The sequence below is a fragment of the Lygodium microphyllum genome, chromosome 5 (genome assembly GCF_053477565.2).
Source record: "Lygodium microphyllum isolate KBCC chromosome 5, Lygodium_microphyllum_v1.1.10, whole genome shotgun sequence".
NCBI lineage: Eukaryota > Viridiplantae > Streptophyta > Polypodiopsida > Schizaeales > Lygodiaceae > Lygodium > Lygodium microphyllum.
This window is the reverse complement of record NC_141139.1, coordinates 17410254-17554432: the sequence shown is the minus strand read 5'-3', so window position 1 is coordinate 17554432 and position 144179 is coordinate 17410254. Positions and strand designations below refer to the sequence as shown.

Genomic DNA, 144179 nt, shown 5'->3' with positions numbered 1-144179 from the left:
GTGATGACGGCAGAGACCCATCCCTTGGGTGCATAGGGAAACGGGAACATACCTTATGCCAAGTGTCGTAACGTCCCTCAATCTCATCTCTCGGTAATTGATTGAAGAAATTCCAGTCACACTCAACCCACCCTCTGTCTCACACTCTGTTGATAGATACAGGAGGGCAACCATGTCCTGAAACCCATTGATGTAATCCTCACGATCACTTGTGCAAAGGTTGTATGCCTTGTGCGCATTTGATGGTGCAACTATGCATCCCGCCTTGTGTCGGCATACGGTGCGAGAAGGAAGGCCAGGGCGCTTTCTAGTGCAGTGCACAGAAACAAATTGTGTTGTGTGCATTGAGAGGCCCATCCCGTGCGTGCAACACTTCATTCACACTACTCACCTCTCATTTGATTTGAAGGGAAAAGACTGGTCTCTCACCCCACCCTCTGTCTCACTCGTTGTTGATAGTTACAGAGGGCAACCATACTCACTTCCCCATCCGATTAGAATGAAAGCTCGCATCACTCGATTATTTGTCGATGAAGATCGCATCGTCAATTGTTGAAGAGGCATACCCAGGGAGGTAGCCATCAAATCGAACGTTGAGTTGGATAGGACATGTCGTCTGCTAGAGGACAGTTAGACGCTCTGCAGAGAGACCCAGGACACAGCATACCAAGGGAGGCAGCTTCGAAATTGGATCCTGGAGATATCAATTGATGATTCCACTTTCTGGACTGCTGGGTGTTGCCACCTTTTCCAAGCCAGCTTCTCGCCCAAGGGTGTGTGCCATCTTTTCTTGGAACGAGGCCTGCTATGACAGGGAATTGCTTCCTTTTCTCCCATAACAGTTTTGTTTTTTCTTATCTTGTTTTTTTATTTTCTTTTTTTTTTCTTTGTTTTCCCCTATTCCCGAGGGTGTTTCCACCTTTTCTCGAAGAATAGGTCGGCATGATAGGGACCTAAGTCCTTTTCTCCCATGACTGATATATATATTTTTTCTCTCTCTTTTTTTTCTTCGAATTAAGCAAGGGAATGGTAGAAGTACCACTTGTCAGAACCCACCTCGCCACTGTCGCTGGTGGAAAATAAAGGATAAGAGATCAAGGCTGAAAGGTAGGGTTGAGGGGACAGAGGGTTGTGTCCACCTCATCAGGAGTGGCTGAAGAAAGGCTATCAGAAGTAGCATCGTAAGAAGTACAGTGCTGCGCCAACGAGGGAAAGGATCAGGTGACCATGATTGTCAGGATCCCCAAGGAGGGAAGTACTTCTTCAGGCGATATCCATTGATCAAAAAGGGATCATCAAAGGCATCAACGGTCTGCACTTGGAGAGAGCCATTAGGGTTGACGGCAAGTACCTTATATAGGCCCATCCACCGTTGTTGGAGCTTGCCAGGAAACTTGCCAAATCGTGAATCATAGGCGAGGACCAAATCACCTTCTTTGAACTCCTTGTGCTTGATGAAGCTGTCATGGTAAGCCTTGCATCGAGCTTGCGTGGCTTCCATGCACTGTAGAGCCATCCTGTGAGTTTCGTCGAAACATTCCAAGTGCAGGAGACGGCATTGCAGTGAATCATCGTCCCCCAAACACTCTTTGATAGCCACTCTCAAAGAGGGCAATTCCAGCTCAACAGGGAAAACAGCTTATGTACCATACACGAGCTGGAAGGGTGTCTGTCTCGTTGCTGCTTTATGGGAGGTTCTGTACGCCCAGAGGGCCTCTGTAAGTCGATCATCCCAATCACGACAATGTGCGGCAATTGTTCTTGTCAGGATCGAGCAGAGGATGTGATTGGTGACTTTGACTTGGCCGTTAGCTCTGGGGTAATAAGGAGTGGACTTGCGATGGCGGATCTTATACAACTCTGTCAACTCTTCCATGACTTTATTAATGAAATGAGTGCCTCTGTCACTTACCAGCTCTAAGGGACTGTCAAAACGGGTGATGATATTCTTGTATATGAACAGGGCCACGCTGTTACCATCATCCCGCTTTAGGGCTTTAGCTTTACACCACTTTGTGACATAATCTGTACATACGAGGATGTATCGGTTCTGTTTCCTTCTGGTGGGAGGATCAATCGAACCTACGAAGTCGATGCCCCACTTCTCGAAAGGCTTTAGGGGAAGGATAGGTTGCAGTGGCATGGCACTTGTTTTGGTGGGTTTCCCCATTCTCTGACAAGCATCACATCTTTTACAGTAATCATAGGCATCCTTATGAATGGTAGGCCACCAATATCCTGCTAGCAGAGCCTTCCTGGCTGTGGCTTCTCCTGCAAAGTGGCCTCCACATGGCTCGTCATGGCAAGCTTTCAAAACAATCCCAATCTCATCTCCTGCAACACATCTTCAGAGCACTTCATCTTTGCCTTTCTTGTACAATGCGCCGCCTAGCAGGGTGTAGGGGGCTGATTCTAGCATAAGCTTCTTCCTTTCCCAACTAGAAATGCTAGGAGGGTACTATTGAGTTGCCAGCAGATTGGCAATGTCTGCATACCAGGGGGTTACGGTTTCTACCAGGAATAGGGAAGCATCAGGGAGGTCTGGATCACCCTGCTCCTCGTCTGCAGTTTGTGGGATACGCGATAGATGATCAGCCAGAACATGGGAACGACTAGGCTTAGTAATCACCTCAAAGTCGAACTCCTGGAATAGAAGGAGCCATCTCATCATTCGTCCTTTCACATATGCTTTGTTCATCAGGAAGGACAGGACCTCATGATCCACATAAAATTTAAAGTGGGTAGATAGGAGGTAGTGGCGGAACTTCTCTAGGGTAAACACCATTGCCAAGCACTCCAGCTCTGTCACTGTATAGTTCCGTTCCCTATCAGTGACTTTTCGGCTTGCATAATAGATCGGTTGATCCAGCTTAGAGGAGCCCTTTTGGCAAAGGACAGCACCTAAGCCTTCAATAGATGCATCAGTGTGTACATGAAACTCCTTCGTCCAATCAGGAGGTTGTAGAATGGGTGCCTCAATTAGACACTGCTTCAGAGTATTGAAGACTTTGTCACATTCTTCCGTCCAAGTAAACTCTGCATCTTTCCTCAAAAGCTTGTGCAAGGAGGTTGCCTTTGTTGCAAAATGAGCTATGAACCTTCTGTAGTAACCCACATGGCCTAGGAATCCCCTCAACTGTTTGAGGTTGGTGGGTGCTGTCAAAGCTGCAATCTTTTCGATCTTTGCAGGATCTGTTAATATCCCTTGTGCAGAGACAATGTGGCCCAACAGAACTCCAGAAGAGACCCCAAATATGCATTTGTCAGGGTTGAGGGAAATCCCATACTCCCAGCATCTGTCAAAGCATTGTTCCAGGTGTCCCGAGTGTTCACGGATCAAACTATAGACACAGAAGTCATCCAAATATACCTCAATAAAGTCGTGCAAATGATTTTGGAATGTAACCATCATGACTCGCTGGAAAGTAGCAGGGGCATTGCAGAGTCCAAATGGCATCACTCGGTAAGCGTAGGTCCCCCATTCTGTGGTGAAGGTTGTTTTGGATTGGTCTTCTTCTGCGATTTGGACTTGGTTGTATCCACTGAACCCATCCAGAAGGGAATAAAGCTCATGTCCTGCCACTGTGTCCAACAGTTGGTCTGTGAAAGGAATCGAAAAGTGATCCTTCTTTGTCTTGGAATTCAACTTTCGGAAGTCCACACATATATGAAGCTTGCCATTCTTCTTGGGTACAACCACGATGGGTGAAACCCATTCACTATTTGCCACTGGATAGATGAACTCGGCTTCCAGAAGCTTCAACAGCTCTGCTTTTACCAATGTGGAATAATTCGGGTTCATTCGCCTCTGTCGTTGTCGTACTGGCTTGGCATCAGGCTCCAAGTCAATATGATGGTGACATATTGTGGAATCAATCCCCTTTAGGTCTTTGTAGGGCCACGCAAACACGTCCTAATTTTCTTTCAACAAGTTGTACAAAGTTGACAACTCCTCTTCTGGGAGGCTGCTACCCACCTTCAAGTGGCGTTTAGTGCCATCTGCATCCACAAAGGTTAACTGCCTTTCACCTTCTACTTCACGGATGAAGGTCCCACGGACTGCTTCTGGATACAGATCCGACTCCTTCAAGGGAGTGATGTCCTCTTTTGATGTCCCACTAGACCCAACTTCTTCTTTTGGTGGAGACTTAGGTTGCTCCTTGAGAAATGGGATTAGAGCCGTTTCGGGTTTGGTTTTACGATCAGTTACCTCTTGGATTGAAGACTCCTCTTCTGATGACACGTCCAGGAACGTCACATAACAGGGACCCTCTGATTTCTGTTGGGTTTGTGGGACTGGTGCTTGTTGGCACGGTGCTTCATCATCATCTTTCTTTGGCAAGGATGGGTTAGGACGGCATGACCACTGCTGAAAGACAGCTTGTTCTTCTTAATCCATTTCTTATAAAGATTTTGCAAATAAGAAGATCCATTTACCAGACCAAATGGTACCATCACCATTCTGTCCCACACCATGAGCTCGTCTGCTTCTGATGCTTCTGGAACTTCTTCTTCAAATGTATCCTCTGCAGGTGGGATAGACTCTTCCATCTCGCTTTCATAACCTTCTTCGTCCATATCATATCCATCCTCTTCTGTCTCTGGCTCTGTCTCTGTCTCTGTCTCTGGCTCTGTCTCTGTCTCTAGCTCTGGCTCTGTCTCTGGCTCTAGCTCTGTAGGAGCTCTGTAAGAGAAGAACAGATTCTCTGTTTCCTCTTCTGCCTCTGTCTCTGGCTCTACTATGGCCATGTAACAGGGAGAGCAGTACATCCATGCTTCTATCTCACTGTCAGAAGTGATTTCGGAAATCGTTCTTGGTTCAGGCAGGAAGTATTCACCCATTGATAATGGCTTTGCATCTTTTGGAAGTCGGCTTACAGTATCCACTGTTAAGGAACATGCCACTATTTTCTTGGGAAGGATCTGTTTGACGGTATCTTCGTCTGCTAATGTTCCATCTGTAGCCTCATTAGGGGAGTCAGAAGATAATTCAAAGGAGGTGGATTCATGTCCTTTTTGAGCACCATATAGCTTCAGCACCACTTTGTTAGATCCTCTACCCAAGGTCAAGGTTCCTTTGAACCAATCCGTCCTTGCTCGGGCTTCAAAAAGCCATGGTCTGCCCAGTAACACAGGGTAGGATGTACCATAAGAGTTTGGCTTCACCACCAGATAGGTTAGCCAATAATCTTTTCCAGCCACTGTAGTCTTCACATATGGGAGAATGCCCAAAGGCTTGATTCTGCTCTGATCTGCCAGTCGGATGAGACATTGGGTGGGTTGCACACCTTGTAGGCCTAGATCCTTCATTGTCACATCCGTCATAATGTTCACTGATGAGCCACCATCAATCAGTGCATTTGCAATGAAGCAGCCTTCAATCCACACGCCAGTCTCTGGGGTACCCGGATCTAGGAAGGCATTAGCCACGTCCACTTCTTTTACAGACTTTGGAGCTTTGTTGGACTTTGTTGCTGTTGAGGGGGCAATCCTTAATCCACGTCTTCTTGTCAGTATACTTTTGAACCTTTTTCGGCAACTGGGAGACAACATCAATAATTGTCGGAATGTGAGGTTTGGTTTAAAGATATCTAGATCTCTGATTAGATCGTATTCCTTAATAGGATCTACTGGCTTCTCTAACCGGTTAGGGAATGGGGCAACACCCATTTTCATTTTCCCTCTTTCTTCCAACAGAGGCATCATGGGAACTTCTTTTGTCACTTCTGGCACTTCGTCCTCTTCTATCTCCTGGACCTCTGGTCCTGTCTCTGTAACTCTCTGTGGCACTGTAGTGCTCTGTACGGCACTGTCAGGCTCTATTCTGTTCTGTTCTTCTGGTGGAAGATTAAACGTCACTGTTCTGGCAGGAGGATTATTTTCTTTCTGGATAGGTGGTTCCTTCTTCTTTGCACGCGTGATGGCAGCAACTTCCAATTCCACTAAATTGGAGGTAGGCTCTTGGGCCTTGGCCGGACTATTAGTAGCACTGTTTTTCACTGGGGCTGGGCTTGGACAGTCTTTTGCAGTGTGGCCTTCTTCTTTGCATCGACTGCATAAGGGCTTGTAATCCATTGACTTTCTGGGATTTGGATAATTTGGTGAGATGTGTCATTTTTCTCCACATCTGTAACACTCCACTTCTGATCTCTGACCACCGCCAGATTGTCTTCCTCTGTAACTTTGGGATGGAAATCTTCTGGGTCCGAAATTAGGACCAAACTCTCTAGGCTTGGGTCTAATATCCTGCGTTGTCATTTTGGATTCCAGCAAGTTGAATCGTGCGTCTTCTTCCTTCCTTCTCCTATCATGCATCTCCTTCAGAGAACAAATGTCCTCTGTATGGTTCTTCCGCAAACAGTAGGAACAGAAGGCTCCAGGAATGGTTGGTTTTTGTGTACATTCAGTGGCTAAATGACCTGCTTGATGACACTTACCACACCAAGTATTTGACCGCATCACATCACACCAAGTATTTGACCGCATCACATCTCTTCCTACTCCTGCAACATTGGATATGCTAGCGGTATTCACTTTCAGCATCTGTAGCTGCTCTGTAATCACATCCATCAACTCCTTTTTTATATTTGCAACTGAGTTGGATAAGTGATCCTTTAAGCTTTCTCCTCCTGAGGTACTGGCAGTAGGGTTTTGAGGAGTCTCTGTAATCACTGCATAAACAGGTTGGGCTGGTGTAGAAGGGTCTATGTTCTGATTCTAATTCAGAGCTCCTATTTAAACTGTTGGCTGTTGGCTCCAGTTGGTAGGGTTCCACTGTTGCTGCTGATTTGGCATTGGGAAAATTAGTTGGGACCATTGTTGTTGTGGTTGAACCATAATTTGAGGCATTGATTGTGGCCACTGTGGATTTGGTGCACTGTACTGTGATACTGAGGGCATCTGTTGGTAGGGGTAGGGGACAGTCCCTGGGACTGCATTTGGTGGGTACATCATTCCTGGCATCAGAGGAGGTAGGACTCATCTTCCTGGATTCATCGCCAATCTAGCTTCCACTTTATCGTACAGTCTTGCACCTTCTGTTGCAGCTTGCAATGTGGCTGGTCTTTGCAGCTCCACACACTTACAGACTTCTGGTTGTAATCCTCTGAGAAACACCCCCTTCTGAATGCCATCATCTAGATTATGGTTAGTCCATCTCTTCAAGATGGATTCCATTCGTGAAGCATAAGCTTCTACTCTTTTTTCAGAGGACTGACTTAAATTCATAAATTCCTCTCGCATCCACTCTTCAAAACCTTCACGCCTGAATTTAGTGAGGAATGCCAACTTCAGGTCGTCCCATGTGCCAAAAGTTCCTGTTGCTTGTCTCTCATATCACTGAAACGCTGCGCCCTTGAAAGTGGCGGGGAATATTGCTAACCAATGCTCAGGGGTTCTAGCATTGTTAGCCACACATGCTACCATAAACTCTGCTACATGAAGATCGGGGTCTTCATTGTACTCTCCCTTAAAAACTGGCAATGGAACTACATTCACTAGCCTGTCATCAATATTTCCAAGACGGATCTGGCTTGGAAGTGGACCTCCAGTAGGAGGAGGAAGGGCTTGATGTGCCATTGGGACTTCTGTAAAGAGTTCCGCAAGGGCATCAAAGGCGGCTTCTGCTGTGAGCTCATTCTCAGCTTTGATTTTTGCTTTCTCTCTTCTCACGTACCTCTGGACTCGTTTTAACGCTTGCCTCTTTATTGCATCATTCATCACGGGGTTGGCTCCACTATATTGTTAGTGCTCCACAGAGGGTTAACAGAAGGCTTTAGTCTCTGGAGGACTGTCTTGCCAACATTTCTTCTACTTCTTCCTTTTCAATGTCTCTGAATTCTGCTTTCATGCCACTGCACAGAGGAAGGTATTCGGTTTTGAAGGTGTCAAAATGCATACGTCTGAGCATTGTGGTGGTGCCATCATCATAGTAATGCCAGCTTCTGATGGTTTCAACAGTGTATGTTGTAAAGAACACTCTGTCTACCAACTTCCAGTGGGTTGCTAATTGAACAAACAGAAGATTATCAGTGCACCAAGCATCCCATGTATCTTGCTGTTGAGCATCCACGAACAAATTCCAACTCTTTTCCTTCTTGTCCTTATGAACCTCTACAGACCAAGACTCCTGAAGCTTCTTCATAATCTCCCGCTTGATGATGTCTGGAAACTTCTCAATGAATGCCAAATCTTCCATGGATGGTCATTCTCTCTGTTTCTTCTCTTCAGTTTGTCCCCAAACAGTTTGCCACCAAGATGCAAGTTTCTGCTGCTTCAACAGGAAGAGGAAATTGTCCACCACATAGAGCATGCATCATGATGGTGATGTGTTTCCGCCATTGTGGGATGAACTTCTTGTGGAAAGTGGCTCTGATTATGAGAAATTCCAACTCTTCAGTGGAAGAAGGAACTTTACAAACATCCATTGAATTCTTCTCTTCTTGGCAATGCCATTTCCTTCATTTTCAGCCTCTTCTGGTGCTTGTTGATGGCAAGTTTCCCTGGCTGTGCACCAAAAACATGGAGCCCCAAGAGGAACACCAAGGAAAAGGGAATTCTCTTGCAAGAAAATCTATCTTGTAACATCAACAAGCTTGTTTATTAGGTTTTATATGATCACAATGAAGAAAAGAACACCAGGCACAACAAATCTTCATGCAGCATCATGTAGATCTCCCACGGATTTGATAGAATCAACCATATTCTTCAATATCTTCATAAAATCCATCAATATAACAAAGAAAGCAAAGGAATACACCATCTTTGAATGGAAATACATCACATAGTATTCATCTTCAATATCTTCATAGTCTTCTCTCTCAATCTCTCATGTACAATCACTCTGTTTCAGTAGAATTGGCTATCTCTGACTCTCTCTCTCTCTCTCTCCATCAATAATACATCATATCCTCACTACAATCTCTCAAAATCACTCTTAATAATCTCCATCAATAATACATCATATCCTCACTACAATCTCTCAAAATCACTCTTAATAATCCTTCTTAGGTCGTGGATACCCCTCCAAAGAGGTATGTTTGATATGAAGAGTCACCAGAGCCACTACAGTGTCTTTTCATAGCTCACTACTGTCACTTAACTCTAGTCTTCACTTGAGTCTTCAGCAGCTACTTCTTTCAGCTCTTTTGCACTTGTATTCACCTCTTTCCAAGGCTAGAAAACTTTCCCAAGCTACACTCTCATCCATTAGAACACATACAGAAGCATACAGAACAGTCACAGAACAGCTACAGTACAGAACAAAACAGAGACAGAAGCTCTACAGAAGACCTACAGAAGGTTACAGAAGGTCATCAAAACCACATAACTCATACTCAAACCATTCCAAACTCTCACAAACCATTCAATAAGCTTTCACAAGATCTCAATCTTCATCAATCAATAATCCATCCCTCCTTACAGAAGACAATCAGAACAAAACAGAAGGTATACAGAATCAATCAGAACCTATCAGAATATCACAGAACCTCATATCTTCACAAATAAACATCATGAACTTCCAAAACATAATCAATATAATCCAAAACACTCTCAAACCACTTTCAAACCAACCAATCATCTCATAAAATCAACCATTCAGCTCTCAAAAACAACAAAAATCAGCCAAAAAACAAGTCATTTCAACACTCAACAACTCCTTCTCCCCCTTTATAGAAAATTCAACAGACTGAAGATTGGCTCAGATAAGAAATGCTCAAATATCAAATAGAAATTCCAGAAGTGACTAACAAACTACACCAATTCATGCTAGAAGATCCCTTGATGTTCGAAGAAAAATGTCAAGGATTTGCCATTGGCCTACCCTTGAAAGAAAATGCTGTGCCTACTAAAGTAGTACACAAAGGCATGAAAGAGAATGATTTAGTTCTTTGCAAAGTTGAGATTGCGGATCTACTTCAAAAGTAGTTAATAAAACCTACCATATCAGAATGGCATGTCGAGCATTTTATGTAAACAAACATTTTGAACAAACAAGAGGCAAGAAGCAGTTGGTGATCAACTACAAGCCACTAAACAAATATTTGATTAGACATGGTCATCCCATTCCACTCAAAGATATCTTAATCAAACAAATAAAAAAAGCAAAGGTTTTTAGCAAGTTTGATCTAAAATCTAGTTTTTGGCAGCTGCCTCTTAAACTTGAGGATCGCTACAAAACATCATTCTATGTTCCTCATGTCCATTAGCAATGGATGGTTCTTCCATTTGGAATCAAAACCACTGCAACCTATTTCCAGGGTTGGCCAAACTCTATGTTTTCTAAATTCCCTTTTTGCCTTGTATACATTGATGATATTTTAGTATTTTTTGAAACCATTAAGGAACACTTAGATCATATTGCACAATTTTGCTTGTTGTGGAAACTACTGGTATGGTTTTATCCCCAACCAACTCTATTATGTTTGTAACTCAAGTAGATTTCTTATGTCTTAACATTCATCATGGTATGGTGGAACTCCAGGAACATGTATTAAAAATTATATTAAAATTTCCTAATGAGCTCCCAAATGTTAAAACATTACAACAGCTCTTAGGATGCTTTAAATTGGTTCAACTCTTCCACTCCCAACTTAGCTTTATATACACAAGACTTTTATCCCCTAGTTAGGAAAAATAATTTACAGTGGAAAGCTATTCACACAACAGCTATCTAGCAAATTAAAGCCACCATCCAAAAGCTACCTCCTCTACATCTACCTACAAGATATCCACTAGTGATCTATACAAATGCACCCGATACCGGTCGAGTGCTATTCTTTGTGAAAATACTTCTCTAGACATATCACCACCTCAAACCAAGTACCTTTACATTTGCTGATATGCATCAGGAGTCTTTTCAGTTACCCAACACAATTATCCCTCATATTAGTGGAAAATATTGGCTATCATTAACGCTATTAAAGCCTTTCACTTGTTCGTGGAATTTGAAGCTTTCACTATTTGCACAAATTTGCAATATGTCCGGGATATCTAACCAAAAAAGCACCCACAAAAATCGGGAAAAAAAGACTCGTCTGGTGGTCTCTCTTTTTTGATGAACTTGACATCCACTTTGTACATATATAGGAAAAGACGATGTCCTTGCAGACTTATTATATCGATCTCATTATTCACCACCTTGACACTTGATTTGGTGTGCATGCACCTGTACTGTAACCAATTTCTTAGGTGGGCATGGACCTATCATGTACAAAAAAGTTTTATTCCCACTATGTAGTGGAATCCAACTTAGATAACACTAACTGAATCCTTTGTAACCTTATAAATATGCCTCTTCTGAGAAGCAATGAAAGCAAGCGAACCCTTGAGCAATTTATAATACACTAGTTTCTCTTCTTTGCTCTTGCACTCTTATTCTATGCTTCTTCCAATCTACTCCTATTGCGTGACTTTGTGCTTAATTGGAGTCACTATTTGCGATGCAAATAATGAACTGCTATTTTGCATCGCAAATCGCCGTCACTATTGCCCCATTACCTTGTAGTGAGTTTCGCTCTATTTTTAGTGAGCTTATCTCGCAGGGCATTCAATTTGAGGATAACATCATTTTCTTATTCTTGCTTATCACACTACTAGAGTCACAGGATACATATTGTATTTATCATGAGTACTAATCCTCCTGAAGACAATTTTAATGCAATTATATAGAGAGTGCTTTACTTACAGAAGAAATAAATAGAAAAAATATATATGTAGCCTGCACTTCTCATGCACTTACAATTAGAGGTAGAATTGGTGGAAATGGAAATAATAACTATGGTAAAGACTCGTGGCCCAACAAAGGTAAGTCTTAGTCTCATGGAAAATCACGTAGTAAGTTTCAAGGTTGTAAATCCTCTTTGACATATCATTATTGTGGACAATAGGGTTACATTAGGCCATAGTACCATAAAATGCTCAATGATAGGTACAATGAGAAATGCAAAAAGAAATCACAAGATAATACTAAATCTTCTTATGATCGCAGCATTGTGTCTTATTCTAGTGTGATGAAGATTATTTGTAAGACTGCTAGGTATTCACTTTTGTTAGTTTTATTTTATTATTTTCTACCAACTGTGAATGCTTCAGATGATGTGTAGAGCAAGCAGCGGTGGCATTGGGAAGCACTGGGCGATAGCGTGTATTCAAGTTATTTAAAAGAAATTATCATTTTTTATAGATGCAAATCTTAGGCGTGACACAAATATTTATTTTAACGTGCTTATTTATTGAAGCTTCTAACATTTATTTATTATTTTGTATGCGCACACGATTTAAATATTTGTTATTGGACATTGTATTTGGGCACCGCTCGACTCTTTGGGCGTCCAATAGCTTTAATTCTTTAGTGGAACAAAAGCAAACACAAAGGCTAAAGTATGCTAATTGTAAATTGGGCTATTGTTTGAGCTTGGAGATGAATAATATATAAAATACATGCTTTGTGGAGCTCTCACACAAGGCATGGGGGGAGATTGTACCTAAAATTACTTCATGCCATGCAAGTCTTCTCTCTTGTTTTTTGTGCAAAAGTAGAGTTTTTTTGTTCTTAGGAACCTTCCGACGCTCACTACGCACGCATACAACATCTGATATGTTCACCAATGGTATCAAAGCGAAGCTGAGATCGAGAGCTTCCAATCGCTTACCATCTCGCACGAAGGCGGAGCTCCTAGAATGATCGAGCTCTACAGTCAGTCTCACAACAATCCGTCAATACCAGCTCATTCCTGGCGGTGAAGAACCCCGTGCTATGTTGTCAAATCGCAAAGGACCACTTCCAGACGGCAGAGGACCACTTCCCAAGCTCCTTTGCAAGTTGTTTCATACTCAGAGAGGCAGATAAGAGATTATCATTAAGTTTAGTTTATAAGCTTACACTACAAGGGAATGGGGCAATAGCGACGCCGATTAGCGACGGCGGATATCGGCGTCGCTATAGGCGTCGCAATATTGCGACGCCGCGACGCATATTGCGACGCGACGCATATTGCGACGCCGCAGGGAAAAAAAGCGCGGCCGAAACCAGAGCGCCGTTTTCATTTTGTTTTCTTCGCCTTTTGAGAGCGAGAGCGAGGGAGAGAGCGAGGGAGAGAGCCAAGGCTTTGTGAGAGAAAAGGAGGAAGAGACTTGCCGCCGCCACCACCGCCACCGTCGTTGTTCGTGAAGGAGAGGAGGAGCCCTCGTTGCAAAGAGAAGCCGCCCACGCTCGCCATATCTCATTGGTGAGTCTCTCTCTCTCTTTCTTTTACTTGTTGAAGGTTTAAATCGTTCTCTTTTGTTTGTTTAGGAGAGGAAATGAAAGAGAAGGAGAGGGAGAGAAAGAGAAAGAGAGGGAGAGGGAGAGAAAGAGAAAGAGAGGGAGAGTGCATTCTCTCTCTCTCTCCCTTTTGCTTGTTTAATGTTTAAATTACTTTCTTCTTTGCTTGTTTAGGAGAGGAAACGAGAGAGTAAGAGAGAGGGAGAGGGAGAGGGAGAGGGAAAGAAAGAGAAAGAGAAATAGAGGGAGAGGGAGAGGGAGGGGGAGGAAATAGGAGAGGGAGAGAAAGAGAAAGAGAGGGAGAAGGAGGGAGAGTGCATTCTCTCTCTCCCTCCCTCTCCCTTTTGCTTGTTTAATGTTTGAATCACTTTATTTTTTGCTTGTTTAGGAGAGGAAATGAGAGAGAAAGAGAGTGAGAGGGAGAGGAAGGGGAAGGAAATGAGAGAGGGATAGAAAGAGAAAGAGAGGGAGAGTGCATTGTATCTCTCCCTCTCCCTTTTGCTTGGAGGATGTTTAAATCACTTTATTTTTTGCTTGTTTAGGAAATGAGAGAGAAAGAGAGATAGAGAGGGAGAGGGAGAAAAAGAGAAAGAGAGGGAGAGGGAGAGGAAGAGGGAGAGGGAGGGGGAGGGGAAGGAAATGAGAGAGGGAGAGAAAGAGGGAGGGGGAGGGAGAGGGAGCGAGGGAGAGGGAGAGGGAGAAAGAGGGAGGGAGAGGGAGAGGGAGGGAGAGGGAGGGGGAGGGGGAGGGAGGAAATGAGAGAGGGAGAGAAAGAGAACGAGAGGGAGAGGGAGAGGGTGAGAGAAAGAGAGGAAGAGAGAGAGAGGGAAGGGAAGGAAATTTAAGATAATATACGTATTGATAATGGTATACAATGTGCTTTGCATACGGCCACGTACTTCATCAAAATGAACCCAAAATTATTGTTATAGAAGAAGAAACCCTTAAATTGAGTATAGGATAATTTCTCTCAGGTCTTATGACTATGAGTAGAATTGATTGAAATAAATTTTATTACTATAGTTATAAAATTTCATAGATGGCGTGCATTAATTTTAAAATGGATTACTTATACTCAAAGCCGAGATATAACAAAAAATTATCTACCGGGACAAACAAATCGTTGAGCATGATACAAGGCCGAGATATAACATCGGAAAATCTCTCGACTACTATATACAATGCAAGGTTTATGGTCAACTTGCAACTTGACGTACATCTCCATAAAGCTATCCATTTAAGCCTTGTTTGCTGTAATGTAGATAAGATGGCAAACGAAGAAGGTCCTATTGTTCAAGACCGCGAGTCGTATCTTAATCAGCGTGTCCCATGTCCTTGCTCTCAATGCAAGTTGGCAATTAGACGAAAACGCCGATTGTCTATAGAACACGTACGATGATTTGGCGAGTTTCAATCTGAGATCATTGATCAGGCGATTGCAGACTTTCAGAAAACGGTAATTTGAAGTTAGCATTTTTCATGCATTGTACTCTCAAGCTAATTGAAAACCATACACAATAAGATTGGGTCTTGTTGGTAAATTTTGTATCCAGGGGGGTGATGTCTCGACCCAAGGGGGAGTGCACCCTTTGCGGCCAATTAGAAGAGTTCGTGGACGTGCGATGGATGGATTGCAGGAGCCAATCGACCACTCGCAAGGCCCATCTATACCGTTAATGCCAGAGGAGACAGACAACCTTCCCGACTTGCCTACAATCTTGGAGCCTGAGATGGAGGCAATGATCGATGCATTGATTCCCATGGATGTTGAGACATCTAACCCGCTTAGAGAGGAAGCATCCATACCATTATATGATGGGTGCCGAGTATCTCGGTTGAAGACATTGCTTGCACTCTTAAGTGTGCAAGCAAAATACGGTTGGAGCGATACGAGTGTGACTGAGTTATTCAGGTACCTTGCACACAGACTTCATTGTTTTTTTTAAAAAAACAGTATTATTGCAAACATGGATAGATTTTTCAAGGTGTTTTATGATTTTTTCAGGTTATTGAAATATCATATATTGCCACCTGCAAACACTATGCCTGAGTCTCGTGATGATGCGCGACATGTTTTACGGAAGCTTGGCATGGACTACAATAACATCCATGCATGTATCAACGACTGCATATTGTTTCGAGATGAATACGAGACTATGGAGACATGCCCAAAGTGTGGTGCTCACAGGTATCGACAGGACTTGCAAGGGCAGACCATCCCTCAAAAAGTCCTCAGACACTTTCCGCTCATCCCCCGCATAAACCACATGTTTCGCACGTCTGCCATGGCAAGCTTGACAACGTGGCATGTGCAGAATAGGTCCACGGATGGAGTGCAACGAATATCAGCAGATTCGCGCGCATGGAGCCACATTGACTCTACCTTCCCAGGCTTTGCGCGAGAGCCAAGGAATCTTCGGCTCGGTCTCGCCATGGATGGTGTGAACCCATTCGGTCTGCGCTCGACTTCTTACAGTGTGTGGCCTATAGTGCTTGTCAACTACAACATTCCTCCATGGCTTTCTACGAAGAAAGGACATCTCATCCTTAGCTTGCTCGTCCCGGGCCGCTACAAAGTAAAAAATATGGACGTGTATCTCCGTCCATTAGTCGATGAGCTTAAGATTTTGTGGGAGGAGGGGGTCACGGTGCAAGATATGAGCAGGCGCGATGGTCGGCGGTCAGCCAACATTCGAGCCATTCTCATGTGGACGATGCATGACTTTCCGGGATTGGGAGAGTGCTCAGGTGAGCAGACCTTTGTTCTTGCCGGTAATATCTATATTTTATTTCATTCAATCAAGTATTCACTAGGTCGTGGATCGCCTTGCAGGTCTCGTTACCTCAGGTTATCATGCATGTCCATTGTGTGGGCCACAGTTAGACTCCCGAAGGTCACAAACCATGAAGAAGATGGTATATCAAGGACACGCCGCTTTCTTGCCGAAGGATCATGAACTCAGGGAAGGTTTTCTTGGACGACCTCCAGCACGTATGAACGCTGCAAGCTGGTACGAGCTGAAAATGGTAAACCCGAATTCACATCCAAATGGAATGCGGCGGTTCTCAGTTTTCTATGAGTTGCCATATTGGACCCACTTACAGGTCAACCACTTGTTGGATCCCATGCATATTTTCAAAAATGTGGGCAGCTTGCTATGGGACCACATCACAGGAAAGAGAGACACTATAGGGTCACGAATGGATTTAAAGGAGTTAGGTAAGTTGGAGGCGCTTTGGCCGTAGTCGAGTGCTGAAGGGGGGGTGCACCTTCCTCGCGCTCCCTGGGTTTTGTCTACCAAAGAAGAGTGCATTGTGAAGCAAGTAATCAAGTCTATCCGCACTCCGACGGGTATGATGCGTTCTCTCAGGTCTGCATTTTCTAAAGATGACCAGATTTCTGGGCTAAAATCCCATGATTGGCATAAGATATGTCAGGTTTATGAATAGAATGGATTTTAATTAGCGTGGACATTTTGAAATTTGAAAAGTGACCATTATTCTTAATGCTTTCTCATTTGTGGCAGTTTGTCCTACCGATCGCGATCGCGGGATGCCTAACTCCAGAAATTCGCGGGGCCATTTACAAGCTGTCGACTTTGGTGCAATGGATCTCACAGAAAGAGATTAAGACGTCCTCTATTGAATCCGCAAGGCGGGGAGCAGTTGAGACGGTCTGTCTCTTTGAGAAATACCTGCCCACTAGCATGCTCACGATACAAGTTCACCTTCTTGTGCATCTTGTGGATGAAGTGGAGATTGCTGGACCTGTCCATACGCGATGGATGTTCTTCCTGGAGCGCTTCATGAAAACCCTGAAAGGCTTTGTGCGACAACGAGCTCGTCCGGAAGGTAGCATGGCGGAAGGTTGGTTGGTGTCAGAGGCGTTAGTGCATATCTCACAATGGCTACCAACGGTGGAATCAGACAATGAAATGCTATGGACGCTGAAGGACGATGACAAGCTGACTGGAGATGTAGTGGTTGGAAATGGGGTAGAAAAAAGAATGGATGCCTCAATGGAAGAGAAGGTGAATCGCTTTTGTATGTTGCACCATGCCTCCATGGAGACGTGGCTCGCCAAGTACCAGATTGTAAGGCAAGATCGAGAGAAAGCACGAGCTGAATTCCGACGCAGTACGCGTCACCGACCGATTCGATATCCCGAAGGCATGGAGGAGATGCCGCGGTTTATGTCAACACGATGGTTGCATGGAGCCTTGACCGCAGCATCCAGCGAAGGGACAGAGGTCTCAATGGAGGAGTGGGAGTTCTCGAGGGGATGTAGTCCAAAGGTAATGAGGGGTTTAGAATGTGTCGTATCTAAATTTGCTTGCTACATCTAATTTGAGTGTTTCAATGTGCAGTACAAAATATATAGTGCAGCGTGGTCGCGCGAACGGCATTTTCGGATGGAGCGTATTGACAAAATGCGCTCCACAATGGACTGTGGTGTCATGGCAAGGTTTGAGCAAGAGAGCCGGCGACGAGCAACGGATCCGAACATGGTTGTGGATGAGATGGAGTATTTTGGGAATTTGCAAAGTATTATTACGGTGGATTACCGTAGCTTCTCCATGATAATATTCGACGTGCAGTGGTTCAAAGTGGTACTTGGAGGAGCTGGCGCAACAGTTCGACAAGGTCCATCTGGATTTCTCGAAATAGATTCCGAAAAAAAATGGATGGATTTGCGCGACACCTTTGTGTTGCCGGCCCATTGTGAACAGGTGCAACTAGGCATTTGCTTGCTAATTGTAATACGACATGGTTTATGTCACAATGGTTTGAAGACGGTTTGTAAGTGTTTGTGAACATGTAATCTTCTATCCAAATCCCCGACAACCTCGATGGTGGTATGCTATACCTTCAACTCCTCGAGGTGCGAGAGTATACGATCAAAGCGATGTTCCAGGCATAGATGAAGAAAATATGCAAATAGAGGGATTGAAATTACAAGGGGTGGAGGCCACCGCAAGCTTGGAGCCTGCATCGGCTAACAATGATGGAAATACAGAAGTCGTAGAATTTTTTGAGAACGAGACAGACTCGTTGTTTTGTGGTGACATGTCTATCGACCTTCCAGTGTATGCAGAGTTGTGTCAGGAGATTAACATGGGACCATAGAATACTTCATTCTTGGAGAATTGTATTACTCAATTCGTTGTTTAGATCTTCCATAAAGGTAGATAAGATATGCATTTTAAGAGGGATTTTTCAAAAATGATTTTATTAATGTGCTTTGTATAGTTTAAATTTATTATTCTAACATTATTTTTTATATGTGCAGGTATCGACATTTTCAGGATGAGTCGAGGGATGAGCGATGAGGAGTTTCAGGAGATGATGGCACGTATGTCTCCAGATCAGCTCGCGAGATTCAGAGAGATAGCAGATCAGGAGCTGTCTCGTTCTTCGTCAGGGCGCTCTGCTAGATCAGCTTCGGCGCGATCAGATGCTTCAGCTTCGAGTAGACGATCTCGACGCTCGCGACTTGGGCCAGAGGGAGGGACTGCGACTGCAGGAGGATCAGGGGGGTGCTGCTGTGGAGACACGGACGCGGTGTCTCCGTCTCATCGTTCAGTTGGAGCTCGGTCACCTCCAGGATTTGTCACACCTGTGGGGACGTCCACTCCAGTTACTCCGGCTTTTGCGCAGCCGTCGGTAGATGTCACGCCTTTTGGTGGCACCCCCTCTGGTGGCACCCCTTTGTGTGGCACTCCGGGAGAGGGTACCCCCGTCGGTACACCGGATGTTCAGGGGTCTCCTGGATATGCCCAGGAGCGTGGACGGAGATGGGAGAGGGCCCATACAAGGCACACTCCTAGGAATTATGGATACCTAGTGGATGGCAGATCAGGAGCCATCATCATGAATGATGAGGGGAGGAGGGTGATGGCTCGCATGAGGGAGTTGTGCCAACAAGTTTTTCGGCACAACGTCCTGGATCATTGGAGGAACATACCGGAGGGGAGCAAGGAGTACATAGTAGCATCCTTGCACGAGGAGTTCCCGGTGCCAGCCGCAGTGGATAGATTCTCTACGGGCTGGATGATGGATTGCATGCGTGCATACATGTCACATAGACGATCTGACGCACGCAAGGCAATCAAGAGTGGGGCTCCAAAGCCCGAGTGGTTAGATGCAGATGACTGGCACCGACTGAGGGAGGAGGCTACAAATTCGCCAGGATGTTGGAGTCAGCAGCGGGAGGCGGCGAGGGCACGAATCGAGGCCGGATCGGTACATCATCTTGGGAGTGGCGGCCACAGGACATATTTGGAGGACTTTGTAAGATTCTCTTTTGTTTTGCTTATTTGTTTTTTTGAGATATTCTTTGTACTGACAATCATGTTTCTAACAGTTAGCATTTTGTTTTCTTTGCAGCACTCCATTACAAATCGCTATCCGCAAGGCCTTGAGACTCGATATGCGGAGAGGCACGGTCTCAGATCATTGATCGACCGATTGTATAGACGCGGCGGCCCAGTAAGTCGCTCATCTTTCTTGTCCGTAGTTACCATGAGATATTTGAATGCATTATTGTATGGTGGATTGATATGTTGTTTCTTTTTCTGCAGAATCCGTTTGATGCTCCTTTACAGCGGGAAGAGCTTTCGGGGGACGACGATTTGTAGCTCGCCCTTGGATCCTTAGAGCTCACATACCTTTAGTTTTTAGTCGCCCGATCTATGTAGACATTTTCTATGTATTAGTGATATTGTTTTATGATTGTACCAATCGCATTTTATGCGATATCATGTATTTATTTCATCCATCAGTTTTATGATTTCAGAATACATTCTTTTTGTTTGCAAACGCTTTGTATGAAGCAGTGCAGAAACTATTTTGTATGGCTCTCATACAGCACACAGTGCTATATGTGGCAGGGCAACTTGCTGCCCTGCCACAAATTTTTTTTTCTCTGTTACCGTCGCTATTTGCGTCGCAAATTTACTGCACGTGTCGCTATTGCCGTCGCTATCAGCGTCGCAAATTCTCTGTAACCGTCGCTATATGCGTCGGTTACAGCGACGATTCTATGGCGTCGTCAATAACGACGCTTTTTGCGACGACGAGGGCAAATTTTGTTGTTTGTATTTTCATCACTTTAAACGTCGCTATAAGGTCTATATCTTGTAGTGTTAACAAATGCTTTTTTTTTTATAAAAGAAGCTTAGCTATCCATAATTTGACAAACCGTGGCGGCAGGATGCACTAAAGGCAACGTCGTTCAGAACATATCGATGTCCTAATTTAAAAAAAAAACGACTAGTCAAAAGCTTAAAGCTTTAAGCTTACTAAGCTCCAAGTCTACTAAGTCACAAAGGTCAAGATTCAACTTCTCCCATAGCGACTGTTCATATACAGTTAGTCCTGGATGCATTTTTACTTTCATTGAAGCCCATGTTCACACCTGTGGATTGATAGAGCCAAATTCTAGCAAACAGTTTGCAACACGCAGTCTACACGTACAAATTATCTGCTTGGAAAATGACCGTGATATCAAATTTTGCATCCGCAAAGAAGAAATACTAAAAAAAGCCATTTTTAAAAAAAGAGAGAAATAAGCCTTGTAAACCCGACTTTGAGCTACACTCATCCCGCTGACAAGATTTCAAGTGTGTGAGGTCTTTGAAATTTTACAGGATGTCCGATCAAACCATGGAAGATTTTATAGCTGAAGGTGACCTACCTGAACCAATGATGGAGCAAAAACTGGATTTGATTATTATGCAGCTTCAAGAGGAACAAAGAGCACGTCAAACTTTGCAAGCTCAATTGGCCAATCTGCAATGATCTACCATCGACCAAGATTGACCGCAATCTAAAGATCTTATACGATGTACGATTGATGCAACACTTGAAGCGCAATCTATTCGAAAAGAAATAAAGATAAATAAAAGTAATTTCAAATTTCATACTTTCAATGGGTCACGCAATGGAAAGATTGTATTTGATTTTATCAGTCAATTTGATTATTATGTCCATGAAGAACAGTATGCTGAGAAATACAAAATTAAGTGTGTCACTAATCATCTAGTGGACCGAGCATCCCTATGGTGGACTGTTGTCTGCAAGAGCATTGATTGTCCTACTACTTGGGAGACTTTCCAAAATAATTTTTTGCAGAATTTCCTTCCACCCCAATTCCACGAAAAAGCAATCAAACAATGGGATCTTCTGATAGAGGAATCATGAGCCTATTTCACAATATACCGAATGTTTTTGGAATGCTTTATTGCAACTACAAATGCTTGAAGATGTACTTGAAGCAACCCATAAACGTAAGTTTATGTCTAGCTTACTTGGACATTTTTATGCAGAGGTCAACATGTTCAAGCCAACGAATCTCAAAGATGCCATTTCCTTGGCCCATGACACTAAAGACAAAATTCAAGGACGAGAGAAGCGACCACAACAATTTCAAACTAATGGTAACTTTGGTTCAAAACAATTCAATTCAAATTTTCGAAGATTCAATCAAAACCATTTCCTTCCGTCTTCATTCTGTAAATCTTGGACACGACCACCTGCTTTACCATCAAACACAAATCCAAACCCTAAGCCATCTTTCCAGCAAAATCCTAACATTCCTAAACTTTCCACTATTACCAATAATGTATCCAAAGACAAACCCATAGTCTGTTACAAATGTCATTAATCTGGACATCTAGCGGCGAATTGTCAATCCAAAAAGCCAACTATATACATCAATTATTTGGGAGCAATAGAAGATGAAGAACATGAAGAAATGCTAGATTTCACGGAAGACGATGACGATATTGGTACTACTTCAGATACTTTACCAAGTATGCCAAATCTCCATTTTTTATTAACAATGAAATGTCTTGTGCATGGTAAAGAAAAGATTGTTTTACATGATGATGGGAGCACACACGGCTTTATTTCTGCAAAATTGGTCAAAGAATTGAATTTACATACTGTTTCTACTCATTATCGCATCAAGGCTGCATTCTTAGGCACTAGATACAAGGGAACACAATAAGTGCATGACTTAGAAATTAAAATTGGTGATTATGTTGAACGTAGAAATTTCTTAGTTGTGCCTTTGCAATCTAGTGACATTATCTTATGAATGCCTTGGCATCATTAGTACAATCTCGATATAGATTATTCCACGCATTCAATGAAGATTCATTCTAATGGGAAACAAATCACATTGCATGGTATGCGCACTTTCGATAATTTTCCATTGCTTAGTCATACACAGGATAAACGTGCATTACGAAAAGGTAGCAAATCCTATTTAATATGGGTGAATGAAATTGAAGCTAAAGAAAATCAAATGCATCCTAAGCACGCACAATTTCTTTCACAATTTCAAGATTGTTTTGCTGCTGACTTACCACCTGGCTTACCACCTATATGTCCCGAAGATCACAAAATAGACCTAATTCCTGGATCACAACCACCATGTAAAGCACCATATAGACATAACCAAATTGAACATAAAGAAATTCAAGCCCAAGTTGACGCGAGGACTCATTAGACCTAGTAGTTCTCCATTTGGTATACATGACTTATTAGTGAAGAAAAAAAACAATACATATCGCATGTGCATTAATTATCTTGCCCTAAATAAGATCACTGTTAAGAATAGATATCCGATTCCTAAGGTAGATGATCTTATGGACAAGCTACAAGGATCTGCAATATTTAGCAAAATAGATCTTAAATCTGGATACTATCAAGTAAGATTGGACACATCTGATATATTCAAAACTACATTTAGAACACAATTTGGATACTATGAATTCCTTGTTATGCCTTTTGGTTTAACTAATGCACCAGCCACATTCAGTCGTATGATGAATCACATATTTTTGAAGCATCAACATTGTGCCATTGTTTTCTTTGATGACATATTGGTTTTCAGTAAGAATGAGAACGAGCATTATGAACATTTATATTTGATTTTCAAATTATTGAAAGAGAATCAATTATATACTAATCCAAAAAAGAGTGAATTTTTCCAAACACAATTTGAATACCTAGGACATATTGTTTCATCTGAATGTAATAAAGTTGACCCTAAAAATATAGAAGCAATTTTGAAGTGGCCGATACCTAAAAATATGCACGAATTACGTTCTTTCTTAGATCTTGCTAGCTTTTACAAAAAAATTGTGAGAAATTTTTCATTACTTGCATTACCTTTGACAAAATTATTAAAGAAAGGCATTGTGTATCATTGGTCCGACAATCAACAAAAGTCCTTTGATTTACTGAAACATGCTTTAACTCATGCCCATGTATTGCAATTACCTGACTTCAATGGACCATTTTTCCTAGTAGTCACTGATGCTAGTGGATCTGGAATAGGAGCAGTCCTTATGCAAGATTCTCATCCCATAGGCTACTCTAGCTGCAAACTTAAACTCTTTGAACTTAAGTATTCTATCTATGATAAGGAATTGCTAGTTGTAGTACAAGCTTTACGTCAATGGAAACACTATTTAATGGGATCTGAATTCATGATTAAAACATACCAACAAAGTATTAAACATCTCCTTAGTCAACCACAAATATCTGACCGACACATTAAATGGGCTGCTTTTATTCAAAGTTTTCATCCACTCATATAATATCAACCCGGAAAAGAGAATGTTGTTGCCGATGCTTTAAGTAGAAGACCGACTATTCATAATATTTCTGTGATATCTTTTGACTCTCTTCTCCCTATGAAAGATACTTATGACCAAGACCCTAGTTTTCAAGCTAATTGAAATAAATTAGTTGCAAATAATTGGATTTCCATTGATTCGTTGTCTTACACTGATGGATTTATGTTTTATGAAAAAAGATTATGTGTAACTGTTCCATTTTGATAATTTGTTTTACATGAAATTCATTGTCCCCCATACCAAGGCCATAGAGGAATTATTTTTACTTTACATACACTGATTGAAGATTTTTATTGGCCACACATGGAATCTGATGTATCTAACTTTGTATCTGAATGCTTAATTTGCTAAAGAGTTAAACGACACCATGGTAAACAATATGGTTTATTAATGCCTTTACCAATTCCAGAACGACAATGGGAACAGTTCTCAATGGATTTTATCACTGGTTTGCCTAACACTAAAGCTAATCATGACATGATTTGGACTATTGTTGATAGGTTTAGCAAACAAGCATATTTCATTCCATGCAAGAAAACGTTAACAGCATCTCAAGCTACTCAATTGTTCTTGAAAATTGTTTTCACTAATCATGGTTTGCCAAAAGTTATTATTTCTGACCGTGATTCTAGATTCTGCAATAATTTTTGGATTACTTTGTTTGCTAATTTAGAAACAAAGATTGATTTTTCATATGCATTTCATCTTGAAACAAATGGGCAAATGGAAGCTACTAACAGTACCATTTTAGATATTTTGTGTGCATACACAATTTCAAAATCACAAACATGGGATACACATTTACATTTACTTCAGTTTGCATATAATAACACACCACATTTAGCTACATAGAAAGCACCATTTGAAACTATTTATGGATATAGATTACCTACACCTGTTACGTCATTGTCAAACAAAGTTCAAGCTGTTGATGATATTGCTAACATGCATGCTATCATTTTTTATGAAGTTAATTGCCAAAGCATAGCAATCATACACAAAATAAGCCAACAAGAAAAGAAAATCTATGAGTTTCAAAGTTGATGATTATGTTTGGTTACGAATTGAAAAGTGAAGATTACAAAGTGTTGACAAACACCCTGTTGTAAAGTTAGCTCCTAGATTTTATGGACCTTTCAAGATCATTCACAAAATCAATGACAATGCATTTAAACTAGAATTACCACAACACTGGAAAATCCACAACACTTTTCATATCAGTTTATTACGACCATTTAGAGGCCAATTACCTATACATCCTGTTTATGAAAACCTCCTTTGCTAGAAGAAGAAATCGAAATCCTTGAGTCTGAAACTATTCTAGATACAGACTTTATGACCACTAGAAGTGGCTGTAGATATTCTAGATATCTGGTTAAGTTTAAAAATCATCATGTTGAAGAGGCCCAATGGATGCACGCTCGAGACCTAAGTGCTTACCCCTCACTGCTGGCTCCACAATTGAGGACAATTGCTATCCCACCCCGGGGGTATGATGCCAGGAGGCATATTCCATGGTGGATTCCGTGAGGTTTTGCGATGGATTCCGTAAAATTATATTTGTTGCTAGGGCTCATACATAAGGTGGATTCCTTATGCGAAAAGTCGATGGGAACGCTTGTCCTTTTCGAGCGTCTTGTTAATTTAATATGCAAGTGGGTGATTCCATAGCGAGTGATTCCGCAAAATACATATTTAAATTAATAGACGTTTATGAGTTTAGAGTGTGCACTCGTAATAAATTAAGGTTAGGATTGAGTTTTAACCAATTTATTTATTTTGTAGCTGAAGACTGCTAGGTATTCACTTTTGTCGGTTTAATTTTATTATTTTCTAACAATTGTGAATGCTTCAGTTTTTGATGTGTAGAGCAGGCAACGGTGGCGTTGGGAAGCACTGGGCAATAGCGTGTATTCAAGTTATTTAGAAGAAATTATCATTTTTTATGGACGCGCATCTTAGGCATGGCACCAATATTTATTTTGACGTGCTTATTTATTAAAGCGCCTAACATTTATTTATTATTTTGTATGCACATGGACGCACAATTTAAACATTTGTTATTGGAAATTGTATTTGGGCACCGGCCGACTTTTTGGGCGCCCAATAGCTTTAATTCTTTAGTGGGACAAAAGCAAACACAAAAGTTAAAGCGTGCTAATTATAAATTGGGCTATTTTTTGAGCTTGGAGATGAATAATATATAAAATACATGCTTTTGTGGAGCGCTCACACAAGGCATAGGGGGAGATTATACCCAATTAGTCTTTTGCTTCATGTCACACAAGTCTTCTCTCTTGTTTTTTGTGCAAAAGTAGAGTTCTTTTGTTCTTGGGGACCTTCCGGTGCTCACTACGTACGCATACAGTATTCGATCTGTGCACCACTTGAACCTCCATAGCTTCTGCTTCTCTCTTGCTTCCGCATGTGCCTTCACTCTTGCTCCACCTTTCAATTTTCTTTGGGATCTTTTGAGGCAATTTCTATTTTAATGGGATCTTTGCTTGTGTAATGGTTTAGTTGTCTCAAACAAAGAGTCTTACACACTTAGAATATATGTGTCCTATAGGTTATATTCAAGAATTTCAATACCATGCATTGAGTTCTTCATAAGACACATACACTAAAGATTATTAGTGAGTAGAGAAATGGGAGAATCTTGGAGGTGAAAGGCTTTGGACGATATAAAGTGGAGTGGCATTTGGTAAGCAATCTCAAAACTTTGAAATGTACTATGATGTTTTAAAGGATGCTAATTCCAAGAGCCCCTATGTGTTTTTTGCGTATGTGTGTGTGTGTAAAGATGCTTGGTAAGAATTGGAAGAAGGCACTAGATACACACTTAAGGGACCCAAATTTTAGAATATTCCATTGTTGAGAGTCCATATTTGCACAATGCATGGTTTGTGTAGCATCATTGAGAAACTATTGTTCTTCTAGATATATTTTGCTTGGACTCTACAATGTAAGTTAGCATAGATTAAGGTAGTTTCAACACTTGGGAAAGGCTTGTGGGATTTTGTTTCTTATGATAGAAATGTAGAGATTGAAAAAGACAAGAGAATGCCTTAGGAGGCTTGCAAGAAGCCTTGCATTGGAGGTGTGAAAGCACAGAGACTTTTATATGCATTAGTCTCAGATAATAACCCTCATCATTAAAGAATATAGTTCGTTCAACGGATTCAATACAACATGTGGAAGCGCATTCCTAATCGGGATGTAGGCCATACATATAATGGTGAAGCGTGATCATATAAGACCAATGCGGGGGAGGATATAATTTTTATGTATTGTAACTTATAATTGTGGAATAGGCATGACCATTAGTCATTCAAAACAACACTAGATGAGTTGAGAAAGTCGATGTTTACTACATGGATATATCAACACATCATCCACTACATGGTACTTTATCTTCCTAAAGTACCATGTAGTGGCACCACAAACTTATATGAACATAAGTCAAGTATAAACATCAAAACACATACATGCACGCACACACACACAAAATCTAATATCCACTCATAGAAACACGCTCTATCTACTTGCATCCATACATACGTTCACACACTAACATAAAAAATCGAATATCCACACATAATGACACACACTATTTGTATGCATACATACGTACTTACATACATGTTCACACTCATTTATAAAATATGAATTATTATATATGGACATAAATATGTTTGAATGGGCACTCATACAAAATCACACCGCATTTATAAAATATGAATTATTATATATGCGCATACATAAGTTTATGTTTGTATGCGCACTTACACAAACTCACACGGACAAACACAGACACACGAGTGAAGCACACACTCCAGGAAAGGTTGACAGGAAGCATCCTTTCACTTTTGCCATACTACTCTAGTAGGCTTCGTATAACCCGAAGCAAAATGTATGGTGTTTTCATCGACAAGTGATAAGTCTGCAATGGCTTCTTTCTTTACCAAGGGCTCCTCCATGGTCGACAAAAGGTCCGCTTATCTGCTGGTTAGCGTCCTTCTCCTGGCCGCCATTTTTTGCTTCAATCTTCCTGCTCTCAGGACCCGATCCTTTCAGCAATCCTCAGTGGCGCTCACCTCGGCCGCATCTACTACTTTCATCAAGGTATGCTCTTGAAACTCACTGTCGTCTTGCATGATTTGGTTGCCAGAATGTGGCTCTATGGATTTACTGAGCTTCTTTCGAGCTAGTACATTACCATCACTTGAAATACTAAAGCTCTTTTTCACCATTTCATGAGATCATTTCAACCTCTTGGTGTGGATCTCAATAGGACATTGTTCAGAAAAAAAGAAAAAACCTTAGATTTGACTTATCATCCCTTGAAACACCGAAGCTTTTCCTCACCATTTGATGATACCATTTCAACCTTCTGGTGTAGATCACAGTTGGTTCAGGAAAAAAGGCCTGAGTTTTTAACATGTCTAGGATCAACTCCCGAGTGTATCAAAAGTATATATAGAAGGTCATGGTAAAAAGACTCCAGGATACAGGGGAGAACTTGCAAATCATTCAGGTTGATGGCTTTCATATTGGCTCCCCAAAAATGCTTATTTCTGAATCTTTAACATTCGGTCATACCTTGTGTGAAGACCAATGGTCGCCAAATATGCATTTGGTATTGCGTTATGATTATGCAGTCTGCAATGTTCCAGATTTGCAAAATTCCAGACAGTATTGTCTTTTAAGGCATGATGAGTATGAAGTTCTTAAACAAGGAGCTTTTCGGTAAGCATCACTTGATGAAGCTCTTTGGTCTTCATGGAAAAGAGGAAAGTGAGGCAAGATAGCAGGGAACTCATCTATGTAGGTGCTAGAAGCTTGATAGTGGTGCTGCAAAGGATGAGGAACTAGGATTAGCGCATCTTGATAGAAGTGTGGTATTTTGATAGTGGGATATCAAAGCATATCACTTCCAGGAAGTTTGTCTTTACCAATTACATTCAGCCTTTGTCGGGAAGCGTGTTACATGTGCGAACAGTAGCAATTATGATATATGTGGCATTGGTTTAGTCATGATTACTGTTGCAGATAATTCCAATTTCATGCTTCTGGATGTTTTATTTGTGCTTGGTGTTACAAAGAATCTATTGTCTATTTTTGCTTTTAATAAGCATGGCTTTTAGGATATCTTTGAAGATGACAAATGCATTGTCAGAGACAGAGAAATAGATTTTGCACTTAGGCTATTTGGCACCTTGTATAAGGGTCTCTTTTTATTAGATACATATGATAGACGGTCTCATGATACTTTGGCAGTTAGTACTCTTTCGATTGCAATGCAGAATGTGGAGCTATGGCATGCCAGCTATGGACATACGAGTTTTGGTAGTCTGATGACCCTTCAGCTGTGTCCGATGGTAGATGCATTTCTTTCAATCGAGACCTCGACGATATTCCTATATCCTAGGAATCTTAGAGAGTCGTTGAGCACTTCTCCAAATGAAAGATAAATGAGGAGCTCAATCTCGTTTGCCTCTATGTATTATATATATGAATAGTATAGCCCCCTAAGTATGGGTATCTTCCTGGCACCTAGTGGTATTTCACTAGGGGAGTGAACTCCACCTTCCCATGCATGTGAAGGATGTATTTTAGGCAAAATGCACAATTTTGCTTTCAAGAAGAATGGTATAGTATATGCTGTTTGGAAAATGCAGCTTATTCACTCCGATGTTTGTGGTTCTATGAGGACACATGCACTTGGGGGTTATCTTTATGTTGTTATCTTTATTGATGACTACTCTTGATATACATGGGTTTATGGGCTGAAAGCAAAATTTGATGTGTTTATGCATTTTAAACATCTTGATGCAAAGTTTGAGGCTAAAATTAACTTAAAAGTGTAGACACTTTACATGGATAGAGGAGGGAAGTACACGTCTTGTGCTTTTGAGACATATTTGCTTGAAAATGCCATTATGCATGAAGCTACGACAAGAATGTCACCTCAGAAAAATGGTGTTGCTGAAAGGAAAAATTGGACACTTATGGAGCATAGTACGGGGGAGTTTCGGAAACGGGGGAAATAGAAACAGGAAAAACTGGAGTTTCGGAGTTTTGGCCAAATTTTGGAAACGGGGAAACGACGTTTCGGATTGTACACTAAAAAATAATAGTAATATGTGGGTATGTAAATATATCAATACCTACAACAACATGTATCCAAATTTTATACAAAACTTTGAGTCTTTATGTTATATGATCGAAATCATGATTCATTACATATTTTACGAGTCACGAGTCACGATTCACGAGTGAAGATTAAGAAGTCAAGATTGATAACTCAATGGTTGAAACTTGAAACTTAAGACAACTTTATACAATTAAGACTCAATTTTCAAAACTCAAGGCAACAAAATGAATTAGAATTTGACTCATGAATAATCTATGATGTAAAGAGCAATGAAGATTGACATCAAGAACAATGGAACAAGAATCAAGATGCATAATAAGTGGGATCAATATACAATGATAGTAACTATGTCATGTGAATAATCTGTCAAAGCTTCAAAGTCCAGTGAGGCTATAAGTATCAATATCAATGAACAACTGGCAACTCTAGTCTGGACTCTGCACTGCTAAACTGACTCTTGTATATCACGAGTTATGACTCACGACTCATCCGGACTCTGAGGATCTCTGCACCATCTCCTCATTTGACCCCGAGGACCCTGATCGAGGAGTTGATGAAGCAGCCTTAGCCTCATCCTCATCCTCAAACTCTGGCTCTAACTCTATCTGTGATGCATGACCACGTGTGACCCTCACTCTAACCCTCCTCTGTGTATGAGTCTCATGCACCGGTGTCGATAGCTCATAGAGCATGAAGTAGATATCCTGCTCCTCTTGTGGTATCTGCGGAATGTCACGCACCTTTTCTATATCAATCTTGTCAACATTCACCTGTAAAGGTGAACGAGACAAATATATATCATATGAGAGGAGATTCAATATGTTCAATATTCATACATATCACAATTTACAATCCAACTTACAAGCAAATTAGCAATGTCAAGTGTCACTCAAGGTTAAAAAGTTAATTATACATAATACTAAGCATTATCGATTTACCTGTGAAGGCTTAGGGGACAGAGCGGTCCTCTCAAGAAGTTGGAGATTGCAATGGCAAAACACTAAACGCTCCAGCTGGGCAGTTGTAAGCTTGTTTCTCTTTTTGGTGTGGAAGAGGGCCCATGTGCTTCAGTTCCTCTCAGCAGGCCTTGAACTACAATCTTGCGAGAGGACTCGAATAGCGATGCGTTTCTATTCAATTTTAAGAGATTGAGGTTAAATAATTGGCAATTGGTAATATGCATGCCGCAAAATCAATATTTGAGTGGAGGAGCATAATTGCCGTATTTCTCCTACCAAGAGACAGGTTAAAGCTGTGTCTCTCAAAGCCTAGCTGTGGATCGACCAAAATGAAGAGAATGATTGCGGAATGCCAGCAAATTATCCTCTACTTTTCTTATCATATCTATATCATCCCCTGTGAGAGGTGCCTCATGTACTCCATGAAGCCCTCCTCTAACTCCTCGCTAATGTACTGCTCCTCGCTATGCCAAAGGGGATGCAAGATATGTGTGACAACATGGATTGGTTTATGGAACCAATCCCATTGTGCATTTCACACTGCACGAATCTCATCAACCCTATAGATAAAATAAGTTAAAAACTTAGAAGTTAAAATAATGATCAATCATCAAGGAGTCGTTAATACAAAATAATTACATGTGTAAAAGTTAAACAAAAACTTACTTGTCTTGGGGCAAAAAGCTGTTGCGAAGCAAGGCCTCGCCAATTTTATCCATATACTCATATAGAAGTTCCAAAGTACTCCTCTCCATATCAGTGATGCGTAATACAGTGTAAATAGAAGCGAGACTTTTTACCAATGCGTTTGCCTCAACCCACCAACTCTCATTTAAAATATTGCGCCTAAAAGCAAGAGCCTTTGGAGACTCTCTCTCACTCCATGTGAGCCATTGGCATCCAATGGTCCGTAGCAAATTTGGATAGACCCGTATCAACCTCTCTAATACGATAAACATATAAGCAAATCTAGTGGTGGAGTGCTTCAATAGCTTAAGTGTGCTATTGGCTTAAAACATGCTTGTGACGGATGGCCTCCTCTTCACAAATCTTACTATGCTTGTTGCCGTCTTGAAAATGTCATCCACCCAAGATATTTGCCCAACATCTTCAACAAGCAAGTCAAGGCAATGGATGCACATGGAGTCCATACTATGCTAGGAAACTCCTTCTCAAGCATACGTCCCATAGACACACAATTGCTTCTATTATTTGTCACCACTTGTACCACATTTTGGACTCTTATGTCCATGATGACTTGCATGTGCTCCCAAATGAAAGCTCGTGTGATGGTAAGACCTGAGGTAGAGGCATCGATGGTCTTAATGAACATGGTGCCTTTACATGAAGACTCCAAAACATTGTAAACATTCCTTCGATGCATATCTGACCATCTATCGCATAATATTGTGCATCCATATTTCACCCATGTCTTCTTCAAGGGCTCCAATTGAGCCTCTATGGATGCTTTCTCCTTTCAAAGCTCCCGTGTGCGTAATGCATTTGTGGATGGATCTTTCCACTCATACCCTATGCGGCTTACTGCCCTGATTGTCTTCTTTCATTGATGTGTAGTGGCCACATTGAAAGGGATAGCACACCGAATAAATAAGCGTGTGAGTTCCCTAGTTGCCTCCACAATTTTTTGCCTCTGAAGTCCTGCATGGACACTTGCTCCATGCAAGGAGCCCTTTTGCCCATCACCAGTAGAAGATGGCAATGGGGTCCTTTTTGCACTTGGACCTGATACGGATATGGATGTACTTTTTGATGGGCCACTGGTGCCTCCAATTTGGCTAGTGCCACCAGGCCCACTAGTCTCTCTTTGCCCCACTTGTGCTTCATGAGCCCAATGTGGTGTTGATTCATCCTCTTCTAGCTCAATACCCATACGCTTTCGGCGCCAAATATAGAGACTTACTATTACTTCTGCCGGCACATTTGCGCAAGGCCCGATGTCTTTGTTGGGAATGCAAGCCAAGTGGTCTTTTACGCGTGTTACACTCCCCGATTTCTCCAATCCACAATAGTTGCACCGCCACTTCTTTGATCCGTCAGAGCCCTCGTATCCCTTCCCTTGATTCGAGTGACATGCCTCCAATATGGGTCTGGCGCCATGCTATGATTAGCCTTTAGGAGTCAGGACCTAGGTAATGGATTAAAGGAGGAGGAGATTCGAGAAGGAGGAGGAGGAGGAGGAGGAGGAGGAGGAGGAGGAGGAGGAGGAGGAGGAGGAGGAGGAGGAGGAGGAGGAGGAGGAGGAGGAGGAGGAGGAGGAGGAGGAGGAGGAGGAGGAGAGCTTAGAGGAAGAGGAAGAGGAAGAGGAGGTGGGAGCTGGTGGGCCGAGGCGGGAGCTGCAGGTCTGAGGAGGAGGAGGTGAGAGCTGCTGGTGTGCCGCGCGTGCGAGTCCGAAGTTGGGAAGGAGAACGAGTTTTGGCGCTGGATAACCACCCGAAACGGGCCGTAGGACCCCCGAAACGGCGGTCTCCCGTTTCCGTCCCGGTTCGAAACAGCCGGTCCGTTTCGGACCTGCTGAAATGCCGTTTTGGGGTACACCGTAATATGGAGATGACTCATTGTATGTTGAAAAGCAAGGGGTTACTAGATAAATTTTGGCTAGAAGGCCTTTAGCTACGAATCATATATTAAAATTTGCACCTCCCAAAGCACCGAAGATGATCATGCTGTTTGCAGCTTTGCATGGCAAGAACCCAAAGTTGACTACTTTTGACGAGTGTTTGGATGCATAGCCTATGCACATGTTTCAAAAGAGCTTCATGGAAAGCTCGATGATATGGTTGTAAAATGCATATTGGCTATCGTTTGGAAAGCAAGGGCCTTATTGCTTCTATCATCCACGCACAAAGAATGTTTTTGTTAGTCAAGATGTCATATGTGCTGAAAATGCTGCATTTTCTCATGACCAGTTTGAGATGCCAGCTACCCATGACATTGGTGATGTCTTTGAGGGTCTTTTGCCACTTTCTTTGGAGTGTGTGTCTGCTGTAACTAGTTGGACAGACATAATACAGCAAGCTGTTGCAGCACCACGCTTTTGAAGAGCAAGGTTATGATGATGGTTTGCCTCATATAGTGGAAGATGCAGTACAACATGAAAGAGCTGCTGTAAATGCAGCCAAAAGAATTCCTAGATGGTTGTTACGCACTCTCCAGGAGAGTTGAATGGATGCGTCCTTACCTCAATGCACTTGAAGGGTTGCTAGGCATGTAGCATATGATGCAAGGGAGGCCTATTCGGCTGAATTTATGGAAGTAGATGACTGTGATGAGCATGTGTTTATGAGCTCACTACTAGATGATGAGTCTACTTTCTTGGACGAAGCTTAGCAAGATGTACATTGGAAGGAGGCCATGCAAGAAGAATTGGACTCTATTGCTACTAACTCTACATGGGATCTTTTGGATTTACCACTTGGTAAGAAGGCCATAGGCACAAAATGAGTTTTTAAACTCAAAAGCAAGGTTGATGGCACTATTGATAAGTACAAAGCATTGTTGGTAGCAAAAGGCTATGCACAAAAGAATGGCATAGATTATAAGAAAACATTTGCTCCTACATCTCGTATGAGTACGATGAGATGTGTGATTACTATGGCTACAAATTATGGTTAGAAAGCACATTAGTTGGACATTAATGTTAAGAAATACCCTAACACATAAACCGTACGACAAAGCACAGACTGATAAAAGAACATAGTTAGGGTTAGGGTAACTCAAAGACAATGAACACTGTGAATAAATGAAGTGATATAACTACTGAATAATATGATGCTCATGCAACAAACACACTATGCAGCGAATGAATACTGAACCTCGAACTCCTGTATCTCAAGAATCAAGGCAAGGGTAATGAGCTGGAGAGTGTGTCGTACTCCGAACGGATCCCGAATCGTAGCAAGGCAGCCTCCGGATGTCGAACACCAACAAACGCATCAATGAGAAGTTGGATCTGATGCAGACAATAGTGAGGAGAGAGAAAGACTAAAAACGCAGGCAACAGGTGAGAGACTAAAAACGCAGGCAAGACAGACTGCAAGAGAGAGAAAGACTAAAAACGCAGGCAGGACAACCTATAGAAGAGAGAAAGACAAAACGCAAGCAGGTCTATACAGGAATAGTAGTCACCTGATTGAAATCAACTCAAAACTGCATGAAGAGGGTTGGAAATCAGGCGCCATCTGATGGAGATAGCAATGGACAACTTTGGCTGAGATGTCCTTCGCGAACGGGAGTATGGGCTTGAAACACTTGAAATCTGCAAAAATGAGATTAAGAGAAGAGTGGAGGGCTAGCTGCCAATTTATAGAAAATTAGGGTTCTAGATCCTCTCCCACTTAACTCTCTTGATCCGCTCCCCATTTTAGGGTTTTGGCTAAAATAACCCTAAAATAAGGATGTTTTGGGGCTGCTTAAGTGACTAAGTGCATTTCTTAGCACACCTCCTCCTCTCAAGCCCAAAATAGGGCTAGAAAAGTAGGCCAGCCTAAAATTTGATTTATCCCAAGGCGTCCCACCCCAAAGTAGCCAAGGCATCGGACAAAGGGTGCGCGTCAACTACCCAGTGGCCTATTAAGACTATAGGGGCGATGGTTATCCTACCAAGGGAGCCCAAGTGATTACCCTAGAGAGGCCAGGGCATCGGACCAAGGGTGCACGTCGGCTGCCCAAGGGTCTACCAAGTCCTACAAAGGCGGATGGATACAACAATGGACTATGTTGGTTGTGTTTTGGTTTTTTTTTGTTTTTTGTTTTGTAGTTGGAAAAGTGTTTTGAAAATACATAAGGAATATAGGGGAGGCGACCGATTAAGTGACAGATAGGAAAGAATAAAGAGAGTTTTAAACCCAAGTCATTCACAAAACTAGCAAGCCAATCCCTCACATTGACTAGGATAAGTGCCTAAGGATGATAAAAGTGTGTGTGTGTGCTAATTATGTGGTGAATATATGTAGAGGCAAAAAAGATGATGGTGGGCTTAGCAAGACAAGCAAAGTAAGCAAGCAAGCAAGGGTAGGGAAACTGCCTTTTAGGAGAATTGCCATGTGTTATGCCACGAATATGGTGGATCCTAGAGTCAACCACTCCTAAAGACCAAAGAGGGATAAATGCGCACAGATTCATGTTTACATGAATAGAATGCCAATGCATGGGGTAATGCAAAGGGAGATGCAAGATGACATGCTCATGCAATATGCTATGCAATGGTGCCACTTGGACAGTGCCCTCGCAGGGGAATTGTTCACTTGTCCAAGTGTCCTTTTACAATCATGTGATCCTGATAGTGCGGATGAAGTTACAAATGTCCATAATACAATACAAAAGAATAAATGAAGGTAATGTCTAAAAAATGTAAGCATCATCATTGTCACTATCAAGAGTAGAAGCCGCCCCCTCTCAAACTGGAAGGGAAAGCAAGAGGGAAGCACCCTCTCCCCGTGAAGTTGAAGAAGTAGGGGAGGGTATACCCAAGCCGAACCTGGGTAGTAGGTATTGAAGAACCGGCCGGTTGACCGCTTTGGTCAAAATGTCTGCAAAATTATCTGATGAAGGTATAAACTCTAGGCAAATAGTACCTAGCTCAACTTGCTCTCTGGAAAAGTGAAAGTGGAACTCCCACATGTCGCGTTCGTGGTGTGATGATTGGATTGCCTGCAAGAGCAATGGCACTATGGTTGTCGCAGTAGACAACTGTGGGAGAGACACATGGTAAATGAAGTGCCGCCAATAGACTCCTCAGATAGATGGCCTTGGTGGTGCTATCAAAGAGACTCCAGTACTCAACCTCGGCCGTGGAAGCCGCCACCGGCTCCTGCTTATGACTGGACCAAGAAATGGGAGTCGTGCCCAAGGTAAAGAGGTAGCCGCCATGGGAATGCCGGGTGTCAGGATCTCCTAGCCGATCAGAATCAATGTATCCCTGCAAACATAAACGAGAACCATATGTCAGGCCATAAGAAAAAGTACACTGCAAATAACGCAACACATGAAGACATGCAGTCCAATGTGATATCCTAGGTGCTGTGAAATACTAACTGAGTATACTAATTGAGTAAGCTAAATTTGGCCTAGTGTGAATTAACCAAAGAAGTTTTCCTACAATAGAGTGATAGGTAAGGTCATCGAAGGGCTGTCCTAGGGTATCCTTCAATAAGTGGATAGTAGGATCAAGAGGCGTGGCCACTGGCCGTGTTTGATCCATTCACCTGTGACACAAAAATATAGCCCCCAGAACGAACTACCTCCATCCCCAAAAAATAGGAGAATAAACCAAGGTTTGTCATTTCAAATGTAGCTTGAAGCTTAGCCTTAATTTCTGCTATGGTAGCAGAATTTGAACCTGTGATGAGTAATTCATCAACGTATAGCAGGATATAGCTAACCCCCTCTGCAATAGATCGAACATATAAGTTCGGGTCATAAGGGATACAATGGTATCCATGAGTTTGTAAGAACTCATCCATCCTATGGAACTAAGACTGCGGCGCTTGCTTCAGCCCATAAAGAGCTTTATGCAAGCGGAATATCTTATTCCTCGGGTTGACAAAAGGAAAGCCTGGTGGTTGCTCCACATAGACCTCCTCCTCGAGAAAACCATTTAGGAAGGTACTCTTGACATCCATCTGATGTATCGGCCAACCGTGGTGAGCGGCTAGCACGAATAGCAAAGAAAGTCAACCTTGCAGTAGAGGCAAAGGTCTCTTCATAATCAATGCCGCGCTTTTGTCGAAACCCTTGTACTTGTCTAAAGTCCCATAAGCTTTTAGCTTAGTCCTAAAAATCCACTTTGTCCTGATGACTTTCTTGTGGCTCGGACGATCTTCCAATGTCCAAGTCGCATTTCGGTCAATACTCTCGAGCTCCTTCTCCATGGCCGCTCGCCATTGAGGGTGTTGAAGAGCCTTCTGCCATGTATTCGACTGAGAATGCGCTATGTAATCAGTTGTAAACAGCGACGCAAATGATGCCTGTGGAGCAAGCCAGACAGATATTCTAGGTCCCTTTGTAGAGGAATCTGGTGGTAGGATTCTCGAATCTCGCAAGGTCTATTGGTACCAGCGAGGTAACGGGTCTCACGAAGGGGGCATAGGAATTGAAGAATATGCGAGAAGGTCAGGAGCGGGAAGTAGACCAGGCACAGTAGGCACGATCTCCGATGATGTGGAAGAAGGAATCAGATCGGAATTGGGTGCAGAAGATTACACAATGTCCCTCTCGTCAAAGACGATATCTTGCCTAACGATCATCTTGTTTGTTCGAGGATCGAACAAATGATAGGCTTTCGCCTTAGAGGAATATCCCACAAAAATAAGATCAGCTCGGGGAGTGAGCTTTCCTATCTTGTCGTCAGGCGTGTGTGTGTACGCACAACACCTGAAGACTCTGAAGTGGGAAATAACAGGCCGAGAGTCAAAGAATGCCTCATACGGGGTCTTTTGAGGAAGAGCCGCAGTCGAACACCGGTTAAGAATGTATACTGAAGTGGTAACAACCTTGACCCAAAGGCACTCAGGAAACTCTACTGAGAACAGCATAGAGCGTGCCATTTCCATGATTGTTCGGTTCCTACACTCTACAACTCCATTCTGAGAGGGAAAGTCGGTAGAGGTGAGCTGGCGAGAAATGCCATGGTGCTGTAGAAACTCTGAGAACTTGTTGGAGGTAAACTCACCACCGCTAGCACTCCTCATGCAATCGACATGATGACCAGTCTGGTTATGAACCAGCAGAACCCAAGCAGAAAAGTATGTGAAAGCATCGGATTTATGCTTGAGGAAGTACACCCACAAGTATCTAGAATGATCATCCACTATAAAAAAGAAGTACAGTGCGCCATTCAAGGCAGCAGTGGATATCGACCCACAAAGATCAACATGAATCAATCTAAGAGGCACCTCAGCTCTATGGGAAGACTGCTGAGGAAATGGGGTACGGTGCTGCTTCCCGAGCTGACAAGCTTTACAGACACTCAAGCAAACTTTAGGCGTGGAAGGCCCTCAACTAGCTCACGGCGTGACAACTCATAAAGTGAGTCATAACCAAGATGCCCTAAGTGAATGCCAAAGACGCTCATTGTTCGTAGGCTCCCAAGAGATGGCTAAGGCCTGGAAGCTATGGAACACGGAGCCCTCGGCTGTCGGCTCGGTCAGAAAGTGTCATGTGGTATAGGCCATTAGGCTGTGCCTCACCGCGAGCATCACTAAACCAATCAGAGAGTCAAGCATCTCGACTGTGGTTGCTGTAAAGAAAACCGCTCGCCCCAACCAGTAAAGCTGCTGAACAGACAACAAGTTCACCCCAAGCTGAGGGACATGATATACATTGCCCATTGTAACCAGATCCGGATCCTTATCAGTGGCAAAACTGACGCAACCTTGTGAATGAATCTTGACCGAGGAGTTGTTTTCTACGTGGACCTGCTCGGCTGACTGCAGGGGCTCGGGTACGGAAGATATCCTCTATAGGAGTCATGTGATGTGTAGCTCCACTGTCCACAATCAAAACAGGAGCTTAAGTGCTTGGCTATGTCGAGTGGGCCTCTACGGTAACTATATCGGGAGACAAATCATAGATATGGACGAAACTCGCATGTGATGTCTCTATGGAGGCGATGTGGGCTTCTGCAGACCTGTCAGACAAGCCCTCTGGAGTTAAGAACTGGCTGTGCGGTGGTAGTGTGAGTCTGACCTTTAAACTGCCCCTTGCCATCACCCTTCCTCCCCTACAGGGGGTTGCCCGATTGAGGGGAAGGGGTCTGAGACTTAGGTTTTGGTGCTGTGCCTCTTGCCTTTGATTGACACTCATCATCAAAATGGCCAGCCTTTTGACAATGTTGACAATAGCTATTCTTTTTAGGAACATTTTGCTACCCAGGTTTGAGAGATTGGGATGTTCCTTGTGATTCCCCGGATTGATGTTGCTTTTGATTTTGATTTTGATTTTGAGTTTGAGTGGAGGTTTGGTTTTGTTTTCCCTTCCCTTGTTGCCCTTTCTGAAAATGAGCAACAAGAGCCCCCTCTGAAGAGGAATTCATATGAAACTGATTGAACAACCGTGCGTAATGTGACAACTGACACTCAAATTCATAGATAGACATGGTAGGTTTTGAAATTATGCCTTCCACAAAATTGAAGTATTTCCTAGGGAGTTTGTTTAGGAACAACGTGACCTGATCATTAGAGAACTTAGGAGTCCCCATAGTGGAGAATTCAGCAAGGAGACGTCGAAACTCAGTCAACTTGACTTTCAAGTCATCTCGGTCAGTGATTTTGAAAAGCTGAAGCTCATGGTCAAGATTAATACGATGGGAGCTGCATAGCGAGCAGTCAAGTGTGCCCATCGCTTTGACGCTAAGTCAAAATGCTGAAGTTGAGAATGAAACTCAGGCATTAAGCCTTGCATCAGTTCGACAATAGCGGAGACATTCCTAGCCTTCCATGAGCGGACAATCTCGTATGGAACAAGTGCGGGATCGGGTTGGGGTTCCAACCCCTGCACAAGATCCCATAGGTTCTGGGAGTTAAGGACATGTCTCATCAAGTTCGGCCAAGTAGTAAAGTTTGACCCGTTAAAACGAGTCTTGTTATTAAATGCATGCTTTGGTAGAAGACCAGCTAGGACCATGAGGTGTCGAGTAGGTAGGGTAAGATGGATGTGGAGGATAAGATTGTGAAGGCCCAAGGGTAAGATGGTGGAGGTGGATGTGTTTGATAAGAGGAAGGAGGGGGAAAAGATGGGTAGGTAGAAGTAGGTTGTGAGTGTCCAACGAGTGCCTATTGAGGCGGAGGCATTGGAACATGGATGTTTCCATAAGGTGTTGGTGTATGTGAAGGCACTGGGACATGGAAGCCCTGTCCAAAGTGAGGCTGGGGCACAACAGTATGACCAGAAGGTCCACTAGGGAAAGCCATGGAGGCAAACTGTGGAGTCAACTGATCCACACTTGGGAGAGACTGGGGGGATACCCAGGCTGCAATGATGCCGAAAGTGTGTGTGAAGTAGGTGGAACACCACCCAGCAGAGGTAAGGATGAGGTTCTAAAGGATGTGCCTATGTTTCCATAACCCCCCGGTGTGACATAAGGTGTCTAAAATGGAAAAGTGAATGGTGTGAATGGAAGTGGAGAAGCAGGGATGAATGTGGTGGAATGGGTGGGTTTTGAAAATGAGGTGTATGAGGTGCAAGTGCATTTTGTTCATTTAATGATTGGAAATGAAAATGTGAAGATGATGATGCACCATGCAATGAAGAAAAAGGAACACCAAATTCATTCTGATTTTGTGAAGTAGATTGGAAAGAAGGAAGGTTAGAAAAAGAGGTACCTGGCTTTTCCTTATAATCCCTACGATGTGTGTTAACATACAAGAATTGGTCCTCAAGAGGACCTTTTCCGTAGTCAACAGACTGTACTCTTTCTTCCACGTGATCTTTACCAGAATATTGCAAAGCAGAAGAAGTAAAAGAAGAAGACACAAAAGATGAATCTAACGTACCTTGCATCGGAGTGGATGGAAGTGGATGAAATAAATGAGCATACTTTGGGTCTTGTTTTCCAACAGGGGGGCCCATCCCTGATGGAGATCTCGACGGCCCTGCAACATCATCAGGCCTATGCGCAAAATCTGAAGAGGGAAATTCATGCATATCTTCATTTAGGATATTTTCTTGAAGGGCAATCCTTCGATCGGGCTCCTCAATCTTCTTTCGTCTATAAGCTATGATCAGTTTATATTCTTCAGAGGTCAGCTTGCCTAGCTCTTCTTCCATGTAATCAGAAGTGTCATCCACCATGTCGGAACTTTGTGGAGCAAGCTGATCGGCCCACTCTCGCTTGGTTCTCGACATAGTTGATTTTGGAGACTGAATCGGTGTTGTGTTCGAAGTCATTTGAACCTACTGTTGTTCTTGCTTCTTGTGTAGAGCTTTCAGATCAAAGGCCTAGGTTTCTTAGAGAATACCAGGCTCTGATACCATGTTAAGAAATACCCTAACATAGAAATATAAACAGAAACCGTACGACAAAGCACAACATAGATTGATAAAAGAACACAGTTAGGGTTAGGGTAACTCAGAGACAATGAACATAGTGAATAAATGAAGTGATATAACTACTGAATAATACGATGCTCATGCAGCAAATACACTATGCATGAATGAATACTGAACCTCGAACTCCTGTATCTCAAGGATTAGGGCAGGGGTAATGAGCTGGAGAGTGTGTCGTACTCCGAATGGATCCTGAATCACATCAAGGCAGCCTCTGGATGTCGAACAACAACAAACGTAGCAGTGGGAGTTGGATTTGATGCAGACAGCAATGAGGAGAGAGAAAGACTAAAAACGCAGACATAACAGCCTACAGGAGAGAGAAAGACTGAAAACGTAGGTAGCAGGACTGTGATGACGTGGTAGGCTGTAGGGCAGCAGGTCTGCACAGGAACAGCCGTCGCCTGACTGAAATCAGCTCCAAACTGCGTGAAGAGGGCTGGAAATTAGGCACCAAAACTGACGGAGACAGCAATGGATAGCTTCGGCTGAGATGTCCTCCGCGATCAGGGTGTGGAAAGCAAGCTGAAACACTTGAAATCTGCAAAAACGAGATTGAGAGAAGAGTGGAGGGTTGGTTGCTAATTTATAGAAAATTAGGGTTCTAGATCCTCTCCCACTTAACTCTCTCGATCGGCTTCCCATTTTAGGGTTTTGGCTAAAATAAGCCTAAAATAAGCATGTTTTGGGGTTGTTTAAAGACTGAAAACGTAGGCAGCAGGACTGTGATGATGTGGCAGGCTGTATAGCAGCAGGTTTGCACAGGAAGAGCAGTCATTGGACTGGAATCAGCTCCAAACTGCGTGAAGAGGGCTGGAAATCAGGCGCTTATTGACGGAGACAGCAATGGACAGCTTCGGCTGAGATGTCTTCTGCGAACAGGGTGTGGGCAGCAAGCTGAAACACCTGAAATCTGCAAAAACGAGATTGAGAGAAGAGTGGAGGGGTGGCTTCGAATTTATAGAATATTAGGGTTCTAGATCCTCTCCCACTTAACTCTCTCGATCCGCTCCTCATTTCAGGGTTTTGGCTAAAATACGCCTAAAATAAGCATGTTTTGGGGCTGTTTAAGTGACTAAGTGCATTTCTTAGCACAACAATTAAGACTACATTTTTGAATGGGGATCTACATGAAAATGTTTATGTGTCACAACCTCTAGGGTTTGTGATTAAGGAAAAGAGCACATGGTTTGCAAGTTGCATAAGGCTCTTTATGGTCTCAAATAGGCTCCTCGTACATGGTACTCTAAAATTGATGCTTGTTGGACAGCAAAGGATTCAACAATAGTCCAAGTACTCCCACTCTATGCATTCAGAATGAAAGGGGGATGGGGGGCGGGCTTGGTGATTATCATTCTTTATGTGGATGACATGCTACTTATTGGACCTAAAGAGGATAAAATTGTGAATTTCAAGGCTGAATTGAAACATGCATTTGCTATGTAAGATATGGGATACCTATACTACTATTTGGGGATTCAGTTCACTCAAAATCAGCATGAAATCATGATGTCATAGTCATAGCATGTAGACAAGCTTTTACATAGGTTTAACATGCAAGATTGCAAACTTGTGTGCACTTCCATGCTGCTAGGCTTAACGTTGTTTACGCATGATGGTGAAGAGATGTTTGATGTTGCAATCTATAGACAAGTTGTTGGTTGTCTTATTTCTCTTTGCAACAAATGCCTTGATATTCAATATGTAGTATCTCATGTGAATAAGTATATGCACAGCCCATGGACCATCCATTGGCAAGTTGTTAAGCAAATCTTTAGATATTTGCAATGTACTTAGTTACATGCCTTGACCTCTCTTTTTCTTACCTCTTAGACACAGTTTGAGCTTGGCATGCTTAGTTTGGCCACCTAAATTTTGAGTACCTTTGCAAGGCTTTTGGGGATAGCTTGTTTCGAGGTATGCCCAACATTGTGGTGAGTGAGCAGCCGTGTGTATCTTGCATTCGTGGGAAATAGCATTGTGATGCCATTTCCAGCAAGGCTTTGAGGCGGTCTTTAACACTCTTGGAGCTTGTTTCTACAGATTTGTATGAACCTATGAGAATGGAGTCCCTTAATGGAAGCTTGTATTTCATGCTCATTGTGGATGATTTTAGCGGGATGACATGGGTTTCTTTTTTGCAGTTGAAGTCAAAGGCTTTCTTCCACTTCAAGGATCGGTTACTCTTCAAGGAGAATCGAACATGTTGGAAATTGAAGACATTACGATTGGATAAGGGAGGAGAATTTGTTTCTAATGAGCTTATCAGATTTTGTGTAGATTGTGGTATCCACTAGGAGTTTGCAAACACAAACGTACCCACGAAAATGGCATATTGGAGCATAATAATTGAAGTGTAATTGAGATGGCTTGCACCATGATGGAGCATAGACAAACACCTCAGTGTCTTTGGGTCAAGGCTGTGGTTGTAGTCCACATCCTTTGTCAACCCTCCACTTCGGCCATTGTTGGTATGACACCTTGTGAGGCGTATTTTGAGTCCAAGCTCGACATTTCTTATTTTAGGGTTTTTGGGTGTGATGCCTATATCCACAACTTGAAGACACATCATGATAAATTTGAAGTAGCTTCTTGAAGTTAGGTGTTTGTGGATTACAACTTGCAGTCCTAGGGTTACCAATTGTACGGTCTTGTTAAATGGATGTCTACACAAGTCAAGATGTTTGATTCGTGGAGGTTCTAGCCTGGAGATCGAGGAGATAGTTGGGTATTAACGAGTATATCTTTGGAGCTCATGCCTCGTGGATGAGGAGCACCTTGTGCTTGGAGATCCAAGAGATAGTTGGGTATCAACGAGTATATCTTTGGAGCTTGTGCCTCGTGGAGATGCTTTCTTTTAGGATGAGGATATTTCTTGCCGATCGGCGTCCTTGACTGAGCCCTTGCCGGTGGATGTTCCAGAGATTTTAGTAGATGGTGCACTTTAAGGAGAGATCCAATCTCCTCCTCATTGGGCTCGAGACACACTTTGTGCCCCAGGGATTGAGGGAGTTCCTCAGGAGTGGCAGCCTTAGGATGGTCCGTAGCATTCTCAGAGTAACCAGACCCATGCTATCGAGCTTGTTTGTACTAACTATTGTTTGATGATCTATGCCATATAGGATAGGAAGCCCACCTTCGTGAAGGAGGCTTTGCAATCACAACATTGGAAGAATGCTATGGAGTAGGAGTTGGATGCTATTGAGTGGAATGGCACTTGGGATCTTATGCCTCGGCCCATTCATAGGAAGGTGATTGGTGTGAAATGGATCTTCAAGAACAAATATCACAGTGATGGTACTCTGGATAAGCACAAGGCGTAGCTCATTGCAAAGGGCTTCCCCACAGCGGCTAGGGGTGGATTTCCGTGACATCTTTGTACCTATAGCTTGGACAACTACCATTAGAGTTGTTTTTGCCTTAGCTAGCCATAGAAGATGGCTGGTTTATCAGCTTGATGTGAAGTCTGCCTTCCTCAACAGTGATTTGAAGGAGGAGTTTGTATGTTGAGCAACCTCCTAGCTTTTCCTCATTAGATGGACAGGTGTACAAGTTGAAGAAGGCCCTTTACAGCCTCAAACAGGCTCCATGTGCTTGGAATGAAAAGATATATCCATTCCTCCAAGGGAAGTTGGGGTATCGCTATTCCTCTTCCAATCCCTAGTTGGATGTCCACACCTTAGTTGGAGGGTACGCATTGTTTATGCTTTATGTGGACGATCTTATTTTGACAGGTGACTATGCCCAAAAGGTCAAGGAGACTAAGGTGACACTACACCAGGTGTTCGAGACGACGGATATGGGCCTTCTTTATTTCTTTTCAGGCCATGAGATTTACCGGACTTTGAAGGGGATTTTCATCTCCAAGCAGTGGTATGTCCAGGAGCTTTTGGCCATGTTTGAGATGGAGGTATGTAAGGCCATTTCTACTCCTATGGATTCGAACTGGAAGGCTACGGCCCATGTAAATTCTTTGGTGGCGGATGCTTTCGGCTACAGGCAGTGGGTTCTTGATTTGACTTCTTAACACTAGGGTTGATTTGTGTTTTCGTGTAGGTCTATTGGTCAGGTTTATGAGTGAACCCAAGATGGTACATTGGCAGGTTGCTATGAGGATTTTGCGGTTCTTGAGGGGGACCCCCGATCTTGGTATTCATTATCTAGCAGGTACTCGAGATTCACCTTTGGTTCTTATAGGCTGCATGGATTTAGATTGAGCCAGAGATGTTGACCATCAGGAGTCAATGATAGGATATTGTTTTACTTTGGGTGCAATTGTTATCTCGTGGAGTAGCAAGAAGTAGCCCATTGTTGCCCTTTCTTCCACAGAGATGGAGTATCGAGCGGCATCTTCTACCATGTGAGATGGTATGGCTTCGGAGGTTACTAGAGAGGGCTTGATTGTCCTCAGACAAGTCCTACTACAGATGGAAAGAGAAGTCCAAAGGAAGGGTGAATAGAGAGAAGGAGAATGAAGAATGATAAAGGCAAGAACAATGGCTGTCTCAGGTTGTGAGCTCCCAAGCAATGAAGTATTGAATGATGGAATGAAGTATGTACAGAGTGTGCTGCCTATAAGTAGGCAATGATCATGAAACTAGCCAACCTAATGTTAGAGAACATGAATATGGCCAATCTATCAGACTGAAGCAATGCAGAAGCGAATGACCAAGACAAAGGGTGAACAGAGAGAAAAGAGAGAGAGAGAGAAAGAGACAATGAAACACAGAAAATCTGCAGTGAAGAATGATGTATAGGAATGCAGAGATATACATGGGTGCAGAGTGAATATCTGCGTATGTCTCCACCTTGAAGATCTCAGTCTCTGTCAGCCCTGAGAGCAATCTCCACAGTCTGCAGCCTGAAATCTGTGAAAACCAACTGATCAGGATTGCTGAAACCAAGGCCTATAAATAGGCTGGGAAAAACACGAAAAATAATGTAGGTCGGCTGCAAATTGCTGTCTGACTGCCTGTGCCACATCAGCTGCCACGTGGCACACCTCGTGCACCTGTCGCCCGCTAACCAGCTGCTGTGCCTGCTGCTCCTATCCAGGGAATGATCAACTAACCAGCTCTAGCACAATCTAGGTAGTGGAAATGTAGCCAACCTAAAATAGTCACACCTACATTGTGGCAAAATGTGTCTAGACCTGAGATTAGACAAACACCATGGATGTCTAGCTAGACATTGACTTCAACACAAACTTCGTCAAGGTCATATCAACACTAGTACAAGCTCAACCATCAACACCAGCTCCACCCAAAAAAGGACTACCCAAGGTTCCTATTGATAGAGCTACGTAGCAAGAATAAGGGGCTCCGTCCCTAAACCAAGTGGATGTCCATGAAATTCCTTGAGAATGTTGGAAATGGAGGGGGAGAGAGAGAGTGAACACGAGAAAATGAGCAAGAGTTGACAACAGTTCCACACTCAAAAGATGCAAGTACTCAAATGATAGAATGAAAGTACAATAGTTATTGAGTAAGTTAGACCTATCCCTAACTCAACTAGAGTTAAATTAACTATAGAACTAACTTCAAAAGTGGTGATACAACTTATTAATATAGTTGTGATCACACTACAAACCAGCTAACTAAAACATTGGGCATTGCCCATAGAATTGGCAAATTCTAACACTCCCCTACAATGCCAATGTGGTAGAAGTACAGGAAAATCAATCGCCAAAGGGTAGCAAGTTCAAGGACTTTCAAAAAGTCTCAAACTTCTCACGAGGAAGTGCTTTGGGGAAAATGTGCGTCAAACTGCAACAAATGCGGAAGCGTATGAACAAGACTGAAAGAAAAGTGAACACAAGAGAAAGGGGGAGAGAAAAGAGACAAAAGAATGCAGAAATCTGTAGTCAAAGAATGCTGAAAGGAAGAGGACAAATATACAAGGGCTGTAGACGTACCTCCTCGAGCTGTATCTCTCCCACCAGCACCTAAAAGCAACCAAGGAGGGCACGCTACCAACTGGACCTAAATAGGAGGAAATAATACAATAAAATAAAGCAGTCGACCAGCAAAAAATTGTCCGACCTAATCAAAAACCTACCAATTGTTGCACAAATAAAGAAAATAATCAGCGATAACTCCTCCAACTGCCATGTGGCATCATCACCTGCTTGATAAACTACCCGTACACCATGTCTACTGAAAATGCCCACTGACTAACAGGAATAAGGAATAATACCCTCCAAGAGAACTGACTGCACCAATGGTAACCTGAGAAATGCTAGTCCAAGGGATGACTAATCTCTAACAGCCCCTCTCAAATCTTGGATGCGGCATAAGGATAGGGATCTAGAGTGTTGTCGGGAGAAGAAGCTAAGGAAGTGCCTTCACGAACACATCTTCAAGATTATCCTCTGTCTTGCAGTAAACCACATCAATGGTCTCATCCAAGATTTTCTCTGGAGTGAAATGGTATTGAATCTCAATGTGCTTTGATTGAACATGAAGCATAGAAACTATCCCCACCATTGAAGCTTCTGTGGAAGGTATTCACAAGTTGTTTGTGGAGCATTCAAGTCTAGACCTTTGTTTCGTGTGATAGTGTTAGTAGTGTAAATATCCTAGGTGCCAGAGTGTTTATTGTGGTTGCCAGGACCCATGGCCAATGTGCATTTCATTGTTGTGATTATGTCATTTTGGCTGGCTGACTACATGTATTGCACCTATTTATGCTGGCTGGCTGGTCATTTATGATGTATTATGTTAGCCTATTCGCAGGCTGCTCCTCCTCCACTGTCTTGCAGTCATCAAATATCATACAACATGCTTGCTTCTTGGCGGAGAGAGAGAGTCTACTGCACTCTGCTGGCTGCACACTCAGCCCATGCCATTGTACGATTCTTGAGCCTTGGTATAAGGATTCCATTCTTGGAGTCTATTCTCTCCGAGTTCTTGTGTTCTTGCTGTTCTTTTCTATGCTTTGTATTCATTGCGGTTTCTATCAGCAATGTTTCTTTACTTCCATTGCTCCACACTTTTTTGACATGGTATAAAAGCACGCGTCTCTTGGCTCTAGTGTTGGCTATTGCGTTTGACAGCTGTTTTCAAGTTTATTTGTGTGTAGACTGCTCTAGAAACTTGCGTTTGCTGCTGATCTTATCCGGGCAGGTCCAAAAGCAACAATGTAGACAGTTTGAGGGCAGTTTTTCAGCCCTAGGCGGCCTGCGTTTTTGCTGCCAGCTTTGCTTTTTTGCTGTCCAGCTTGCATTTTTACCAGATCTGCTGCCATTTTTGCTGCTGCAGCTAACATGTTGCTGTTGTGCAATCGTTTTCAACTTTTTTTTTCCAGATTTGGTCTTCCTTTGTCATATTCAGCCTGCATTTTTAGCAAAGTTTGTGTTTTCAGTTGGATCTAGACACACTTGTTGAGAAATGGTAGGGTTTGCAAGGAGAAACATAGTGTATGGCAACCATTGTGATAGAGGAAACTAGAGAACACAGAAGAATGAAGAATTATGAATAGTGAATCATGTTGATACAATGGAATGGAGCTTGGCGATGATTGCACTACTTTGGTTGATTAAGTGGCAACACTTGGAAGGGATCTACACTATGAAGGGACTAAAACACAATCTTTCGCACAGAGGTTCGATGATGAGAAAAGAGCTCCTCTATGGAGGGAGTGAAACATAGTCCTCTAGGTAGTGGAATGTTAAGTAAATGCTGGAAGATGAAGGACAACAATAGAGGGAGCGAAATGCAATCCTTATGAGTTGTTTGAGGCAAATAACATTTTTGAAAACTCTCCGTGGTGATGCATCCTATCAAGACAATTGCTACGCAGTCAATTTGAGAAGAAAACACAAGAATGTTTGATCAAGATCTCTTTGTGCAAGTGGTTGTAGATAGGTGACTGCTGAGCAGCCCTTCAGGAGAGGAGAGAATGCAAAAACGTAAGTATTTGATGTAGGGCTGATAAAGAGGGTGTAGCCTGTTGTAGACGATTGAACTTGTTGCAAATGCAGCCGGTTCTCAGCTGGGAACTGTTGTCTAGGTGTTGGGCTAGCAGTAGGAGGTAGAAATGCACAATGAAAATGAAGATGATTTGCTTTACTAGTCAGGGGAGGAGTGAAACCAGCAAAAAAATAGTGAAGAACAGGTCGCCAAGCTGTGTGGACTCAAATCACAGCGATTTGGTGTAATTGAGCTCATGGTGATGTGAAGAAGACCTCTAGGATGAGGTTTCTTGCTGTTATAGTGTCATGATCAATTGGACAGCACCACAAATTGAGATATCCACTTGGATAGGGGTGTGGACAGCAATGGTAGAGGGCTGAGGTTGAAAGTGTAATGGAGTGAATGAAGTGATATTTTTAATTTACAGTTACTCTGTATGTGTGTGTGTACTCTTTTCCATGTACCGTGAGGAATCAGGCTTTTAGCTTTTCTTAAGTGCACTTCAAGTGCTGGAAAACAGTATGAGTGTGAAGATAAGATGACCATTCAGCTTACATACTCCCGCTTATGTTTGTGGCCTGAATGGGCTTTAAGTTGTGCACCGTGCGCAATCAACCTTTCAGCTTTTCTTAAGTGCACTTCAAGTGTTGGAAAATAGTACGAGTACGAAGACAAGATGACCATTCAGCTTACATATTCCCGTGGAGTGGGGATGGATGGGAAAATGATGAAGAATGAATGCGAGAGTATGAGGGGTGTGTGGACAATAATACCCATGCCCTATTTATAGGCATATTGAATTAAAAGAAATTAAATTACTTTGAGAATCAGATGATTGAACATTTTCAACAAAATAAACTTAAGTAGGAACACTTGGATAAAAAAACATTGAGTAAATTCCATTGCTATATGCATATTATTTTTTTGTGATCGGAAGGGTAACCAACCCTCAATGACAAAAACATTCCAAAGATTGTGTTCAACATGAGATATGACCATTATACGAGTTTATTATGATGTCTTTTGGATTGACCAATGTTTCTGTGACCTTTAACAAGTTAATGCGGGATATCTTCGGGTCCTATCTTGACGACTTTGTCCTTGTTACTGCAACTCCCATCGTCCTTGAAACAATAAGGATACATAAACTCTATGTCAAGAAGAAGAAATGTGAAATTCGGTAAGTGGATATTGTGTGGAGTTGTAATCTTTACACCAAGCAAGAGAATTTCAAATTATGAGTAGAACCATTATCAAACAAAACCGTAACCTCTTGGCCATTTATATGCTTAGTGACTTTTAGAAGGTCATGCAGGCCAAAAAAAGTTTTATTAATGGTACTACTAATGCTATTGCTAGCATTAACAAAACAATATTCAAATAAAATGTTAGAAGATATGCGTGAAGCTTCAAGAGTATTTATAGAAGTCTTAAAGGTAGACTTTGCCTTTTTGTGTTGGGGGCACTCATAATCACAACGAAAGGACCCGTTTGATGGCAAGCGAAGCAACGGCCCTTTGAGTGATCCTCGCTACGAGTAACCTTGTGTTTACCATCCTTCTTCTTATGTAACTTTGAAAACCGTTGATCAATTGCTGTTCAAGAAGCTACTGACTTCTTCGACTTAAAGTTTGAGGCAGCTTGATGGTGTTATGCCCTGGAGCGCAAGGATCGAGATATGCAATCCTTTCTCACAATAGAGGGAGAGAGAGAGAGTGTGTAGAGTAGAGAGGAGAGCGAGTACGACTTGTTGGGTACAATGACTAGTGTACCTCTTTAGGTTTTTAGATAGATATATATATATATGAAAGTACAAATGTGCTAAGGGTGTGTTTACACTTGTGCACATATAAAAGGCATGATGGCCCTTTATTCCCAACAACCTCCCACCTAAAGGCAATGTGCCTTAAGAGGAGAAAATAATCAGCTAAGTCTAGGTATGTACAAAGCTGAAATACATATATCTATCCAACTCCCATCATTTGTCGGCAATGAGCAAACCACTCTGTTGGAAGACCCTTTGTGAGAAGACCTGCAGGATTATTATCTGTATGCACTTTGACAAGCTCAATGCTCTTGCTGTCAAGTACATCTCTAATGAAGCGATACTTCACCTGTATGTGCTTCGTCTTTGCATGAAAGACGGGATTCCATGCTAGCATGATAGCACTCTGACTGTCACAATGGAGAATAGGTAACTTTATAATGCCAAGCTCTCCTACCAGGCGTGAAAGCCATAAAGCTTCCTTGCATGCCTCAATGGCAGCCACATACTCTGCCTCTGTAGTAGACAATGCAACACACTTTTGTAGTCTGGAGATCCAAGAGACTGCTCCTCTTGTGAAGGTAAACACATACCCAGAAGTGGACTTTCTGCAATCCGTATGACCAGCATAGTCTGTATCTGTAAAGCCAACGACAGATGCCTTCTGCTTTCCAAAGCAAATGCACAACTCCTTTGTGCCTTTGAGGTATCTCATAATACCTTTCACTGCTTTCCAATGCTTTTTGCCAGGGTTTGCTATGTATCTGCTAACCACTCCCACTGCAAAGGCAATGTCAGGACGTGTAGCAACCATAGCAAATCAAACTGCCAACAACTGAAGCATATGTTATCTTGGCCTTTTCAGTCTTCTCATCATCAGATGTAGGGTTGTCCTCTGCATTAAGTTTCACATACGGAGGCAATGGAACCCCAATTGTTTTCTCCCCCTCCATATTGAAACGTTGCAAAACCTTGGAGATATACTCCTGCTGAGATAGATGGAGTAATCCTTTCGACCTATCTTGCAGTATTCGCATGCCAAGAATGTGATTTGCATCACCAAGATCCTTCATGTCAAAGCTGCCATGAAGACTTTGCTTTAGTGAGTCCAAGGCATGAGTATCCCTGCCAGCAATCAGTATGTCATCAACGTACAGAACCAAGATAATTAGGCTGCCATTTGTTGCCTTCTTGGTGTACAAGCAGTGATCCACTTGACTTCTATGAAAACCTTGAGACTGCATAAATGTATCAAACTTATGATACCATTCTCTTGGTGCTTGTTTCAACCCATACAAACTCCTTTTGAGTGTACATACCATCTTCTCTTTTCCTTTTTCCATAAACCCTTCAGGCTGTTGCATATATATGTCTTCATGTAGATCACTATGTAAGAATGTAGTCTTTACATCCATCTGTATGAGCTCCATATCTTCAGCTACAACCAAGCCCAAAATGGTTCTCAATGTAATCTTGGCTACAGAAGAGAAGATCTCATCAAAGTCAACTCCATGTTCCTGCTTGTACCCCTTCGCAACCAATCTTGCTTTGTACTTTGGCGAGGAACCAGGAGTGACCTTCATTTTGTAAACCCATTTGCATGGAAGGGTTTTCTGCCCTTTAGGCAACTGCACCAAGTTCCAAGTGCCATTTTTCTCAAGAGATTCCATCTCTGATAACATGGCTTTATACCATTTTTTGGTGTCCTGTATGTCCATTGCTTCCTTGAAGCAAGACGGTTCACCGCAGTCTAGTAACCCTAGACGATCTCCTAACCCAATGATCATTGTTTGTTGGCTGTTCTTGCAAATTTTCATTTTCAGCTTGCTGTCCTGGTATTTCAGCCTGCAAATCAACATTAACAACTTGCTGTCCTGGCTGTTCTTGCACATTCAATGGCTCATCATTATGGGCAATAGCTGGCTGATCATTTCCAACATTATTTTTTGCATTTGTAGGTTCATTTACAGCAAGTATTTGCTGCTGTATAGCGGGCATATTTTGTTGTCCAAAAGGTATTTCTTCCCGGAATACAACCCTACGGACTTCCTCAGTCTTTTCAGGCTGTTTATGCATGCGATCTTCTTGGAAGATAACATCATTGCTGCATGCTACTTTCCTTTTCTTGGGATCCCATAATCTATACCCCATTTCACCTTCGTCACCATATCTTAGGAAAATACATTTATAGGGCTTTGACTCAAGTTTGCTGCGTTTTTCCTTACGTATGTGCACAAATGCTTCGCAGTCAAACACTTTCAAGTGTGCATACGAAGGTGGCTTGCCCGACCACGCTTCTTGGGAAACTCCCCCTCCCAAAGACCTGTTTGGTGACCGAGTATTCAAGTGTACGGCTGTCATAACAGCCTTTGCCCAAAAACCATGGGGTAATGCAACATGAGACATCATCGTATGGACCTTATCCTGTATGGTTCGATTCATATGCTTTGCAACTCCATTTTGGGGTGGATTATGAGGGGCAGTGAGCTCCCTCTTTATCCCTTTGTTATCACAAAATGCTTGAAAGGCCTTGGACACATATTCCCCACCATTGTTAGAGCGAAGACACTTAAGTGTCCTATCAGTCTGATTCTCAACCAATGCCAAGAATTTTTGAAACTTGTCAAGCACTTCGTCCTTGCTATGAATAGGGTAAACCCATACCTTCTGTGTAGCATCATTGACAAAGGTGACAAAATATTTATTTCCCCCTGAAGATAACTTTGGCATCTGACATTAATCGGAATGTACTAACTCTAGAGAAGAAGATTTCAGCGAAAGAGACTTCTTGTGAGACGTCTGTGCATGTTTACCATAAACACAATGATCACAATGCTCAAAATCAGCATAACAAAGACAAGGCAAGTAACCCAAATGAGAAAGCACTTTCATTCCAGTTTGATTTATGTGTCCCAACCGGCCATGCCACAAAGAAACACTTGGATGCTCGGTCACGGCAACAACATGGTCACCTATACTAGATACATGGAGAGGATACAAGGTATCACTTTTACAACCTCTAGCAATCACTCTAGACTCTTACAGATCTTTCATTTCCCATCACCTAAGGTGGTATAAAATCCATCGTCATCTAGCTACTCTTCTTGAGCTGAGGTACATGTCGTACATGCTGAAGTGTGAAGACAGAACCATGCTAAAACTGCAACTACACGTTGCCAATACCTGCAATGTCACATGCATAGTTATTCCCAAGATGGACAATACTATGTCGACCTCCTATATAGTCAGAAAACCACTCATGATGAGGGGTGACGTGAAAGGAAGCACTTGAATCTAGAATCCAAGTATGCATGTCATCATTTGTATCTGCAAGTAAAGCATGTGTACTAAAGTGTGAAGAGACAAAGAGTACGTCATTCCCATTGTCACTGTTATGAGTGACTACATTCACCTCTTCAATTTCGACACTACTCTTCTTAGGCGGACTCTCTTTCTTCTCTTCCTTGCTATCATCTATCTTCTTGCCCTTTCCTTTCTCTTTCTTCCATTTGTAGCAGCCACGTTTAAAGTGACCCTTCTTGCCACAATGATGGCATTCAACATCCTTACCACATGATTTATTGCGTCCCTTGCTATCAGATTTGCCTTTTTGCTGTGATCTTCCCCTAGTATGCAAAGCGCTGGAAGACTTACTGGATGCATTGTTCTACCGATTCATTTCTTCCATGAGTAGAGCGCTCTCTACATCAGCATACAAAAGGATCTCATTAGAATTGCTCATAGCAGTCCTGAATGTATCCCAACTCTCTGGCAGAGTTCAAAGCAAGAACGTAGCCTTAAATTTTTCATTAGTCATGAACTTCAAGGCAACTAGCTGGCTGAAAATGGAGTTAAACTCACTCAAGTGAGTAGACATTGCTGTACCCTCTTTCATATGCAAATCCATAAGCTTTTCAACCAATAAACTTTGCTTGCGGCACTCTTTTGTGCATATAGTTCTTCTAGTCGAGTCCAAATAGCATAGGCAAAATCCAAACCTTCAAGAAATCGATAGCTCGATGGTTGATCGTGCAAGCTCATTTAACTCATCGTTGCAGGCTTTGCCCCTTTGGTCTTAATCGGCTTTGCTTGCTTCTTCAGCAACAGGATATTATAGCATTGTTTTTGCCAGAGTGCAAAGTTATGTGCTCTTTCAAGCTTCTTAATGTGCATGAGATTTCTGTTGTCACTGCTGCCAGCCATGATTTTCAGCCCATATGTGACAAAAAAATTCAGCAAATGCAGGCCGAAACTATCACACAAGTGACCAAGGTACAAACAAGTAACAACCAGCAATAAATGACCACATAGAAGCAGAAATTTCAGATCTGCAGATAAATTTTTAGAAGCACTAAACCTTGTGCTACAGCACTCCACAACTGATTACAGCTGTTTCAAGGGCAAATACATCACATTACATGAGAAGCCCCAAATTTTAGCTGCAATTTTTGTTGTACATGCACCCATGGGCACAAAATTTGACATGTAGCACGGTCAAAAGCCCCAAAATTTTTTGTGCTCGAAGCATCAACCATACATCTGCACTGTCTTTGACATGCATAGAATGGGCCAATTTTGCCAAAATAGAGCAATTTCAGCAAAACCTCCAAATTTTCCAAGTGCTAGATGTCCAAATTGCATGGAATTAAACCCGCATGTACATAAAATGACCAAATGGTGCACAAATTTCGCCCAAACAGCAAAAACCCCAAATTGCACGAGGTCCAATGTGCATCAATGTCGAGAAATTGGGTAAATTTCAGCTCAATTCTTGCCTGTACATGAAAAGCCCCAAATGTCGGAGGCAAAATGTCACAAATTCAATTTTTGAGACAAATATCACTGTTGTGTCTTCCTCCCATCAAATCTGGACAAATCCCCAAATTTCTCGGGTCCGGTGTGCACAAATTTCAGTGAAATTGAAAAAATCTCACTAAAATGCGTAAAGCCCCAAAATTCATGGGCAAATGTGCACCGATTTTGCAATTTCTGAGTTAGATTGTCCAATTCTGCATTAAGATTCCCAAATCCGGAAAAAGCCCCAATTTTTTTGGGCAAAATATGCACAAATTTGACCTTTGTGCTTATGTGCGCAAACCCCCGTCAGGCCAAGGGGAAATTCAAGAAGAATTTTGAAGAAAAGCGAATTTGTGACCTTAAGGAAAAATGTTGTGACAAGGTCGGTTGACTTGCCAGTCACGTCGCGTGACTTGGAGCCCCCCCGCGACTGCCCATCAGACTTGTATGACCTGGAACCCCACTGTCGACTGTCGCGACAACTGATTTCACTGGCGCCTACTTGGTCACGGATGACTTGTCCAGTGTATGTCGTCATCTCGCGTGCCCGTCGACTTGGCCTTCGTCAGTCCAATCGTCTCCTCCTCAACTCGCCCTAACTGTCGCCTATAGTCTGCTACTCGTCGAGATTGTGTGCCACTCGTGCGACACCTAAAACACCGCCTGTTGGTCCGATTGCCTCTTTTGCACCTGTTGGACATTGACGGCTGGTGCTTGAAGCTCCTGCTCGCCTGTCACTAGCTTTGGGAAACGTTGTGCGAGGATTGAGACATGCAATGCTTTCTCATAGCAGAGAGAGAGAGAGAGAGAGAGAGAGAGAGAGAGAGAGAGAGAGAGAGAGAGAGAGAGTGCAGAGTAGAGAGGAGAGTGAGCACGACTTATTGGGTACAATGACGAGTGTACCTCTTTAGGTTTATATATATATATATATATATATATGTATATATATATAATGTGCTAAGGGTGTGTTCACACCCGTGCACATATAAAAGGCACAATGGCTCTTTATTCCCAACATATGGGAACCTTCTATTGATTGGCTACCCCTACTTGCAACCAAAGTGTTACAAAAAATTTTTGATACTCCGAGATATCCTCGAGTGAGTGAAGGGGATTGCAGAGCACCTTGTTTTGGTAGTCTAGTGGCAATCCAAAAAGGTATTGCATGTAGAGCAGCACTTGAGGATCATCCATGGCCTTCATTTTATGCAAGAGATATGTAAACTCCTATGAGTATGCATCCAATATCTTTTTCCCCATATCAAGCTCCAATAATTTTTGAAAACTTTCACTTAATCATTAGTCACAAAACGTTTTCAAAAAACAAATTGGAAATCTGTCCATGTCACCGGCTAAAAGCATAGCCCGGCTCACCAAGCCTATCCCTTCCCTTGTAACATGATTTGTATCTGCTTGATATATTAGGTGTCATCGAACTGATACAAATCAAATTACATCGTCCATTTGGGAGCCATGATTCAAGGTTCGTCTCATCACATTCCTTCTTTTTTCCTTTAAAGGGATCAGGTTGGAATTGAAGATGCTGTTGGGAATAAAGAGGCACTGTGCCTTTTATATGTGCTTGGGTGTTAACACACCCTTAGTGCTTGTACTTTACATATATTTATCTAAAAAACCTAAGAGAGGTATAACTCATTGTACCCACACATCGTGCATCTCACACTCTCTACTCTCTATTGTTGCTTACCTCTCTCTCTCTCTCTCTCTCTCTCTCTCTTTGCAGCCGTTACCATTACCATTGTTGACCATCTCATCTCCACTGCGGATCCATCACGTCAAATTGGTATTAGAGCTGAAGGTTATCGCGAGGGCTTTTCCCAGGCAGTTTGAGCTGTGCCAACAGAAGGTTGTGCTCAGTTCTGGTTAGAGGCAGTCACACATGCAGCATGCAAGTCACAGGTTGCAATCTTCAAGAGGGCACAAGTGTCAGATTGTACGTTAGCACAGGTTAGCATAAGTGCTCGTCAGCCCAAGCAACATCTTTTGTAGTAGCTCCTAGGACGGCGCAAGTTGTGCAGTAAGCGTTGACAATCAACGTTTTTAAAAAAAAGGCAAAATTCATGTTTTTTGAGAAGATTTATCCTTGGTAAAATTTGGTGGGTTGTCACGTGTGTGTAAGCACGGTTTGACAAATCTCAGAGATTGGGCATGCATTTACTCACGAAAATTGGGGCTTTTGGCGTATGTTTGAAGATTTACTTGGCTGAGTAAAATTTGTGGAATTGGCACACATTCGAGTCTCAAAAATTTGGGCTTTTCATGTATTTGTGGAATTGCAGTGGGACAGGTACAATTTCCTAAAATTTTGACACATTGGACACTACACAATTTGGGGCTTTTGCAAAATTTGCACAATGCTTGGTATGTACTTGCAGTGCAATTTCTATGCGAATTGGGCCCATTGTACCCCGAACAAATTTGGGGCTTTTGCAAAATTTGTGAAATTTTGGCAAAATTGGATTGTGGAATCTACTCGGGAATTTTGTTTGATGCAATTTGTGCAGTTTGAGCAAAGAAATTTTGGGCCTTTTGACCGTGTGAGTCAAATTTGTGCCCGTGGATGCATTCAAAGCAGAAATTGCAGCTAAAATTTGGGGCTTTCTCATGCAATTGCTGTATTAGCCCATGGCACAGCTGCAATTACTTGTAGTGTGCTGTAGGCTGTAGCACACATTTTACGACTCAGAAAATTGATTTGCGGATCTGAAATTTCTGCAATTACTTGTTTTTTTTCATTGCTGGTTGGTACTTGCTTTGTACCTTGGTCATTTATGTGATAGTTGGGCTCACATTTGTTGACTTTTGAGCTGTAAATCATGGCTGGTAGCTGTGATAGCAGCAATCTTTTGCACATTAAGAAGCTTGAGGGTGCACACAACTTTGCTATATGGTAGAAGCAGTGCTATAATGTCTTGGTGTAGAAAACCAGGTGAAGCCCATAAAGACAAAAGGAGTAAAACTAGCAACCATGGATGAAGATGAGTGGGATGAGTTAGATGAGCTTGCATGCTCTACCATAGAGCTTTCGGTGTTAGACATTTTGCTCTTTGACATAGAGAAATTGAAATCTGTTTATGATATGTGGCAAAGACTTGAGGAGTTATATGCTCAGGAAAGTGCAGCAAGCAAGGTTTATTGGTTGAAAAAGTTAATGGACCTTTGTATGAAGAAAGGTACAGCCATGTCTGTACATTTAAATGAGTTTAACTCTATTTTCAGCCAGTTGATTGCTTTGGAATTCCACATTGATGAGTAGTTCAAGGCAACGTTTTTGCTATGCACGTTACCTGAAAGTTGGGACACTTTTAGGATAGCAATGAGTAACTCCAATGCCATGCTGTTATATTCAAATGTGGAGAGCTCTTTACTCATGGAAGAGCTAAACATGCAAAATAATTCAGCAAACAAGTCTTCCAATGCATTGCATACTAGAGGCATATCCCAACAGAAGGGTAATTTTGAAAAAAAGCACACAACAAGCCTCATGGAAAAACTGTAGAGTGCTATCATTGTGGCAAGAAAGGGCATTTCAAGTGGGATTGCTTTAAGTGGAAGAAAGAGAAGGGCAAGGGCAAAAGCACTGATGATAGCAAAGATGCGAAAAAGGACAGTCAACATGCAAAGAAGAGCAGTGTGAAGATAGAGGAAGTCAATGTAGTCAATTATCATGAGAGTGAAAGGCTCTAAGAGTGATACTCTGTATCCATTATATGTATCTAGTGTGTGTGATCATGTTGTTGCCATAACCGAGCAACCAAGTGTATCTTTGTGGCATAGCTGGTTAGGGCACATGGGTCAAATTGGAATGAAAGTGCTTTCTCGTTTGGGTTATTCACCTTGTCTGAGGTATGCTGATTTTTATCATTGTATTTTTGGTAAGCATGCTTAGACATCACATAAAAAGTCTCTTTTGTTGAAGTCTTTACCCATAGAGTTGGTATATTCAGATGTATGTGAAATGCCAGGGTTGTCTCTAGGAGGAAAGAAATATTTTATCACATTTGTTGATGATGCCATATGGAAAGTATGGGTTTATCCAATTTGTCATAAAGATGAGGCATTAGATAAGTTTAAAAAATTCATGGCACTTGTTGAATATATGACCAGTAAGAAATTAAAGTGTCTTTGCTTTGACAATGGTGGGGAATATGTGCCAAAATCCTTTCAAGCCTGCTTAATAGCGAACTTTTAGGATTTTGACAATGGTGAAGGCTACTTCAGACAGCCTGCCTAATAGCGAACTGTTAGTTCGCAGTTCCAAGACTTGCGTAGAGCGCCTACAGCATGTCTTGAGGGTTTTGCGCACACACACACACACACACACACACACACACACACACAGAGAGAGAGAGAGAGAGAGAGAGAGAGAGAGAGAGAGAGAGAGAGAGAGAGAGAGAGAGAGAGAGAGAGAGAGAGAGAGAGAGAATTTTGGGATTAGAATCTGCTTCTGCTATGGCAAATCTGCAGGAATCTAATGGTATCGATATGGCCTTTCTCTATTAGCAGATCAGGCAAGGGAATGACAAAGACTTGGCTGACTCGGATGGTGATTTGTTGGCTGATGAACCCGGGCCGTTGCTGGATAGTGAAGAGATGGGGAAACGTTGTGGGATGTCGGTTGAAGAACAGGCCTTCGGCACGAATTTGCCTCAGCTTGAGGTTCATGTTTCGTGTCCGTAACCTAATGGGTCTTTACAGTTCATGTTGGCCACTACCAATCATCTTATGTTGGATTATGTCCACAGTAATGAGGATAAAGCTAACACATTACCGGCAAGTAGTAGCAGTCATGGGAACCGACCTGGTCCTACAACAGATAGCTGCTTTCCATGAGAGGGCAGCCATATTTTATTTTACTGGAAGGACTCCTTGGATCACCAGAATTCGTGCTTGGCTGCAGTCTATACTTGTTGGTTTTGAACAGTGCCCAGATGATGCTTTAGGGCGTATGCAAGTTCCCCTGGTTGAAGAGATTTATGATGGCCCGAAGGGGTTCTTTGAGATTCTCTTTCGTTCTACGGAAGTACGGGCTCTTGTTATGCAACGCATTCCTTTGTTTATGGATGGGTAGCTAGTTCATGTGAACCTCGATTGGCTTTCCGCAATAGGAACATGGCATGTATGCTATGGGATACAGGCAAACCTTGCGGGGCAAAAATTTGTTTTGAAGTTCCAGGTTTACAAACGTTGGTGTATGAGTTGAAATGGGGTACTTTTGCAGGACACTGTTTTAGATGCGGCCAATTGGGCCATTTCATTTTGGAATGCGACAAAAATACTGAGGTAGTGCAGGGCCCTATGGATCAAGATATGGAAATGCAGGACCACCACCCTCAGCACATGATTCAACAAACAGTACTTGATCCAGAGCAGCTTCCCCAATAAGGTCGTGAGGAAGGCAAGAATAATGATCCGCACGAGGGTGGGGAGCGTCCTTCGATTTTGGTTGGGCGGAATTTGTCTCCTCGGGAGGATTCTTGGGTCATTGTGGTTCATCGTAATGCTAGGCAAGATTCTCGATTGAATCCTGCTCGTCCTCCGCCTCCCCCAATAACTTAGACCTTCCAACGCAGTGGAAGATAGAAGGACTTCTAATTCAGCCTCAATCTTTGCGTACTCCGGCAGTGGAAGATGGAAGGACTTCTAATTCAGGATTTTTGATGCTCGTGGAAGGCTTGTGCCTCCTCAGGATGTTTTCCGCTCTGAGCAACTGCAGCTTCCTTCCTGAGCTTCGATTGCAGGTCTGTAGAGGGTAGATCTTGTAGATGTTATACGTACTGAAATGGAGAGATTCCAGGCTGCCAAGTCTATTGATGTAATAGGGAAAGGGAAAGCGATGGTTCAGTAGTTTTTCTTATTTTTTGATTGATCATGAAACTTGCTTTGTGGAATGTGAAAGGTATTTCTTCGGGCAGCAAGCAGTATTGGCTGTGGAAAGTTGTGCTTGCCGGAAATTGGGATGTTTTTTGTGATGTGGAGCACAAACAACATTCTTTGGCTGGATCTTCTTATGTGTATAAGGATTATGCGGTCTTTTTTAGTGGTTGCGCTCCACATAAATCGGGAGTTATGTTGACTGTCAAATCCTCCCTGCAACCAGTTTCTCAAGATACTCGTGGCCGATTTTTTATCTTGGAAATGTGTTATGAGGGGGAGGTTTTGTGGATTGTAGGCGTGTATGCTCGTTCTAATGCAAGGGATCGTCGTCAGCTTTGGGATGACTTGCACTGCCTTGGCTTGGCTCGTGAAGGCTTTGTTATGGGTGATTTTAATGTCTGTGTTTCTGCAGATCGGATGACCTCTCCACACTCGGTTATGGATGGTCTTGAGCGACAGGCTTGGGATGCTCTTGCAGTGGCATCTTTGAAACATGACATGTGGTCTTGGATGTATCCATCACAAGCCGGATATACTTATCGCTCTTTTCAGCATCCAATACTTGGGCCAGACTGGATAGGATCTACATTTGCCAAAGTGACTCCTTTCTTCCTGCAGTCATTGATATGCGGGTGTAAAGACAACATGTTTTGTCAGATCATTACCCTTTGGTCCTAGAAACGGGCCATAGACTTGTTCATGCATTCAAGGCTCTACTTGCCCATTTGCCTCTTCGGTTTAATCAATCGTTTTTGCAACAAAATCAGTTTTTGGAAGGTGTTCAACACCTGATAGCTTCTTTTAGCTTGAAGGTTCTATCTAGAGGGATGGAAGAATGGGCGGTTTTTAGGGATAATGCGCGAGCGTTATCCCGACAATATGGTATTCAGCATGCTTCCTCGTTTCGAGCTGAATTGCAACATGCTTAAGCTTTATTAGCTCATTCCTTGTCTTTGTGTTAGACTGGGGATTTGGATGATGACTTGCTCACTTGCATTGCATGGCTGAAAGGCAGGGTCCAATCTCTCCAGGAAGAGAAATATGCAAAATACAAACTGCTAGCCAGAGCTGAAGCTTTACATGATAACAACTGTCAAACTCATCAATTTTTTGCTTGTCTGCATCGGAAATATTCTCGGGAAAATATTGTGCGCTTAAAGGATGGGCAAGGTGATATGGTGACTGATCCTGCCTCCATTATTCGGATGACTGCTGACTTTTATAGGGCTTTGTTGGGTCCACAAGAGATTCTTTCAGATGTTGTTCTCTTTGCTCGAACATACATTTGTGACCTGGTTAGTAATCAGGTCAAACCAGAATGGGTGAATTTAATGGAGGCCGATATTTCTGAAGAGGAAGTGGAAGAAGTGCTGTCTCACTTGCCTTGAAGGAAAAGTCCAGGCTAGGATGGGCTTCCTAATGAGCTTTTTTCAGCCAATGTGCAATTGCTTAAGGACCCATTAACTCGATTGTGTCAACAGGTGTGGAACTCGGGTATGATGCCTTCAGATTGGAAGATTGCAGTCATCAGGTTGTTGCCCAAAGTTCCCTCTTCGACCTCTTTGAAACAATGGAGACCCATTTCAGTTATGGGATCGTTATATAAAATTTTCTCCAAGATTATTGCCGACAGATTGCAAAAAGTATTTCCGCACCTCATTCATCCACGTCAATACGGTTTTATTAAAGGTTGAAATATAATGCACATCATTTTGAATGTCCATCTGGGAATCGATTATGCCAAAGCTTCTAGCGAGTAGGTTGTTATGCTTCAGCTGGATATTGAGAAGGCATTTGATCATGTTAGTTGGTCATTAAAGGTCGAAATATAATGCACATCATTTTGAATGTCCAGCTGGGAATCCATTATGCCAAAGCTTCTAGCCAGCAGGTTGTTATGCTTCAACTGGATATTGAGAAGGCATTTGATCATGTTAGTTGGTCATTTTTGCGGCAATTAATGTCTACAATGGGTTTTGGGCCCCATATGATTTCTATAGTTGATACCATCAGACAGGGTGCTGTGGCCCATATTGCTCTTAATGGAGGGATTACAGAGGAAATTGCCTTATCTCCGTCTCTTTAGCAAGGCTCAACCCCTTGCTATTTGCTTTGGTAACTCACTCGATGCCCTCATTATTGGATAAGTTGGCAGCGCAAGGTGAGATAGTTGGCTTATCTCTTCCTGGGGGCAATCAGCTAGTGGGCCAATCTTTGGCAGATGACTCTTTTATGTTCCTCAAGGCCGATCGTATTAATGTCAATCGGGCAATGGTGGTCTGGAACCTTTTTGCTTTGGCATCGGGTCTTCACATTAATACTTAGAAATCCACCCCTCTCTCCTGTACGGAGAATGATCTGTAGGCCTTGGGATGGAATGGAATTGTGATCCTGAGGGGCAATATAACCAGACACTTGGGATATCCTATTGGTGTGGAGGTTGCTCCCTGTGCCTTTTTGGATTGGATGGCATCCCGAATTCATGATAGGTTCATGTACTGGAAATCTTAGAGTTGGCCTCTACATGTTAGGCTAAAAGTGGCTCAATGCATTATGACCAGTATGATTTCGTTCTTTCTGCCATTACTGCCTTGGACTAAGAAGTCCCTTTTGGATTTGGTCCAGCCTATCAGATTTATGCTGTGGAAAAAGAAAGGCAATTGTTTGGGGCAAGTATGGATCTCCTAGCAGCATGTGACCACTCCGAAAAGGATGGGGGATGCAGCTTTGTTGGATGTTAATTTGCATATGGCCGCTTTGAGGCTGTCCCTTTTGCATAGCCTATGTATTCAGTGTCATCCTTGGTTAGATATTGCCAAATTCTTCATAGAAAAGACTGACATCTCTCATGGAAGCACGATTATTTATGCTTCCTGGTGGCATGTGCTTAATTCTACGAGGCCTATAAAGGTCTCCCAATCTTTTCTCCTTTCACACTCTCTACTCTCTACTGTTGCTCACCTCTCTCTCTCTCTCTCTCTCTCTCTCTCTCTCTCTTTATGCAGCCATTACTATTGCCATTGCTAACCATCACATCTCCACTACGCATCCACCACTTTAGAGGCGACGTCTTCATGGTTATGGGTATAAATGGAAAATGGGGAGTACGTAGCTCAGCTAACTGTGATTGCTTTTCTTTAACTTGAGCTTCCAATAATTCAACATTTAAAGCAAAAAAACGTTTACCAAAATTTCTTTTACTCTTAGCTCAAAGGTATCCCTCTACTTAATTTCACAAATCCCCCCCTCAAAAAGCATTCAGTTCTACATTAAATGCAGACTACTTTTGGTTCTTTTGCTCTCCACTCTATCGAGAAACTACTTCTTTATTGACACACTTCATTTAGGGTTTCATAGTGATAGCCCCAAAAAGGATGGGTGTCTACATTTTGGCCACTTTTTAGTCGGTGCCCACACAATGGTATGCCACCCTAGACAGCTTATGCCTATAAATAGATAGTCACTTCATTCATTTACCACTCCTACCACTCTCTCCACTCATTTTTCACTTGTCATTAGACACCCTTCGCTTCTCTCACCAGCCTCTTCCATTGCCCTCATACCCCTTCGGGAGGACATCGTGGTTCGTGGCTACCTTCACCCTTCCTCTTCTACTTGAGGTGTACTGTTCCAGCTTCAAGCTTTGCATTCGGAGCATCTTCCACTTGGCGTCGCCATCCTTTGCTTGGCATTAGCACCCTTACTAGGCTTCATCTTCTCCTTTATTTTCAGTGTCGAGGTCTTCTCCTTGCGTAGCATCATCATCTCCAGGTTAGCATCAACATCCTAGCCTCTGGCAATAGTCTCCATCATCGAGCGTTAGCGATTTCATTACTCGTCCATCAAGGGGCTGCTGGGATTTGTGTTTTTGTAGCTTGGCTCCTCCTTCATCACCTAGCGTCACTCATTTATCATAGGGGCTGTTGGGACTTGTGTTTCTGTAGCGTGGCTCCTCCTCCGTCACTTGGTGTCACTCATCTGTCATACAGGTTATTGGGACCTGCTTTTTTGCAGCCCGACTCATCTTCCATCATGTGGTGTCATCATTATCCACTTGGCATTAGCATCTGGGCTGCTCTCCTTGCGTCTGGTTGACAGCTCCGACACTCTAGGATTTGCGGTTTTGTTGCCCAGGTCACTCTGCGGCATTAGAGGACTGTGGTTCGCTTCAAGGCGGCAGTGGATGTCAGTCCGCAAAGATCAACGTGAATCAATCTAAGAGACTTCTCAGCTCTATGTGTATATTGCTGAGGAAATGGGATACGGTGTTGCTTCCCGAGCTGACAGGCTTTACAGACATCTCGAGCTAGCTTCAGGCGTGGAAGGCCCTCAACCAGCTCACAGCGTGACAACTCATAAAGTGAGTCATAACCAAGATGCCCTAAGCGAAAATGCCAAAGACGCTCATTGTGCGTAGACTCCCGAGATGTGGCTAAGGCCTGGAAGCTATGGAACACAGAGCCCTCCGTAGTCGGCTCAGTGAGAAATTGAGTCATGTGGTATAGGCCATTAGGCTGTGTCTCACCGCGAGCAATCACTAAACCAATCTCAGAGTCAAGGACCTCAACTTTGGTTGTTGTAAAGAAAATTGCTTGCCCCAACCGGCAAAGCTGCTGAACAGATAACAAGTTCACCCCAAGTTGAGGGACATGATATATATTATCCAGCGAAGCCAAATCCGGACCCTTGTCAGTGGGAAAACTGACGTAAACTTGAGCCTGAATCTTGACTGAGGAGCTGTTTCCTATACGGACCCGCCCGGCTGTAGGGGATTGGGTACGGAAAATGTCCTCCATAGGAGTCGTGTGATGTGTAGCTCCATTGTCCATAATCCAAACTGGAGTTGAAGTGCTTGGCTGTGACAAGTGGGCCTCTGTAGTAACCTCATGAGGAGGCAACTTACAGATGTGAACGAGACTAGAATCGTATGTCTCTACGGAGATGATGTGGGCCTCTGCAGACCACTTAGACAAGCCCTCTGGAGTTGAGAATGTTGTCTACTGAGATGGTTGTGCGGTGGTAGTGTGAGTCTGACCTTTAGACTGCTGCCCCTTGCCATCACCTTGCCTCCCCTGCTGGGGGTTGCCTGACTGAGGGGCGGGGGTCTGAGACTTAGGTTTTGGTGTTGTGTCTTGTGCATTTGATCGACACTCGTCGTCAAAATGGCCAGCCTTTTGACAATGTTGACAATACCTATTCTTTTTAGGTACAGTCTGCCACCCTAATTTAAAGTTGTGACTGGGAGTTTCCTTGAGAATCCCCAGATTGATTTAGCTTTTGAGTTTGATTTTGATTTTAAGTGGAGGTTTGGTTTGGTTTGCCCTTCCCTTGTTGCTCTTTTTGAGAATGAGCAAGAAGAGTCCCCTCTAAAGATGAATTCATATAAAACTGATCGAACAACCGTGCGTAACGCAACAGCTGATACTCAAATTCATAGAATGTAGGCATGGTAGGCTTTGAAACTATTCATTCCACAAAATTGAAGTATTTCTTGGGGAGTTTATTGAGGAACAATGTGACCTGTCGTCAGAGGACTTGGGAGTCCCCGTAGTGGAGAATTCAGTGAGAAGACGCCAATACTCAGCCAACTTGACTTTCAAGTCATCTCGGTCAGTGATTTTGAAAAGCTGAAGCTCATGGTCAAGATTAATACGACGGGTCCTATCCCGAGCCGCATAACAGTCAGTCAAGTGTGCTCATCGCTCTGACTCTAAGTCAAAATGCTGAAGTTGAGAATGAAACTCAGGCAATAAGCCCTGCATCAACTCGACAATAGCGGAGGCATTCCTAGCCTTCCATGAGCGGACGACCTCGTATGGAACAAATGCGGGATCAGGTTGGGGTTTCAACCCTTGCACAAGATCCCATAGGTTTTGTGAGTCAAAGACATGTCTCATCAAATTCGACCAAGTAGTAAAGTTTGACCCGTTAAAACGAGTCTTGTCATTAAATGCATTCCCATAGGTTTTGTGAGTCAAGGACATGTCTCATCAAATTCGACCAAGTAGTAAAGTTTGACCCGTTAAAACGAGTCTTGTCATTAAATGCATTCTTGGCAGAAGTTGAGCTAGAACCATGAGGTGTCGGGTAGGTGGTGTAAGATGATGGTGTGAAAGATGATGGAGGTGGGTGTGTTTGATAAGAGAAAGAGGGAGGGGGAAGAGGTGGGTAGGCAGAAGGAGGTTGTGAGTGTCCAATGAGTGCCGATTGATACGGAGGCACTGGAACATGAATGTTTCCATAAGGTGCCGGTGTAGGTGGAGACACTCTGGGACACGATAGCCTTGTCCAAAGTGAGGCTGGGACATAGCAGGATGACCAGAAGGTCCATGCCATGGAGGCAAACTGTGGAGGCAACTAATCCACACTTCGGAGAGACTGAGTGGGATACCCAGGCTGCAATGATCTCGAAAGTGTGTATGAGGTAGGTGGAACACCACTCGGTTGAGGGAAGGATGAGGTCCTAAAGGATGTGCCTATGTTTCCATAATCCCCCGGTGTGATGTGTGGTGCAATATGAGGTATCTGAAATGGAAATGTAAATGGTGAAAATGGAAGTGGTGAAGCAGCGGAAGAATGTGGTGGAATGGGTGGGTTTCGAAAGTGAGGTGTATGAGGTGCAGATTCTTTTTGTTCATTTTTATCATTTAAAGACTGAAAATGAAACTGTGAAGATGATGATGCACCATGTAATGAAGTGAAAAGAACACCAAATTCATTTTGATTATGTGAAGTAGACGGAAAAGAAGGAAGGGTAGAAGAAGAGTTACCTGGCTTTTTCTTATAATCCCTGCGACGTGTGTTAACATATAAGAATTAGTCCTCAAGAGGACCTTTTCTGTAGTCAACAGACTGGACTCTTTCTTCCACATGATCTCTACCAGTATATTGCAAAATAGAAGAGGTAAAAGAAGAAGGCACAAAAGACGAATCAAAAGTACCTTGCACCGGAGTGGACGGAAGAGTCTGAAAAAATGGAAAATACTCCAGATCTTGCTCTCCAAGAAGGGGGCCCATCCCTGATGGAGGTCTCGACGACCCTGCAACATCATCAGACTTATGCGCAACATTTGAAGAGTGAAAATCATGCATACCTTCATTCAAAAGCTTTTCTTGAAGGGCCATCCTTCGGTCGAGCTCCTCAATCTTCTTTCGTCGATAGACTATGATCAATTTATATTCTTTAGAGGTTAGCTTGCCTATCTTTTCTTCCATGTACTCAGATGTGTCTTCCACCATGTTGGAACTTTGTGGAGCAAGCTGATCGGCCCACTCTCGCTCGGTTTTCGGCATAGGTTGTTCTAGAGACAGAATTGGTGTTGATGTGTTCGAAGTCATTTGAACCTACTGTTGTTCTTGCTTCTTGCGAAGAGCTCTCAGATCAAAGGCCTAGGTTTCTCAGAGAGTACCAGGCTCTGATACCATGCAAAGAAAATACCCTAACACAGAAGCATAAATAGAAACCATACGACAAAACACAGATTGATAAAAGAACACAGTTAGGGTAACTCAGAGACAATGAACACACTGAATAAATGAAATGATATGACTACTAATGATACGGTGCTCATGCAACAAACACACTATGCAGTGAATGAATACTGAACCTCGAACTCTCGTATCTCAAGGATCAGGGCGGGGATAATGAGCAGGAGAGTGTGTTGTACTCCGAACGGATCCCGAATCATAGCAAGACAGCCTCTGGATGTTGAACACCTGTAAATACAGCAATGAGAAGCTGGATGTGATGCAGATAGCAGTGAGGAGAGAGAAAGACTAAAACGCAGACAGGACAGCCTGCAGGAGAGAGACTAAAAACGCAGGCATCAGGTGAGGGAAAGACTAAAAACGCAGGTAGGACAGCTTGGAGGAGAGAGAAAGGCTGCAGCGACTGCAGCAAGAGAGAGAAAACTGTCAGGGCAGCAGTTGGAGCCTGCAAACGCAGCAGTTTGCTGACGTGGCAGGCTGTACGATAGCAGTCCAGATGATCAACAGTCAGTCACCAGGCAGAAACAGCAGCAATCAGCGTGTGGAGGGCTGGAAACAGGCGCCAGACTGTAGGGAACATTGATGGACAGCAAGGACTATGATGTCCTCCTCGAATGGGGTATGGGCAGGAAGCTGATGACACCTGAAACCTGCAAAAACGAGATTCAGGGAAGAGTGGATGGCTGGTTGCCAATTTATAGAAAATTAGGGTTCTAGATCCTCTTCCACTTAACTCTCTCGATCCGCTTCCCGTTTTAGGGTTTTGGCTAAAATAAGCCTAAAATAAGCATGTTTTGGGGATGTTTAAGTGGCTAAGAGCAATTCTTAGCACAACAAGAGTGACGTCCACCGGTGACGGATTGCGAGTCTGTGACCACAAGTTGGAGTGTGAAGAGAGAGGAAACTGCAAAATGATGGTACCAGAGGCTTCTAGAGAACCAAATGCAAGCTGTAGAAGATGCAGAGGGCAAAGGGCAGCCCTAGAAAGCTACAAGCGCAGTAGACAGAGTGTCACCTGATGGAGGAGAGCATCAACCAGTAGTCGCCTGGCATGGAGGACCAAAACGCAGGGTATTGGAGGTCACCTGAGGAAGGAGGAGAGCTGCCTACTGTCGCCAACAACTAGAAGCTGCAAACACAGAGAGCAGATGAGGGTGGAGGTTCTGGCGATGAGGAACAAGGCCAAATGCAGTAGGAGGGATGGCGCCAGACAATGGGCGATAATTGGAAGAAGGCGCCAGGGCACTGCAAGGTTGGATGGATAGGTGGCAGCAGTCGCGAAGGCTGGATAGCTATGTGGAGGTAGATTGATGGCTGAAATCTGCACTCGAGAGTGTGAAACTTGCATAGACGGAATAAGGCTGAATGGGGCAGCTTGTCTATTTATAGATGTAGAAGGGTGCCCCAAAAATTAGGGCTTTTGGGAGACCACTGAAACTCTCTTTGACCGCTTCCCTTTTTAGGGGTTTTCATTAATTAACTGTGTTTTGGGGCTGTTTAAGAATGCTAATCATTTGAAAAATATGTTTTAGCTCAACACTCCCTCTCAGGCCTAAAACTGAGAAGAAAGGGTAGGCCAGCCCATTGTGATGTTTACTTTTCCCAAGGCGTTCCATCCCAAAGTAGCCAGGGCATTGGACAAAGAGTGCATGTCGGCTGCCCAATGGCCTATCAAGACTACAGACGATGGTTATCTTACCAAGGGAATCCAAGTAGTCACCCCAGATAGGACAGGGCATCGGACAAAGGGTGCATGTCGCCTGTCGAGTGGCCTACCAAGTCCTGCAAAGGCGGATGGACCCACATTGAACTTTTTTTTTAAATTTTGATAAATAGATTAGTTAAATGTAATGGGATGCGGCTGATTGAGTAATAGTGATCCATAAGATAGGAGTAGGGAGGGTGTACCCAACACATCATAAAATAGAACAAGCTAACCCATCCACTCAGGGTATCGATGATGAGGGAAAATAGGTGATGAGGTATCCATGTGATGAAGGGGGATGGTGGTGTGGTAACAACAGCCGTCGGTGGAAATAGCTTAGGATCCGCTCAAGTGGTGCTCTGCACAATGAGATGCAAAGTATGCTACATGCTGAAGAATGCTCATGCAGCAGGTACCACTTGGATAGTATCCCTCATGGGAAAATTGTTCACTTACCCAAGCACCTAGTACAAGGATGATGAAATCATGCAATGCAAAGGGTAAGGTACAACAGGGGGAAGAAGTCGATGTCGAAGACAAAGTGCTCAAGCTTTAGAATACCAAGAAGGGTAGGAACCCCCTCTCAACTGGGATGTAGATGTTGAAGAAGGAAGAGAAGCTTGATGTTGGTCTTCATATGGTGCCGAGAACCAGAAGGAATGAAAGAGTTGAAGTGGATGAAGCACCCCGCTAGAAGAGCAAGGTAGAAGTCACCGCCATATTAGCATTGAGAGAGATGCTGCATGATCCGTCTCGAGAGGGGAAACCGCCATGTTGGAAGAAGAGCAAGCACTCCTAGGGAACTCCTGACGAGGTGGAGAGAAAGGCGAGATGGATCCATGAAGTGCAATGGGATCAGAACTTGCAGACCAATCAGCCAGTCCCTCAGGGGTAGTGAAAGAGATGGTTTGTTGAGGATGTACTTGAGCCACATGTCTGGCAGCAACAACGCGTGGTGAAGGAGCAGATGAAGGAGCAGCAGAAGGCGTAGTCCCATTGGACTGTGTAGTCGCAGCGGTCTGCTCAGGCTTTTTAGGTGGAAGATCTTGGGCCTTGGAGCGACACTTCTCGTCCACATGGTCTGCTCTCTGGCAATGTGTGCAAAATCGGTTTTTCTTAGGGAGTTGTTGCCAAATAAGTCTAGATTCTTTGGTTCCATCGAAGGAAGAGGAGTCACCCTTTGATTGGCTTGCCTTTGCATCTTGTGAGTTCTTGCCACTGGTGGTTTTCCATCCCGAAGAAGAGGCAACCAACCCTCTTTGCTCTGAATAAGGCTGTCATGAGAATTTCTTGTGGACTTGATCATGTAGCCTCGCGTATTCAAGAACTAGCACTCAAACTCGTAGAAGGTTGGCAATCGAGGTTGGGAGATGATGTGTTGAATGAAATTGAAGTACTTTTCGCAATTTATTCAAGAAAAATGTAACCTGATCGCCATCTGACTTTGGAGAGTCAGTAGTGGCGAACTTGGCAAGTAATTGCCTATATTCAGCCAACTTGACTTTTAGATCATCTCCTTCCTTAATAGAGAACTCTTGAAGCTTAAAGTCAAGATTGATGTGCCAAGTACGATCACGAGCCGCATAGCGGTCGAGAAGGTGACTCCAACGCTCTGACACGAGCGGGAAGTGTTGCAACTGAGAGTGAAACTTAGGAAGCAATCCTTGCATCAGCTCAACATTGGCTGTGGCATTGCGGGCTCTCCATTGACAAATGTAGTAAGGGTGAGCTAGTCGAGGGTCTGGCATAGGCTCTAGACCAATGATGAGGTCCCAAAGACACTGAGACTCAAGCACTTGTTGCATGAAATTAGACCAAGCGGTAAAAATTGACCCTTTAAAACGTGTCTTATCTGTGAAGGCATTCTTGGCCGTTGCAACAGGAGTGGTAGTGCTCGGAGATAGATAGTGTGAAAAAGTGTAGTGAGGGCAGGATAGGGGAGTGGAGTATACTTGGAAATAGGCCCTAGAGTGCCCACCAAGCATGCGAGTAGTGTGCAAGGTGGATCCATAGGTAGGGATGGGTTGACTAGGCATGGGCATGGTAGCCACATGAGAAACCCAAGAAGGTGGGATGGAAACACGGGGAGCAAAAGATGGGAATCCTTGCGTAGGTGTAACCAAAGGAGAGTGTGAAGAGGCACCATAAGCTGAGGATGGAAACCCCTGTGTTTGAGTGGTCATGTGAGATGTGAAGCTAGGGATAGTGAGGGGGATGCCTATCACAGTTGACCCAGGAGCTGTGGGTGTGCTCATTTGCTGAAAGGTGAGAGGCACTGTGTTAAAGGGTGACATTCCCCCTAATGAAGTACCAAAGAGGTAGAGAATGGGGTAGAGAAGAAGGTGCTAGGAGCGATGGAAGATCCAACCCCTAGGGTGTGTGATGCAGATGTGGAGTGTAATCCAAGGTTTTGGAAAGATGATGAGAGGTGATCAAGGTGTGATATGTAAGAGGGTGGGATGGGAGGGAAGTGAGAAGTGTGTGTGACATGCTCAAATGAAACAGAAGCTATAGATGTACCTGAATTCCGTGTGCTTCTTGGCCGTTGCAACAGAAGTGATAATGCTTAGAGATGGGTAGTGTGGAAAAGTGTAATGGGCGCAAGATGGGGGAGGGGAGTGCACTTGGGAATGGGCCCCAGAGTGCCCACCAAGCATTGGGGTAGTGTGCAAGGTGGATCCATAGGTAGGGATGGGTTGACTAGGCATGGGTATGGTAGCCACATGAGTAACCCAAGGAGGTGGGATGGGAACGTGTGGAGTAGAAGATGGGAATCCCTGCGTAGGTGTAACCCTAGGAGAGTGTGAAGACGCACCATAAGTTGAGGATGGAAACCCTTGCATCTGAATGGTCATGTGAGATGTGAAGCTGGGGATAGTGAGGGGGATGCCCATCATAGTCGTCCGAGGTGCTATGGGTGAACTCATTTGCGGAAATGTGAGAGGCACTGTGTTAAAGGGTGTTATTTCCTCTAATGAAGTACCATGGTGCAAAGAGGTAGAGAACGGGGTAGAGAAGGAGAAGGTGCTAGGAGCGGAGAAGGAAGATCCAACCCCTAGTGTGTGTGAAGCGGATATGGAGTGTAATCCGAGATTTTGGAAAGATGATGAGAGGCGATCAAGGTGTGATATAGAAGAGGGTGGGATGGGAGGGAAGTGAGAAGTGTGTGTTACATGCTCAAATGAAACAGAAGCTGTAGATGTACCTGAATTCCGTTTGCTTCATGAGCCCTCTTTATTGAAGTTCACATACGCAAAGCCATCCGGATTCTGTACCTCAAAAGAAGAAACAAGTGAGGGTTTTGGTTCATCCAACTCAAAAGGATTGTACAAAATTGACATTGGACCTGGCTGAGATGATGAAGATTGATCGCCAGACGTTCTGAATGCCGTATATCCTCCATGATCGGAGAGGTGGCTAGCCTCACTAACCGGTCCGAATGTGATAGTAAAACTGGTAGGAGGGGTGTAAACATCACCCTACTTGTTGTGGTAGTACTCCTCAAAGTCCTCCTCTGTCATGTTAGTGAAATCTGAAATAGGAGTCCAAAAACAAGGTGAAGGTGAAAGTGGATTGTCGTCCTTCTCACCGAGTCCATAATGCCGTCTCAGGGCCTCTAGTGATGGAGAAGCTTGATAGGACATCATAGGAATTGGAGAAGAAGGTGTCTGGGACATTGTGATTCGGTTACAAGTCATATTGTCTGCCTTGCACAAAGACTAGCTGTCCACAATATCCGTAGGATACTCTTTACAAGAGCATCGGCTCTGCTACCATGTGAAGAAAACTGCTAGGGTTTGCATTGAGGAAACATAGAGTGTACGACCACGACATAAACACAAAGAGACAGACATAGACATAGAAAGCAAAACTCAAACCCTAAACGCAAAACTCAAAACTCAAACACAGAAACTCAAACACAAATAGAAGAAGGGTGAGAGAGAACACAACTCTGAAGTGAATGAATGCTGTAAATGAATGTAGAGTGTACAGTGTGCTCAAGGGCTGAGTAATGTCGGAGTGTAACGTCCACCGGAGATGGATCCCAAGTCTATGACCACAGTCAGAGTGTCTGAGGAGGTAGATGCTGTAAATGCAAGTGACGGCAGATACTGATCAGCAAACTCAAACAGTAGGAGTGTGTGTGATGGCTGGCGGCTGTCCCAAACAGCAAACACAGATCTGAATATGTCGTAGGATGATGAACAGCTGACGCCTAGGCTGCACAGGTGCAAACGCAGGCTGAAACAGTGTCTGATGTGGCTGGCGATGATTGGATGATTAGATCACAGCAGATGATGATGTCGCTGGCAGCTAACGTTAACATGGATGAAGGCGCCAGCAGCATGAGCAAACACGAAGGGAGTGGCGGTAGTCACGAGGGCTGGACAGCCACGTGGGAGGAGGCTGATGGCTGAAATCTGCACGTGGAGTGAGAAACCTGCACACAAGGAATGGGCTGAATGGGGGCAGCCTATCTATTTATAGATGTTGAAGGGTTCCCAAAGAATTAGGGTTTTTGGGGGATCCCTGAAACTCTCTTGGACCGCTCTCCTTTTTAGGGTTTTTCATTAATTAATTGTGTTGTGGGGCTGTTTAAGAATGCTAATCAGCTGAAAAGTGTGTTTTAGCTCAATAGACTGTAGTTGCTGATGAGATTAAGGTTGAATGGAGGGCAGCATACCTATTTATAGAAAGTTTGGGCCCTCCTAAGTGGGTTTGTGCTTATGGGATACATACACTCTCTAGGAATGCCTTTCTTTTTAAATAAACAAGGTTTCTTTCTTAATTAAGCATGTTTTGGGACTGGTTAAGTAAAGCTAATGCATTTTTAGCTCTACAACCCCAACACACAACTTGAAGCATCAGTGTGTCACCAAATGGAAGTAGGGGGATGAAACAAGAATGAGGAAGGCTGGCTGAATGATGGCTATGTAGTGAGGGTGCATGCTACCTAGAAATAGGCAAACCGAGGCTACAACTAGTATACAAATTGGCGAGGCCCAAAATATTGGTGCCCAGGTTAGCCCCTCCAAATGACTAATATGACCATTGTGCTAGAAATGAAATGCATTGGTATCACCTCCTTCTAAAGTGTCTAGAATACATAAAATGACAGATAGACTCGATGCCTAAGTTTTAAATATCCTTGTTTCAGATTGAGGCTCATAGGTAGCAGACGACCAGACATGATATGAATGACTATTAACAGTTAGTTCTGCTGTTTTTGCTGGTGTGATGCTTGTCATTGTAGCCTTGTGTTTTTTGTAGCCTTTTGGCTTCTTGTGTTGTTTTTTACCTGCCTTGGAGTTTTGCTTGGTTGGCCAGAAGGCTCTTTGTAAAAATTTCTATTCATTAAGTTAAACTTTAGAGAGGGAGAGAGAGAGTTAGTTCAAATCTTATTCTTAAATTTTTAGGACTCAAGACCTGCAAACATACATGATGGGGATTCTGAATTGTCAACGCATGCAGTTTTTTATTCATTCAAAGCATTCAAGCTCAACTATGAAGATATGGAGAAAAAGTTCAAAGTTTACATTTATCCAGACGGGGACCCAAACACGTTCTACCAAACTCCACGGAAATTAACTGGGAAATATGCTAGTGAGGGCTACTTTTTCCAGAATATTAGAGAAAGTCAGTTTCGGACTACTGATCCTGAGGAGGCTGATATGTTTTTCATTCCAATATCCTGTCATAAAATGCGAGGCAAGGTTAGTAGTCATGTGCACCTCTGTGATATTCCGATAAAAGTATGTCTATAGGTAACTATAATGAGTGCCACATATCTTACTAACACTACAAGTAGAGTCTTGGTCATATATGCTTTCACAATTCACTCAGTATTACCTAGAAATGATGACGATGCCAGTTTTGTAAATGTGCTTCTGTAATGTGTTCAACCACTGAAGCATCCAGCGATTACCAAAAAGACATGCAGTGAAGTACAATATATGAGAGCAAGATCCTTATTATCCATCTCTACAGCAATCATTCAGCGATTTGCTTTTTAGGCAGCATGGTAGTTGCCAGCATACCAAAAACAGCCAGGATCACCCCAAGAGAACCTGCCCCTTGCACCAGCATATACTGCAATTACAGCATTCAGGAAAATTACAGCTTCAGCAGGGCAAGTATAATGCCCAGTTCTGCATTTTTGGAAAAAATGTTGATAAAGGAGTCCCAGGTATTGTTTGGGAGCAAAATGCTGATAAAGGAACTCCAAGTAATGCTAAAGCTTGCCCTAGGTCTGTGTAACAAAATTGCAGCTGCTATAAGGAAGGTCTCTTATACCTTCCTGCATGAGCACACATTGAGAAACCTTTGTAGATGAGCACAAAACAACCACCTGCACACACAACCACACACTAGACAATAGGCAGTCAGGAGGCAGAACCAAGGCTCTACCCTTTCGTAATCCTGGATGGCAATAAAGTGCAAGTATTTAAGTGAAATGGAAGGTACACTCATTATTTTTGCACAAGAAAGGAAATTGAGTGACCAACAAATATTTGCATCAGCTAAGGTAAAGTGTGTGAGAGGGTTTAAACACTGATTGAGATTGGCAAATTCAGTAGAATTGCTAGAGTATAGTGACTGGGTGTCCAAATCTCTGGAAGGCTATTCAGAAAAGTTTTCTATGCACAACAAAATACCAGGTTAGTCTGATGTTCACCTAAACCCCAGAAACTCTGAGATTTTTGAGGCTGGCACTCCAGAAGTGGTGTAGGATTGATCATTGCCACTATCTCCTTTGGCTTCATTAATGCACTAGCCACATATGACAGAACCATTTGAAGGTGGACCCAATCATTACATCAGCTATGACCATAAAATTTTCTTTGAAGCAAAGTATGTTTTTCACGGGGGATTCACTGGTAGTAATAAGGAGATGTCACCTGCGTGCAAGAAATATATATGAAAATACCCCTTATTTACCCCCTATTTAAGGGACCTTACCTTATAAAATGTACATTCCTTCCCTTAAATAACCCCCCTCCCTTACACTCACGTGGTACCATACGGTAAACCGTAGTGGACCCCCTTGGATGTTTTTATAGAGACATATTAGGAGTGGCCTTTAGCTCCATCTTCTTCTTCACGGGGATGTGAAATTTTGAGGTGCTTTCATATTCTCAATAATATTTGATTAAGTTATTAATCAAATGTGCAAGGTTGTTTAGCACATGTGATGTAAATGGCAATATTTCATAGTAACAAGCCAAGGACCTCGAGAATGCAGTGGGTGTCAAAGGCAACAGTTGTGATAAGTTATGCCAACTTGGTTTTGGTGGTCAATTGATGTTAGTTTTGACCCTAGAATAGTTGTTTGGCCAATAAGTATCAGTGGTGACACTAGGGACTAGCATTAATTAATTAATTAATGTCACTCTAAGGGTCAACAGAGGTTGAGGACCACTCCAGGTTGCAAATGGCCTAGCCAATTCAATTATGGATGGGCACATTTAATTTTGGGTAGAGTCAGAATTTTGAAAATCAATTTAATGGCTGGATAATATTGGAAAATGGATTTAGAAGGTTGCTACTTGGCAAACATGCCCATGTAAATTGGGAAAACGTTTTTGGGGGCTGGGTCTCAGTCATTTAGGTAATTTTCAGATGGTGGGGGAGAGAGAGAGAGAGAAGGTTGATGATCATTTTTCAAGTACAGAAACAACAATTGGTTGTTAGCAATAGACGGTTCCAAGAGGTGATAGCAAGGAAACATCCTATAGGGGCTGGTGACAACATTTTGGGGATACATAGGAGTAGGTGATTGCATTAAATACATGCTATAGCTGGCAATAGACAAATTTTAGGATTGTCTCGTACCAATAATAATATTTCCCTCTCATCTTGGCTTTCTGTAGGAGCATTCTTAGGAGACCTTCTCCGGTCCATTCTTAGGAGACCTTTGATTATCTCAGCCATTCGAAGGAGATCTTAGTCAGATTTAGTGGACATCAGAGGGAATTTTGCTGTAAATTCTAATTTTACAGAAATTAGTGTTTAATGGCCATCTTGGGATCCGTGCCATTAGTAGAAGGCATCATACGCTGAAATCAGCACTTGCAATTTGTGGTATTGTCAGGGATTTCAGATGCCCAGCTATTCATTGTAATTTGGGGCAGCATTTTGCCAGTTGGGGTCCAATTAGAGCAAGTCTTGGGTGAAAATCAAGAGGCAAATTGCCCAATTTGTTTGCTGATTGTTGGAACAGCAAAAGGGCTTTTGGATTAGCCAAGGAGATTGTGGAATCTTGGCTTGTAATCAATCCATTGGCAGTTGAAGTTAAAGAAATACCAAAAAGAGCGCTAGTTTTGGGGCCAACAGGGTGTTCAATGTTCAAGATTATTAAGATAAAGTGTGCATTTCACTTTATGTGTATTTACTCGTTGCTGTAATTAAGTGCTTGATCAGGGAATTACCACCCTCTTTGAGAAGGAAGGCTGGTGTCATTGTTTCATTGTTGGGATACCACTCAATCCCTTTATTTGGTGGGCCCAAGGCACTTGATTGCAAGCCAAAGCTTTGTGCTAGTGCTGAATTTTGCTATCAGTTTAGAAATTACAGCAAGATGTCTTCATACAATGAGATGGAATTAAGCAATGGTGAAACCTCTTAGTATCAACCTTCACATGGGGAAGAAGGAAATGCAATTCTTGACCTTGAACAAGACTCGGACCATCTACAACAAGCTCAAAATGTTGTTGAGCAAGAGGCAAGGCCTTCAAGGCATAATGAGGCTGATGACTAGCAAAGTGAAGAGAAATTTGATGACTAACTCAAAAATCGGATGAGGATAGTAGCAAATCTCTTTGCTGAATTGACATAGAATCCTCAATTCACCGGATTTTTGAATTCTCCAAAGAAGGACAGAAGGGCAAGAAGAAGAAGTCATCTTCCACACCTTAGGGACAGCAAGGTGCATTGAAGGTAATGCCAAAGTCTTCACTTGAAGCTCCTAAAGATGCTAATGAAGCAGAATAATTGGTACCTATGGGGCGAGGGATGCAAATGCAAGGTTATCATGAAAATGCCAATCCAATGGATTTTGGACAGCTAGGCATGCATGCTATGATGGTGCAGCTAGGATACTTTCGTGGTGGCATGATTTTTCATGCTATGTATGGATAGGGACTGCATATGAGAACGTATAGCACAAGTCCCTATGGTATGCAGCACCCAATGCATGGTGTGCAAGGCCCAATGTATTAGGGTATGGTTGGAAATGTGCAAAACCCTATGTATGGTAGCATTGGCTTGATGCTTGGGGCACAAAGTAACATGCTTGGTAATGCATCTGCACCCTTGAATGCTTATGGGTCTGACTGGGTTAAAGATAGATTGATGATGTCTTTGGAGGGGTTTTTTTTTAATAGCCCAAGAAGGTAGTTTGGTCAGCTTGTCCAACCATATTATGAACCTTCCCTAGTCGACCAAAGAATATGCCAATGGAAATTCCCTTTATCGTCAGCTAGGGGTCATGAACCCACAAACAGAGGTCCTTGATAACTCCCATACCCTGCAACTTGATGCATTGTGCCTCGAGTTGCTACTAGCATAACTAACCTAAAGGCTAGATCCACAAAGGTCACCTTTTTGCCATCTAGTCACATAGACCTCGTCTGACATACAAGTGAGGACTTAAATCTCACACATGGCTTTTCCTCATAATGGGGGCCTTACAACTAGAGCGCCATGGATCATTGGTGGCAACTTACAAGGGTGGGGCATTGGGCATATCTAAACCCCCAACAATCCCCAAAACAACACCTCCCCCCTCCCCCAAGCGTAGATGAACCATGTTTGTCAAACTAGTAACTAATAATGTACCATAATATGTATTACCAGTTGATTTCTGCCAATATAAACTTAATATTTATTGGAAAATCTTTGTTTTATTCTTACTAGTCTTCATTTTAAAACTTCTCACTATATCATTAAGGTACTAATTGATGCTTAAAACACATTACACTGTTCAAGTATGAAGTTTGAGATTCATGTTTATTATATTATTCCAATGTTTCTTGCTTCTTAAATGACCCTAAGAGAATTATTAAGGTAACTCCTTTCCTTGCGACACTTCATTTAGGCAGGCCCTTGCAATGACATCAGCTTGTTCTATATAGTATTACCCAGATTATCAATACATGGGTTTGAGACAGGAACATATTAAGGACAATGCAAATTGCATATCTGTTATTTATATTGTGTAAATTTTAGTGGCTCTTGATCAATGATAAATGTCTTATTTAGGGTGGTACTGACTGCAGTACCCATTGTAGATAAATCTACATATTACAATAACAAGAGCTGAAATTTGATTTTGTCTTCATGCTTTGGACTAATGATTTTCGTCTCATGAATGAAATCAAGGGGACAAGCTATGAAAAGATGGCCCTTATACTACGGGAGTATGTATACACTTTAATACAGAAATATCCATATTGGAATAGAACTTTGGGAGCAGATCATTTTTTTGTGACATGTCATGATGTCGGGGTACGTGCAACAGAGAATGTGACATTCCTTGTGAAAAATTCAGTTCGAGTTGTGTGCTCCCCTAGCTATAATGTGGGTTTTATTCCACACAAGGATGTGGCATTGCCACAGATTTTGCAGCCTTTTGCCTTACCACAGGGAGGGGATGACATTAAGAATAGGTAAATCTGCTCTTACATGCTCATGTTTCTTTATTTTGTCTAGTGTGCAAAGAAATTAAACCTGTGTATGCTCATGATCCGCTTCCTTATTTGCAAAGTAAACTGTATACCAAACTGCTAGATTGCAAGGAGTTTCATGTTTTGAACTGCAGAAGCCACATAGAATCTAATTTGAAAGAAAACCTGTTTTTCTACATTATTAGATCACTCTTCAGGCTAAACCCTTTCGGCTTATATCTTGACAGCTTGAGATACCCGAGTGCATCTCTCTTTTTGTCAAAATAAAATGGTCACTTTGGTGTTAGATCTGGTTCAACCCATTTCGAGGAACATATTCACCTGTAAACTGATGGTGGGCTAAACATTGTGGGTTCACGAATCTCAAGGGTTAAGTTAATGGATGCTCAAATTCCATGACAATGGAAGGTCAAGGTTCAAAACAGGCCCTATAAAGGGTCTCTCAAATAGCCAAGATTTTGTATTTTCAATTTGTGTGGATATATATTCTTGTGCTGCATATTTTGTCTACCCAATAACCTATCATACTTAAGACCTAACTTACAATACTTGTGCACATAAAATGTACCTGATATGTCATATCCAGTGTACCTAGTTATCTTGGAAAGATCTCCTCTAGCTTGTATGTATACAATTAACCTTTGATGATTCCACTTTGTGCCAAAGTGCATAATTTAACTCCCTTCCAATAAAGTCAAAATACCCCCCTCATTGAATTTGTAAGGCCATGCTGAGAACCCATTGGAATGTAAAGGCCATAGTTGCACTAGTACCACGTACAAAAGGGTTCATATGATACTGTGCTTTAGGTACCATACCTTACATATTAGTACCATAAGGTACCAACTTAATGGATACTTCTTTTCCCATCCGAACCACACTTGGGATGAACTAAATGCCCCTTATACTAATATGATTCTCGCATGGGGTTATGTTATTTGAGATTCAAACTTCTTCTCTACCGTATTTTTGTCAAAAAGAATTATGCTGATTTTAGGATAGAGTAACATTTTTTTAATACTGTACCTTAAAAAATATTAAGGTATCATTTAGTACTGTAGTTTATCATACCGTACTGTATCATACCTTCCATACTTGACAACCATGAAAGGCCATATGATCCAAGGTCTGTTTCGAGACCTGTTTAAGAAAAGATTCATCTGAAGTTCAGAAGATAAAAGTCTCCAAATGGAAGTGAAAGAACAAGGCTGACAAAATTGAAAAAATGCACGTCTTTTAGTTTGAGTTCAATGACCTCTCATACCAGATTTATATATTTGGTATACATGTTGAATGACATAAATCTTGCAAACACATTTCTTGATTTTTGGCATCCATTTCTTTGTGCTTTACTCAATACATAAAGTCATTGCAGAACAATACTGGGGTTCTGGGCCGGCCATCGTAATTCCAAAATAAGGGTAATATTAGCGCGCATGTGGGAGAATGATACAGTCCTTTCCATCAGCAACAATCGCATTAGTAGAGCTATCGGGGAGCTTGTGTATCAAAAACAGTTCTACAGAAGCAAGTTTTGTATATGTCCCGGTGGCTCACAAGTCAATAGTGCTCGTATTGCTGATTCGATACATTATGCTTGTGTTCCTGGTAAGCTTACTGCAACACCCCCTAACAAAGTTCTTACGCCCTGTTTACTTGAGGCGTATCAAAACTCATCTTCTAATCCAGGTATGTGCTGCTTGTGTGTGTCTAGTGGAGCCCATTCTTTGATGGCAATATATGCTTGCATTTACCTACATGCATGCCTGCCTCGTGATGTTTGCCTTCCTGTGTATGGATGTGTACCATGCACTGTTCTATATATACCTATGCAAACGTTTCAGGTGCATATACGGGTACACTTGAGTCCAGAAAGGGGTGCTAGGCTCACCCACTCCAGCATGTTTGAGAAATGCAAAAGTTGGACATCTGTTTATGAACATGTCATGTCGAGATAAACTAGATGTGCCCAAACTTCCATGGATCAGCCACAATCTTACGCCACTCAGGAGTATGGGGGCACATGCATATGTGCATTCACATGCATTCTACACAAAACATAATTATTTGCATGGTCAAGCAATTATTTCTTAATATAGTCACTGTATTCTTGTCTTTAGTATTGTATGAGCCTCTGCTTTAGTTTGATGTTAACAGTTTGGACCCTTACGTATGTTCATTGCATGTTTTTGGAAATGTTCATGATAGCATGATGTCATGGTGTGTGACGTTCATAAAAAACTAATCAAAGTCCATCTTGCAGTTATTCTTTCTGATTACTATGATCTACCTTTCAATGATGTCCTGAACTGGCGGCAATTCTCCGTTATAATCAAAGAGGCTGATGTGGGGAATTTGAAGCATATTTTGCAATCCATAACTGATCAACAGTATGCTGCCTTACATCATTCATTGCGTGCAGTGAGTGCAAGCTTTCCATTTACTGTTTAGTTTAGATGTAATTGTGTAAAGTCTGGGTATCATATCAAACTAATCATTGGGCTGTATTTTTTGTCAGGTCCAAAAGCATTTCGAGTGGCACTCACCACCAATCAAATATGATGCATTCCATATGGTCATGTATGAGCTCTGGTTAAGGCATTTCGCCATCAAATATAGCTGATGCTGGAGGGTTCTAGTGCAATATTGTTGTGACAATATGATTAACTCAAACTGGCACTTCTAAGGGGTACAAGCAGGTCATCAGCTAGTGTATCATTGTGACCCACTGTTCTGGTGCTTCAAAGCCCACTATCTGGTACCTACTTTGCAGGAAAATATCATGTACAACACCCTCAATGCAGACCTGATTCAGTACAAAATTCTGTAAGACATGATTATCAAGGGTCAAACTACCCAGTATCAAAATGCTAGAATCACAGAAGTACGAAGGCCATGCAAAAATGGTTGAGGAAACAGGTCTATCTCTATCGTATCCCCAAAATGCGAGCACCATTTCACAGTGAAGGGTATTGCATGAACTAATGCTTGTGCCTCAGCATAGCTTGTACTGGGTTTTCTTTCTAAGTCTAAACGATATGGAAAACATTTTGGAGGTATGAATCATGTATGTATGTGCAGGTATCTACACAATATTGACATACACGGTACCCCATTATCATTTGTGTAACTCTTCTTGCTACTTAAGGGTAATGTTCAATACTCCATTTACTTCGATTGAACAAACAATCTTTGGAATGCGTGCACACATGGATGAAGTTGTCTGGAGCATAGTTTCATGCAGGCCCTGAGCTTGCGTTCACATTGCTCTATATTCTCAAAATGCTAATGAAATGCCAATAAGTAAGCATTGCATGAAGCTTTCCAAGTATCTTCTATGCTTTCCAAATCTCAAAAGTAAGCAAAGCTTTGCAAGGTTTAAGAGTATGCCATGTGTCATTCTCTATTTGCAAAATGTTGCAACTAGCTTCTACATGCTTGTTGGTCCTTGATTCCATTGAATTGAACTGCTTGTGAGACCTTTCAATCCATAGCCAAGACCCATGAAAACAGAGTTCCCATCTTCGATGTGAAATGCACTCTGATGAAAAGAATTTGCTTCTAGGACAACCATAAGGCAACACCTTGCAAACAAACTTATTCTTCGTAATTTGCACATCTTCGATTGGTGTAATAGTGGCTTCTAGGACAAACTCTATGGTAGTCACTCCAGTCCGCTACTTCTGCACTCCCTTTGGGAGTTCATCTTGGTTGTTAGAGTTGTCTAGAAAGTTTAACTTGAGGCCAGTTTGCGACATGTAGGCACCATCACTCATTTATTAACTGAACTTAGAGGTGTTCACTATGGGCAGTAGTGAAATGTATGAGAAGTTAGTGGCCTAGCTGGTGGGATGAGGGAGAGAAGTTAGTGGGACTAGCCTCACGAAAAACGAAAACAATACTTTTGACAATTATTCAATGCCTTTAGTTAGGCATGCAAATGAAAAGAATAACATTGATTGAACATGGAGTGAGTCTTGAAACACCTTTATTTAGGCACAACCCCAAGAAGACTCGACACTCCACAACAGTCTAGAGTTGAAAAGCCAAGATAGAAACTCAAACTTCTCTGCGAGACATTGAATTGGGTGTAGTCAAGAAGTATCGTAGTAGAGGACAGATTTGAAAAGCAAAGCCTCTAGGTCTCATTTCTTTCCTTGAGAATAATGGCTTATTAATTGGAAGGAATTCCACAATAATAAGAACTTTATGTTGGCAAAACTCCATGGAAGCTTTCATTTTTCAAGCGTTCTAGTGGGGATTGTAGTTAATCAATGGCTTGGGATAGCTAATCAACGGTGTTGATCATCACTTGGTTCATCTAAAGGCCTAGATTGAATCAAGGAGAAGCCACTATTGTGTATAAATATGCTCAAACCTTATCATGTTAGAGCTCATTCCCTTGGTGCTTCATACATCCTACACCCCCATGTTGCTCCTACAATCTACCCTTATCTCTATTTACCACCATGTCCATACCTCCAACTTTAAGATACTATGAGTGTGCAGCTTGCCTCTTATATTGTCGTCCACAACTCACCAATATCTCATGCACTAATTTGCTATTGGACAAGCGTGGGTATAGAGTTTGCAACTATGGAGAAGTGCATGTGAAGCCAACCAACCTTTGTACCCACAAAATAGCTACACCAATCACAAACTCCCTTGAGGAATTGGTATTACTAGCCATCGAAAGCAAAGGAGACAATACATTAGTGCCATACTCCCTCACCGGACTTTCCAACACACTGAATCCACTTCCGTGTCATGAACCTAGGTTCTTAGTTAAGGATTATGAGAATCTTCTTGTGATGTGCTTGCTTTGAGACATCCTTAGTGGCACAAGTTAGTGGTCCATCGAAATGATTTTCTTGTAACTTAGTGGCACAAGTTAGTGGTCCTTAGTGGCACATCCTTAGTGGCACAAGTTAGTGGTCCATCCTTAGTGGCACAAGTTAGTGGTCCTTAAGTTCGTTCATGTAACTTAAGTCACAACACACAAACAATGAAAACAATCATTTGGAAAAACACTTCTTTATTGATAAGAGGATCTTATGCAAGTATTCACCTTTCACTCTTATAAAAGAACGACTTGAAGGTTTTTATTTTACCAAGATTTTCACTCCTAAGTAGTATTAGGACCTTCAGGAAGTTTATCCTGAGTTATGCAAGGGTTTGGATGATTCTTAGGAGTCTAAGAGTTTACTAGCGCGCGCCCCCCCCCCCCCCCCCCCAGCACACTCAACTCCTCTTGCCCAAGGATCCCCCATGGAGTGACCTCTTGCTATCAGGGCCAATTCGAACTCTTCGAAGGTGATAAAAACCAATCCTCCTTGGTGAAGGAATTCTGTAGCTAGCCTTGGGGAAAGTCTAGCACGCTTTTCTCTTATCATGTTGTAATTTTAATACATTAGAGTTTTGATCAATTCAATCAAGCTTCCTAAGCACATCAAGTAAATTTGTACGCACCATTATAAGCACAAACAATTTTTTCCCAAGCCCTACTTCTACACAAATAGGGAGGCAATTAGAGTAAGATTTTAACCTAGCGGCAATTCTTTCCAATTTAATCTTATCCCCTTGAAACTTCCCTAGTTTTTCTTTGGATTTTATTAAGTTTCCTTTGAAATCAGGATTCCAATTTGTCTTTTCAATGGACCCTTCCTTGGTTATTATGAAAATTTTCAATGTGTTTTGCTCTTTGCTCGCAATCTTCCTCAATCTAACCTTTGTTGAAGGTTAGTTGATTGACCTTACTATGAGTCTTGACTATTTTTCTAGACTTCTATGTGCTGTGTTGTCAATGATGATGGTCTCCTCTTGTTCTCATTCTTCCTTTCCTCTATTATCTCTCTTCCTCCTATCTCTTCTCTATTACCTCTTCCTATCACCTCTTGCTTCTCTTCTTTTTCTATTCCTCTTCTTCTTTCCTTTTGCATTCTCCTTCTTCTCTTCCTCTCACTCCTATATTCTTCTCTCTCTCTCTCTCTCTCTCTCTCTCTCTCATAGCAGCAACGGATGCGCGGAAGATTGAAAAGACTAACTAGCTTTTGGCTAAGGCAACTAATGGTCTTATCATTGCATACTTGGCTCAGCTAGAGTCTTTAAGTGGACGAGTGGTAGTATGGAGGCTTCGATGACGCTAATGAAGGTGGCAGGTTGTTATCGCATAGTGATGATTATGAAGGCAATTGCTAGTCAGTCAACCGGGGGGGGCGGGGGGGGGGGGGGGCATTCGGTTCGATGACCAGTCGAAAGTTCAGTCGAAATTTCGCTTATTGTTTGTTTTTCTTTTTTTTGAAAGGTTAAGGCTAACACCCTTATTAAGCTGGCCCCCCCTCCTTTTAAGACCCCGGCTCTCGGATCATAACACTTCTGAAGGAATTTTGAGAGTTGGATCACATGTGAGAGCTCTACTGTGAGCTATGTACTCGTATTTTATTTTATTTACAATGTTGTCTATTTGCTGCATATATTTTGACCTTGGCTTCCTTGTAGTTCAAGGTTGCCCATGGAGCGCTAATTTATTCTTCCCAACTATGAACCTTGGAACAACAGAAGAAAAAGAGAGGTGCTCGTAGGCTCAAACTTGTTTGCTCGGTAATGCATTGTACCAAGTCCACCATGCTTGCAAGCTTGGAGGACAAGACTCCATTGCTGTGGGGCAATAAGCATAGTGGCCACAATTTAGATTGCAAAGGATGCGTAGGCACTTTGTCAAGTCGATATGCAACCTCAAGTGCTCATTATTGTTCAAAGACCCAAAATGAAAATGAGGCCTTGGACATAGGAAGACATGGCTATTGCAATCAAAGTAGTGGAGGTTGGGGTGTCTCAAAGAGGTTGCTCATCACAATGGAATGAGCCAATCTTCATTGGGTGCATGCTTGGAAGGGAGAACTAAGAAGTGCAAATGATCATCTCCTAATTTGTTGGAACAGAAGGAGGACTTGATGGTCCAATGGTGCCTCAAGAAGTAGGACGCGGGTCATGGGGCCACCACTCAAGACCTTATTATGAAGGTGGATGAAATCTACCAAACCAAGGTAAAATCCTTGAGCGATAGCATTCTTGGCCGTAGTTGGCTCGATGGATTTAGGAGATAGCTAAGCTAAGGCTTAGAGTTGTTGAACCATTGGAAAGCCAAAGAGCTATTAATTTGAGACTTGAAGTGGTTAAGTCATTGTATGACAATCTAGAACTCTTGTATATCCAACGCAATAACTCACATAGCAACATTTGGAGTATAAATGAAACTAGCTACAAAGAATCTAGGGATGGGGGAATGAAAGTTCTAGCCAAAAAAAGCATCACAGTTGTGTATGGTATGACACCGGACTCTCGGAAGTGGTTGAAAATTCTCAATTGTGTGAACGTTGAAGGTCAATCATAGCTAGGGTACTATGCATTCAAGGGAAAGAGGGCTACACAAAATTACCTCAACAAATGAGGGGACCATAATATCTATACAGAACAAGGCATAGATGACAATGCAGTTCTTTGCATGGATGGAGCATTTTGGCACGCGGTGTTGAACAATGTGTCATCGATCAACCATCATTTGCTAGTCCTCCTAGTCATGGTAGCCACACTGTTTAGAGCTTGTCGCTAGGGATGAGTCATGGGGCATAGACATTGTCACTCTCCCGTATCATACATCCCATTGACTTCAACCATTACGTGTGTATATATTCAAGCCATTCAAGACTACCTTCAAGAAAGAAAGAGTAATTTGGTAATTAAAAAATCATGATGTAGTTGTGAGTAAGGCTGATACTGTGGGTATTCCTTCAAGACCATTAAAGAAGGTTGTGATAGTTGGGAACATAGAGACACGTTTTAGAGCCGAATGCATTTGGCCTCTCAATCAAGATGCACTGAAGTGTGATCACCTCCCTTTCACGCACATGGACTTTGTGACCATGGATGCAACCAAACAAGAAATGTTGACACATAATAGGCAAGATTGTAGTTAGGTACCTAATACACTAGAGATGCGGAATGAAGAGCAAGATATTGTTGCCATATTGGCTAATCTTCAGCAACACACATTAGGCCCACCTAAGTTGGTATGTGGTGATGCATGCTAGCCAATGTCAAATGACCAGGCCACTTTAGCTAATACCCTTTCATGTACATTGGATCTCCTAAATGTGTCTTGTGTTAAGGTGAGTGTACATAGGCCTATAGGAGAGGCATTTGTAGATTACACCAACTTGCTTATATTGAACTCTAATCAATACATTGAAAGCATGAAGGCCAAGATTGCAAAGTGAGAACAAGTGGAGAGATCCAGGAAGAAAAAGGAGTAGTAAGCCCAAAAGAGAGCATAGAAACATGCCACTTTGGAGGCAAAGAGATGGCAAAATAGGGGAGCGAGCTACTTTGTGGCAAGCTTGGAAAAAATAGGAATGTCAACATGCCATGTTTGAGCATTGGTTGCTAGTTGTCCTATGGGAGGGGGAGACCATTCTCGTTGAAGATCTAAGGCCTCTTGCAGTGCCATACATCAACTCATGCCAGGCAAGACTTGCAATGCACAAAGCTACCAAAGCATGCCATGATGTGACTTCTTCTTCATAATAGGTCATACTCTACTCTCTATCCTAGTCTACTTGCCATAATCATCTCTCTATCACTCCCATCTTTTCCATTTAAACATGCATGTGAATCGAAAGACAACTTACAGAAATGGAGCTAAGAGTGAGAAATCGAATGTGCCCACACAATCTACTATTGTTTGTCCATCGGTCTCCTCATGATGGTGTGCAAGACAAACATTGACTAGTAAGTGGATCAAAATGTCATATAACCAACAAAATGATCCATGCAAGCATTCAAATAATACTTGGATAGATGTAAGCATTCAAACAATACTTAGATAGATGCATGAATTGACAGGATTATTCAATTACACCAAGAGAAGGTATAGCAACTTGATGCATGTAGAAACATCACTAGCACGGTTGTTGCAATTGAGAGATTTGCTATAGCACATTTTTGAAACTAATTGAAGAATTCCATATTATTCAAACACAACATGCACTTGAAGATTCAACTTGCATTGACGAGATGTAGTACAACTTACCCTAAACTTGAATACATTTATGGTTATCAATATGGGCTTTGGGTTATCACCAATTTCTCTAAGATTCAATCTATTTTTGGAAAATCTGGCTTGTGTAAATAAGCAAGCATCCATGAGCTCATCCAAATTGTACTTCCTCATTGTGTTGCAGGAATGTCAAGTTTGTTTTGCAGGGGAAATTGTCATGCTACCATTATAAAACAATAGTTAGTGCAAGAACTCATAAATGTTTCCTTATTATGAAAGTCAAATATTTGAGTTTTAAGAATTGATTCTCATTCATAAATCTCAAAATTTGCTGAATACAACGAGCATTTCAAAGACAAGTCATTGTTTGCTAAGCTTTTGTACTTCAACGCCATGTGTTTGTGTGCCTTCTCTCGCATGTTTCATATTTGCACTGATCCAATTATCTTCACAAGAGTATGTGAACTACCTCTAAGACATCCAAGAGTCGACAAAAATGGAAGTGCTACGTCCCAAGCCCACTAAATTCTAAATTAGCAACCAAAAACTTCAATGGTAAGGGCTAAATCTATAATCTAGTGTAAACGCACATACTAAGGCACAAACTAGACTAGAGATGGACATTGAAATGAGAGTGCCTATTGTGTGATGGAGTGGTCCCTTACACAAGTCTCTCTCTCTCTCTCCACACACACACACACACACACGCATACACACGCACACACACACACACACACACAAAGAGAGAGAGAGAGAGAGAGAGAGAGAGAGAGAGAGAGAGAGAGAGAGAGAGAGAGAGAGAGAGAGATTTGATGGTTGATGAGGGAAATAATCATGCCTTTTTAAAAAAGAAATAGAAAGTGCTAGTTAACTAGGGATATTTTCTCCTCGAACAATCATAATCTCCTAATCATTACTCTGCGAGGTGTCCCTCTATGCAAGTGCTGATATAATTAGGGAGAATAGTCTTAACAAATCTTTGTACTAGTTTTGTGTTACCCAAACCAAAGATGATGGTAAAAGAAATTGCTATGGAAATGGAATGATTTTAATCACTTTAATTACTCAGTGTGAGAATTGCAATGTAACTTGTTGGAAACTTGGGTTAAAGGAGAGTGGTGGGCTCCATCTCTTCAAGGTAAAACCTTTTATTGCTTGGTTGGAACATTTGTGATTTGGCTCCCATAGTCCCACAATAATGTGTTTGAATGCATGTAGGTTCTAGGATTCCCATTAAATTTATTTACCACTTTTGCATATGATGGTCTTATTATTTTGTTTTGTTGTAGGTATACCCTTGATTTTTACATATACCTATTTTTAATTGTGTTAGAGTTGCAATTATTGCCTATGCATTTTATTAAGGAAAAACTCAAACGATTGTACAGAATCATCCTATTGTTTTGATGACAATAAACTTATCAAAGATATCTACTAACATTTTGTTAAGGGGAAAACTCCAAAATAAATGTACAAAATTGTCCTATTGTTATAATGACAATAAACTTATCAAAGAGATCTACCAATGTCATTTACTTTACACAAATTTTTTATTGGACACACTATGTTTCTTTTTTGATGCTAAATGGTTTTATATAATGACTATTTGAGCTTACATCAATACTTGTAATTAAGGGCCACCCAAACCCATTATTAACAACTCTTACATATGTAGTGCCATTACAATGTGCATCTTGATGACAAGCCAAGTGGAGCCAAATCACTTTTTACAATATGCATGGTGCCTCATCATAACTTGCAAGAATGGAGCCTTTGACCTTGGGTTTATCACACCATTTCACTACAACTTGAGCTAGTGGGGTCCACACTACATTTCTTTGTTGACATAGCTTGTGTTCATGGCCTCCTTGGGTGACATGTGTAGTTCGAGTATGGGGAACTTGCACATTCAAAGGCCCACATATGATTACCATATGTGTGAGTCTGGGGCTCTAGCATAGTAATATCCTACCGAGTGGCCAACATTTGCACCTAGCTCAACACCCTCCATAGATAGACTTGCAGGCATAACCGCTGCCATGATTATGACATGATCATCTTCTGCAATGAACTAGATATGTTGGAGCCCACATGGATGGAGCTATTCACCCATGTCACCAAACTTCTCTTGATTGCTTAATTGTCGTTTGCATGAGCCTAAGATGCAAGTGGAATGGTCTCTTGGATGTCAAACTTTCCTCTTTGATGATATTTTGGATGTTGTTGTCTATGTCACTAGAAATATTGTTATAGGAGAAGCTCTTGGATTGGGAATAATAGCTTGGATATGGAGAGTCTCTAGTCCATTGGGCATATCCATCCAATAGCCCATTATCAACTAAGCTGATACAAGGTCATGAGTACTCTATTCAAAGGATGCATTTTGAGAGTTACTACCCCCTTTCTGTGAGTTGCCACAATGAGGCAAAGAGCTCATTTCATATTTAATAACAAGTCTTGAACCCCCATAATTAGTTTTGTTGCTTATTATAACAATGTGAACATCAATTCTCAAGAATAAAGAATGCCAAGCTTAAGGAGAAAATAATGTGAATAGGCATGCTAAAGGGTTTTGCACTTGGGGGGGGGGGGGGGGGGGGAGGGGGGATAGTTGCTTTTATTAGAATAGTTTCTTTTGAACAAATATAATTAGTGTAAGCAATGCATTGAGCTTCCAAATAGGAATCTTAAATAGAGCGATGACTACTTTTTGAATGTAAATACAACTACAAAAAAGGAGGTATAAGGTGTATGAAATTTCTTAAAAGTTATATATGTGTGTTATTTTCTGTGAGCAACTTCAAGAAAAAGCCTTTCAAAGAATTTGGAGAGAGATATCTTCTATATTTCCTTTGATATTTATGTTACGTCTTATGCCTTTTGTTGATTCAACAAATGTTTGGATTTGATTATCATTGAGCTCATCATATTATGTCCTTTTCAAAGTTTAGAATGCGTAGTAGAGTCAAAATAATTTGACAATGCCCATATTGATTATATGAGTATGATATGAAGATCTATAATAGAAAATGTGACGATATTGAAAATATTGAAAGTGCATGTGTTAACCGTCAGACGAACAAGGTGGAAAATTTGGAAAATCTAAAGCAGAAGACAAAGGCCAAGGCAAAAGTGAAACAGAAGACAAAGGCGTGCCAATAAAAATATGGAAGCACAAGAAGTGCAAAAAAGTCCTAAATAAAGGAAAAAGGCGCATAAGAAAAAGCGCAAGTCAATACTTTTGTAAAAGAGCGCAAGCGCATCATGGTTTAATTTAAAGAGTGCCAGGTTCTCACCCGTGCAATTTGTAAAGGTAGATGGGTAGTAGGAAGGAAGCTAGGAAGATAGAAGGACAATGGAAAAAATGGCCTAGGCCACGGTCGGCCATGTAAAAAAGGAGATAAGCGGATGACTGCCCAAAAGGGATTTAGGGTTTTGTATATAAAGTTGAAAAGTGAATGAGAAGCTCATTCTTGTGTGTGGCCAAAAGTGGCTCTCTTTTTCTTCTTCTTCTTTTTGTTCTTGCTTGCTTGAGCTTGTGCTTGAGAGAGGGAGTGTGAGAGTGTGAGGGAGTGAGTGTGTGAGGGTGAGGGACCCGGGAGGAGAAGCTCTCCATATTCTCCTCTCTTCTTCTCTTCTCTTCTCTTGTCTTGTTTTGCTTGTGGCAATGGAGCTTGGAGCGTGGAGCTTGAGGAGGGAGCTTGCTTGAAGCTTGCATTTGGATCGTGGAGCTACCAGAGTGCGCGGGAGAGGATGTAACTCGATTGGCACGGAGGTAAGCTCACTACACCCATAGATATGGATGGCACGTCGGCTATGTGAGAGGTAGCCATTAGTGCTCGGCTTGGAATGCTTGAAACAATAAGCGGTCCGTGGGTCTTGGCGGTTGAGCGAAAGCTCCCACATTTTTTTTTCGTTGTGCTGGGGCAACGGATTCAAGCCTTGAGCGCTTACGTGCTTCGAATTGAGCATCAAAGTAGGGTTTTCCCTGAACTGGTGCTTGAGGTAGATAGGTAGGAAGCGAGGGAGTTTAAAGAGGTATTCGATCTCCTTAGCAAGTAGATTTTTGGTTTTTGGACTTGGAAAAGCATGATGGAGTAGTGTAGGTATTTTCCTTATGATTTTTTCTTGCATTTAGGAAGGATAGGAGCAAAACATTGGAGCAAACAATAGGGTTTTCTGTTGCTGTATAATAGGCTGAAATAAGGAAAAGAAGGGCAAAAAATAAAATTTTGGGTTAAATGTTGGTGAAGGGAGTAAGACTAAGGTGAGTGCAGGCTTGGGCAGGGTGATAAGGGGCCAGGAGTGGCAAGAAAGGCCACATTTTGCATTGTAGGGTTTCAAGAGAGGAGGAGAGAGGGAGAGAGCTTTATCACATGGCCCTACTTTGATCTGGTCATCTAGGAGTTATTCGCCCAGCCCAGGTGATTCCACACCTTCCCCTATATGAGTAGCTTGGATCTGGAGATGCTCAACAAGTAGGAAGCCCTCGATCGCTCGGTGCGAAGAATTCTTTGAAGTCCGACAAAAATCGCGCCACGCTTGACCCGTCCGAGTGATAGCAATTCTGGGCCGAGTCCTAGAATCGGCCCTCGGACCATCCGGGCATTTGACCCACTATACTCGGACACCTTTCACTCGACTCGTCCGTCCGAGTGAAGCATTCGGACCAACTTTGAAATTTGGCCCTCGCCCTGTGGACTCGGCCCAACCCCACTCGGACAAGTCAACATTCGAACTGGCCGAATTCACCACTTGGCCCTCGACCCACTTGAATCGACCCACCTGACTCGGCCACTTGGTACTCGGCCCACTCGGCCCTCAAACAAGCGCACTTGGACTGGCCGAATTTGACATTCGGGCCTTTCTCATTCGGCCCTCGGCCATTTGGATGGGCCGAATTGGACATTCGGCCCCTGCAATTCGGACCTGTTGGGTCGAATTTGGATTTTTTCAAATTTTAATTTGTAGACCTTGAAACTGGCCGAGATACCATATAGAGTCGAAACCACATCATAGATCTATCATTGGGCTGAAATCTAGAGCAAGTAGTTCAAAATTTAGCTACGAACGGTCCTTCAAATTGTGCATGGCATTTACCGTAACGGCCTTACGGGCCAGGGGGGGATTGCCCCCTCTCAGGATCCCCACATCTGCACCTCCCCCAGGTATGTTGGAGAGAAATTTCACGCCATGACAGGTCCTCGAAATTAGATTCTAGTGTAGTCATAGCTCTACACAAGCATGGACTCGCACCTGCAAAAGAGCAACCAAAAGCCCATACCCAAACAAAGGCAAACAGAGACCCTAGAACCTCGATGGGCCAATCTAGCCAACAAGGGCAAAAAGGCCACACTACAAAAACACGTATGTGTTGCATTCGAACTGCATCTAGTCAAAGCGAAAATCAACAACATCAAGCTACAACTACGAGGATGACTAGATATGACAGTCCTAATGATAGATGCACCTTGTATAGCACTGCACAGATGATCCAAGTCATTATTGGAGAATCCACATCCGGTCGTGCAGTTGGAGACTCAAGGGCATTTGTCAGAAGGCTTAAATTTATAAGCCAAGACTCGGAAGATGAAGACATAATACCGCGTGCTTATCTTAGGGTCAAACTCACCGCGAAAAGAGAGTACACTGTCGATGCTCTGATTGATGGAGCATATTTTAATATCTTGACCTATGAAGCATGGACCCTACTAGGCCAACCAGAGCTCACACCGACTAATGCAACTCTTAGCCCTTACGGGGGACACCCATGAGCACTCATAGGGAAGTGCAATATCCTTGCGACAATTGAAACTGAAAGCTTTTCTATCCTATTTCATGTTCCTCCAAATAGTGCTAATTGCGGGAAGGAAACCCTCTTAGGAAGACCCTTCAGAAGGGTGATCAAGTGTAAGGCTGATTATGTAGCATAGAGGATACACTTGACACTACCGGGTGTGAGTATAGTCACAACCTTTAGCAAGGGTGACCTCATCGAACCTCGAGGGAAAGGCAAGGAAGGTGCTGACATAACATGCAAGCCTAGTAATGAGAGCAAGGACCTGTTTAAAGAGTTGATACGAGCACAGGTTGAACAATGAGAACCAGTGAGTGAGGCCATGCTTGAAACAAGGAGGTCTGGAGCCAATGCCAAGGATAGGCTTTGGACTTACAAATATCGTAGAAGATCACAAAAAAAGCCCAAGCCTTATAGACAAAGGCATCGATGGAGAGCCAGCACTTGGGGTGACCGAGGCCCTCACGATCAAAATCATGAAACCAAACAAGACTATTCGAAGGGTAGAGCCTTAGCCTAGCATGCTTAATAAGTAGATGTCAGATGTAACCATTGAGTGTGCACAAAGACCACTAGTGCTGAAGGAGCCTTTGATTTCCCAAGAGGATAACAGACATCATAGCCACAACATTGCTCATGGCAAGATTAAATGCTCAACACAATGAATGGCAAAATCATCTAACAGCCACGAGCAAATCTTCTAACCAATGTCAAAGCCACTTAGGAGACCCAAGTCTCCTACACCCTCTTTCCCGAAACGGACACAGGGAGCACAATAGCAGTCGTCAAGTGCAGCTGCTCAATCGCAATCTCTATAAACTAAAGCTATAGAGGGAAGTGGGTGGGTGAAACCCTCGACGGGTCCGTCCTAAGGATGGTCCGAGAGAACTGGGAGGCTTCTCACAAGGATTTATCACCGTTCGACCTTTAGGTATTGTTAGGTTAGAATTGGATTCATGCCATTTTAGGGGATCGGAATGGGACTATGCCCTACGGGTAGAGAAGTTGAGCAGCACATCCCTCTCTTTTTCCATTCTCTTTGAACCAAGTGCAGCATGGGTCTACTTTGGCTTGGGTATCTCTACGTAAAGTAGGATGTCCACGATCCGATGTTGGAACGTTGTTAGGAGACCTTGGCCACTTGGAGCCCAAATTTCAGGTTGATCGTAACGGGTTTGACCGTGAACGTTGCATTGCGAGGCAAATTCAGAAAACCCTAGGCGACAAAACTTGGAATATTCCATGGGAGTGCCATGCAACAAAGCTTAGATTCGTTTCTCGATAGACTGCTGAAAGCGTGTCTGGACAATCGATTGGCGGGCACCCAACAATTAGTATTAGAGCAAAACTTTGTAATGATGCGTGATTGATTAATGTATGGTTCATTGGCATATCTTTAACAAAATAATCTAAGTGACAAATGGTGACATGCAAGAGAAGAAATTTCTTCTTAAGCAAATTAAGGCACCCGAGTTTGATGGAGAAGGAATAGACATCGTAGCAGAGGCAGACATATGGATTGAGTCGATGGATGATTATTTCTCTACTTTGGGAACTGCTGCTACCTATCAATCAAGCAATAATAGCCAAACTTAATTTAGTTCACCAGACTCGGATATATCAAATAGGTTGTTGTTTCAAAAGACCGCATGCTTATGAGTGATCAAAGTAGCACAACGAAAGTATGGTGGGCCCATTACCCACAGGTTCCAAAATGATACCCTTGGTTTCTCTCGAGATGAGGACATCTCAATTTCTCTAATAGGAGGAGGATGTAATATTTCCACACAATAAAAGTTAGTTGGTTAGTTCGAAAGTTAGTTAGTCAATTAATAAGTTAGTAAGAATACTAACTAAAGACTAATTAAAGTTTTAAAAAAAATAACTAACATTTATAATTAAGGATTTTTATTTAATTAAACATATATGTAAAAAATCGAGAGTCGTAAATCCAATATTTTTCTCGGATTGATAAGGACCATAGCCACCCTTCACGGAAGTTACAACGTGAATGAGACTTATGAGCTATATTAATCATTAGTATTAATGTGTATAGTTTGAATAGTCCAAAATATTAGATTTTGGGCAAGACTAGCATATTTTAGATATTTTAGATATTATCTTAAAAAGTTATGGAGATTTCTAGAAGTGGATGTCATTTAAAAGAAAAGACAAGTGATGTGTTAGTTAGTTTTGAAGATTTTATAAAAAGAAAAAGTAAAGAGAGGGATTTGCGAAATCCTGTGCACCACGATCGCAGTCTATAGACAGAAAACAACACTTCGAATAGAGAAAAGAAGAAGGAGGGAACTGAGAGTTTTCTAATTAAGTGTCTTGGAGTTTTACCCCCCTTTCCAAGCCAATGGAACCATCAGATTTATGATTTGAGCATCAGATCACTGATCTTTCCAAGATCCCCCTCCACAAAGAGCCCCCTCTTCTCAGCCACACGAGCCTTTCCTCTAATTCATTATAAATATGAGGCATGGGGAGGCACAGGGGACATTAGAAGACCCTGAAAGGCTGCGAGAGAGAGGTAGAGAGAATGATACTTTTCCAAGAGATTGAGAGAGAGAGAGAGAGAGAGAGAGAGAGAGAGAGAGAGAGAGAGAGAGAGAGAGAGAATAGTTACCCCGAGAGGCTGCAAGGGAGAGAATTAGCTCAATTCCCTCTATCTCGATCCTCGACTTAGCCATCTTCTCTTACGCTCTCCCATCTCGAATCTATTCCTTCTTCTTTATCTCTTGGATCTACCTGCGGATGACGGCCCCCAAGCGAAGAATGTCACATGTGGATGGCAATCCCATAACCAACAATGAAGCTTCAGATGAAGGCATCACCGTCAATCCAATTGTGGTACCGGTTGTAAGTAATGTATTTGCAAATTGATAGATGCTTGTTTTGATTCTCGTATGAGATACGTTAGGCCCCATACTATGATGCATGAGTATAGGTCATCTCATCTCACGTATTAAAAAGATCAAGCTTCCAAAGTGCATGTATCAAGGGAAGGCAATTGCACCTAGTTGCATATGGCTTGTTCATTGATAGAGCAACTACAAGGAAGAATCGGTCAAGGGTTCTGAATGGCATAATCATGACATTAAAAATTGTGCATACAAGTGTTAAGTAAAATTTACATAGTATCGCTTATTGATCCCAAGGGGAATAGTACATATGCGATGAAAATGCTATCGCGACTATTCTTGCATTGTTTGGAAAGAACACAATTGGTTTTCTGCTGGTTGATCGAACAACATCCTAAATGATTTTACATTCAAGTGGTTGTTAGTTTATTGTTTGGATGATTGTTTCAAGTGCTTGTGATTTATGGTAAATTCATGGCAAGGGTCTGTGATGACAAGTTTCCATGGGGATAAAGGAATATTTTCCTAGAAAATGATACTAGGGCTGAATGCATTGTTGTGTTGGATTCCTAAAGGATTTAAATAAGGAAGGATATGTTGCACGGGTGGATCACCTCCATGATCGCACTGCGGATTAACCTGAAGAGGGCACTGCTCGATTCACGGGCCGAAGGTCGAGTGGTGAAAAGGCCAACCACAGGAATGATGTTTCGCTCCTAGACAGCTTGTGGGTCAGGTGGAACTCTGGACACCCCTTGCTAGGTCTAGAATGGAGTTGGAGACCTTTGTGGCCCCCAACGTCTGGGCGTGTTGGGAGATCCTATTCTAGATAAAGGATTGAATTTATGGTGCCATGTGATTTGGACCAGTTACTTCTGCAGGGCAGAAGGGATACTTCTATTGGATAGAAGGGATACATAATTTTTCATGTATGGGCGGGAGACAAAGATTAACTTGAAGATAAGTTGAGAAACTTGTTTGAACTTGTTTGTCAATAGATTGCTTGCTCTGTTTTCATGACTGTGCTATAAGTTATGCGAACGAACCATGTTCCCTAAAAGGCTTAATTAATGAAGCTGACTTTAAGTGTCACACATAAATATGGTAGGACCTAATTAGAAAACTAAAGCTATAGAGGGAAGCGGGTGGGTGGAACCCCCGACGGGTCTGTCCTAAGGGTGGTTTGAGAGAACTGGGAGGCTTCTCACAAGGATTTATCGCCGTTAGACCTTTAGGTATTGTTAGGTTAGAATCGAATTCATGCCATTTTAGGGGACTAGAATGGGACTATGCCCTACGGGCAGAGAGGTTGAGTGGCGCATCCCTCTCGTTTTCCATTCTCTCTGAACCAAGTGCGGCATGGGTCTAATTCGGCTTGGGTATCTCTGCGTAAAGTAGAATGTCCACGATCCGACGTTGGAACATTGTTAGGAGACCTTGGCCACTAGGAGCCCAAATTTTAGGTCAATTCTAGCGGGTTCAACTGTGAACGTTGCATTGCGAGGCAAATTCAGGAAACCCTAGGCGACAAAACTTAGAATATTCCATGGGAGTGCCATGCAACGACGCTTAGATTCTTTTCTCGATAGACCACTGAAAGCATGCCTGGACAACTGATGGGGGGGCACCTAACAATTAGTATTAGAGCGAAACTTCGTAATGATGCATGATTGATTAATGTATGGTTCATAGGCATATCCTTAACAAAATAATCTAAGTGGTATGGCTTGATTGTCATGCATCTTTTGTACCCGCAAATGCTGACATGCAAGAGAAGAAATTTCTTCTTAAGCAAATTAAGGCACCCAAGTTTGATGGAGAAGGAATAGACGTCGTAGTAGAGGCGGACATATGGATTGAGTCGATGGATGATTATTTCTCTACTTCGGAAACTACTGCTACCAATCAAGCAATAATAGCCAAACTTGAGTTAGTTCACCAGACTCGAATATATCAAATAGGTTGTTGTTTCAAAAGACCGCATGCTTATGAGTGATCAAAGTAGCGCAGCGAAAGTGTGGTGAGCCCATAACCCACAGGTTCCAAAATGATACTCTTGGTTTCTCTCGAGATGAGGACATCTCGATTTCTCTAAGGGGAGGAGAATGTAATATTTCCACACAATAAAAGTTAGTTGGTTAGTTCGAAAGTTAGTTAGTCAATTAATAAGTTAGTAAGATTACTAACTAAAGACTAACGAAAGTTTTTTTTAAAAAAACTAACTAACATTTATAATTAAAGATTTTTATTTAATTAAAAATATATTTTAAAAAATCGAGAGTCATAAATTCGATATTTTTCTCGGATTGATAAGGACCGTAGCCACCCTTCACGGAAGTTACAACGTGAACGAGACTTATGAGATATATTAATCACTAGTATTAATGTGTATAGATTGGATGGTCCAAAATATTAGATTTTGGGCAAAACTAGCATATTCTAGATATTTTAGATATTATCCTAAAAAGATATGGATATTTCTAGAAGTGGATGTCATTTAAAAGAAAAGACAAGTGATGTGTTAGTTAGTTTTGAAGATTTTATAAAAAGAAAAAATAAAGAGAGGGATTTGCGAAATCGTGCGCGCCACGATTGCAGTCTATGGACAGAAAACAACACTTCGAACAGAGAAAAGAAAAAGGAGTGAACTGAGAGTTTTCTAATCAAGTTTCTTAGAGTTTTACCCCCCGTTCCGAGCCAATGTAACCATCATATTTATGATTTGAGCATCAGATCATTGATCTTTCCAAGATCCCCCTCCACAAAGAGCTCCTCTTCTCAACCACAAGCCTCTCCTCTAATTCACTATAAATATGAGGCATGGGGAGGCACAAGGGATATAAGAAGACCCTGAGAGGCTGTGAGAGAGAGGTAGAGAGAAGGATACTCCCCAAGAGATTGAGAGAGAGAGAGAGAGAGAGAGAGAGAGAGAGAGAGAGAGAGAGAGAGAGAGAGAGAGAGAGAGAGAGAGAGAGAGAGAGAGAGAGAGAGAGAGAGAGAGAGAATAGTTACCCTGAGAGGCTGCAAGGGAGAGAGTTAGCTCAATTCTCTCTATCTCGATCCTCGACTTAGCCATCTTCTCTTACGCTCTCCCATCTCGAATCTATTCCGCCTTCTTTATCTCTTGGATCTACCTGCAGATGACGGCCCCCAAGTGAAGAATGTCATGTGCGGATGGCAATCCCATAACCAACAATGAAGCTTCAAACGAAGGCATCACCGTCAATCCAATTGTGGTATCGGTCATAAGTAATGTATTTGCAAATTGATAGATGCTTGTTTTGATTCTCGTATGAGATACGTTAGGCTCCATACTATGATGCACGAGTATAGGTCATCTCATCTCACGTATTAAAAAGTTCAAGCTTCCAAAGTGTATGTATCAAGGGAAGGCAATTGCACCTAGTTGCATATGGCTTGTTCATTGATAGAGCAACTACAATGAAGAATCGGTCAAGGGTTTTGAATGGCATAATCATGATATTAAAAATTGTGCATACAAGTGTTAAGTAAATTTTACATAGAATCGCTCATTGATCCCAAGGGGAATAGTAGATATGTGATGAAAATGTTATCGCAACTATTCTTGCATTGTTTGGGAAGAATACAATTGGTTTTCTGTTGGTTGATCAAACAACATTCTAAATGCTTTTACATTCAACTGGTTGTTAGTTTATTATTTGGATGATTGTTCCAAGTGCTTGTGATTTATGGTAAATGCATGGCAAGGGTCTGTGATGACAAGTTGCCATGGGGATAAAGGAATGTTTTCCTAGAAAATACTAGGGCTGAATGCCTTGTTGTGTTGGATTCCTAAAGGATTTAATTAAGGAAGGATATGTTGCATGGGTGGATCACCTCCATGATCGCACTGCAGATTAACCTGAAGAGGGCACTGCTCGATTCACGGGTCGAAGGTCGAGTGGTGAAAAGGCCAACCACGAGAATGATATTTTGCTCCTAGACAGCTTGCAGGTCAGGTGGAACTCTGGACACCCCTTGCTAGGTCTAGAATGGAGTTGAAGACCTTCGTGGCCCCCAACGTCTGGGCATGTTGGGAGATCCTATTCTAGATAAAGGATTGAATTTATGGTGCCATGTGATTTGGACCAGTTACTTCTGCAAGCAGAAGAGATACTTATTTTGGACAGAAGGGATACATAATTTCTCATGTATGGGTAGGAGACAAGGATTAACTTGAATGTGAGTTAAGGAACTTGTTTGAACTTGTTTGTCAATAAATTGCTTGCTGTGTTTTCATGACTGTGCTATAAGTTATGCGAATGAACCCTATTCCCTAAAAGGCTTAATTAATGAAGCTGACTTTAAGTGTCACACATAAATGTGATAAGATCTAATTAGAAAACTAAAGCTATTGAGGAAAGCGGGTGGGCAGAACCCTCGATGGGTCTGTCCTACAACAAGGTGGTCCCAGAGAATTGGGAGGCTTCTCACAAGGATTTATCGTCATTCAACCTTTAGGTATTGTTAGGTTAGAATCCGATTCATGCCGTTTTAGGGGACCGGAATGGAACTATGCCCTATGGGCAGAGAGGTTGAGCGGCACAATCCTCTCGTTTCCTATTCTCTTTGAACCAAGTGCGGCATGGATCTACTTTGGCTTGGGTATCTCTGTGTAAAGTAGGATGCCCACGATCCAACGCTGGAATGCTATTAGGAGACCTTGGCCACTAGGAGCCCAAATTTCAGGTCAATCCTAGTGGGTTCGACCGTGAACATTCCGTTGTGAGGCGGAATCGAGAAACCCTAGGCGACAAAACTCAAAATATTCCATGGGAGTGCCGAGCAATCACACTTAGATTCGTTTCTCGATAGACCGCTAAAAGCGTGCCTGGACAACCGATGGGTAGGCACCTTACAAGGCTACATATGTAAACCTTACTTTAATAACCAAGCCACTAAATATATTATATTGTTTTTTTGTCTCTTTTGGTTTTTTTCATGTATATTCTCTCTTCCTTCTGCTATTTTGGTAGTTTCATCCTCTTCCCCCTTCTTGGGGTGGTTGTCACCCCTCTAACACATTCTGGAATGGGCACTGCGCATTTGAATCCCATCTTTGGACCATAACGATTCCACTCTAATAGTACGCGTTAGTATCTTGACATTGGTGGCTACAACCTTGCATCAATGGTAGTCTATCTTGTTTCAACATTCTAGGGGTAGTTTTGTTGGTCAAACTAGGTAGCTATTAGTGGAGGTAAAATTGCCTACCCTTCTTGCCTCGTCTTATGGTTACATTGATAGGTTTGAGCCAGTCAAGTGGCTCCAACACCATCTTGTCAAATATATCCTAGTCTTGATTTGATTGGCTTGATGTCTTGCATTTGCCTTATCTTTCTCCTACTCCAAATAGGCCACATACTAGCATTAGGGCCAAAAGCAAGGTTGAATGGGCTATGAGAGAATCTGATTGATTCCTTAATCACATACTAATAAGATAAAATTAAGTGAAGAATCTATTCGATTAAAATTAAATAATGGGGACATGCCTCTCTTTTATTTCTCTTTCTCTTTCTTTTTGTATTTAATAAGCCAATATTTGAAAATTTGATTAGGATATTGAAAAAAATTTAATAGTCTTATTCCCAAAAATTTTGATTCAGGAAGAGATGAAGACAATAAGCATATTGATCCTTAGGTGAACAAAGGGTTATATTTAACATATCTTTTAAGATGCGAGTCATGTGGATTTCACACACTTTTAAAGTAATTAGGCTATTTAATATATTCGTTAATAGTTGAATTTCACACACTTTTTTAAACAATTAGGTGTATTAGAGATGGAATTAGTGGGTGAGAGGGATATTATGTTTGTTTTCACTCTCAACATGAAAGTTAGATTCAAAAGGCAAGTAAAATGCTTTGTTTAAAACCATTATGCTTGGGAGGAAAAATATAGATAAGAAGGAAGTCAGTTAGTTGAGAAATAGATTAAGTTTTAATATTCACTAAAGGTACAATTATAGAAGCTTAAAGACAAAAACAAAAATAAATTGATATATTGGCAACATGAAAGTTAGATTCAAAAGGCAAGGAGAATGTTTTGTTAAAAGCCATTACGCTTGGGAGGAAAAATATAGAGAACAAGCAAGTTAGTTAGTTGAGATAGAGATAAAGTTTTAATCATTAAAGGAACAATTATAGAAGCTTAAAGAGGAGAACAAAAATAAATTGATAGATTGGAAAACTTGAGGGTCTTCTTGACTTTTGCTAGATTCAAGTTTAAATAAAGGTATCTAGAAGCCATGAAAATCTAGCATCAAAAGGTAAGAACTTCAAGAAAATAATATAAAATTATTTGATGTAAAAATATGCATTTTAATAGGCAAATAAAACATCAAAATAGAGAAGACATTATAAATTTGATCAAGGATCCAATTCCAAGTTTAGTACGTTAAGATCTATGGAAGGAGACATGCAAGGACTTTCAAAATCAAATCCAATCAAATTAAGTTTTGGAATTATATGACAATGCTTCAATTTGCAAGAAGGGATATAGAGTAATCAATAACTAGTGCTTAAAAAATCCTCGTTAACACTACATACTTGCTTTGGCTCTTCCTAGACCATACATTTGCGCAAGTAAGTGACATTGACAAAATTTGAAAATCATGAAGCTTCTAGGTGACTAAAAGCACATTATAGAACAATATACCTTTTAAAAATGCAAAGGAAAAAATGTGCACCCTTCAATACCATGCTTGTATTAGGCTCTACAAGGAGCTCAACAATGTGACATGGATGGACACATATTCTCTTATATGTGCTCTCTCTCTCTCTCTCTCTCTCTCTCTCTCTCTCTCTCTCTCTCTCTCTCTCTCTCTCTCTCTCTCTCTCTCTCTCTCTCTCTCTCTCTCTCTCTCTCTCTCTCTCTCTCTCTCTCTCTCTCTCTCTCTCTCTCCTAGCTAGCTCGTACTCTTGCTCAAAACTAACTAGTTCTCTCATTTTAATCCCATGAAAGGAAAGAAGCTAAACATTTTGATCATGGATGTGAAATTATCATAATCCTCCACACTCATTATACTGTAATATGCTGTACAATTTTTGGATGAGCTCCACAATTGCAACTCCTCTCAATGTGCCAACATGTCCTCCTTTGGTGTCTACCATTGCCACTCCAATACTAAGAAGAGAATATAGAAGAAGGAAAATAAGAAGATGAGGATATAGAATGAGGCCTTTCCAAACTGCTCCCTCACTCTCAATCTCTTGCTCCTCCCTCACTCAATCCCTCACTCTCGTGATCTCATCTTCTCACCATTTGGTGTCAAGATACAAAGAAGAAAATGATGATGATGAATAATGTGTAGCTTTGCTTCCTTGAGTCCTTCAGTCAATCCCTCACACTCACTCACTCTCCCTTCATCATTCTCAAGCTATGGTGAAGCAAGAAAGAAAAAGATAGAGAAGAAGAGGCTCTCAACAATTTACACACACAAGAATCCACATTATATACATCAAGGCTAGGGTTTCCACTTTAGGTTGGGCACCCTCTACCCTTATTTCACTTGTGATTGGTCCTTATCATTTTTTACATTCCACTTGGGCGTCTTGAACACTATCTTGAGGTAAAAGCAAATAGATTTTCTCATAGCCTTCATGGAACATGAAGAGTTAGGAAGGATAGATCACAAGTTGTGGAAGGTGGAAAACTTACTATAGAAGTAGACGTGATGGCTCGAGGTACTTCCATAAAATTTTATATCTACAATTAAAAACCTCACATGTATTCACTTCCTAGGAGAGTGCTACTCTTCAATTCTCTTACACAAAACATATTTTAATAAATTGGGATATTGGGTGAAGCCGAGAGTACTATCCCAAGATTGAGGACCCAATTTGTATGTAGGTTATGTTATAATTATTATGTGAGTGCATGTGGTTATGTAGGCTTGTACTTAGTTAGAAGAGTTTTCTTTATTGTAGTGATTGACCTAGCAAGGGAATTGTTTTATTTGATGGATAGGGAATTTTTGTCACTAAAGGAAGCATTTTGTAAATAAATTTATAAGGAACATGACGTTAGAAAAACTTAAAGTCCAAACTAAGTAATTCTTAAAGACATGTTCTTTAGTGAACTGACTATCAACTTAAATGGAAGTTGGTACAAGTGATATCTTCTATTTTGAACTGCTTCCTCTGCCTTAATTTGAATGTGTTGTATCTTCTAACATTGAGGTGAATGGATGTAGAGGAAAGGAGTGCAAGTAACTTAGGGTGATAAATATAATTGTAAGCAAGTTGAGACTTCCTAGGTATGTCTTGCACTCCTTGATGCACTTTGAGTCTATTGTGGGAAATATAAAAAGAGGGGCTATGGGATTATAAATGGAGCTCGCTAACTGAGGTTAGTGGCCATCTCTAACTTGAGAACCTCTAGGTACTATACCATGTTTGTGGGTGCTTATATTTTAATTTCTCTTTGTTTTATATTTTTTATATTTTTATATTTTTGGTAATGTTATCCAATTATCATATATTAGGCTCTTAGAGCATTGAGACCTCCACAAAGGCTTTGGCAACAAGAGGATAGCCTGCCAAACGAGAATCTCCTACCGCCAAGGCTGAAAGGAAAGTGTCGTCTTCCAAGAAGGTTGCAACCATCAGATTCAGTGGGGTCCTCACCACAATCATCAGGGAGGCTTTGGGGCAAGGGCACAAGGAAACAGAAGAGGGAGTGGATGAAACACCAAGCCGGTCACCACCTCACCAGGAACAGGAGGCACAATCTAGTGAAAGGATGCTGAGTGAGGAAGAAGAAAGCAGGGAATAAGAAGAGCAAACTAGCCGTGGAAAGGCCAAGAAAATAAAGAAGAAAATTGTACAAGAACAATAGGAAGAGGAGAGGAGGCAAAAAGAGAAAGCGGACTTGCAAAAGGCTTGAAGGGAGTCCAAAAACACCAAGGAGGAAAGAAAGAGGAAGTAGGAAGAGGAGGAGAAAGCATATGACTTGCATGTACTCTCATGAGTTGTCAAGTGGATGCAGGATGACACAGGTCTTTGTACGAAAGCATTCAATGTCCAAGTCACCACAAGACCACCAACCCCACAAAGAGCCATTACAGACAAAGCAATAGAAATACCAAGAACAAAGAGCCATGACGAAAGCCCTGTTTTTGCTGAAAGAGAAAATCACTCGTACAAGTAAAGCATGCATTGCATTTGAGCATGGCCCAAAGCATAGTCATTGACTACTCTCTCTTTCTTGGCCAAATCCTACATCTGGCTCATTGCAATTGCCACCTCAAATGTATCAATGTCTCACATGTTACAAATGAAGGGGATGCAATGGCAGTGGAGAAGGAGAAGAGGAAGATGTGGGAGAGAAGAGCACACACAATGTAGGTGCTGTCAAGAATGATATGATAGCCTTATTGCACTTTCATATTATATATGAATAAAGAATGGGCGGTCTATGTATATGGGTAGGCCCAATGGCCTTTTACCCCAACAACCTCCCACTAAAAGGTCAATGGGCGCCAGGGAGTGAAAAAATAAAGAAAAAGTAAAAGAGACAAGGTGAGGAATCATGACATCTCACCCAACGCCCAATCGGAAAGCGAGCTATGCAATAAGCATTAGGAACCTCTATAGAAGAGTGAAGCATCCCCAAGTCCATGACATCCAGGAGACAAGCGATCCCACAGCTCCATACAATGGAGCAGTCCAAGAATGCTTCTCATAAAGCAAGCACAACTCATGAGTGCAAGGTTGTAATGCATAAGCATCAGAGTAGCGCATAGCATCAGCGTGGCGCATAGGAGACAATTGAGAGCACATAGACTCTCCAAATTCAATCATAAAAGAAGGGCCAACATCCCAGCAAACAGGGTCTTAAGATAGTATGCAGCCTCAGCGAAGCGGAAGACTGACATATGATTGTAGCATCAACCATAAAGCGCACTAAACACGCATCAAGAGGCTTAAGAGATGTCTGCATCTCATAAAAGACATCGTGAGGCTGTGTATAACCTGTTCGACATCCAAATCCCATAACCTGTAAGCCTAAAAGTCACCATCTCCATAACCAAGGATGATATATCTGCGTGACATAGGCATATCTTGCATATATACAAATTCGTGCAGCTGAACATCCTCAAGTAATCATAGGAGGGTCTCATGCCACTCCATGCCTTGTGTGGTGTAATACCATCCAAAGTCACACACGACGTCCTATTAAGCAAGTAGATTTCCGTCATAAGGGCCTCAGCCCAAAAGCCATAAGATAACCTAGCTATGGTAAGCATAGAAGCTTGCCTGTAGAGTCGGGCACATTCCATGAGCAATCCCATAATACCATGGGCATAGGAAATCAATGCCGGACTGCTATCAATAGGACTGAAAGTTGGGAGAGATAGCATGACTCTCATAATCCATCTGCAAGCACCTAGGCCTGTAACCAGAAAAATCCATAAATCTATCAAGCATAACTGCAGCATCCTCAATCCGTACCAAGGGAAAATCCCAAACATGGTGGGTAGCATGATCCACAAAGGTCATAAAGTATGATGCTCCACCAAGTGACTGGGAAGGCATAGGTCCATATATTGCACAATGGACAAGATCTAGAGGATCATGCCTCTCATGATCACCATGAGCCAAAGGGGCTCTACAAGGACCATAAGTACAATTAGGGCAAGCATCAAGATCTGCATGTGACAAAGGAGGCAGCATGGAGTCTGAACGAGACAAGATCTCCATCTCTCTATGGTGCGTATGGCCTAGGCGATAATGCCATAACAATGCATGTGGTATCCAAATAACTACAACCATAGAATCTCCCACATAAGAGACATACACTGGGTAATGAGAACCAACTCTAGAACCTCTGGCCAAAACCAAGCAACCACGATAGATCTTCCATGACCTATCTTGAAGAGAAATAGAGTAACTTGCATCATGCAACTGATCCTGATAGAAATCAAGCTCTTACTAAGCATGGAAACATGTAGAACATCCCTTAGCATAAGAGAAGTCCCATTAGGCAAAGCTAGGTGTATGTCCCTTGTACCAACAATAGCATAAATCTGCTCAAGGCCCAAATCAATACATTCGTCAACCTCCCTTTAAGAAGAGAACCATGTTCTATGATGGGTAACATGACAAGATGGCATAGAGTCCAAAAGCCAATCAAAGGCATAGGCGTGATCACTGAGAAAGTAAGTTGTAGGGAAACAAGATGACAAGAGTACATGCTCTACTACATCATCATGGGTAACCACATGTACCTCACCACTAGAAAGAGTGGTAACACCTGCTGCATCCTCGCTGACTCTCTGCTCATGTCGAGTTCGTCTATGTCTCTGCTGCTCTCTAATCTATCTAAAACATTTTCTTTTAACATGCCCAAGCTTTCCACAATGGAAGCATACAACATTTGTAACTGAAGAACCTATAGAAGACAACAAGGAATCCATGTCATCATGAATATGGCTATCCATAGCATCCACATAGCTCAAGGAGTCGAGGGCTATCCCAATGAAGGGAAACTGCTCATAAAGACAACCATTTGCAAGTACATTAGTGGCATAAGCATGCTGCAAATACTCATGAAACCTCAATGGATGGGAGGACATAAAGGCATCAACCAAGGATGCAAAAGCTCCCCATGAAGAAGAGTCATAAGCCATCTTCATGACATAACCAACCACAATACGGTAAAGCATAAGACATCTATCATAAGAGCATATAGTATTCAGCCATGAAATCAGCCCATAACCATATGCATACGCATAGCTCTGCAGTACATCATGCCACCTAGGAACATCCAAGTCAAGTAAAGACTGACAAGTGATAAAGCATCCTACAAGAGTTAAGCTCCAGGAGAAGCCCAAACATTTGTACAACAACATCCAAATAAGTGGTTCTATGAGGTACAAGATAGTAGACAAAGTGCATAGCCGGGTAAGCATGCATAGCATATGCTCTCTAACATGCACGGGCAACAAGAGCCCAACTAGCATAGAGGCTAGGCAACAAAGAAGCAAGAAAGCCATAACTGCATCCCAAGCATTGTAAAGTCCACTAATCAAACAAATAATCTGCAATAAATCCAAGCACCAATGAGCATACAAAGCTCAATAAAACTCTGCCAAGACAATGAAGCAACTCTGCTCAATACATATCTGCATCAATTAAACATCTAGGGATCCATAACATTGGAGCATAAGGCCAAGTAGCATCCAAGGTCATAATAGAAAAGGAAAAATCAAGGTCCAACTGCTCCACAAAATTCCTCAAATGCAAGTCTTGTCAAGCCCAAACATCTACCATATTGCAACCAAACCCAAAAGCATCCACCAAGACATAAACCCACATGGATAGCCTAGGCATAAGCAGTCATGAGTGGAATGCTAGCTACAAATAAAAAATGACAGTGATCCATAAAATTGAGCTCTACTTCTTTCTCAAAAGCATTCCGGGAGCAAAAAGAACCATGTGGCATCATCTAAATACATCAATACATAACCCCAAATAGCCAGGAGCACCCCATGACCAATAGGCATAACCCGATTGTAGCATAAATAGCTTCAGCCTTGAAGTTTTTAGTAGTAAATAAAGGTCCAAAATTGAGCAAACAGTGGCTCAATCCAAGCTCAAAACCATAGGCATACTTTCCCATATGTATAGGCACCAATCGAGCATAATCAAGCATCAAATGACCATGTAACATAAGCATAAAATGTAATGATAGGGGGACTGCCCTATTTTGGGCTGCCTGTGGACTGTGTAAAATAGTCAATGGCTGAGAAAATTCAGCCCCAAAAGCATCTCACATCATAGGCATACATTTCCTGATATGTAGGCACCATTTGGGCATGATCGGGTATCAAAGGATATGGTAAATAAGCATAGGCATGAAATGTTGGTTGCTGCCCTATTCTGGACAAATCTTGGGAATACTCAAATAGTCCATGGCTGAGCTAAATCAGCTCCAAGATCAATGCCAACCATAAATATCAGTGCCCAAACCCAAATCCCAGTGTTAGGAGACTTCAACAAGCCATAACCAAGTGCCAAATAAAGTAAATGAGCTGGGGGCTGCTGTAAATGTCTGGGACAAGCTAAAATCAAGCCTACTACTATTTATACAACAAGAGGAGCTCAAGATCAAAGCCGCAAGTCATGTGTAAGTGCCCAAGCTCAATACCAACTACCGGGGGGGTCTCAATAGACCATAAGCCACGTGGGTGAGGAGCTGTTGTAGATCTCTATCATACTAGAAAAAAAGTCTATCAACATGGCATGATTGTGCCAGCTATAGATATGGGGCTAGGGGTGCTAGCAAGGTTGCAAGTGGTGGGGGGGTCCCCAAGGGGCCAAATAAGGCCACTAATCAAGCCAAAGGTGGAGGAGAAGCTTCAAGCTTCACGGGCAAGCTTAACCAATGGCTGCCCTCTTCAAAACCTTGTTGTCCATGAAAATGGCTGAAGTGAAGATCTCATACCTTATGGAGGAAAGGTCGAGAAGAGGCTAGGAAGCACTCGTGAAGGATCGGCTCTGATACGAGTTGAAGGGGATGCAATGGCAGTGGTGAAGGAGAAGAGGAAGATGTGGGAGAGAAGAGCACACACTATATAGGTGCTGTCAAGAACGATATGACAGCCTTATTGCACTTTCATATTATATATGAAGAGCATACACTATATAGGTGCAGTGTGCTCTGATACCAGTTGAAAGGGATGCAATGGCCTTTAGCTTCATCCACACACTGCTACGAGGAACCTAACCCACAGTCTTCTAACTACGTACTATCTACATATGCACGTGCACTCACATAATATCTACACCATAATCTATACACAATTTAGGTCCTCAAGTGTAGGAAAATACTCTCAGCTTGCAACCTGTCTCCCAAACTAATCAACCTACGTCTTGTGCATGATAAGACGACTAGCACTACCCCCAGGGAAAGACCACATATGAGAGGTTTTCAATTGCAGGTATTGAAGACTCCAATGAAAGTGTCATCAGCCCTTCATCCACGCTCAACTCTGAATTCTTATCCCTTATCATCATACAAGCCCATCAAAGAATCGTCACACGCAAAATCCCTAGAACACCAACACTTGTGACAGCCATGAGTGCAACTCCCAACAAAGAACAACCCTATCTCCAGCTACAACAACCGTATCACCATCCAATCCTACCACCAAAGACCTTCATCCACACCACCACCACAACTCTTCCACGACAAACCATAGCAGTCCGTTTCATCCATGTCTTCGCTGCATGCCAAATCATGCTACCTACGACGGTGAGTGCGATGGGACTAGCACTTGTCTAGGAGGGGGTAATGTTAACCCTCATACGAACAAGTTGGATAATCCGAAAAATATAAAGCAGAAGACAAGCCAAGGAAAAAGTGAAACGGAATATGAAGGCATGCCAAGAAAAATATGGAAACACAAGAAGTGCAAAAAATTCCTAAATCAAGGAGAAAGGCATACAAGAAAAAGAGCCAGTCAATATTTTTGTAAAAGAGCGCAAAGGCGCACCATGATTTATTTTAAGAGTGACAGGATCTCACTCGTGAAAATTGTAAAGGTAGATGGGCGGTAGAAAGGAAGCTAAGAAGATAGGAGAACAATGGAAAAAAGAGCCTAGAGGCCACGGTCGGCCATGTAAAAAAGGAGATAAGGGGATGACCGCCCAACATGGATTTAGGGTTTTGTATATAAAGTGGAAAAGTGAATGAGAAGCTCATTCTTGTGTGTGGTCAAAAGTAGCTCTTCTTCTTCTTCTTCTTCTTCTTCTTCTTCTTTCTTGCTTGCTTGAGCTTGTGTCTAAGAGAGGGAGTGTGAGAGTGTGAGGAAGTGAGTGTGTGAGGGTGAGGGTTCGTGGTGGAGAAGCTCTCCATCTTCTCCTCTTCTCTTCTCTTCTCTTCTCTTCTCTTCTCTTCTCTTGCTCGTGACAATGGAGATTGGAGCGTGGAGCTTAAGGATTGAGCTTGCTTGAAGCTTGCACTTGGATCCTCGAGCTACCGGAGTGCTCAAGAGAGGAGGCAACTTGATCGGGCATGGAGGTAAGCTCACTACACTCGTAGAGAGAGATAGCGTGTCGACTATGTGAGAAATAGCCATTAGTGCTCGGTCATGAATGCTTGAAACAATAAGCAGTAAGTGGGTCTTGGCGGTTTGAGCTTGAGCCCGACTCTACAAATCCTCCTTCTCTTGAGTCTCCTTTTCCTTGGCATTGAGTTGCTCTTTCAAGTTTTGAATTTCTTTATGATGTTCCACAGCTTGCCGTGTCATCTCTATCCTTAGTGCCACAGAAACTTCTCTTTCAGCCTCTAGTTCTGCACCTACGGCCTTCTTCTCTTCCTTAGCCTTCTCCAGCTGGGCTAGGAGTTTAGCTACACATGTGTCATAATCCACAGCTGGGGGCATTGTAGGTGGTGTTGTGGTGGTGGACGCTTCCAACCTTTGCCTTTTTGGGTCTTTTCTAGACTCTGCATCTGTTGCAGCTGGTCTTTTGACTCCTGCTTCTGGTACCATCTCCTATACTTTTCTGAATAAGAAAAACATCATGGAAATAAGTTTAGTGGTGTCCATGGCAGGCTTTGGCTCTTGTGTTGTGGAGGTGGTGGTGGCAGTCTGAGGTGTGAGAGTCAAAGGGGGGGATGTAGTGGGGTCTTGCCCCTTCCTGCAACACCATGGGTCACTCCCGCGCTGCCACTGGGCTCGCCTTCCTGTAGTGGGCTCAGGGGTTTTATCTCTCCAGCATCATGGGTCTCCTTGACAAACCTGTGCATGGCCTTTACCATGTCTTCATCCTCCTTTCTCCTTAGCTCCTTAGCCTCTTCTTCTGCTCTCTGTTTTCTCTCCTCCTTGGCTTTTTGTGATTCCTCTCTCACCTTCTTCATTTCTTCCTCATCTTTCCTCCTTCGTTCTTCTTATGCCCTTTTGGATTCTTTTTGGCTCTTTTTAGTTCCACCCATTCTTCTTTCATCATCTCCTCCCTCCTTTGTTGCTAGTTTCCTGAATGATTGCTGTCAAGTCCCCACTAAATCTAATTGTGGACGCCTTGGAGGCAGCAAGCTTCTTGCATGCTGACCTAGCCATTGAGACTGGGGACTCCCCTCTTGCTAATGTTGTGCTTGTGGCTAGGACAGCGGGGCTAAGATCTTGATGGTTTTCAAAACAAACCCATTCCAATCTACTTCCTCACGGGACCCTACAACTATGCTCTCCAGCAATGGCATGCCAATCTTATTCATCAATGCATTGTACCTCTGTCCCGAGAAGAGAGCATGGGCCATATTTGCTTGCATCCTTACTTCTGACTTTGGGATATCTACCTGACTTATCCCGTCCACCATGTGCACATCATTCTTATTCACACCCAGCATTGCGTACATGTCTCTTCGATGGAGTTTTTCTTTCTTGGGGGCCAAACCTAGGGCCTTCTCCACCATTGTAGCACTTAGGGGTACCTCCACTTAACATTCTTCTTCTCCTGTCCTGACTATTATTGTGCCGCAATTCCTTGCATCATCAAAGCTCCTCATGAATTCTGCGCACATGCCGTAGTCTATCGTCTGCCCCACTTTCTCCACATACTTTTGGAGGTCACATTTCTCCACTAGCGGCTTCACAACTGGCTCCTCCAAGATGGCCTTGTCTAGGTTCAGCATGTGTTTGAAGGTGAAATGGCTAAAGCCCCTTGTCTCAACACTCAAGCCATACCTAGTTTGCTCTTCTTCCGTGAAAGGGAGCTTGCCACCTTTATCTTGGCTTGCCATTGTGGATACCTGTCATTTACCATAGTCCAACATTAGTATTCCTCATATGGTCTTTTGGTAAGCAGGAAATTGATTTTGCTTCCATGAAGAGAATAAACAAGCTGAATTAGAGACATTAAATTTTCTAACAGCAACCTATTCATTCCAAAACATTTTTTTATGTAAGTTGTCATACTCAATTTTTTTAATTGCATGTCGCTGCTCAATATTAGTCATTACTTGGCAATCCCGTTTCTCTCATTGGAGGCATAGGTTACACCATTTTTGTAAGAATGATTAGTCTGAGTCAGCAAGGCAAGTGAGTTCCTTAAGCTCAATGGGTGATGTAGGCCTTTGGGGCTTGCGGTATGGTGTTATTAGCCATTTGATGAGCGCATGCTCCTTCAAAATTTCACCATTATTGATAAACTCCTTTGTGACCTTGGGAAATTTTACGGTCATGAACTTGTATTCTTCCCAAGTGCAGATTAAGGAATGAACATCATAGGCAAGGGGTTCATCAATCAAGCCGAGGTCAAGTCTTTCGTAGCCCCTAGCGAATGTGGTAAAGGTGTTATCCAAGAGCTTGATGCAAGTCACCAAGTCATCTCCTGTATTCTCAGCAAGATCCTTGGCGACCGTTAGAAATGAACGTCGCTCGTAGGAAGGCCTAAGACCTGCTGGTGGTTGGGTTGGAATTAAGCTAGACAGTGATGGTTCGAGGGGTAGCGGGGGTAGCGGACTAGACAATGGTGTATCTAAGGGTAACTCCGTAGTCTGATCCATGTGTCCAGTCTGCTTTGGGGTACTGAGGGTGGCTCCAGTGGCATAGATAGTGCATTGCCTTCCTCTTGCACAGCCACTGGGGTGCCAAGCTCTCTGGACTTAGATGATTGCGAGGTATCATGCTGCTGCGTTGGTCGATAGATTGGTTGGGGTTTTTTTACCGCAACCGTCACGGGTTCTATAGGCTTTGCAGCTCGAGCTTCATGGGTGTTCACTAGCTTAGCGGGAGTGGGGTTTCCTAGCTTAGCGGGAGTGGGGCTTCCTGAAGATGGGGTGGCAAACGATGGTCGTGGTTGAGCTATGCTCCTATCCATCTGTTGCCTTTGTAGTATCCTTGGGCTCACAACACATCTTTAAGGATCCATCGCGGCTTGATTGTGCACCTACGTCAATAGCGTCAGGTCGGTCTCTTAGGTTTTGAATGATAGTTGTTAGCCTTGCAAGGCTGTGTTTGCTTGCTATGAGTAGGTCGCTTATGGTGCCTTGGCACCCATTTAACTATGGGCTATGTGGCTTTGGGAATGGCCTTAGTTGGCAGTGGTTTTGTAGTCTGGGTGGGTTGTGATGACTCATGACCCCCCTCCTTAGGCTTGGTCCTAGGTAGCTCTATCGGTGGCATAGCACGCTTTGGTGGCACCTTGCTGCCTTTGCTGAAAACTGTCATGATTTGAATGTTGCCAATGGAAAGGTGAGTATGCTGCAAATCGTAGTCCACGTTGCAGTGTGCTTGCTTCTTGAAAGTGCATCCTAACAGTGATTCTTGACCTGCATCCTTTGTATTTAGCAATACATAGAAGATGACTGGTAGGCTCTCAGACTCAATAAAGACTGTGATCTTGCACTTCCCTAGGAGTGCATATGACTTGCCCCTGAATGGGCTAAGTTTAGCATTTGTGGGTTGTAACTGTGGCTAACCAATGAGGGTCCAATGAGCATAAGTCAAGACATTGAAGTAACCTCCCTCATTGATCAAGGCGTCAAATGTGTATATGTACCGGGCGGTGGCCATGATATACGCAGGTATACTAGTGCTACTACCTCCTCGTCCTCATCCTCTAGTTCGGTGATGGTGGCTACGTAGACATTGACAGGGGCTTCTAGCATAGGGAGCTCATGGATTGGATGTGTGGGAGGGTAGTACTTCTTCATGCGATTGCCATTAAAGAAGCATATGCCCTCACCTTCAAGGGTTTCAAGTTCTACATTGCCTACAGCTTATATATCATAGGGGCTACTCTATTTGTACGAACAGGGTGAGTCCGGGTGGTCGAGTGACTAGGATTGTGTCGGTGAGGCACCGCCCAGGACACAGGTCGAAAACTCCCCAAGCCAAGAGGATGAGGGCTCAAGGGAGCACATGGGGCACGGCAACACCGGCCGTGCAAGCCCCCACCAGACATTCAAGCACTAGGTGCTCGAAAGAGGAGAGGGCAGCTTGAGACAAGGAGGAATTTTATGCATTGTTCGAAAGCATTTTGGAAACAGTCGCGACCAGGGACTACACCATTCGGTTCTCGACTGATATCTTCCCCACCTTGTCCTTTGGCACTCATCGCAATGCTTTAGAAACTTAGCAGCATCGCAAAATAGGGTGGGCCACCACAACTGAGATTGCAGCACCTTACGGGCCGTTGTATCCCCACTGAAGTGCCCTCCAGCAATCCCACCATGTGCTTCACTCAGAATATATTGCGCATCTCATGCTCGCACACACATTGTTGTAGCAACCCATTTTTCCCTAACCTATAAAGTTGACTGGCTATTAATTGGTAAGGTTGGATTTTTAGAAAGTCTCCTAAGCATGGCCTTCTCGATAGGTCTCTTAGGTAGACCGTGCTCTAGAACTTGGACTATATCATCTACCCAGTACGGAGTTAGATCAGCTTTAAACAAATCTTTCTCATTAAACATGCCAAAGAGGTGAGCGTCCGGCAAATTGTCCGTCCAGCGGCTTCTCCTGTGGGTATTCGGGACATGTGATGAGCCATGTAGTGCTGCTTGCCCCCTTGCATACAACCATAGAGAAGTCAAAATCCAGAAGAAGAAGCAACCATCTAGCGATGCATCCAATAGCACAAGGTTTATTTACAAGATATAGCAAGGCTTGATGGCCTACAAAAAAGGTGAAAGTCATGGCTAGGAGGTAGTGTCGAAAATTCTTCATAGCGAATACCATAGCCAACCCCTCCCTTTCTGTGGTGGAGTAATTCATCTCTATGTCAGTGAGATGCCTACTAGCAAAACTCACGAGGTAATCCAAGTTATGTTCACCAGGCTGGCACAAGACAGCTCCAATAGCAAATTTAGACGCGTTTATATCATGCACATGGAAGGTGATGTTCTAGTTTGAGGCTCATATGCTCATTGGCACTCATCAATCCACTTGAACATGATCAGTAGCTTATACAATGGTCTTGCAATCAATGCGTAATTCAACATGAAGCGCGATAGTATTCAGTGTGGCCTAAAAAACACCGAACTCCCTTATGACCTTGACTTTCAAAAAGTCAGTGGCTATGCCATTCTTGGATACCATGTTCCCTAGGATGCATCCATGCTTGACCCAGAACTGGCACTTCAAGGAGTTCAATGATAGGTTGTAAATCCTGCATCGTTCAAAGACTGCTCGTAGCTTCTCCAAGTGTTTTGCCTAGCTAGAGTGCACACATAGGTCATCTACAAACATCTCTAGCTCTCGTCTAAGCATATCTTTGAAGATGGTACACATTAGACATTGAAAGGTTGCAGGTGCGCTCATTAACCCAAAGGGCATTACGATATAAGCGAAGATACCCCACTCAATGGCAAATGTGGTCTTGTGCCTATCATTGGAATGTGCTTGCACCTGGTTGTATCCTGAGAAGCCGTCCAAAAAGTTGTATGCCTCTTTACCTACTACCCTTTTGAGCATGTGCTCCATGTATGGTAATGGGTAATTATCCCTTTTTGTCGCAGTGTTAACCTTCTTATAGTTCACACACACTCAGATCTTCCCATTCTTCTTCATGACTATCACGATCGGTGATACCCAGTCCGTGTGCTCTATTTTGTAGATGAATCTTGCCTTCATTAGCTTATCAATTTTCTCATTCACGGCTTGGGCATGTTTTGGATTCATAGGGTATAGTCGTTGTTTTACAAGCATCGCATCAGGGGCCATTGGTATGTTATACGTCACCACTCTAGGATCCAATCCTTTGAGCTCATCTAAGGACCAGGTGAACACGACCACGTACTCTTGGAAGAGCGCAATGAGACTGGCCTCTTCCCCTCGGTCAGGTCATCAGCTAAACATAGGTTAAGGCTTCTCACCTTGCCCTGCCAGGTTGACTTATTTGACCTTGGTGGGTCCCTCGATTGACTCACTTGTCTATCCTTTTCTTTTCGTCCCAAGCAAGATCACTACACTGTCACCTTTCTTAAACTTCATGAAATGTTTTGGTAGGTCATGTGGTTTCTTCTGATGTTCTACCTCCAATTCCTTCGTCTGTCCTCTCCTTTCTTCCTTCAATCGTCTATGCCTTAGGTGGATTGGTAGGTCCCCCTTGGTGCCCTTGGTCCTAGGAGGTCGGGGTATCTCTGGGTCACTCTCCGTAGCACTAACCTTCTATTCGAAATTAAACTCACAATCCTCACTAGAGGAGGGAGTCTCCCTTGGTGGTCGTATCTTGGTGGGTGAGTCCATCCTAAGCAAGGCACTACCAGTGGTTGGTTTATCCCTACGTGTTTGTAATCTATTGCTCCCACGTGCTCCATGATCAAACTCCATCTGCATGCCTCCTCTCTCAATCTTGTAAGCACTCCCTTTCTGAGGCTTGGAGTCCGCTCTTATCTTCTCTATCACCCTTCCTTCAGTGTCGTATTCTACGGTGTCTATTTCTTCCTCGCTCTTCTCGCTAACAGAGAGGCAATCATCGTACTCATTGTCAAAAGCATCACCTTCTGACTGCTCATCATCCCCTGGACTCTTGTCTCTAGCCTGTCCTTCGTCGATGACTAAGGCCCAACTGTACATTAAGTTCAGATCGTGCACCTTAGTCCATTTCCACTTAGGCTTGTCCAACAGATCTTTGAGGGACTTGAGATTAGCAACGGGGTTGCCTATTAATCTTCCTGTTAGGTATTCTAGGATCTTGTGAAGTTCCAGACTATTGCTAGGGATATAGAAAGAGATAGGTCTTGGTTGGCTGCTTGAGCTCCTGGCCATCGTGCAAGCCATCATGCAAAGTGGCACTATGGGCTCCTTCTTTGACATGCTCATAGTTTTTGCAGCCTGTTTGTACGTCTCCTCTTCATCTGAGAATGGAAGATCGATGGTCACTAGGACGTGCATCCAATCTCGCTCATCCTCAGGGCAAGGGATGTACTTGGTTAATGGCCCGTACGATTTCTTTACTAGCACATCACCCTTGAGCATGGCAGAGATGGCATCGAGGTCGATGGGGGTCGTCTTCAAAGTGCCCATCTCAACCCTCACTACTTGCGTTCGATTTCCTAAGAAGATAGACCGTTGCCCCAATCTTCGACAACTCGATTCCTCATCGAGGGTCGGCCTACTATGCTTCAAGAGTCCAAATGGCCTAACTTTCATTCCGTTAGCTAGAGTGATGTGATATGCGGGTTTCCCCAAGCCTGGAGCACAGTATGGCTCAACACACACACTCCTGCCCCAGTATCTACGATTCCCTTCTGTGTTACATCTCCTAGGGCTAGGATAGGCAAGACTATGTGCATCTCAGTGCCTTCTTAGAAGGCATTGATGTGTAGTGAATTTGGCACTAAGTGAAGTATCAAGCTGGGTATTTGCGTGACTGCATCGTGATCTTGCAAGTCAGCGGCGGCAACATGCTCTATCGGTTCTTCCACCCCGTGTTTCAACTCGTGCCATAGCATGGGGTGATGCCTGAGCAAGTCTTCTAAACTCAATCACTGGGGTGGTCACTAATGTCGCGAGGAGGTTGTTGGTTGCTTGCCTCTCTCCTAGGTTTGTGCTTCTTGGACATTGGTCTTGACTAATTGGCTGGCCCGTAGCATCTAAACTTGGCCTAGGTGGCACCGCCTGTGGCATGGGTGCGTCTCTCGACCTTGGTCGTGTAGGTTAGACTAGTGTGCTCACGCTAGAGAGTTCCTCGATCTCGTCCTCTAAGATAGGCTCAGCGTCGTGGAGGTGCTCCTGGGCTTCCTTTACCCACTCCTTGACTTTGGTTATTGCCTCGAGTTGGCGCCTAGGGCGAGGATACTCCCCTACTTGGGCACTCCCTTTCTATGCCATCTTTGGGGCGATGGTCTCTACCTCTGCATTCGTGACCTTCTTGCCAGTCACTAGCATTATCACATCCTCATACTTAAGTGTGACCTTTGCGTCAGTTCAAACTTCACAAGGACATCTAGAAAACCTCCCTCCCTCCCTCCCTCTCTCTCTCTCTCTCTCTCTCTCTCTCTCTCTCTCTCTCTCTCTCTCTCTCTCTCTCTCTCTCTCTCTCTCTCTCTCTCTCTCTCTCTCTCTCGCTCTCGCTCTCGCTCTCTCTCTCTCTCTCTCTCTCTCTCTCTCTCTCTCTCTCTCTCTCTCTCTCTCTCTCTCTCTCTCTCTCTCTCTCTCTCTCTCTCTCTCTCTCTCTCTCTCTCTCTCTCTCTCTCTCTCTCTCTAGTTGGGTCAAGCCACCATACCTACCAATAACCTCAGCAATTTAACCCGCGAATGGGGCTATGTCACTACTTACTCCAACAGCAATCAATTAGCCCTCAACTAGGGCTACCCCAAGTTGGTATTAGTATAAAAGCTACTTCATTTTACTACTCCTATTTTGCCAAATTCATGAAAGTGCAAGGAAGGAGCTAGGGTTATCAAAATGGTGGGAGGGTAGGTGTCTAATTGTGCCTCTCTATCTCTAAGTTAGAGACACCATCTTAGATGGCAGGGGATTGCTTGATAGCGGCAAGGTTATGCCAATTGTAGATGCAAATGGCTATGCGCACACACGCACACATGCACGCATGCACTCATGCATGCACGCACGCACACGCACGCATGCGTGTGCGCACGCACGCACGCGCACCCACACACACACACACACACACACACATCAAAGAGAGGTAGGGTTTATGGTTTTGTTACTTGATCGAGTTGAAGTAAGGTAGACAAGATCAAGAAGAAGACATGGATTTGTTTAGCTCTTCCTCATGTTCCTCCTCTTAGAGCATTTCCAATGAGCCCTTAACTAGGGCTACCCCAAGTTGTTGTTGGTATGAAATCTATGTTCACTTTTTCCTTAAATTCACAATATTAAGCAAGCATATTATCTCCTAAACTCTAGTAAAAATTAAAGAAAAATGTAGATATAGAATGCAATCAACTAAACCTGGTTGCACTTAGTTGAAACTTAACAATTTGTTGGACTTCTATTCTATCTAGAGATTTTCCTTGCAAATCTAAACCAAGTAGAAGGCTTCTAAGTCTATGTGCCATAAGGAAGAAAGGTTTGGTATACTAGAAGACTCCCAAGCCTATGTGATAGGTGCAAGGGAGGTTTCATATTCAAGGAAGGAAGAGAGGTGTTTCTTTAAAGGTGAAGGGAGGTTGCAATCATCATGGGAAAAACACACACACATTCTCTCTCTCTCTCTCTCTCTCTCTCTCTCTCTCTCTCTCTCTCTCTCTCTCTCTCTCTCTCTCTCTCTCTCTCTCTCTCTCGTGCGTGCGCACATGTGCGTGCATGCACAGACAGTTGCTTATAAGTGATGTAGCATCAAGATAGTGCCTACAGATGTGAAATTTGTTAAAAGACTTGAACAAACCAAGATGACTAGTGAAAGAAAAAGAATGCTTCTTGAAATATACAATACTTGAAAGTGATTTGGCATAGCAAAAGAATGCCTCTTGAAATATACAGTACGTGAACGTGACTTGATATACCAAATAAACTCTTTCTTTGAACCATAGGAGTCCATTATACCATTTGAAGTTCAAAACTCTTCTCCATTACCTTATTGTAACTTTTGTATCATATTTGTAGCATGTTCATTCATCAATTACTCCTCTTGGATGTCTTAAATTCAATCTTTATGGATGGTAGATATAGTAGATATTGAGCATGCCCACATCCTAGAAAGTGCATTAGCCACTATATTATATTTTCCAACCATGTAAGATATCTCAAAATCATTACTTTGGAGAGTAGCTAACCACCACTTTTGCTTGGGAGATAGGTTGGGTTGGAAAAGGGAGCATTTCAAAACCCTATGTTCACTCTTAACTTTGAAGTGGCTACCATAGAGATAATGATGTCATTTCTTAATGGCATGGAGAATAGCAAGCATTTCTTATTTATATAGAGTTCTCTTTCCTTCTCATTGAGATTTTTACTCTCATAAGCAATCACACCATGATTTTGATACAAAACAACCCCAATGCCATGAATACTAGTATCCGCATATATAGCAAACTCCTTAGAGAAGTTTGAGCATACCATAATGGGTGCTGAAATAAGAAGTGATTTTAGCTAATTTGAAGCTCTTTTGTGCTGTAACATCCCAAAAGAAAGTCTCGCACTTCAATCCGTTAATGAGTAGAGTGGCTACATGAGCCTGATTCTTTATGAAGAGCCAATAGAATGAAGAAAGACCAAGAAATCCTCTCAATGAACTGGAGTTGGTAAGAATATGCTAATCTTTGATACATTGGACCTTCTTTGGATCTACCATGATCCCTTTTTCCCCAGCTATGTAACCCAAATATTCCACTTCATTTGCCATGACAATACACTTGCTTTCTTTCATAAACAATTTATACTCTCTCAATATGTCAAAGACATGTCTCATATGTTGTAAATGGCCTTCTATATTCTTGCTAGATATGAATATGTCATCACAAAATACAAGGGTTGTTTTGAACAAGAAAAACTATAATATTTTGTTCATCCAAGCTTTGAAGGTAGCCGATGCATTTGAAAGTCTAGAGGACATAACTAATACACTTGATCCTCATTGTTGTCTAGATCTGCTCTAGATAACTTCATATAAAACCTCAATTATCTATAATAGTTGCTAGTCACAAAGATATCCCATTCACATGTCAAGACCACATGTAGCTTGTATGATGTGGAATTTTGAATAGAAAACGGCCCTAGACATGGATCTAAAGCTTAAGGTCTGATACCATAGAATAAAATAGTTAACAAAGAAATAGGCCAAGAAGCCATAGCCAAAGCATGTATTGATATTATGCACATGGCCAAAAATATGTAGCTAAAATCGGGATGGTATGGACAATGAACTAGGCACTTAAAGAGGCCCAAGCTCTCTTGCATGAAAACTCACCCTCCTACTAGGTGGACATGAAAACTCACCTTCATGCTAGGTGGGGGGCCCAAGAGAGATCCTCAAGGTAGGAGAGTACAAATTATGTGCTAAAGATGTGCACAATACTAATTTTCTAGCTTTTGCACTGAACACTAATTTCTTAGAGTTAGCGGAAAAGCTAGACTAAATGCTTCATGACAACTTTGTTCATATGACTTATACTTTCTAAGAAAAATCATTTCTTTGTGATGTGTACCTTAGGCTGCCTTTTTAGGCCCCAAATCATCAAACTATCCTTGTGTTGAGTTTAAGCCAGCCTTATATCTCGAGTCAAAACCCATAGCTTTTTCGAAAGCTCTCGAAACTTAAAGCATTTCCTTGATGAGCATATAACACCTTGGAGGGAAATTAACAATGCAAGTGTGAACATGCAATTACTTTGTATTTTATTGCCTTCAATTGGACCTTAAAGGATTTTCCTCAAGGCGATCCTTATAGCTTAAGCCTAGCTCTTTGTATAAAAATATTCTTTAGTACCAATCCATAGCTTGAGACTCTTGACTCATATACTCAACATGGTCACACGCATACTATGCTTGAAGTTGCCTTAAGCATTGAGACCTTTATACACAAACACTTTCACATTGATGTAAAACTATCTCAAACCTACATCCTTTTATACTGCAAGCATGGAATTTACTCCTTGCATCCAAAGGTCTGGAGTGACTATACATAGTCCACAATGTCTAGAGCTAGAGTAGATTACCTTGTGCTTTTGAAACCCCTACACACTAAGACATCTTGTCTCAAGGGAAAGTACCATAATTGCCTTGATCTAAATTCCCATCTTACCTAAAGCCAACTCGCAATCATATCCCAAGCACTTCCTTGTTCCTCAAATGTATACCTCAATATTGGATGGTCATATGACTTAGTTTTGATATCTAAGGGCTTTCCTTGATGATTCTTGAAATTCATAGACCCAAAGGACTCCCTGTATCTTGCCTTGAGCTAAAGATCTTAGTTGTATTTCAACCCTAACAATTGCATACTTAGATGGGTTTATGTCAGCAACTAGCTAGAGCTTCACTAGCACAAGCAGCTACAACCTTGAGCACTTGCCTTGCACAACTTGAGATTAAGTTGACTGTGAAACTTACATCATCTTGCTTCAAGTGATTTACCTCAAGCACAGCTTGGAACTCTCAATTCATCAATGTTGATACTATAAACATTGTGAAAGTCATGAATAATATGCTTAATAGTAGCTAGATTTTAAGAAACACCGATCCCTTGCATGTGAGCTTGTTTAGACCTAGATAGATCCCAACTAAATATCTCAGGTAAAGTGCCATCATTTTACCTCACATGTCAAATAACGGCTAGTTGACTAACGTGAGGCTCAAAAGACCTTAAATCCATCATTGAACTATTAGATCGACTTGAGGTAAAGCACCATCATTTTACCTCAACCATGTCAAATAAAGGCTAGCTAATTGACGTGAAGCTCAAAAGACCTTAAATCCATTGATAAGTTATGAGAAGTACACCAAACCTAATAAGCAATCTACCTTGTAGATAACTTGAACTTGTCCTCAAGAACCTCAAATAATTCTAGCTCAAGGTAAAGAGAGACATTTATATTATGATACTTCTCAAGAAAACCCCACTTGCTCATTTGATTGGGTCGGAAACTTCTAGTAGAGCTAGTCAAACTACTCAGAGAGGAGGTGAAGCTAGTTGTTACTATTGTACTAGGAAATTTCCAAATTACACATTAAGATGTAACATGACCAATTCCATTTCAGAATTGGGAGATTATTATTACTATGTAGCTTCCAACACTAGGTCGTTTGACCACCTCTTTAATGTCAAATAAATTTCACACCATCTATAAACTGTTGCAATTATGCATCTTGACTTTGAAATTTTAATATTTACCACATAGACTACAACCTCTTTTCTTAAGAAGCTATACATCATTTTATCTTCAAGTGTCTGATTCTTACTAATATTAATGAAGCTACACAAACAATTTCAAACTCTAATTGATGATCCATTCATTAACTTCATGTTGTCGCTACACAATGTAGCAAATTCACTTGCTTCCTAAATGTAGTCTCATGCTCAAGTTGCAGGTTATGTAATTCAATATCCTCTATGCCTAGCAAAAATGATGAATCATTTAGAGGCATCTAATCTTCCAACTTGTCTAATGATGAGTTCAAAATGTAGTTTAAACATTAGAGATACTCTCAAACATTTTCATGAGTGCTTTTGTTTGCCTTAAATTACAAATTTGAATAGACAGACGTGTGCAACAATATGAGAAGCCATACCCTTCTTAAAGAGTCTATAACGTCATGAATAGATGCACAATTTCATGAGTGCTTTTGTTGGCCTTAAGTTACAAATTTGAATAGATAGTTGTGTACAACACTATGAGGAGTAATACCCTTAAAGAGTCTATAACGTCATGAATAGCATATGCATCGGTGGAAAGAAATTACTATTGACATTAACACTATAAAGAAAATGTTGCTTGAATTTTGCCAAGTGATAATGGAAGACTGAGATCTCCATTTCAGTCTTATCATGGATATACATATGTGACATTATTGGCTGCCTGATCATACATCATAAGCATATGCTGTGCCTTGCTTTTGTTTTTTGCGATATTTGACAGCTTCGACTTGCTTCAACCTTCCATCTATAAACTTTGAAGTTGTGATCATTTTGTGTGCTGATAAAGCGCAAGTGCACATGGAATCTAGAATCAAATATAAAAACCATAGATCCTGCACACTTTGGTTGAGATGGTGTCTATCTTATGCTAGAGGCCAGGAATCTTCTCCCTGTGGTAATGAGAGATCAAATAATGTGCTTGTGCATGGACAAAGAAAGAACCACGACAATGGTGTCCATTGCGTGTCAACATCCCCACTTCGTGTTAAATCTTTGCAAAATCCGTGCCACTTGTGGCTGTGTCTGCAAACCTCACTTGCATGTAATGCTGAATGTAGTCCTTGAAAACCACCTCCTTGTAGACGGGAGGGTTGCTGCCATCTATCAGCTGCTCAAGAGGACCAATTTTGCAGTCCATGGAGGGAGCAAGAAAGCACGGTACGGAGATGCGAGGTTGTTCTGCATTGGTACCCACTCTGTGTAGCACACTTGCGTAACGCCCATTTGTCAAGATCTGATCAGAAGATGAACTAATCAATTCTACAAATAGTCAAACTAAGTACGCTTTTTGCTTTGTGTAAAATTGAAGCACCTAATTTCCTTAAGGAAATATGCACATATCAAAGAAGTTGACCTCCATTTGGTCTGCCAAGTTGATGGTGAGAGCATTGGGGATGGGCTTGGAAGGAATCCATTGCCCATCTTTGAACACCTCTAGCCCCCCCACTTGATCTTGTAGCAGGACTGTGATAAAGCCTGCATCTGTGTGCTCGCTGAGGCCAAAGGTGAGGCTCGGTTCAGGACATGGGGGGTAGTAGTGCATCAGCATGTTGCACATGGCAATGTGCTTTTGCCTGTCCTTCGTCATGATACTGTCATCAGGAGTCACTCCCAAAGACTCCAGAATGGCTCCATATATTGTCAGGGCAAGTTCCTTTACTCCCTCCTTGTACTTCAAAGCTGGTTCCCTGGTGATGTTAGAAATGACTGAGAGATAGCCCTGAGCCTATAAATAAGAGAACAAACAACCTTTTCTCAAGAAAGAGTTTTCAGGAGATAAGCAAGCCCTTCTTGGTATCAGTTGAGGACATGACATAAACTGATAAACTGATGAGGGTACAGAGACAGTACAGACATGCAAAAATCCGGTGCGCTTGAGGAGCTTTCACATCGTATGGTCTCTTTCCAATTGGCCCCCCACGCTCGCTTCTTCCTGGGATCATCTAGGTAATAAGGTTTCCTCTCCTCTGCAGGAAGATCATTGAAGAACTTGTGTGCTGCTGCCAGAACATCCTCCATCAGTGAAATTCCAGGCACTCTGTGGTTGACTACCTGTGCAGCAAAACAGTTAATGCTTCTACATGAGCAACACCCCCACACGGCCATGGAAGAAGAAAGGAAACATGAGAGGTATGAATTAACAAAAAATACGATGCATCATGAAAGGCAAACCCCAACTAAGCAATCAAGTATCAACAAGGTAATACATGAGGATGCTGGACAACGTGTGCATGATATGAAGACCTTCCAATAAAGAACTACCAACAGCATAATGATGAAATTTACATCCCCAAGGAAAACTGACATCAAATGATGCAGATTGTATCATCAAGCATTACACATGATGAAATATTAAGAAAATCCTTACAATAGGAAAGCTAACAGAAATAAGCAATATGACACATGAACACGATGAGAGATTAAGAACGGATACTCACTTGGAAGAAGCCCCAATCTTTGCAAGCATGGCCAATTTCGGCTATGGTGGCCATTCGAAGCGCCGCAGAAGCAATATCGGGGCAGCTACTGTTGAAGAACAAAGGGGAAACATCAATGACAGGCACCTCCAGATGAAGGGGGCCTTCTTCTTTGATGTATCGGATGGACTGATCGCGATGGATGTATTTTTGGGGAACATGGGTAATGCCTGCATCCACGAGCTCTTTCAAGCCGGTCATGTCGGAGAGGGGGTCCGTATCGTTCACTCTCTGAGGAGATGCAGCCGAGGACGCCATCGCAACGACACTGAGACGCAGTGCCTTTCCTCGATGATGATGGTGACGATGAAGAAGAACATGAAGCCGTGATTGGAAGGTTGAAGGCAGCAGAAGGCAGCTCTTCTCCTCGCCAAAATGTAGGCTTGCGCTACTTCTCGGGCACGCCCTGCACTCCATGTTCCTTCATCGTCACTGGGGCAATTCCATGAATACAAATTACGGAGACTTACGCATCGGAAGACACTATCATTGCTTTCTCCCCGTCTCTCCCTCTCGTGTGTGCGTGTGTGTCGTCGCTTGACGAGTGGAAGACTGGCTTCCACATATCTGTCTTCCAACTTCCAACCGTGTTCACGAAAATTCGCGCTTTAAATTTTATTTAATGTCCAGCCGCATTTTGTATCTACATTGCTTCTTGAATTTTCACTGTTGTTTAGAATATGCTTGCTTATAATTTACATTATTATTATAATTGAAAGATCTGCCTAACCAGTTCCTAAGCCTACATTGATGGTAGTAGTAGGATGATCCCGAACCTCCATTCCCATATTTTTAAATATATTCCTACTTTCAGGTGGGATAAAAACCTCTAAAGGAGTGATCTTCATAGCTCGTGAGCACACACACACCCCCCCCCACATGTTCTTGTACTTAAAGTCGACCCTCTTGGCACCTTGGATAGCTCTTTCTCCCATGCGGCCATTAATAGTTGTAAGTAGCAATATATTGAACATAGATACTCTATAGTTCTTCAACCTGTACTATCATAGACCAAGGTAGCAAGCAAAAGCAAGGTTGTATGGAGCCCCTAAAAGACACATGCACAAAGAGAGAGAGAGAGAGAGAGAGAGAGAGAGAGGGGTATGGCGGCCAAAACTACACTTGCACACGAAGCCTCTTACTTCCTTCCCATTCCTTCAAACTCCCCCTTCTCCATCCACAACCTGCCTTATGGCATGTTCTATCCTAGACCGCTCTGGTGTCACCATCAATGATCACATCAACCTCAATGTCCTTGACTCTGTGGGCCTCTTTGATGGTCCCCTGTTGTCCTCCACCTCCAACTACTTTCTTTAGCCAACCTTAAACAACTTTATGGCTATGGGGAGACGTGCATCGAAAGATGCACGAACTATGGTGTAAAAGCTATTATCAAGTCTTCAACATTAGTATAAGCAAGCACAATGATGTTAATACAACTACTCTTGAAGTTGAGTGATCGAACATGCATGTGTATTGTTAATTCCAAAAATGGTGTTATTTATCCCGATGGTACCTCTATTGGCAATTTTGATAACATTGTTGCTTTGAAAGAGTGGTGAAACCTTGGTGCAAATGCAACATGTAGTTACCAAGCTCTCCCCTTACACCCTTTAGAGTGAGCAAGATGGCTTGTTGTGTGGCAAAGATAAAGAGCCAGTCGTGGAGATATCCTTTCAATCAATTTGGCTTGGGGTATGAGGAAGATCACAATAATAAGAAAGGAAACATAGATTGAGATATAGGGTGCAGGACTGCACTCTTGAGGGTGTGAAGGGTGATGTCCAAGGAAGCTAGCAAAGAGATGAAGTAAGTAGATCACGAGGAGGAACAAGACAAGAATGGGAGAGAGAGAGGTTTGACTAGGAAAGAGGGAGCTCCAATGTATAAGAATGGGGACAATTTGCAAATCCAAGCAAGGGATATTTATGTTGCATTAGTAGTTGAGTGTGATTCCCTCTTACCCGCCCCCCCCCCCCCCCCCCCCCCCCCCGGTCTCTCCATGTATGTGTAAAGGTTTCTAAGCAACATTCGTGTGGGTAGCAAGATGGAGGGATATTGGTGGTTTTTGTGAAGCACAACCACTCCCTTATGCTACTCAATGAAGCATCCACCAATGCTAGAACCATGAAGTAAGATTGCGTAGGTGATTGCCTTCAACTATCTTGGAAGGAGTCTATGGTGCCAAGAAATAAGTTGGTTGCAAGTGAGTCTAGGGTTGCAAGGCACTCCCTCAGCCAAACTTTCTCCTCTCTCCCAAGCTCGCCCCTCTCAATGTGCACCAATGGAAATATAGAAGTGAATGTAGCTCCTACAACTCAATGTAGGAGAGTAGAGGATATTGAATGAACTGTTACCCTAGAATGTTAAGGACAAGGTGCAAATGAGCGATCTCAATTCAATATGAGAACTTCTACCTTTAGGTTGCTCGAAGAAGGCCTATGAACTTTTTTTTTCCAAATCTAGGATTTATTCCAGAGGCATGGCAATGAGTCAAGCTTGAAAACTATATTAAATTGGGATTTTTTGCAAAAATAATATTGTTTAGAACATATATCCTCTCAACAATCTCCCCACTCTTCAGGCCTCCCATGTTCATACTCCATAAAGCTCACTCCTTATGTATATATATCATCAATGTGTTTGCTTAAATACCCCTCTTTATCTCTGGTTGCATTGTCATTAAGATTTTTTCTCATTAATGTGTTTGCTTAATTACCCCTCTTTGTCTCTGGTTGCATTGTCATTAAGATTTTTTCTCATTAATGTGTTTGCTTAATTACCCCTCTTTGTCTCTGGTTGCATTGTCATTAAGATTTTTTCTCATTAATGTGTTTGCTTAATTACCCCTCTTTGTCTCTGGTTGCATTGTCATTAAGATTACCCCTCTTTGTCTCTGGTTGCATTGTCTCTGGTTGCATTGTCATTCTGGTTGCTCATGAAGATACCTCTCTCTCTCTCTCTCTCTCTCTCTCTCTCTCTCTCTCTCTCTCTCTCTCTCTTATCTCAAGGTGTTGATTTAAAATAACTCTCTCTATGTTTGAGGGTTGGAGTGGGAGGAAGTCGAATATGAACTTGAAGCCCAAGAGGGCCAAGAACTAGAACAAGTGGAAGAGGGCCTGTGAGGACAAGAATCGGATGTTGATGAGGAAGCCAATTCTGAACAAGAACCAGACCAAGTAGATGAGGTGGTAGTGGAGGGAGGAGATGATAATTAAGATGGTGCTACTAGAGCCAAAGGTCCATCCTATTCCATTGAGGTGTCTAAGGGATATTGTAGAAGACTAGTTGAGTAGCCAATACCTCTAGTCTAAAGATAGCTCAAAGTTGCACATCATGAAGCAAATGATTTCGCTCCACTAAAACCATGGTGAGATGTTGCTCTAAATGGTCCACACAGTTCTTTTGAACGTTTGTCGCTTCCTCTAGACCTTAGATCTTCACTTCAACAAATGCTTACTGGGTACTGCCTCTATAAGTGTAAGCAATGCTCCAAGCTACACAAAATTGGAGCACGGCTGGCTCCTCATCAGGCAGTTGCTTCTGTTGTTTGGTGGGGTAAGAAGCGTTTGACCAGCAGACTCGGCCGCCTTCATAGAACCAGGTCCTTTAGCGAGAGGCTTGGTCTAGGGCATTTGTGTGCAGAGGGCACCGAAGCTGGGTTAAAAGAATCTTGAACATGAGAAGCAAGAGGAGCATGCTACACCTGCCGATCCAACGTCTTGCAAGAGCTAGCAGAATATGTTTGAGCAAATACTCAACTTCAGTATCCATATCTACCCACAACTACTCGTGATCAATCTAAAGAACTTGAACCTGCTCCTCCAACTCAGCCTTCTAAACTTACACTGCTTTGCAGTGTTCCATTAACAGTTGACATTTTGGATCATCCGCATTACTGCCTATTGAAAAGTCCAAGAAATCTGGGATCATCCTCATTGTTGAGAGGAAGAGGCTCCTCTAGCACTTTGCCCTTACCTTTATCGAAACAAGCTGGCTAGGGCATGGAACCTATATGGGCAAGGCCCATCAGAGCCATTAGATACCAAACTGGAATCCAGAGGCATCGTTTGCTAGGATTGAGCTATGGAACCTATTGTGGAGGAAGATTGAGTAGGGACTAAAGAAGGTAGAGCTGACGGAGTCTGGGTAGGGGCTGAAATTGATCCCGAAGTAGATGACAAAAGATGACAATGTGCTAGTGGCGACTGAGCATCTGCATCTGGATCATCATTACCGGCGGGAAGAGAAGGCAGATGCGCACAAGGATCCTACATAGCTGCCTTAAAACAGTGCACTACTTCCTCCCAGTCCTCCTACTGCACTTGCTACTAAAAAGCAAATTGCAATTCTTCGAGAGACTCCAGCGACAAGACTGCCACCCCATCCTCATTCTCCAAGCCATCCAACTAGGCACACAGAAACATGGCCTCCGCCTCAGCACAACGCAAGCGATCGCGAGACTGGAATCTGCGGAATTCAATTATGCTATCTGACATACCAAAAGTCGTTGCTACTGCTCCCGAGATTCCGCCTATTCCCGGTGCATCTGAGCACACAGAGAGGCGTTATCCTGTTTGACTGCAACCATCTCTGCCTGCAAGGAGTCCAACTCTCGGCTGGTGGCCTAACCCCGCCACGACATTCTCTAGGCAGCGCCGAGCAAAGTCTGAGTTGAACTCTATCAGAAACTATTTCGGAGGCGTAGATGACGAAGTCTCTACATGCACCAGCGCTTGGGCAGCAGTAGTCGCACTGGAAGGCGCACCTGCACCATGGCTATCTTCGTGAGATGCCATGTCAGCCCAAGTCTACTTCTGACCACGAGTAGCACTTTTTGAGGAAGATGAGTCGAGACTTAACGTCCACCTTGCTGCTTACAGACTATGAGCCTATGGGAGTATCGATGGGTCACACGGTTTCCTGCTTCAAGGGAGAAAGATCGTCTAGAGCAGTCCTAGAGACTCCTAAAGCCCCAAGCTTCATCAAGGGTTGCCCCTGCTGCTCCTATGCTTCCTACATAGAGTCTGGCTCCACGGTTTCTAGAGTTGGCTACTACAATGGCTTAGTGGCACCTTCCATATGGAAAGATGCAAGGGCCAAGGAGTCGCTCCTCTCTCAGAATCTTCAAAGCCTGGAGTAGTGAACTAGAAGATCAGATGTTGGCCACTCATGACCTACATAGAACGAACACCCACACCACAAATAGCCACCCACTTGTTATCATTAAGTAGTCAGTCGTGCATTAGATTAGTCTAGTTGATCTAAGGAAACTCTAGCAGAAAAAACAATGAAGCAATCCAATGAGAGATGTTGAAGGTCTTGGTCTGCAGGTAGAGTGTCTCCATGAGAAACTTCAAGACATCAAACTTGGACTAATGGGTCTCTCGTGGGTTGCACAATTGATACTCATTGACCATTGGGGCACTAAAGAGCTCCTCCATTTGGGGCAACATGAGAGCAGATGGAGGCTTGGGGTTGCCACTACCAAGCAGCAATAGCTGCTCTGGGATATGCTATGCAATAAGCTCATATTGATGATCATCAATATCAATGAGAGGCTCTTCATGAAGTTGAGTGAGGATGTAGGTGTTGGGGGTAAAGGCGCATGTGCCTAGTCACCTGTGTATTAGTTACACTGACAGTATCCACAGCGTGTATTAGTTACCCATACACGTGTACACTGTAGGTGGCAACCACCCAATATTGTCACTTTATTCTTTATTCTTTCAGTGACATTTGAATAAAGGAAAGGCCAATCAGACATTGTGATTGTTGGAATTCTCACATCTTATTCTCTCTCTCTCTCTTGCTCTTGATTCTTCCACCATAGCTCTTGCTTTTGCTCTATCCTTCCACTTCAACGCTCACTCCTTTCAACCGGTATCAAATCTTTCTTCTCTATGATCCCAAGTTTAGCTTCCATTCGAGCTACCTATATCAGGGATTCACCATTGGCAACCATTACTTCATCTCTTGAGGTTCATATCAGTCATCTATAGCTCCAACACTCATCATGACCTCTTCAGGCCTGATCTAGGGCCTTGGTAGAGGTCATTCATCACTATTTTAAGCCCTACTATAGGCAACAAAGGCAGCAACGACTCCACGCCTGTTTGTGCTTGTTTGCAGGTTGATTGGGACAGCAACACTCCTCCAACATTTCCTCCTCATTGGGCTGCTCACTAAGCATTTACAACTCCTCCTACATGCTCAACACTGGCCTTGGCCTTAGCTTTAACCCTTGGCATTGAGATTGGGCAGCTGGTATTCAGTTCATTGACTGTACTCAGTTCATTGACTGTGTATTCAGCATATAGTCTATAAAAACAAGGAAGTCCCTTGTCATTGATGCCTCTTGCTTAGTGGTGATGCATAAATGATACCCATTCATGCTTGATTGATGCCCATACATTCGAGGAATCTTACCCATTGATTGGAGATCGTTTTGGAGCTTATCTAAGTATTGTTCTTGCTTAATTTGATAGTGATCTTATTGCTATAATAACCAAGGCTGAAGCTCATTTGATCAGTAGCGTGCTCATTTAATGCTTGAATAGCTATGTATGATGCTACCATATTCGAAGATGATATGTCTATGCTTTGAGCTCATTTTGGCATTGATTTGAGTATTGTTCTTGCTCAATTTGACAGACATTTGGCTACTATAATCAGTAAGGCTGAAGTTTATTTTGTCAGTGCAATATATGTCTATTGCTTCTTGGGTGCTTACTGACTACTTGGGTTAATATACTGATGCTTATAATTCATGTCACATGCTTTGTCATGACTCTGGAATGCTTTTGAGCAGTGATTGAAGCTCATTTTCATTGACATTGTCTATCGTTTTCCTACATCAAGCATTCTTTGAGACAGTTTATGCCTATTTATCCTTGGATGGTACTCAAGCTATCCACTTAATTGTTAGATGTCCGATATGGATGTTACATGTCTTGGCTATACTTGACAAACATTGGGCTTTGCCTTTGACTTACATTTGAGTTATTCTGGAGCTTTGGACACTAATATTAGTTGTTGGTTACCTATTTTGGATGCTTCATTTGATGCTTTATGACTACTTTAACTTGGATGCTCCAGTTGTATACACTTGGATCTTGGATGTCTCATGTTATGTACATGATGTATCTGAGCTTTGCTTGCTCATTCTGCATCTAACTTTGTTCCATTGGGAGCCACTTCATTGACTTTGATGTTATATAGAGCTCGTGGGTATGCAATTGAGCTTGATGATTAACATAGTGGGATATTCACTTTATGTACATACTCTCTTTACATGCTATATGTCTGCAATTTATGCCTTGAGGGTTGATCTGAGTTGACACTTGTCTTGGACTAGCACTGACCTCTGTTAGGTCATTGTCAGTTATACATACACCTCTCTTGGCTCTTCATTAGGGTTTTGCCGAGGGTTTTGCTCATTCACTCATGTCTTTGGTTGGTCTCTTCTGTTATCCTGAGACCTGCTACATCCATAACCATTATGCTAATTGATGCATACCACACTAACATATTACAATTGACAACTCTTTAGGTGCTTGTCTTATGTATGTTGGTTGCTAGATTTTTTTACATACCCCGCATGATGCAGGATATCACCTAGCAATTCCAGTTTGTCGAGTCTCAATGATAGCTCAATTTTGGCTTGGTTTTCTTACTACTGTATTTTATTTACATCAAACTATAATTGTAGATTTTGGCAGTTTTCATTAGGGCAATCACTTTTATTTGACAGTCATTTATTCATACTTTGTGGACAGCTTCTTGATTCAATAGTTCCTCATCTTCAGCTTGATCTAGCAATGGGTTTTGGGCTGATTTGCAGGTTATTACAACAACTTGTTTTGCCCTTCTATGCATTTACTTGGTCTCAATATGGCTAGTGGTCCCAATGATAGTGCTATCTTTAATATTAACAATTTGGATGGCACCAACTACAGCTATTGGAAGGCCCAAATCTAGCAAGTTTTAGTACAAAAAATGGAGGTTATTAAGCCTTTGAAACATGAGGGTGTCAAGCCAAATGTATTGATACAAAGGATTGTGGTGAATTAGATGAGCTATGTAAGTCCACCATAATATTGTCCCTCTCTAAGCAGGTGTTCTATAATGTTGTCTTTGTTGGGCAGTCTACATGGAACTTATAAAAAAAAAGATTCACAATGTCTATGAAAAGCAAAGCCCTCAGAAACTGATGGACCTTCACATGAAAGAGGACACTTCCATGTCAGCCCACTTAATTGAGTTTCATTCTATTCTCAACCATTTGTCTTCATTGCAAGGGATTGAATTCAAGGGCAATCTCCCCCCTTTGTTCCTCTTGATTACACTGTCTAAATCATGGGATACATTCTGTACTGCTATGTGTATAAACATACCTACTGATGAGCTAGACTTACAGGGTGTAAAGGGTACACTCTTGAATAAAGAGATTAACAAAAAGAATGTTGATGCTTCTCACATCTCTCATGCTTTGACAATTAAAGGAAATAATGGCAAGAGCGGTAATGATTACCATGGGAGAGACTCTCAATAGTCTCTTTCTCAGCCACGCGGATAGTCTCGCAGTAAGTCACGTAGTCGTAAGTCCTCATTACCATGGGAGAGACTCTCAATAGTCTCTTTCTCAGCCACGCGGATAGTCTCGCAATAAGTCGCATAGTCGTAAGTCCTCATTAACTTGTTGTTATTGTGAAAAAGCACGGCATATTCGGCCACAGTGCCATAAATTGCGTGAGAACAAGCATAAGAAATAGAGAAAGGTTAAAGTTCATGAAAATAATAATAATCACAACATTCTTCCTAGCAAGTCATGCACTAAGATTGAAGGGATTAATGTTCTTCAGATTGATTATGATTATGATTTCATACTTTCATCTTTTTCTCTTAATACTTCACAATTGACTGATGCTTTGTCAGGGTATATTCAGTGTTGGCTAATAGATTCAAGGGCTTCCTTTCATGTGACCCCTCATAGAGAGTGGTTCCACTCCTATCGTAGTTTGACTAGATCTATCCATTTGGGTAATGTCTTGGCACTAGAGATAGTTGGTATTGGTGATGTCCAGTTATGTAGTTTCTTATGGTGATTTCTCATGGAAGATTACTCATGGAAATCTTGTCATTGCATGTAGTGCTAAGTCCCATACTCTCTACCCCTTGCTTGTATCTAGGTTAGTCGACCATGTTTTGGTAGTGGATGCAGTTCCACATGTATCTCATTGGCATCGTCACCTTGGGTATATATCCTTAAAAGGAATGAAAATGCTTACCCGTTTGCAGTATCTTCTGCACCCCCTTGACTATAAGTTCTTTGATTCTTATGATCATTGTTTATATGGCAGATAGACACGTAATACGCATAAAATGTCTAGTATGACACGTATGGGTGAGTCATTGGCTCTCGTTCATTCGGATGTATGTGGTCCCATGCCCTACAAGTCGTTAGGTGGTGCGAAATATTTAGTTACCTCCATTGATGACTATACGCATAAGGTTTGGGTATATCCTATTAAGCATAAATTGAAATTCTTGGCTACATTTCACTGTTGGCTTGCTTTAGTTGAGAACCAATCTAGGTATGAGTTGAAATGCCTAAGGTTAGATAATAGGGATGAGTATGTCTCTAAAGCCTTTGAGCAATTTTGTGACAAGAGGGGTATTAAGTGTCAGTTGACCACCTCATATACCCCACCCCAGAATGGTATGGCTATTTAAAAATGAGTTTGCAATATGCTTAGTCAAGTAGGCTTGCCATGATATTTTTGGACTGAGGCAATTACTAGTGCTATCCACTTGATAAATTGGCCCCCATGTATTACTATTCTTGACTATCAGGTTGTAGAGGAGGCATGGTCTAGAAAACCTCTCTCATATGCTCATTTGTGTTTGTGAGGCTTTTTGCCATGTTCCCAAGGACAAGCACAATAAGTTGGATCCTAAGACTAGAAAATGCATCTTTCTTGGTTATGGCAATGTAAGTGAGATGGGCTATCGCCTATGGGATCCGCATGCTTGGAAGGTTATCCACATCATGATGTTATTTTCCATGAGAAAATGCATAAGCAACCTGAGCATGTTGTTGACATACACAAGGTAAAGATGCCATCTCAGGGATATCATGTAGTACATGAAGGGCGCAATAGCTATATGCATCTATTATGGTGGCCAATATACAAGAGTCGTGGGATATACTAACTATGATTATGTAGGACATGCAAATAGTCCACCTCTGGCTATGTCTTCACCTTTGCTAGAGGTGTTGTTTCTTGGATGTCCAAGGTGCAGAAATGCATTGCTCTCTCTATATAGAAGCGAAGTATGTTGTAGCCACTAAGGCTTTCAAGGAGGCTCTCTAGCTAGGCAAGACCTTGGCATTAGTGATGTGGTCCCTACGCTGCATTCGGACTCTATGAGTGTTATTCAATTGGCCAAGAATCCGGTGTGCAATTGATGAAGGTAGAGGAGGAAATATATGCAATCATAGCCAAAGTTTTGAAAGGAATTTGGTAGTAGCAAATCCCCATAGGAAATCCTAATGGCAGAGCTAGTGTACAATAAGAATATGATGTTTTTGGAAACTTCAGAGTTGATTCAAACCAACACATTCACTTCATAGGTGATCTTAAAGTAAAAGCTCAAGGAATTACACTTAACATTATTTCATCGTGGAGGATTCCTTAAAGGCTAAGCAAGATAAAGGGAAGCATGATTTCGGTGAAGATGGTATGTTTTTTTGGCATTGGAGTTGGGCAACCATTAGTTGAGTTTCTTTAGAGAAGGGTTACACCTCTAATCAAAAAAGGAATTTGCAAATTTCATCGTGGACCAATACAAGAGGGAATGTAATCTTTAATGATGCAAGGATGCATAGATGCAATCTAATAAAGGGCCCTTTAAGCTCACAAGGGATTTTATTGCAAGGAGGATCTTAGCTTTTGTGGGAAAGCACACTCGAGGAATATGCTCCATATTGTTGGGATTTAGAAATTACAATGAAGAAGGGAGTTTACAGTGGGTTGAGTGACTAAGAGTTGGGAGGTTGAGCTAACTAAGGAATGGCTATTGAAGGGCAACTTCAAGGGCTTGTGGAATTTGAAGCTTCCTTATGTTGACATGTTCTACAATATAACACAAACAAAACAACAATTGATATAGAATGTTGCTTGAATACTCACAAAAATCCATAATTTAGGCCACATAATTTCCTAAATCAAAAAATGATATTAAGCAACAAATAAACTTTGGGAAAATGGTATAGAAATTCAAGAAACATCATAGACAACAAAAGAAACTGGAGGCCTAAATATATTCTCATTATCTTCCAAGAAAGTATGTTGTCTCGTAAATGACCAAGACAAGCATAGAATAGACAACTCTTCTCTCTCATCAATATTCTTTCCCCATAAAATTACACACTTCTAACTTCCCTCAAGATGCATGTAATAATGTGCCTCTTCACACCCTAAGCTAATGTGATGATAACTTCAAGCCTCCTAAAGGTACATGCATATGCTAAATACAATATAAAATGTATAGTATACTTTGAACATTAACACTTTGCATACCCCAATGGATGGCTACATGATGGTAGCCATGACCTAAATCTACATATTAGTATCTTAAGTGAAATACAATGGGAACCATTTCAAAGGCAATGTGCCAATGCTGGGAATCCATGAAGTACAAGGATATCCATTATATAGCATAAAGAATAAAAACATAGATACAATGACATCCATAATACCTCATAAAGAATAAAAACATAAAACTACAACTAAATAAGTGAATCACTTCTCCAAGAACCAAGAGTAGCCTCATCGATCAAGAAATATATCAATAATGCTCCAGCATCTGCACTATAAGAAATATATGGCAATGTAACATACAAAGTAGTTCTTGAATAAGAAATTGCATCACCAAAGAAATATGCAATATAATTGAAGGTTAAACTTGCAAAAGAGAACAATATAGAACTACATTTGTCTCTGAAATATAAAATTCTATAACTTCAATAATTCAACTATACAAAATTGATCGAGAAATATATTGATGATGCTTTAGGATCTACATCATAAAAAATATATGGCAATATATCACAAAATATGGATCTCGAACAAAAATTGCATGACTAAAGAAATATATGTAATATAATTCAAGAAAACTTACAAAAGAAAACAATACAAAACTACATTAATATTACCATCTATAACATAATCTTTCATACAGCACAAGCAAGAATTGAAAGGTGGAGCAAGAGTGGAAAGACAAGCAAAAGCAAGAGCTATGGAGCAAGAGAAAGCAAGATAGTATATGGGAACTCCAACAATCACAATGAATGACCTGCCTTCTCTTATTCTATTGTTATGTAAAGAATAAATAATAAAGTGACAGTGCTAGACAATTGCCACCTGCAGTAGTGTGCACGTAATAAGTAGAAGTAAATACAAGTAGCTAGGCACAAGTAGCCTTTAACCCCCAACAACCTCCCACTTAAAGGAAAATGTGCTTAAGTATGGAGAAAACAAGAAAAATGTGACAAAGTACAAAGTGTACATATAAGTATAACAAGATGAGGAATAGATATCATCTCATCCTTCACCCACCATCTTCCTAAGAAAGGCATAATGTTCCACTGGGAGACTTTTAGTAAGTAGACTTGCATGATTCTCACTAGCTGAGATTTTGATATAAACTCTATCTGTGTGTCTTCAATCACCTCTCTGATAAAGTGATAAGAGATCTCAATGTACTTGGTCTTTGCATAAAAGACTAAATTACGTGTCAATTGAATGTTAATGATATGTTGATCAATGGAAGTGCTCATGATGAGCTGGATGGTTTAAGGACTCAATGTCCTTAGGAAGATGGTGGGCTACTATCATGGGCCTTCTTTGTGTAAAGGCATGGATCCATATCACTACGGGAATAACCTTGCAATTGCATAAAGACATTAAACTTATAATACCATTCCCTAAGTGCTTACTTAAGTCCATAAAAACTTTTTATTAACTTGCACAATAGGTGTTTCCTACCCTTTTCCTCGAAGCCCTTAGGTTGTTACATATAGATATCCTCATGCAAGTCCCCATGAAGAAAAATCATTTTCACATCCATCTAATACAAGTCCAGATCCATCTACACAACCAAGGTCAATACCAAGCAAGGGGTAGTCATCTTGGCCATAGGAGAGAATATCTCATCAAAATCAACTCCCTTTTCCTACTTAAAAACCTTAGCAACCAACCTAGCCTTATATACTAGTCCATCGGGCAAAGAAACCAAATCCCATGGACAATCTTCTTTAGTGAATCATACTCAAGGTGCATGGCTCTCTCCCGAGAGTGATTATCATATTTTCTCATTGCCTCCTCATAAGTAAGGGGCTCACCAGAATTTGTCACCATGACATAATGCATATAGGATCCAAAACAATTAGGAGAATGGAAGGCTCTAGTGGAGTCATCTCAAGACTAGTTGTGGGACTTATATGGCTTATCCTCTCTTACCAACATCGTGATCATGCACAATAGGTAGATCCTAGGCCACTACATGATCATCAACAAGTACTGCATGTTGTATAAACTTGGGTTGGCTATACTATAATAGGTGGCTCCTCTTGAAAGATCACCCTGTGTATCAACTACCTACTCTGATCTCATATGCATCTTTTCCTCATGGAATTTGACATCATGGCTATGGATAACCTTTTAAGCTAATGAATCCTAAAGGCAATAGCCCATCTCACTTGCATCACCATATCTAAGAAAGATGCATTTGACAGACTTTAGATCCAGCTTATTGCATTTGTCTTTAGGGATTTGGC

General features: G+C 42.2%; 2 protein-coding genes across 4 annotated transcripts; one reads left to right on the top strand and one right to left on the bottom strand.

Annotated features, from left to right (window-relative positions):
- The first annotated feature begins 27692 nt into the window (after nucleotides 1-27692).
- On the top strand, nucleotides 27693-85607 carry LOC148035549 (Exostosin family protein). 3 transcript variants are annotated; one of them, XM_087677507.1, is made up of 6 exons: nucleotides 27693-28038; nucleotides 77077-77373; nucleotides 82040-82326; nucleotides 83720-83952; nucleotides 84608-84734; nucleotides 84863-85607. In XM_087677507.1, exons 1-6 carry the CDS (start codon nucleotides 27829-27831, stop codon nucleotides 84939-84941), a joined length of 1233 nt encoding a protein of 410 aa, XP_087533633.1. In that variant the 5' UTR covers nucleotides 27693-27828; the 3' UTR covers nucleotides 84942-85607. The 3 variants fall into 3 exon arrangements, with proteins under 3 accessions (XP_087533633.1, XP_087533634.1, XP_087533632.1); XM_087677508.1 differs by having other exon boundaries at nucleotides 27695-28038; nucleotides 77132-77373; nucleotides 84608-84765; nucleotides 84863-85595; XM_087677506.1 differs by having other exon boundaries at nucleotides 27695-28038; nucleotides 84608-84765; nucleotides 84863-85595.
- Nucleotides 85608-128378: 42771 nt separating this feature from the next.
- On the bottom strand, nucleotides 128379-130908 carry LOC148035548 (1-aminocyclopropane-1-carboxylate oxidase homolog 10-like). The gene is made up of 4 exons (XM_087677505.1): nucleotides 130298-130908; nucleotides 129715-129911; nucleotides 129214-129547; nucleotides 128379-129093 (listed from the first exon to the last, which is right to left on the bottom strand). Exons 1-4 carry the CDS (start codon nucleotides 130751-130753, stop codon nucleotides 128845-128847), a joined length of 1236 nt encoding a protein of 411 aa, XP_087533631.1. The 5' UTR covers nucleotides 130754-130908; the 3' UTR covers nucleotides 128379-128844.
- Nucleotides 130909-144179: the final 13271 nt, after the last annotated feature.

Excerpts from the sequence above, each read along its gene's own strand:
- LOC148035549 (XM_087677506.1), top strand. The coding sequence starts at position 27,829 with ATGGTGTTTTCATCGACAAGTGATAAGTCTGCAATGGCTTCTTTCTTT. Across the intron at positions 77,374-82,039 it reads GTCATAAAATGCGAGGCAAG|GGGACAAGCTATGAAAAGAT; the intron begins GTTAGTAGTCAT and ends AATGAAATCAAG. Across the intron at positions 83,953-84,607 it reads ACATTATGCTTGTGTTCCTG|TTATTCTTTCTGATTACTAT; the intron begins GTAAGCTTACTG and ends TCCATCTTGCAG.
- LOC148035548 (XM_087677505.1), bottom strand. The coding sequence starts at position 130,753 with ATGGAGTGCAGGGCGTGCCCGAGAAGTAGCGCAAGCCTACATTTTGGC. Across the intron at positions 129,912-130,297 it reads AAGATTGGGGCTTCTTCCAA|GTAGTCAACCACAGAGTGCC; the intron begins GTGAGTATCCGT and ends TTTGCTGCACAG. Across the intron at positions 129,548-129,714 it reads AGCGCACCGGATTTTTGCAT|GGAACCAGCTTTGAAGTACA; the intron begins GTCTGTACTGTC and ends TAACATCACCAG.